Source organism: Coregonus clupeaformis, chromosome 30, assembly GCF_020615455.1.
Source record: "Coregonus clupeaformis isolate EN_2021a chromosome 30, ASM2061545v1, whole genome shotgun sequence".
Classification (NCBI taxonomy): Eukaryota; Metazoa; Chordata; class Actinopteri; order Salmoniformes; family Salmonidae; genus Coregonus; species Coregonus clupeaformis.
This window is the reverse complement of record NC_059221.1, coordinates 26,457,438-26,601,616: the sequence shown is the minus strand read 5'-3', so window position 1 is coordinate 26,601,616 and position 144,179 is coordinate 26,457,438. Positions and strand designations below refer to the sequence as shown.

Below are 144,179 nucleotides of genomic sequence, written 5' to 3'. Positions count from 1 at the left end.
AGGAATGTCAGGTAGGCCTTCATTTAGCCAGTGAACAGGAGGCAGAGATGTTCCAAATCCCTGTGGAGGACAAGATCAACCAGAGGGCCAATCGTCAAGGTCAGTTAGTTAAAGTCTAACTAATTATATCTCTAACTAATCTCTGCACCTTCACCTGTCTAAATGAATGCTGTTGTCCATGCAGACTGAAGAGGATCTACTAATGAAGTTACAGTCAACATACACTAAATTACCAAAAGTATGTGGACACCTGCTCGTTATCACATCTCATTCCAAAATCATGGGCATTAATATGGAGTTGCTCCTCTTCTTTGCTGCTATAACAGCCTCCACTCTTCTGGGAAGGCTTTCTACTAGATGTTGGAACATTGCTGCGGGGACTTGCTTCCATTCAGCCACAAGAGCATTAGTGAGGTCGGACACTGATGTTGGGCGATTAGGCTTGGCTCGCAGTCGGTGTTCCAATTCATCCCAAAGATGTTAGATGGGGTTGAGGTCAGGGCTCTGTGCAGGCCAGTCAAGTTCTTCCACACCAATCTCGACAAACCATTTCTGTATTGACCTCGCTTTGTGCACGGGGGCATTGTCATGCTGAAACAGGAAAGGGCCTTCCCCAGACTGTTGCCACAAAGTTGGAAGCACAGAATCATCTAGAATGTCATTGTATGCTGTAGCGTTAAGCTTTCCCTTCACTGGAACTAAGGGGCCTAGCCCGAACCATGAAAAACAGCCTCAGACCATTATTCCTCCTCCACTAAACTTTACAGTTTTCACTATGCATTTCCACTTCACAAAAACAGCACTTACCGGGGCATCTCTAGCAGGGTAGACATTTTATGAACTGACTTGTTGGAAAGGTGGCATCCTATGACGGTGTCACGTTGAAAGTCACTGAGCTCTTCAGTAAGGCCATTCTACTGCCAATGTTTGTCTATGGAGATTGCATGGCTGTGTGCTCGATTTTATACACCTGTCAGCAACGGGTGTGGCTGAAATAGCCGAATCCACTAATTTGAAGGGGTGTCCACAAACGTTTATATATATAGTGTAAATGCTCTCAGCAACATCACCGACAACTACGTTTTACCATCTCATAATGAAATTAGTAAAATCAGTCAGCCAAGTAGAGCTAAAAATAAAAACACTGATTGATTTAAATTGATCTGTGAACTGGAATAGGTTGCCACTGCATCAGCTTTCCATAAGGTTGTATAGTTGCCATGGCGCCTAGTGGCAGCCTAGGTAGAGAGCTCATGTAAATTATGTAAATATGTAAGGGATAACCAACAAGGGGCTATGCGTTCTATGGAAAATAATGAACAACGTGGATGGTGTGTTCCACGATGCGCTAGCTGAGTTTGAACTGACCTTCCACGGAGTTGCATTATTTTCCAGACAACGCATAGAGCCCCGAGTTGATTATCCCTTTTATACCATGGCTATAATTTAACACATTAGCCACTAGAAATGTGTTCGACATCCACTGAAGTAGCTATCAAGTTTACTAGATACAGTTGAAGTCAAAAGTTTACATACCCTTAGGTTGGAGTCATTAAAACTCGTTTTTCAACCACTCCACAAATGTCTTGTTAATAAACTATAGTTTTGGCAAGTCGGTTAGGACATCTACTTTGTGCATGACACAAGTCATTTTTCCAACAATTGTTTACAGACAGATTATTTCACTTATAATTAATGGATCACAATTCCAGTGGGTCAGAAGTTTACATACACTGAGTTGACTGTGCCTTTAAACAGCTTGGAAAATTCCAGAAAATGATGTCATGGCTTTAGAAGCTTCTAATAGGCTTATTGACATAATTTGAGTCAATTGGAGGTGTACCTGTGGATGTATTTCAAGGCCTACCTTCAAACTCAGTGCCTCTTTGCTTTACATCATGGGAAAATCAAAAGAAATCAACCAAGACCTCCGAAAAAAATGTGTAGACATCCACAAGTCTGGTTCATTCTTGGGAGCAATTTCCAAACGGCTGAAGGTACCACGTTCATCTGTACAAACAGCAAAGGACCTTGTGAAGATGCTGGGGGAAACAGGTACGAAAGTATCTATATCCACAGTAAAACAAGTCCTATATCGACATAACCTGAAAGGCTGCTCAGCAAGGAAGAAGCCACTGCTCCAAAACCGCCATAAAAAAAAACAGACTACGGTTTGCAATTGCACATGGGGACAAAGATCGTACTTTTTGGAGAAATGTCCTCTGGTCTGATGAAACAAAAATAGAACTGTTTGGCCATAATGATCATTGTTATGTTTGGAGGAAAAAGGGAGATGCTTGCAAGCCGAAGAACACCATCCCAACCGTGAAGCACGGGGTGGCAGCATCATGCTGTGGGGGTGCTTTGCTGCAGGAGGGACTGGTGCACTTCACAAAATAGATGGCATCATGAGGAAGGAAAATTATGTGGATATACTGAAGCAACATCTCAAGACATCTGTCAGGAAGTTAAAGCTTGGTTGCAAATGGGTCTTCCAAATGGACAATGACCCCAAGCATACTTCCAAAGTTGTGCCAAAATGACTTAAGGACAACAAAGTCAAGGTATTGGAGTGGCCATCACAAAGCCCTGACCTCAATCCTATAGAAAATGTGTGGGCAGAACTGAAAAAGCATGTGCGAGCAAGGAGGCCTACAAACCTGACTCAGTTACACCAGCTCTGTCAGGAGGAATGGGCCAAAATTCACCCAACTTATTGTGGGAAGCTTGTGGAAGGCTACCCGAACGTTTGACCCAAGTTAAACAATTTAAAGGCAATGCTACCAAATACTAATTGAGTGTATGTAAACTTCTGATCCACTGGGAATGTGATGAAAGAAATAAAAGCTGAAATAAATAATTCTCTATACTATTATTCTGACATTTCACATTCTTAAAATAAAGTGGTGATCCTAACTGACCTAAGACAGGGAATTCTTACTAGGATTAAATGTCAGGAATTGTGAAAAACTGAGTTTAAATGTATTTTGGCTAAGGTGTATGTAAACTTCCCACTTCAACTGTATCTACCTCTATCGATCCAGTATCCCTGCACATTGTAAATATGGTACTGGAACTGACCCTGTATATAGTATGCTTACTTACTTTATCGTTATCGTGTTCTTCTTGTTACTTATTTTTATATATTGTGTGTTTTAGTTCTACCTTGTTATTTGTAGTATTACATTGTTATTGATTACTGCATTGTTGGGGTTAGAGCTAGCAAGAAAGGCATTTCACTGTAGTTGTGCATGTGACATTAAAACATGAAACTAACCAAAGAGAGTGGAAGGAGACTAAATTCAAACATTCCCCAATCTGGATACACTATAACATTAATCTCTACTGAAATACCAAAGCTAAAACATATCATAATAATAAAATAATATTTATTACAAACAACCATATCAATTTAAACTAACACAAACACATCTAAGAGTACAAAGAAAAAACACAGATATAGTCAACGTAGCTCAATGACCAACACACAAGCCCAAAAAACAGTAAGACAAAGAACCTCTAAATACACAGTATTCCTTCTGAGAGGGGTTGTGACCTGTACTAACCCACAGTGGAATTTACCGCTGAAGCCAACCATTGTGGTTTGCATATAAGCCACTCTGATTGGCTGACAGGTTAGGCGCAGTAGGGAGTGGAAAGGCCTCTCTAAAAAGGCCAAGATGGCTGACACCAATCATAGTTTTGGGAACAAAATAATGTAATAGTTACTGAGTGAAATGGTTTTGTATGTCGCCCGTAACTCCCTTTTAAAAAGTTAATTTACTAATGTCACACTTACAGCGTCTTGAATCAGCTCACAGACATACTCTAGAAGGAATATGGTACCAAGCGTTACGTGTTTTATTACAAATTATATTCCAGAAACGAGAGAGGTAGACATTTCTGGATTCAAACTCTATAGCTAAGAAAAGGCAAAGAAGCCATGTAAAGCCACAAAGAATATGAATATAGTGAAAAGTATGTTAAAGGCCCAGTGCAGTCAAAAACATGATTTTCCTGTGTTTTATATCTATATTTCCACACTATGAGGTTGGAATAATACTGTGAAATTGTGAACATGATGATAATGCCCTTTTAGTGTAAGAGCTGTTTGAAAAGACCACCAGAAATTTCAGCCTGTTTTAGTGGGATGGAGTTTTGGCCTGCCTGGCGACATCACCAGGCGGTACAAGTTATTAGACCAATAACAAAGAGAGTTTTAAACCTCTCTTCCAATAACAGCTAGTTTTCAGGTTACATATCCCTCCCATTAGGCTCCTCCAATTAGGCCCCCACCACTCCCAGACAGTCCTAGCAAAATTCTTGCTTGAAAAATTGCTCTTTGCTAAGAAGCTACTTTTGTTTATTTTTTACAATTTTAATTGAAAACAATCACAGTAAGGTACTTAATTGTTACCCAGAAATGATTTGATATTGAGATAAAAATGGCTCCTTTGGACCTTTAAATAGAACAGGTTTTCATTCAAATAGAGGATTCTTTGGCTTCAGAGTTCAGTAATCTGTCAGCACGTTGCTGTACGACAGTATTATGGCTTCCTATCCATAATCATTTATTTATTCATTGAAATATTAATATTTTTAATTTCCAAAAAGGTCTACCTCTTTTTCCTCAAAGCCTCTTTCTGTGAATACTGGTCCTGTCAATCAACAATACATTATAATAATAATATCCCCTCCCCCATCCCAGCCCTCACATCCCCACCACCAAAGTGCAGAACTTACAGGAATATGTACAGTCTCAAAATAAATATGTTTCATGGCGTGGGTGAGAGAGAGAGCAGTGGATTCATGAAAAGTCCAAACCTGACATAGATCTGTGAGATCTAAAAGTCCTTTACATGTATTCATACCATATGAATGCACTGTATACGTGTGGTATCCAACAAAAGTACATGATAGAGCCAGGTGAGTGCTAGTGAGTATACTAATGTCTCACCTCTAGAGGACAAGAAAAATAGTGTGGCCATGTCACATAGCCACATTTTAAAGAGCCTTCCAGCCCAGTTTCTGTTGGATCAGTTTCTCATCAGATGTCAAGCTGTTGTAAAAGTAATGTAGCTCCAAAAGAAGAGAGAATATGTATTGTCATTTCGAAGCAACACAATAGCAATCCCCTATACTAACTGTCTCCATTTTCTTTTCTCACTGCAATTATCAACAGCTAATGAATCTCTTTTTTCTGAAGAAATCATTCCAAACCAAACTTTCTCTATTTACATGTTCCTTTTTTAATCCCTCTATAGTCTTGGCTGGAGAATGGAACAGCATTTGGTCCAAAATGTTGTCTCTGCCTAACACACTATTGAAGTGCTGAGCAGAAAGAAGCACAAGGTTGGAGCAATTTACTCAAACATTAGACTTGGATAGCTTTTTAGCTGACACTAATGGTTTTGTATTCAGTAAGTATAGTATTGGGTTTTAAAAAACAACCAATTGCATAACCCTCAGGAGTCCAACAAATAAAAAGAAGTAGACTAATTTGGTCAGTTTCTTCCTGCTAACAAATACGTTTGGTCAAATTAAGCAGGAGTGTCTGATAATCCACTTTTTCTGTGACATGTCATGTTTTAAAATAAATTATATCAGAATCTTAAGAAATGGCAGACGAAAAACATGTAAACGGGTCATTCTTGAATTGCGGTGGCATTTACGTCCATCGCCTTTGCCACCATGAAAAACTATTGAAATTGACAAATAGTTACACATCATACATGCTTTTGTTTATATTGAACTGTTTATAAATGACAAAACATAATGTACATTATTAGGCATTGTTTAAAGTATTTAGGGAAAGCAAATTGGCTTGTCCCAGTAGTGATGAGTAGAGTTGTAGTGACATGTTTTAGGGATATCTATCTATTATTTTGAATGCTAGAAAGAATGCTAGAAAGTTAACAAGTTTTCATATATTATATAGATCAGGGATGGGCAACTTGGATGGGGGTGGGGGCCACCAAAAATCTGAACTCATCATGAGGGGCCGCAGTGGCTCGTGGGTCTTCGTACCCACACATGCAGTCAGAGCCGGCTCTAGCCTTTTGTGGGCCCTAAGTAAAATGTTGTACCCCCACCCCACCACCTTGCGAGCAAAACATTTTAGATTGATCCACGGTCCTACAAAAGGGAGCCGCCAGTTGCCCATCCCTGGAATAGATCAATAAAACCAAGAAATTAAAATACTTTATTTTTACAAATATTATATGTCCCTAAATTTTATGTCATTGGTATTACCGCCTTGAAAATCACTCATAACAAAGATATACTTAGAGTGGCAAACTGTTATCGGGGGATATTAAAGAAAGTTATTAGCTAATCACACCCTTTTAGTATGTCACAAATTTGAGGATTCCATTGATCATTTAGTGTGTGTAAATGCAAAGTGTCATTGGTGTTACTCAATTTAAATTAAGGGAAATTACATTGTGAGCTAAATTATTAATTATCACTGCAGTAAATAGTTTTTAATGACCTTAGATTTGAGCATTTGTGGCCTCCATTTAAGAAAATCCTCAATTACCTAAAATGTGTCATTGGTGTGACAGTCATTGGTGTTACAACACCTACTGGTGGCACAATGTAATCATAATGGTACAAGTAATTAAAAGAAATTAATCATTAAGCTTCCACATTAGTTGATTTTTTTAACATAATAAAAAGCATTTTTGCCAAATGGCACCGCAATTCAAGATCGACCCAAAACTGAGCCGTATTCTTTCTGATTTGACATTGGCAGGATTATATTGTAACAAAATTTAGAACGGAAACACAATATACGTAATACTATTAAATTGCCCATGCTTCATCAATTAGATTCATGGGAACAAATGGATTGTAAAAAGTGAGGTTGAGGCAGGCATACAACATGTGACACATTTTACAATGATTCATATGATAGTGTCTCTATATCGCCTAACTACCATGGTGGTGGCTAGGCAACTCTTGTTTACACTAACAAAATCCTCTGCAGTTTCTAAAATTGCTTACACTGAGTGAGACAATACAATGTGACATACTATAACATAAGTAGTGGTCCAATTGATAATACCTGGGCTTATGGGATCAGGGATTCTATTCAGGTTACTAGTTACTAACTAGTTACTAGTTAATAACCAGGTTACTAGCTTGGACGGAATAGGGTAGTTAATTTGCAGATTAATCTAAAGATTCGTATGACCAAACCCTCCGTGCGTGTAACTCCAATTTTGTAAGAAACCACAGAGCTATGTGCACAGATCTAAAGTTAGGATTGGGCTCATGGAGACTAACCCTAAATGGGAGTGAGATAAACAACAACAACAACAACAACATCACAACAACATGAGTGAGTCTGCCCGTTACCAGCGTGGAGGGCCACAGTGGCCCTCCAGGGCCTGGCCCGGGCACCAGTGAATTAGAGGGGGAGAGACGGGGTCTAGGAGGTGCTAGGGGCCCCCGGGGCTGGCTCTGGCTGGCTATCAGCGTGCCTCCTGCTGGTGCGTTTGGTGGCCAGGTTAGGGTTGAGCTTCTGCCAGTAAGACTGACAGTACTGGTTGATGAGGCGGATCTCCGGCTGGGAGGAGAACTGCGGCGGCAGGTTGTGAGGCGGAGGTGATGGAGGCGGAGGGTGGTGGTGGGGGTGGCAGTGGTGATGCGGGTTCTGGTCCTCCGGGGGGCCGTCCGGGGAGGTGAGGGCCTCTACAATCTCCCGGTCCAGGATGCGGAGGGCCACGCGGGCCACCGTGTGCTTGAAGTTGTTCTCGGTGGCCAGGCAGTTGTACAGCCCCCCGTCGGCGTGGCTCAGAGACTTGAGCAGGATGCCGTGACCAGTCTTCAGCACCTCTCTGTCTCTGCTCAGCTGGGGGAGGGGGAGATAAAGAACATCATCGTGAGAGAAAATGAGAAGACAACATTATCTACAGCCATCATACAAAAGCTATCTGAACTTAACGGTCCCTTAAGCCTTGTCATACCACTTTCCTCCTGCCGTCTGGTTTCTGGTAGAGCCATTTGACTGTCGCTTGTGGAGATCTGGGTTGGCACTCCAGGAACGTGCTACTCCCCTCCACCCCAAACTGCACTGTTTCACTGAGACGCTTCTCAACTGAAGGGGAGAGAATCAGAGAAATATGTGGAGTACACATCTGAATCAAATGACTTTTGACCCCATTTGACCCCATTAACAGTGGTTAACTCATTTGTGAGATTTTGTTGTGAGACCTTTGTATGCAGTGAGATATACTATTCAGTGCTTTGGATGTGATCACATACCTTTTGCATTGAACCCTCTGCACTGCCGCAAGGGGTCTCCATGCTTAATATCCTGTCTTCTGCTCCGCCTGTGAACAAGTATGGGAACAGTGCATTAGACTCTATACATTATCACAACTTTGACTTATGCCTGAAACACAGTAAGCAGTTTGGATGCAATGATATCCTATTTTAAACAGCTAAACTAATACAGTACAAGCATGTTATGTAACCCCCTAATTGGTGCTAAGGTGCCTAACCTCTTGGTGGAGGGGCTGAAGGCGGAGCAGGTCTCCCCGTCCCAGGCACAGTAAGGGTCTCTGGCCAGGCAGCAGTCTGAACAGGCCTTCCCATAGACGCCACACCTGTGCAGGGACACCTGGGTAAGCCCCATCTCTGACGACACATACAGCTGTTGCTGTGTGTCAGAAGGGGAGAGGAAGTGCTATCAGATGCATAACAACAACAACAACAACAACAACAACAACAACAACAACAGCAGTAATCATAGATGAGCAAATGATAATTGATGAAGCCTACCCTTTTTGATGAAATCTTCATAGTCTTAATAGGAGCTGGAGTCTGCAAGAAGGAAGAGCACATAAAGGGTCAGGAGAAGATAATATTGCGGAATGAAGCTTTTGGACTGCCCCATCTCCCTTCAGGTATTCATTCAAACTAGACAGTGATTAACATGAAATAGTAAAATGATTGTCATTACCCTGAACACCTCCACTTCCTCTAACGTGAGCTCTTCTGTTGTGCTAGTGTCTTTAGGAAGTACTATCACCTTTTGGACTGTTCCACAATCTACAAAAAGAGGGGAGAGCGGTTCATAGTGTACATAGTACCTCAGATAGCCTAAATAACCTAGAAGATACAGAGCTAAAAGGAAATTATTCACTGAGAGCTAACTCCTAACTTGAGGTATGTGAGCATGATTTGATCTTGATCAAATTATGATTTATATGATCAAGGCATGATTTACCCAGTTCCAGCTGTACACACACACATCTCAATTTAGGATTTGACCCAATCTGGGGCCGTACTTATCAAGCGTCTCAGAGTAGAAATGCTTATCTAGAATCAGATCCCCCCCCATGTCCATGTAATCTTATTCATTGGGATCTAAAAGGCAAAACTGATCCTAAATCAGCACTCCTACTCTGAGATGCTTGATACGGCCCCTGATTTAACCCCTCAGTAAAAAGGAGGAAGAACCTAGCTAGCAGCGTGACTCACCAGTGCCCAGGAAGAGCACCTCATACCTCCCGTCCACAGCATCCACCAGGTCCACCACGATGGAGGTGAAGCGGTAGTCCACCCCCGTTCGGACCACCAGGGGCCGCTTGTGTATGGGGTAGACAGAGTGGTACATGAGGGGGTGCGCCCTCACAAAGTTCACCGCCTCATCTGAAAACTCCTTGGTGGAGCGGAGGCCCGGGGTGAACGTTCCTCCTGGACACTGTAGACGAAGAAGAAAAAGAGCTCTGGTTGAACTGGATCATGTTCAGTAGGCACTAAATGGAAGAAAATAGTCTGAAACAGGGAAGGACTATCAGGACTTATCAGAACTGCATTTTTTCGTTTTCCATTGCACAACGATTTTCTATGTTTTTTTGCTACGATGTGCACAAATGAATACGACCCTCATTTAGCACATCTTGCTGTGTGTTGCATCATGGGAATTATGTGATTTTGACCACACAAAGACGCTGACAGTTTGACACATTCTTTCTATAGATTATTTGTTGATCTAGATTTAACAACATCGACGCTATAGAGGACATACAGTACTCAAAAAACACGATCTATAATTTGTTTGTTTATTAGGCTACTGTCCAGTAGTCAAATCATCTACCATTCATTTTAGAGATTCTAATCTGTTATCTCATTATCATGTTGTTACTTCCAATGGAAAGATATACAGTATTTCCTGGAAGCATTTGGGACTGAGTGTACGTACCGTTCCAGGGCGAGGGTAGGGGATCTTTCCAGTGTAGGGGGTCCACTGGTAATTGTGTCCGTGCTTGTGTGAGAAAGGGCCATTGAAGACATTGCGGATGTCGGACATAGAGTACACACACACGGCTGAGCCCTTAAACACAGAACTAAGGAAAGAGGTGGAAAGGTGGTGGAAGAGAGTCATCAAAATAAACTCTCCAATTTCAGTCACGGAAAACTACTGGGTGGGCAGGCTTTTGTTTCAGTCCTGCACTAATAAAGGACATAGAATGTATGGTTGTGGGCAACATTTTTGAATGATTCAAGTAATATATTACCCCGCAGTGGAAAAGACGGCGTACACGACAGGATTGCGCTCGTCTTGTGTTGGCTGAATGAAGACATCCTCTGAAAGGAAGCATGTTGAAATAGGTGTAACAGTGCCTTTTCTATAAACAAGTGTCAAAACAAGACTAAAGGCCCTATTCAATCTAAGTGTAAACATTCAGAGTAAAGCCGCATTGTGGTTTGCCTTTATCTGCAATTGATTGAATTGCGGCCTGCTGTACAGTATGTCAATGCAGTTGCAATGAAAAGCAGTCTCACTCAGCTCGTCGAAATAGGTCTCTACACCATCACTCCCTATCACTGAGCACACCAGCCGAGCTTTCAGGAAGGTCGTCCACTTGTTGACCAGTGACCTCTGACCCCCATCATCATTCTGGAGAGGTGAAACAAAGTTAGGGATCATTTACACATTGACGTTTGCAGATCACTCAATATCATCATCATAACCATTTTGAATTCTAGGGTCCAATGGTTGTGAGTTTGGTAGGCACAAAATGGGAGAAAATCCTTTGAAACGAAGGTATTACCATAACTCTAATGTGAAGACTTACACTGTGTGTACAAAACATTAAGAACACCTGCTCTTTCCATGACAGACAGACCAGGTGAATCCAGGTGAAAGTTATGATCCCTTATTGATCCCTTACAGTGGGGGATATACGGGGGTATCTCACCAGGCATACTCGGCCCACCCTGGCCAGGACACTGGGGCTGGCCCCCCCGGCACCGTCCAGGCTCTTCTCCCGGAAGAAGAAGTAGAGCTTGTCATCATTACTCTCGGAGCTGTCAGGAATCTGCTGGATTTTAACAAACACTGGCTCTGGAGAAGAAGCGAGGGAGATTAGTCCATTTGAGAAAGGAGGGTAAGACAGAGAGAGAGAGAGGGAGCGAGACAGAGACAGAGACAGAGACAGAGAGAGAGAGAGAGAGAGAGAGAGAGAGAGAGAGAGAAATATGCATCAGCGATGTCCCTAGGTACAGACATCTGGTGTGGCTGACTTTTTCTCAGGGAAAAGTAGTCGTGGGTTGCTCAGTGTGTCACCTGTGAGTCAGAGGGGCAAACTCACCATTCAACCAGCGGGAGTCATATTGCTCCGTCCTGACAGCAGGTCTGTCCCCCAGTGTTCTAAAGATGGCCAGGTCCGTGCCCATGAAGTCAACGTGGACCCCTGCATACAGATTCCCATCTGCCAAAGAGGGAATGAAACAGCACAATGGATTATGACAATGGTTATAGGTACCGTAAGGGAGGACTGTGGTGGGAACTGTAATGATGAACAGATAAGAAGAGGTCTCACTGATAAGGGCTGCAGCGTTCTCCTGTCGAGGGTCATAGGAGCATTTCCCTTTCCCTGAGTCCCCGTTGCCAGGGACCAGCCTGAACAGGTACTCCTGCACAGAGAGGACAATACATGGAGGTAGGTATGTGTGTGTGTGTGTGTGTGTGTGTGTGTGTGTGTGTGTCCGTACCTCTGCTCTCCATCCTCTGTTGATGAAGGTGCAGATAGGCTTATAGGCCCCTGTGCCACAGGTGTACAGGTGTGTGCGATTCCAGGGTTCGATCAGACGCACAAAGTTTGCACACTCCCCCTGATTAGTACAGAGAGAGAACAGAGTTACAATACACTGTACATACTTTACATAAATACAACAACAACAACAACAGTATTTGTGTAGCACTTTTCATACATCAAAGCTAATAGTCAAGAGGTAAAGGGTACTCACCTGCCCACCCTTTCCAGTCATTCTACACTCTCCTTTCCTCTGGGTAGTGGCCGGCCAGTGAATCTGAAGGAAGAAGAGTACAAAATGCAACCTTTCAGATCCGGTGCCTTGTGTGATTTTCTACATAGAAACATAACATATTCTAAGCCTTATAATAAGATATCATAAAGGCTCACACATGCTTATAATAGATAATAAAGCGTTATAGCTGGGGACATAAAGTGTTACTATTATTTGCACTCATAGGCCTACAAATGGCTACAAAATTAAAATAAAACATTAGAATGGATCCTGGCAACATGAATACAGGACGGCCATCTTGGTCAAGAAAATCTAATCAGGTATTATATTTATCTCTATGGAATATTTATCATAGGAGTCATTATAGTGTTTGCTCTTACTATGAGGGGCTCCTTGTTGATGTTGTGCATGTCCAGGGCCACCAGGTACTCCCGGCTGCCCAGGTAGAGACGGCCCTGGTCCTGGTCCATGTGCAGGATGCGGTAGTCACTGGTGTTGAAGGAGAAGGAGAAGGGCCGTGCTGTCCGCGTCTCCATCAGCTCTGGACCAGCACACACACAGAGAGGCAGACAGACAGACAGACACATAGACAGACAGAGAGAGATACAGAGCGAGACAGACAGAGAGGCATGCAGAGAGACAGACAGACAGCCAGACATGCATATAGACAGACAGACACAGACCGACAGAGACATGCAGACAGAGAGACATGCAGAGAGAGAGAGATACAGAGAGACAGACAGAGACAGAAAGAGACAGACAGATAGACAGAGACAGACAGACAGATAGATAGGCGGACAGACAGACATCATTCATTTTGATCAGAACACATTTGGGGACATGAAATACCTTGGACTTGGCTTGAGAAGCAGGACACTGTTAATGCACTGTGACACAGTAAACAGCAGAGGGAGCCAAACACCTCTCTCTTTGTAAGTGTGAGGTGAGCCAAGGCCCTGAAGCACGTGGAGAAATGAAAGATGGGTTCAGCTGTCTGTGTGTGTGTGTGCGCGCCTGTGTTTTTCGTGTGTGTCTATCAAATCTCTTATTGTCTCTATTAGTTTGGGTTCTAGCTCAGAGTTACTGGTCCGCCACAATGGGGATAGATACCACTCCACAATCCAAAGTAATGTGTTTTATGGTCAACCGTCTAATATAACACAGGATAATGGCACTTCTCTATTGGACGGACAATTTCAATCCTCATATTCATGTGACCTGCAGGATGGGGGTGCAGGGAGAGCAGCTCGTTGACTTTAGACATAAATTCTGGTTATGAGGGCGTGAAGATAATGGCGCCCTCCAACTATACGAGAGAGGGCGTTAGTTTGGCAATGGAGGATTGGTGAGAGCATTTATAAATGACTCACGTTAGCCTCATACCAGACACACTTTGATCTCACCAGGTAATACTGCCCTTCCAACTGGTAACCTGTCTGGGCTCGGTCCGAAACTTTAAATACATAAAAATAGCTTGAGCCGTAGTGGTGTGAAGGTCACAGTCGTACACTGGCCAAGGTTCTGGGAACAGGCTTTAGACGATGCTCAATGGAGAGAATCTCTTTTTATCTGAAAGGTATTCACTGTAAACCTACATGGAAGCAGAACCTTCATTTAGCTAACACTAAGTGCCACAAAAAGATGATTCATTTGTGCTTGGAAAACATTTTTTTTTATTTCGAGTCAAGAAAGAAACATCCTAGTTGTACTAAAACCCAATTAAATATAATGTAACCCTTTCAAAAGAAATTGATATTAGTTAACTTCAGACATGTGAGGTCTATGACGATGCATCTTTTGTAGTAGAGATGCATATCTTTATTGCAGATATGTCTTCATGAATGACCATACACTTGCAAGAGAGTGTATGTATACCCTTAGTGTGTGTGTGTGTGTGTGTGTGTGTGCGTAATCTATGTTTGTGTGGACATCAGAGAAGAGAGGGCAGCAGAGGGGCATGTGAATGTGTTTGGTGCTGTTATCTGGCCCTCTAACTAGGTGGTGAAGTGTGGCCGTCTGTCTGTCTCTCGCAGCTGTGTGACTGATCTGCAAACAATCCGTAGAATTCCATCCGTCACCGCTCCACGGAGCACATGGGATTCCGGCCGCTCGGTGTGCTTAGGGAGGAGGGGGGAGGGCAGCGGGCTTCTATTCTCAGGGCTCCTCTCATCCCATTCCAAGTGGGTTTATCCCGAAAATCCACTATCTTTGGGCAAGGGTGGGACAGAGGGCTGACTGTTTGAAAAAGGACACACCTGCTGGCCATGAAGGTCAGGACTAATGGACCCTCTGAGGCTGTTTCCACACTGTGTGGGGAACAGAAGGCTAGGCTCAAAACAGGCATGTTGAGATGTACTTACTTACAATATGCTGGGTATGCCTACACTACCTTAAACTATATCATACAACTGCATCACCTAAGAGTAGTATCATGCAAAGGTCATGCAGAGTTGACGACTTAAATACAATTAACTGAGCGCCATTTAGTCTGAGACATAAAATTAGTTTCCGCTGGTTTGAGGTAAGAGGATAGGGGAGAACAGTTGCTTATAAAATATTTCACTTTCCATAGCAATGTACCATTTGTAAGCAGCGACAATCTCACAATCTAACAATTCGGCTCCATCATTAAAATGAGAATCCAACGTTGTCTCTCTCTTGGAAGATGGCACCGATGGACATGGCCACTTTGTTTCAGGCTCCTAAGAGCATTTGTGTATATTGTTGTGTATTGTTAGATATTACTGCACTGTTGGAGCTAGGAACACAAGCATTTGGCTACACCCGCAATAACATCTGCTAAATATGTGTATGCGACCAATAACATTTGATTTGATTTGATTTGTCTCAGTCACATTGATGCCGTATGAACTACAGTAGCCTACCTTTCCAAACCAGATCATTCTGGATCACACTTCTCGTAGTGACCTTTAACCGTTCCACCTCCCAACCTCCATCTGTTAGCGGTCAAATGATCTTCTTCCCATGGCAAACCAACAATAAGGTGTGAAGTATGTGTGGTGGGCAGCTTCACAGGCAGAGGCCATTGTGTTGAGTGGTGCTGAAGCGTGTGTCCTCCACCTTAGGTCCTCTTTGCCACGGCGAAGCAACCACACTGACTCTTATATTAGCACAGAGTTTTAATACTCATCACTGCATTCTGTATCGAAAGGTTGGCTGGTCCTCATTAAAGTCCCGTAGATAATTTCACTGTTCCCTTTTTGTTTACAAAACTCTACTACACAAGCATTCGACTTAACTAACTTAATTGTTGAAGTATAAAAACATGAATTACCAAACCTGTTCAAAGGGTTGGTTAACTCTTGAGGTTCCTCGGGTCTCCACCAAATTAAGTAAATCCACTTTTAGTTTTAATGTACCACACTCTTGGAAAAATTTACAAAAGTCATTACATTTTCTATGTTCTGGTGCCGGTTGGGCAATTTAAAGTGTTGATTGAAGACCTAGTAGCTGTGGAATGTAACAATTTTTCGTACATTTTGTGTCGTGCTGTATTTTTATTTCACATTGTATTGATTGCTGTATTACTGTGATCAGGGTACCCTTGAGAATGAGACCCTGGTCTCAATGGATTTTCCCAGAATAAATAAAGAATAAATACATGTAAATAAAAATTTACTGAATGCCATCGCCCGTTAGCAGAGCTACCTAGTACTGTAACTAGCAAAATATCCGTAGTTGTTGTGACTTCAAAACAGAAACACGCCTGTGCTTTAGGGACACAAGAGGTCATGCTGAGTGTAGTGCAAAAATGTAACAATTACTAAAATAAATAATAGAACAAATAACTTAATCTTTTAACCAACAGCTTTACATTATGTGAGAATAATAATAACTGTAAACAGATGTAGGATCTTAATTTGAGCCAGTTTCCTACAGCAGGAAAACAATCCTGCAGCAACAGGAAATATGAATTATTATGTGGATTATAATTAATGGACATTTTTCAAGGGGTTGATACATTTTTCGTAAGGGAAAATCAAGTCTGTAATTTCAAAGTGGAAATTACAAACGTCATAAGCCTTTTTAAACCTCAAATACACAACAAGTTTGAAATGTCCTGCACTGCAGGAAAGTTATCCTGGGGGTGATCAAATTAAGATCCTGCAGCTGTAGGCCTACTGTAGGCCGTACTGTAGGACGTAACAAATATGATACATCTGAGGTTAACCATGACGAGGTGCTCGACCTACTGCTGAGTCTTTTCCCTCTCTCTTATTCACACTCATATGAAAACAAGCACTGCCAAAACAATGTGTGTACAAACCCAGTCCAACCAGGCGTGTTACTGAAGTAAAGCATAGCAGGTGACATCATCAGAATGGTGAAGAGAGTGTAGACTTGATTAGAAGCACTGGGTGTTTGGGGTATAGTAGTTGTATTTCAGGCCTTGTACTGAATCAACACCAAAGAATGTATGTGTCCCCAGTGTTCCTACTTCCCAATGTTGTAATGGATCTATTTTATATCACAGTACAAGACGTATGTATACAGTAACATCAGAGTGGTAATTATGTTAGAGGTAGTGTGGGCAAGTCAGTCATCAAACAGTATGGTAAGAGTTCTGGGCGAGTCAGTCATCAAACAGTATGGTAAGAGTTCTGGGCGAGTCAGTCATCAAACAGTATGGTAAGAGTTCTGGGCGAGTCAGTCATCAAACAGTATGGTAAGAGTTCTGGGCGAGTCAGTCATCAGTCAAGTTCAACCACTAAGAGTTGTCCTATATAATTATCATTCTGTTAATACCAATTTTTTTTCAATCGCTTTGGTGCAATTTTCACAAGTATGTGGTACATTTTTACAACTCTTCGTACAAAAGTCAAAACAGATCATCAAAAAAGTACACTTTCAATTGATGAAGTACAACACACAAAATCATACAGTCACTTTTTCACCAAACTTAATCAGTGTTTAATCTAGAAATACATGTTTCACATTGCAGTACATGTTTTACATTACTTTTGATATGATTCTCTTCTCATTTGTTAAAATACTTTTTACTATTACTTAATCTGACTGCTCTTGATTGATAATCACTTAACCATTTGGTAAACCTAGAGATTTTAAACTGGTTTGTCTACTACAGATTTTTTAACTGGTTTGAGAACTACATAATGAAAATGTATGTCTGTAAAGTAGAAACATATAAAGTATGATATATACTCTAATGTACTATTATGATGATGACTATTATGATTTTATTTCACAGTAAATTTGAAAAGATCTGATATTGACAAGATCAGAGATTTACTGTATGTAACAAATACATCCCCTATACAGTCAATATGTAACACTGCTTTACTAAAATTGCATTGGCCAATACAGTACTGTAATATCATAATATAGGCCATTTCTGTAGCAGACGCTTTTATCCAAAGTGACAACAGTGAGTCCACACATTTTTGGATGTGACCCCAGTGGGAATCAAACCCACAACTGGTGTTGCTAGTGCCATGCTCTTACGTACTGAGCCACGTACAGGACCACTACAATACATAAGTACAATACAATACATGATTACAATACAGGTGGAAGATGTATGATTGCCATCCCCATGAGTGTACAGATGCCGTATCTTAATTTGATCATCCTGTTGTTGCAGGAATTTTCCTGCACTGCAGGAAATGCAAACTTGTATCGTATTCAAGGTTTAAAAAGGCTTCTTACGTTTGTAATTTCGAAAATATATATAATGGATGAGGCATGCAATGACATCAGTCCAGACCTATGTCAGGCTTGGATTCGCCATGCCAAAAGCTTTTTCCCCAGGTGCATGAACAATGAGGACATTTACTGCTCAAGACAGGATTGATGCAAACTAGTGCCTGCTAAACGTTGTTTATTTCATTTCTTTCATTAGATCACAGTACACTTACTGTATGTTGTAATTAAATCTTAACAATACATGTATTTTTTGCATCAATGATCACATCTTTGATCACACATGGGATAGAAATTGTGGAAATGTAATGTTCAGTCCATTTTAATGGGTAGTGCAAGTGTATTGCCTAATGTAAAACAGTGTAATTTACTTTAATTTACAGTACTGTAGCATATTACATTCAAAGGGCAATTTTGGAACATGTATCTTGCATGTTTTGCTATTGGATTAACTGGTTATTAAAATAACTAAATTGAGAAGATATCATTATGTGTTTTGGTGATTAAATCAATGTTGTCATGGTATTTCACAGTATACTTATATTTTGGATCAATGGTTGTGTGGTGAAAGATAAATGAATGCACAAGAAAAAGTTCTGAATATGAGACTTGCGACATTACAAGTCTTACCAGTTTGGAGTTTTGTACTAAGTGTTTTGAAAATTCACCACATACTTGTGAAAACAGCACCAAAGCGATTGAGAAAATGGTAATAAACTTCATATCGCCTCTGGGCTCATCCTGACAATAACAACCCTGCCTTAGCCCCAATCTACAGTATGTTAGAGCAGCACTGGATGGAGACAGAGCGAGGTTTGGGAGGAGTTCCTTCTTTACCACAGTGGAATCTAGTTTTGTTTGCCAGTTGGCCATGGCTGTGATGGCTGTGTGTGTGTGTGTGTGTGTGTGTGTGTGTGTGTGCAAATGTGCCAGGGCCAAAAAAGCTGCCAGATAGTCTTGTAATAGGATTTATTAGTGAGGGACAAAAAGTGGTCACATTTTCCACTCGCAACCCTAACTAAGGGGTGCTATAGGAATCAGGACTGCTCACAAATAAAGTTAATAAAACCAGGCCTCTGGTGCCAATCCTAGTCATCTATTTGCACTTACAGTAACAACAACACATTTTATTTTACAGCCATTAGGTAACCACATTATGTCGCCTATTATCTGAATCTAGGTAGATTGTTCGATTTTTTTATACCAAATTGTCTGTCAATCAAACTGCTGTAGTTTGGTAGGCTCTATACCCAATGAATGCCTAAATTGCTAGTGCTATTGTTAACTTTCTTGCTTATAATAAAGTGTGACAGAAGTCTATCAGTGTTCTCATTGCTATGGAATAAACTTAAAGAATATGTGGACTTTGCCAAGTGCAGTAGTAGTATCTCTCATTAGCAGATTGGGCTGACTTCTTACTGTAGGATTTAAATCAAGACTTTGGGGGCATGTCCAAGATCACTTTTTTGGACCTCCCAAATAACTTTTTGGGATCACCAATCCGCCGGGTCACCTTTGACTGCAAGTGCCTACGCAGAATTCTGGGAATTACATGGCGCGACCACATCCTGAACACAATACGGCGAAAGACAGACCAACCCCTGTCTTTACACTGGTCAGAGCCTCCTGACTTCAACTGTTTGGCCACCTGGCAAGATCAAACCCGCCTCTGGGGCCTGCCCTCATCCTCAAGGACCCATCTCCCAACTGGCCACACCCAAGAGGAAGACCGAGAGCCAGGTGGTCCGACGAGTTGGAGTACGACCTACACAACCTGGGACTCAACACCACATCAGCCTGGGACCTGGCCCAGAATAGGACAGTGTGGAGATACAAATGTTGAATCACTATGCTCCTAGGAGCTACTGAAGATGAGCCAGTGAGTGAGTGAATGAGCCAGTGAGTGAGACAGTGAGTGAGTGAGTGAGCCAGTAAGTGAGACAGTGAGTGAGTGAATGAATGAGTGAGCCAGAGAGTGAGTGAGACAGTGAGTGAGTGAGTGAATGAGTGAGCCAGTGAGTGAGTGAGTGATAAGGGGTCTCATAGGTAATGTTTTTGGACATCCCAGATAACTGTTTTGGACCATCCATAGGGGTCTCATGCTAAACCTGGTATTAGTCTGGGTACTAGGCAATACCCCCGCAGGTGCTATTTCCATACTACTTCCAACACTTATCAGCTTTCCAGTCATATGGGGCTCCTTGAGGAAATGTTCACTTTCTTTATCTGATTTCTGGTGTGTGTCCTATAGCTAATGACTGGCTCAACTAAATGAGCAAGACTCAACAGCGCACCACTGCCCCCCCTGACAGTGGTCCCTTAGTTTTCAATCATTAGAAGCACTTTGGACTGAATTAGTGGCTGGAAGCCAAGTGCTGGCAGGTGGCCAGCTCGTTGGGACAGAGACTGCTATTGCCACAAGGGTCCTTTAAGGGGCTGACTTTTTACAAGGCTGGGCCGGTCAAGTATCTCTTTTGGGCTGAATTCCACAAAAATTCTCAAGGGAAAGAAAAGTAATCAGGCAATGCTTGGTTCTCAGCCACAGGACCTTGATGATCTGCTGGCATTCTATCCATCAATGTTCCAATGAACATTATATTTCCAAATAGAGCGTTACCTAATATGACTATTTGGCCCATTTGCAGGCTTTTTAATCTAGGAATAGTGACTGCATTAACTCATACAATATGTCTCTAACTCAATACACTGCACAGGGGTCCTCAGCTGCAAATGCAAAGGGAAGCGGAAAGAATGTATGTTGCTCTTTCTGAAATGATATCATATGATGGACGTTACTCTTTCTAAAGTGAAATAATTAGAAGATATTATTTCTGAAATTGTATTATTGGATATCAAGATGCAACGTTGAGTTGAGCACAAATGCATTAAAGTGAAAATGGATAGCATCAGCATTTCTACACTGGAAAGGCTGATCAATGGATCATTGCACAAAATATATTCATTCTTTAAATAAATAATCCTCTTATTCAATGTTTGGGTCCAGGGTTATGTCAAGTTTAAGCTGTGACACCAAGCACTGGACATTCACTTCCCACCAAGTTATTTAAATCCTCTTCCCAGATCTCGGTGTGTTTTCCCCTAATTGACACAGTGGCTGTTATTCTTTCGCAATGAAAGTATTTCCCACATTTGCGGAGAAGCTCCGGAGGTAGTTGAGTACTCTGGGAAAGTTCTTCAGTTCCTGGTAGTGCAAATAGCCTGGTCTATGTCAGAGATTGATAGAAAAACCATCAACCACCCTAGGATGAAGAAGAGACAGTAAGTATGCTCTACTGCTGCTGTTTCAACAGAGGCAGAATGGGGGGACAAAGAGTAGACCAGATGAGTTGTGTAGAAGGAGAATGCTGTGAGGATTTAAGAGGTAGGGGACAATATTGCCAGACAAAAGGTAGTTTTCCAAATGGATATTTGCACTTTAACATTAGGATGGGACATACCGTATGATGCATCCATCCAATTATTTTATTATTATGTGTGGGTTTTTCTTCTTCCCTGCCTGTAATACTGGGGTTTTTTCATGCTACTACACAGTCAAATCGCCCTCTAGTGGCCTCATGGGTGGACTGTTATTAATATTTTTCATAATTAATAAACATTATTTTAAAAAACCTGCCAAAGATCTGGTGTTTCTATGTCAAACTGTTTTGTTATATTTCAGTCTTCTGTGATGTATATAAAGTGTAATATTGGGACGCAAACTCAGAATACATTTCAACTCTATATCTGACATGGTAAAGGTGTCTTCTTTTTTTAAGCCCATAACCATGTGTGTGTGGTGTATATACTTTTGTTTCAAAGTAGATTTGTAAAGACTACCAAGAAACACTCTGTGTGACCCTGATTTAGCCCACTGCAATAAAATGTTATTAAACTGATTTCAGACACAGTGAGCACAGTTACACGCACACAATAATAAGATTATTGTGGATAGTCAGATTAATGTAATAGTTTGTTTAAAATGTTTACATGCTTTGCAAGAAGAACGATTTCCCTAATAATCCTGTATACATGGACACATCTGAAATCAGGCTACTGATGGGACTTTGATAAATGCAGAAAATCGGCAATCAAAATAAACGTTCTGCCACAGTGACCATGTTAATTTTGCGAAACCTTTTTGATTCTGAGTTCAGACAAACTATTTCTAAGATGCATACTTTCAGTTTTTCCCAACTCAATTCACTCGCGCATAAGAGGGAGGCTTGCGCTACCGGTGCTGGCACATGCGCAGATCAAATACACTGCTGGAATGCCGATTAAGCTGTTTACATGTCCTAATAATTTGATTTTGAGTAAGGTGTTTACATGAATATTTCCATTCTCGGCCTAGTGCCATAATCAGTTTAATATTGAATTATTAGTGTGCATTTAAACATACTCATTACAGGATAAACCAACTGAGGTGGCAGTAGCTTCTGCACTCTGCCTTGAGAGAGTCCGTCTGGAACAAGATGACAGGCCCCGCTCTGCATAACAGGCATGTCTGTCTCGCATATTGGAGCAGGTTGTTGGATCTGGGCCCTTGCGTTCTTCAGGGGGATTCCCTGTGCGTTTGCTGAGGTAAACAGAGCAACCATGGCAGGCTATTTATACCCCGGTAACACCAGTGCCCTATCCTGTTTCTCAGAAGAGGAATCCGTTTCACTGTCACCTACGCACACAATAACCCAGGATAGACCACCACCCCCTGTCACCTCTCTCTCACTCACAGTGACACCCCTCCCCTTCCCTCCCTTAATACTCACACCCAAGTCTGTCTCTATTTCTCATTCTCACCACTCTTTCTATCCCTTACACTCTCTCTCTACCACACACACACACACACACACCTCTCCCTTACTCCCTTACTCCCTTACTCTCTCCCTGCCTTTATTTTCACTCCCTCTCATCTCAAACTCTCTTTCCTTCTCTTCTCCATCTACTCCACCAGATTTATCCTCTTCCTTCCTCCCTTCATCACCCATCCACCCCTCCATTCCGTGTGGTTCTAGTGTTACACGGCGAGCTCAGACCTCCTGAGACGTGGGCGCCACCAGTGTCCCCTGGGCCCTGGCAGAGGGCCAACAGATCCTGTAACCCCTCCCCTGCACAGAGGGTGGCAAGGTGTGTCCGTTTGCGTTACATATAGCACATTCAGACAGAGACAAATGCACACACACATGCATACAGAGCTCCACAGAGACAGTCAGGTATTTTCACACCAAACACCAAACACATTTTTTGGATGAGAAAGAGTCTCATTGTCAGTATAAAGGGAAAGTGTCCTTTTGCTCTTGGGTCAAAATGCCAGTCAGCTTTTGGGTTTCTAAATTACTATTGTGTTCGTTTTATCATTGTTGTATGGTGTTTAAAGTGCAATATGTATTTTATTGAAAAAGTCGCTCTCAAGACCCCAACTATGTCTTTCACATAAAACAAAAATGTAAAGATTAGGGCATTCATAATTAAATGCACTGACTCAAATGATCTTAAGTGTTGGGGAATATTGCTGTTGGATAATTATTATAATATCAGCCTTAAAGCGCCAGTGTGTATACAGCATTAACTTTAGGCAGTCCACGAAAAGTAATTCAGTTAAGCTCCAGATCTGTTTTGCTTTGAAAGAAAAGATGTGGCTGTTTTGAAGTTTACATTTACATTTTAGTCATTTAGCAGACGCTCTTATCCAGAGCGACTTACAGTTAGCGCATACATTATTTTATCGAACCCACAACCCTGGCGTTGCAAACGCCATGCTCTAAAGAGCTTTCTATTTCAATTACACTGAATTTCACTAAAGTGATGGTAAATCTTCCCACTAAGAATATCCCAAACGATATCTGTCAAGTGAACACTCACTGAAAATAAGTAAGGCTCACCTTTGTAAGACAAATGCACTCTGGGAGCAGTCCGAGCGTCGGCATGGCAACTGTAGACACATAAACTCAGGAGAAAGAAGAGGAGGGCTTGGGTGGTCTCCATAGCAATGACAGCAGCGTTAACCTTTGGAGTCCTACAAAGGGGAAAGGGAAAAGCATTACAGATCAACTGAATGTCACTTAAAACCGTCATATCATTTGCAGCCATTTAGAGAGACTTCCACGTCCAATGCAACATCCCTTGCACAGAAAAGTGTAGATTTGAGAAGTTAAAAAGAAGATGATCCGTTTTAATTAATTCCTCTCTGACACTGAAATCACCCACTCAATAATCTGTTTGCAGGTCAGTGAGCATCGAAGCTTTCTTTGTCAGAACCAGAGTTAAGACTAAAATTACCTCATTACTGAGAAATATCATTAGCATGTCAATCACTACAAATTACTATTGTTTACCCCCTTTTCAGGGTATCCAATTGGTAGTTACAGTCTTGTCCCATCGCTGCAACTCCCGTACGGACTCCGGAGAGGCAAAGGTCGAGAGCCGTGCGTCCTCCGAAACACAACTCCGCCAAGCCGCACTGTTTCTTGACAAAATGCATGCTTAACCAGCCACACCAATGTGTCGGAGGAAACACCGTACATACACCTGGCGACCGTGTCAGCATGCATGCGCCCGGCCTGCCACAGGGCGATGGGACAAGTACATTCTGGCCGGCCAAACCCTCCCCTAACCCGGACGACGCTGGGCCAATTGTGTGTCGCCTCATGGGTCTCCCGGTCGCGGCCGGCTGCGACACAGCCCGGTATCGAACCAGGATCTGTAGTAACGCAGCTTGCACTGCGATGCAGCGCTGTCACGATCGTCGGATACAGAGGACCAAGGCGCAGCGTGGAAGGTGAACATATTTATTAAATAATGATTACACAAACAAAAACAACAAATCGATACGTGACGTCCAAAGGTGCAAAAACACAAACCTACACAGGAACAAGATCCCACAAACACTGTGGGAAAACTGTCTGCTTAAGTATGGTTCCCAATCAGAGACAACAAGCAACAGCTGATACACGTTGCCTCTGATTGAGAACCACACTGGCCAACATAGAACTACAAAACTAGAACGAAAAACAAATGAAAACTCACACCCTGGCTCAACATACTAGAGTCCCCAGAGCCAGGGCGTGACAAGCGCTTTAGACCGCTGCGCCACTCGGGAGGCCTACAAATTCCCATTTCAAGAACACTATCAATCACAGGACAACAAAAGAGTGCACTTTCAACTACCAACTGATGCAGAAACTTTGGGAACTAGTAAATATTAGGTGCCAGTTTTCCTGACATAGATAAAACCTAGTCCTGGACTAAAAAGCACTTTCAATAAATATGTTTTTTTAGTCCAGGACAAGGCCTAATACTGTCTCTGGGAAGCTGGCCCTAAGAAAACGATCCTATTTAAAATACTGAGAAATTGTCAATTAAAGAATAATTGAATTGTATGACTTAGGAAGCCTTATCAAGTCATCCACATTCAGAGGCTTCTTTATAACAGGGATACCCAGAAAAATTGGATGCCAATCAATGACAACAAGACAGAGAAGCCATAGACAGAGAACACAACATAGTTCACATGATTCAGTTTGGGGCAAAAGTATTCACCCCCCTTGGCATTTTTCCCATTTTGTTGCCTTACAACCTGGAATTAAAATAGATTTTTTGGATGTTTGTATCATTTGATTTACACAACATGCCTACCGATGCAAAACATTTTTTGGGTGAAACAAACAAGAAATAAGACAAAAAACAGAAAACTTGAGCGTGCATAACTGCTCCAGCTCCTTCAAGTTGGATGGGTTCCGCTGGTGTACAGCAATCTTTAAGTCAAACCACACATTCTCAATTGGATTGAGGTCTGGGCTTTGACTAGGCCATTCCGAGACATTTAAATGTTTCCCCTTAAACCACTCGAGTGTTGCTTTAGCAGTATGCTTAGGGTCATTGTCCTGCTGGAAGGTGAACCTCCGTCCCAGTCTCAAATCTCTGGAAGACTGAAACAGGTTTCCCTCAAGAATTTCTCTGTATTTAGCGCCATCCATCATTCCTTCAATTCTGACCAGTTTCCCAGACCTTGCCGATGAAAAACATCCCCACAGCATGATGCTGCCACCACCATGCTTCACTGTGGGGATGGTGTTCTCGGGGTGATGAGAGGTGTTGGGTTTGCGCCAGATGTAGCATTTTCCTTGATGGCCAAAAAGCTCAATTTTAGTCTCATCTGACCAGAGTACCTTCTTCCATATGTTTGGGGAGTCTCCCACATGCCTTTGGGGAACATCAAACGTGTTTGCTTATTTTTTTCTTTAAGCAATGGCTTTTTTTCAAATCAAATCAAATCAAATCAAATTTTATTGGTCACATGCGCCGAATACAACAGGTGCAGACATTACAGTGAAATGCTTACTTACAGCCCTTAACCAACAGTGCATTTATTTTAAACAAAAAAAGTAAGAATAAAACAACAACAAAAAAGTGTTGAGAAAAAAAGAGCAGAAGTAAAAATAAAGTGACAGTAGGGAGGCTATATATACAATAGAATAAAGTGACAGTAGGGAGGCTATATATACAGGGGGTACCGTTGCATAGTCAATGTGCGGGGGGGCACCGACTAGTTGAGGTAGTTGAGGTAATATGTACATGTGGGTAGAGTTAAAGTGACTATGCATAAATACTTAACAGAGTAGCAGCAGCGTAAAAAGTATGGGGTGGGGGGGCAGTGCAAATAGTCCGGGTAGCCATGATTAGCTGTTCAGGAGTCTTATGGCTTGGGGGTAGAAGCTGTTGAGAAGTCTTTTGGACCTAGACTTGGCACTCCGGTACCGCTTGCCGTGCGGTAGCAGAGAGAACAGTCTATGACTAGGGTGACTGGAGTCTTTGACAATTTTGAGGGCCTTCCTCTGACACCGCCTGGTATAGAGGTCCTGGATGGCAGGGAGCTTTGCCCCTGTGATGTACTGGGCCGTACGCACTACCCTCTGTAGTGCCTTGCGGTCAGAGGCCAAGCAGTTGCCATACCAGGCGGTGATGCAACCAGTCAGGATGCTCTCGATGGTGCAGCTGTAGAATTTTTTGAGGATCTGAGGACCCATGCCAAATCTTTTTAGTCTCCTGAGGGGGAATAGGCTTTGTCGTGCCCTCTTCACGACTGTCTTGGTGTGTTTGGACCATGATAGTTCGTTGGTGATGTGGACACCAAGGAACTTGAAGCTCTCAACCTGTTCCACTACAGCCCCGTCGATGAGAATGGGGGCGTGCTCAGTCCTCTTTTTTTTCCTGTAGTCCACAATCATCTCCTTTGTCTTGGTCACGTTGAGGGAGAGGTTGTTGTCCTGGCACCACACGGCCAGATCTCTGACCTCCTCCCTATAGGCTGTCTCATCGTTGTCGGTGATCAGGCCTACCACTGTTGTGTCGTCGGCAAACTTAATGATGGTGTTGGAGTCGTGCCTGGCCATGCAGTCATGGGTGAACAGAGAGTACAGGAGGGGACTGAGCACGCACCCCTGAGGGGCCCCCGTGTTGAGGATCAGTGTGGCAGATGTGTTGTTACCTACCCTTACCACCTGGGGGCGGCCTGTCAGGAAGTCCAGGATCCAGTTGCAGAGGGAGGTGTTTAGTCCCAGGATCCTTAGCTTAGTGATGAGCTTTGAGGGCACTATGGTGTTGAATGCTGAGCTGTAGTCAATGAATAGCATTCTCACGTAGGTGTTCCTCTTGTCCAGGTGGGAAAGGGCAGTGTGGAGTGCGATAGAGATTGCATCATCTGTGGATCTGTTGGGGCGGTATGCAAATTGGAGTGGGTCTAGGGTTTCTGGGATTATGCTGTTGATGTGAGCCATGACCAGTCTTTCAAAGCACTTCATGGCTACAGACGTCAGTGCCACGGGTCGGTAGTCATTTAGGCAGGTTATCTTAGAGTTCTTGGGCACGGGGACTATGGTGGTCTGCTTGAAACATGTTGGTATTACAGACTCAGTCAGGGACATGTTGAAAATGTCAGTGAAGACACTTGCCAGTTGGTCAGCACATGCTCGGAGTACACGTCCTGGTAATCCGTCTGGCCCTGCGGCCTTGTGAATGTTGACCTGCTTAAAAGTCTTACTCACATCGGCTACGGAGAGCGTGATCACATAGTCGTCCGGAACAGCTGGTGCTCTCATGCATGCTTCAGTGTTGCTTGCCTCGAAGCGAGCATAGAAGTGGTTTAGCTCGTCTGGTAGGCTTGTGTCACTGGGCAGCTCGCGGCTGTGCTTCCCTTTGTAGTCTGTAATAGTTTTCAAGCCCTGCCACATCCGACGAGCGTCAGAGCCAGTGTAGTATGATTCAATCTTAGACCTGTATTGACTCTTTGCCTGTTTGATGGTTCGTCGGAGGTCATAGCGGGATTTCTTATAAGCGTCCGGGTTAGAGTCCCGTTCCTTGAAAGCGGCAGCTCTACCCTTTAGCTCAGTGCGGATGTTTCCTGTAATCCATGGCTTCTGGTTGGGGTATGTACGTACGGTCACTGTGGGGACGACATCATCGATGCACTTATTGATGAAGCCAGTGACTGATGTGGTGTACTCCTCAATGCTGTCTGAAGAATCCCGGAACATGTTCCAGTCTGTGCTAGCAAAACAGTCCTGTAGCTTAGCATCTGCGTCATCTGACCACTTTTTTATTAGCCGAATCACTGGTGCTTCCTGCTTCAGTTTTTGCTTATAAGCAGGAATCAGGAGGATAGAGTTATGGTCAGATTTGCCAAATGGAGGGCGAGGGAGAGCTTTGTATGCGTCTCTGTGTGTGGAGTAAAGGTGGTCTAGAGTTTTTTCCCCCTCTGGTTGCACATTTAACATGCTGGTAGAAATTAGGTAGAACGGATTTAAGTTTCCCTGCATTAAAGTCCCCTGCTACTAGGAGCGCTGCATCTGGATGAGCGTTTTCCTGTTGATTAATGGCCTTGTACAACTCATTCAGTGCAATCTTAATGCCAGCATTGGTTTGTGGTGGTAAATAGACAGCTATGAAAAATATAGATGAAAACTCTCTTGGTAAATAGTGTGGTCTGCAGCTTATCATAAGATACTCTACCTCAGGCGAGCAAAACCTTGAGACTTCCTTAGTATTTGATTTGGTGCACCAGCTGTTGTTTACAAATATACAGAGACCGCCACCCCTCGTCTTACCCGAGTCTGCCGTTCTGTCCTGCCGATGTAGCGTATAGCCTGCTAGCTGAATGTTATCATTGTCGTCGTTCAGCCACGACTCCGTGAAACATAAGATATTACAGTTTTTAATGTCCCGTTGGTGAAGCTTTTTTCTGGCCACTCTTCCGTAAAGCCCAGCTCTGTGGAGTGTACGGCTTAAAGTGGTCCTATGGACAGATACTCCAATCTCCGCTGTGGAGCTTTGCAGCTCCTTCAGGGTTATCTTTGGTCTCTTTGTTGCCTCTCTGATTAATGCCCTCCTTGCCTGGTCCGTGAGTTTTGGTGGGCGGCCCTCTCTTGGCAGGTTTGTTGTGGTGCCATATTCTTTCAATTTTTTAATAATGGATTTATATGGTGCTCCGTGGGATGTTCAAAGTTTCAGATTTTTTTAAATAACCCAACCCTGATCTATACTTCTCCACAACTTTGTCCCTGACGTGTTTGGAGAGCGCCTTGGTCTTCATGGTGCCGCTTGCTTGGTGGTGCCCCTTACTTAGTGGTGTTGCAGACTCTGGGCCTTTCAGAACAGGTGTATATATACTGAGATCATGTGACAGATCATATGACACTTAGATTGCACACAGGTGGACTTTATTTAACAAATTATGTGACTTCTGAAGGTAATTGATTGCACCAGATCTTATTTAGGGACTTCATAGCAAAGAGGGTGAATACATATGCACGCACCACTTTTCCGTTATTTATTTTTTAGAGTTTTTTGAAACAAGTTATTTTTTTCATTTCACTTCACCAATTTAGACTATTTTGTGTATGTCCAGTACATTCAATCCAAATAAAAATCAATTTAAATTACAGGTTGTAATGCAACAAAATAGGAAAAACACCAAGGGCGATTAATACTTTTGCAAGGCACTGTACTGTTCCCGTTCCTGTGACTGGGTTATTGTGAAATAGCTTGGCTCTCAGATAGCCAGGGAGCAGCACAAAGTGACCATCTCTATTTGACCTGTGTGCCCTTCCCCTGTCACTGGGACAGTGGTGGAGTAAAAAAGACTGTGAGAGTGGGGCAACAAGGACTTCCCCGGGAGTGACACACTCCAATGGAGATTAGGAAAGCATGCACTCCGAGACTGAGAGTTCTTAAACACTGCAGCCAAATCCTGGCAGCTTATACAAATCCCTGTCACATTGTCTTGCTTTAAATCTTAAACTCCTTTAGTAAGAGACAGTCTAAAAGCAAGAGAACCACCAATAAGGATCACACACACTCACTTACTCACTAGTGTCACGTTGTATAAGGATTTGAAGACAGGCGCAGGAATACGTAATAGGGGTTTTATTTCTCCACCCAACACAAGGTACGCCATGAACAACGACGGGGACGAAGCCCAAAACAAACACAAATATATATATAACACAGGTATGTAACCCAAACAAAAGAGTGAGGTGTAAACCTCTAAACAATACACGGGACGAGACCCGTAATAACAAGAGCACAATCTCTAAACAATACACGGGATGAGACCCGTAATACCAAGCGCACAATACACGGTACTCACGAGACCAACGGACATGGGACAATAATCGACAAGGACAATAGGGAACAGAGGGCACATATATACACATACTAATCAGGGGGGAATGGGAACCAGGTGTGCGTAATGAGACAAGACAGTCCGGGGTTGTTGGTAATGAACCAGATCAGTGATGCCTAGAAGCCCGGTGACGTAGACCTCCGGAGCTGGTGAACGGAATGAGCAGCAGTACCGGGGGGATCCGTGACAACTAGGCTTCGGAATCTAATGTAAATCAGGTCTGTTTAAGTTAGGGCGTGGGGGCTGTACTGTATTTTCCACACATATACCCAAGGTTAATGACGGGTTATCCTAACTGGAACATAAACAACTTTACCTAAGCTCAGACACACCAGAAAGAAGAACGGTTAAAAGGAGCGGGTGGCCATCCAATCGCCTCTGACCAGAATATCAGACTACATATCCCGACGATTCTAGATGTTGAATTGAGGCAAACAGCCACCGTTCGTAGTCACCCAGTAGGGCGATCGCTTACACAACACGGCTACTTGCTGCTTTTAGCTATTCGTTGGAAACTAACATCATAGAGTCACATTTATTTATTTTCCAAGTTATAGCACACAAAATTCTTTGTGTTTTCATTTTTGCCATGGAAAAATTATTGCAATACTGGTATCGTCACAGCCCTAAATGATAATATTGCTTTTCTCTGTCAACATGTTTACATCCATACTTATCCAACACCATTACCACAGTAGTAGTAGTAGTAGTATTAGTAGTAGTAGTAGTAGTAGTAGTAGTAGTAGTAGTAGTGGTTGTAAAGTAGTAGTAGTAGTAGTAGTAGTAGTAGTAGTAGTAGTGGTGGTTGTAATGCAGTAGTAGTAGTAGTGGTTGTAATGCAGTAGTAGTACAGTAGTATTTTTTTACAGTAGAAAAAACATAATTTTATTCCACCATGGGAAAAGAGCTAGTGCGTAATCACCTCACTGCTAGTTTGACTGAGTTGAGCCCCAAGTCTTACATTATCATAATACTGTTTAATTAAGTAATAATAATAGTCTCCATTATATGCTTGCTGTTATGGTGAATATGAGAGCAGTGGGGCCTCTGCTTGACTTGCTCAGCAACATTCTCCACAGTCTGTTGCTTCTGTATGAACCAGGAGGTTATCAGGACATTAGGCTGCCTTTGAACATGACACATTGGATGTTTCTCAATATGCATACTACTGTGCTCCACACTCTCATGCTCCGAGTTCATTCTCCGAGGACGTTCTCTTGAGTATGCTCTTGTGAGGATGAGATTGTGGAGGACACATAAAAATGTACATTTGAGAAGCACTACCCACTCCCATGCTACTGCATTACCTTTGACCAATACAGACAAAATAAGATAACTACATAAAAAAAGCAAGCTTGTAACTTCATAATTATCAGCTACACTACCGTTCAAAAGTTTGGGGTCACTTAGAAATGTCCTTGTTTTCGAAAGAAAAGCCATTTTTTTGTCCATTAAAAATAACATCAAATTGATCAGAAATACAGTGTAGACATTGTTAATGTTGTAAATGGCTATTGTAGCTGGAAACGGCTGATTTTTAATGGAATATCTACATAGGCATACAGAGGCCCATTATCAGCAACCATCAGTCCTGTGTTCCAATGGCACGTTGTTTTGCTAATCCAAGTTTATCATTTTAAAAGGCTAATTGATCATTAGAAAACCCTTTTGCAATTATGTTAGCACAGCTGAAAACTGTTGTGCTGATTAAATAAGCAATAAAACTGTCTTTCTTGAGACTAGTTGAGTATCTGGAGCATCAACAATTGTGGGTTTGATTACAGGCTCAAAATGACCAGAAACAAAGAACTTTCTTCTGAAACTCGTCAGTCTATTCTTGTTCTGAGAAATGAAGGCTATTCCATGCGAGAAATTGCCAAGAAACTGAAGATCTCGTACAACGCTGTGTACTACTCCCTTCACAGAACAGCGCAAACTAAAAATACATATCTCAGACTGGCCAATAAAAATAAAAGATGGGCAAAAGAACACAGACACTGGACTTTTTCTTTGCAACTCTGCCTAGGTCAGCATCCCGGAGTCGCCTCTTCACTGTTGACGTTGAGACTGGTGTTTTGCGGGTACTATTTAATGAAGCTGCCAGTTGAGGACCTGTGAGGTGTCTGTTTCTCAAACTAGACACTCTAATATATTTGTCCTCTTGCTCAGTTGTGCACTGGGGCCTCCCACTCCTCTTTCTATTCTGGTTAGAGCTAGTTTGCGATGTTCTGTGAAGGGAGTAGTACACAGCGTTGTACGAGATGTTATTTCAATGGACAAAAAAATTGCTTTTCTTTCGAAAACATGGACATTTCTAAACTTTTGAACGGTAGTGTATATGTGAATCCATGGGTGGGCCTGGGAGGGCATAGGTCCACCCACTGGGGAGCCAGGGACCAGCCAATCAGAAAACATTTTTCCCCACAAAAGAGCTTTATTACAGACAGAAATACTCCTCAGCACCCAAAACTGCACATTTTAAAGTGGCCTTTTATTGTCCCCAGCACAAGATGCACCTGTGTAATGATCGCGCTGTTTAATCAGCTTCTTGATATGCCACAGCTGTCAGGTGGATGGATTATTTTGGCAAATGAGAAATACTCACTAACAGGGATGTAAACAAATTTGTGCATAAATTTGAGAGAAATACGTTTTTTTGCAGATTTTTACGTGGTTACGTCAACAATCCTTGGAATATTTCATTTGAAGCTTGCATCGATGCTTCAAAATTTGTACAAATGAAGTACATGTCTGAGAACTCCCCTCCGTGCTCTGTTTCGCATACTTTGTTTTGGACTCATACTCCGACTGTTCCGTGCTCCAATTTGCATGATTGTATGCATATTGAGAAACACCCATTGTCACTGACCTGTCATTGTCATCAAGACTCTCACTGCAGCAAAAATGTTATCCAACTGGATCCACAAACTGGGTCTCACAGTAACACAAAACATGTAAAACCGTCTTTATTTTACTTGAACTTACTTACTAACTCACTCCTTCTCTTCATTTACGTACCCCTGTAACAATGACGCTGTAAGTCGAGAAGCAGGTGCAAGGTGAAACAAACATGAAACGAGACAGCGTAACAATGGCGATGTAGCATAAACACAGGAACAATACCGACTGAGGACTAAACGTAAGGAAGGGACATATAAAGGGGAGGTAATGAGGAAGGTAATGTAGTCCAGGTGTGAATCATAATGATCTGCAGGTGCGCGTAATGATGAATCCCAGGACCGGTTGTTAGTACTCCGGTGACGTCGCACGCCGGAGGGGAGGACCAGGAGCAGACGTGACAGTACCCCCACTCTGACGCGCGGCTCCCGTCGCAGGACGACACCAACCAGAGGGACGACCCCGAGGACGAGGAGCGGGTCGGTCTGGGCGGCGAAGGTGGAATTCACGGATGATGTTGGGGTCCAGAATGTCCTCCACCGGAACCCAACACCACTCCTCTGGGCCATACCCCTCCCAGTCCACCAGGTAATGGAGCTGACCCCCACGATGCCGGGAGTCCAGTAGGGATCTGACAGCATACGCCGGACTCCCCTCAATGTCCAGGGGGGTTGGGGGGGACAGCTTCAGCTAGGGGACCAGGAACCACCGGCCTGAGAAGGGAGACATGAAAAGAGGGTGAGATATGATAGTGACTGGGCAGCTGTAACCTATACACCTCGTTGACCCTCCGGAGAACCTTGAACAGCCCTACAAACCAGGGGCTCAGTTTCTTACAGGGCAGGCGGTCTCACTGCGGTGGCGGTCTGCCTGTTCCTTTTGACGATGGACGGCGGCTGGAGTCTCATGTGAGCGTCACTACATACCTCTTCTGTGCGCCGGAATCACTCATCAACCGCAGGAGCGTCGGTCTGGCCCAGGGTCCAAGGGGCCAGGGCCGGCTGAAAACCCAGAACACACTGGAAGGGGGTCAACCCAGTGGAGGAGTGACGTAGCCAGTTCTGGGCGTACTCTGCCCATGGAAGGAATCATGCCCACTCACCCTGCTGGTCCTGACAGTGACTCCTCAGGAACCTCCCCAGCTCCTGGTTCATCCTCTCCACCTGCCTGTTCGACTGAGGCCGGTACCCATAAGTGAGGCTGACCGTGACCCCGAGCTTCTCCATGAAGGCCCTCCAAACTCGTGATGTGAATTGGGGCCCACGGTCAGAGACGATGTCCTCCGGAAGGCCATAATGCCGGAAGACCTGATGGAAGAGTGCCTCAGCGACCTGGAGAGCAGTGGGTAGACCAGGAAGAGGGATTAAACGAAAGGACTTACCACCAAAATGGTGATGAAACCATCAGAGGAGGGGAGATTGGTTACAAAGTCAATGGATAGATGTGACCAGGGTCGATGAGGCACGGGAAGTGGCAGGAGCTTCCCTGCTGGAGTGTTCCGGGGGGACTTGGTTTGAGCACATACGGAACAGGAGTTGACATAGCGAGTGACGTCCTGCACTAAGGTGGGCCACCAGTATTTCCCAGAGATGGATTGGGTAGTGCGAGAAATACCTGGATGTCCAGCAACGACAGCTGTGTGCAACCAGGTCAGCAACCGATCCCTTATCCCCTTGGGAACGTAAATGCACTCCGGAGGACAATTAGTGGGTGCGTGCGGATGTCCTTATCTATGTCCCAGACCACAGGAGCTACGACTCGGGAGGATGGAATTATGGGCACATTCTGGACAGGACCCTCCCCCGAATCGTAGAGACGGGACAGAGCATCGGCCTTGGTATTCTTAGAACCTGGGCGATAGGTCAGCGTGAAGTCAAACCTTGTGAAGAACAGGGCCCACCTTGCTTGGCGTGGATTCAGCCTCCTCGCTGTCCGTATGTACTCCAGGTTCCGATCGTCGGTGAGAATGACGAATGGTTCCTTGGCGCCCTCCAGCCAGTGTCTCCACTTCTCTAATGCCAACGTCACCGCCAGCAGCTCACGATCACTGACGTCGTAATTCCTCTCTACAGGGGACAGTTTGTTAGAGTAAAACGGACATGGGTACAAGTTCTGTGGGTTACCCTGTCGTTGAGACAGAACTGCCCCCACACCTACCTCTGAAACCTCCACCTCCACCACAAAGGATGTCGTGGGATCTGGGTGTTTGAGCACTGAGGCGGAGGTGAAACGTCCTTTGAGTAGACAGAAGGCCTCATCGGCTGCTGGGTTCCACACCAACCTACAGGGCCCTCCTTTAAGGAGAGGTGAGAGGAGCAGTGACAGAGCTGAAGTTCCTGATGAAGCGGTGGTAGAAGTTGGCAAACCCCAAAAACCGTTGTAACCCCTTTAAGGTGGTTGGAACTGGCCATGACCTGACTGCATCTACCTTCTTGTCGTCCATCTTCACACCCTGCGGACTGATTTGGTAGCCTAAGAAGGACACCGTCCTCTGGTGAAATTGGCACTTCTCCGTTTTGCCGAACAGGTGGTTGGCGAGAAGGCGTTCCAGGACTGCTCGAACGTGAATGATGTGAATCTCCAAGGTAGCCGAGTACATCAGGATGTCATCGATATACACGACCACCTGGCGGCCAAGCATGTCCCTGAACACCTCGTTAACAAATGCCTGGAACACTGACGGAGCATTGGCTAAGCCATATGGCATTACCAAGTACTCGTAGTGACCAGACATCGTGCTATAGGCCGTCTTCCACTTATTCCCCTCCCGGATGCAGATGAGATTGTAGACACTCCGCAGTTCCAGTTTGGTAAAGAACTGGGACCCGCGGAGCTGCTCGATGGCTGACGGCACCAATGGGAGAGGGTACCGATACTTTGAGGTGATTTCGTTGAGTCCTCTGTAGTCTATGCAGGGACGTAACCCTCCATCCTTCTTGGCCACGAAGAAGAAACTAGCCGACACAGGGGAAGTGGACATGCGGATGAAACCTTGTTGGAGCGCCTTTTGGATGTAATCCTCCATGGCCTGGGTCTCAGCCACCGACAGAGGGTAGATGTGTCTACGCGGAGGCGCAGAACCTGAAAGCAGGTCGATGGCACAGTCCCAGGGGTGATGAGGAGGAAGACAGAATACCTCCCGCAGGTCCTGGTATACCTCTGGGATGTTGGGCTGAAGGGCAACCACAGGACTCTCAACCGACGTGGAACCACAGGGGACAGGGAAGCAGGTCCTCCGGCATTCGAGTGACCAGTCTGTAATTCTCATTCTCGACCATGAGATGGTAGGGTTGTGGCGTTGAAGCCAAGGGAGGCCGAGGATGATCTTATGGACTGGTGCACTGATAATGAAGATGGGAATGTTCTCCTGATGAAGGGACTCCACGGTGAGTGTGAGTGGTTGAGTGATGTGGGTGACGGTTCCGGATCCTAAAGCCCGACTATCCAGGGCTTGAACCGGAAAAGGAGAGGAGAGCGGGTATGAGTTCATGTTAAGAGAGGAGGCAAGGGTCTGGTCAATAAAGTTCCCCGCGGCACCGGAATCCACTAACGCTGTAGACACAGTACATGAGGGACAGTCAGATAGTGTAATGGACACCAAAAAGAGCCTAGTAGACAGTGATGAAGATGGAATACTCACTCCTGCCCTAGGGGGTGGAAGATCATGTGACCGTCCCTCTGCTCTTGTGGATCCTGGATTCGGACATGCCGGACACCTCTGGAGCTTGTGCCCTCCCTCTCCACAGTACAGACAGAGCCCCAGCTGTGCCGCGGGGAGACAAGTGACCCTACCTCTATGGGTTCAGACTCTGATTCCGAGTGTTCACTGAGGGAAGGAGAGAAGCAATGAGAGTACCGGCGCTCCCGAAGTAGGTTATCCTGACGGATGGCCATCGCAATGAGTGCGTCCAAGGAGAGGTTGTCGCCTCGACAGGCCAGTTCCATCTGGACCTCTTCACACAAACCTCTTCTAAATAGCGTACGAAGCGCCGGCTAATCCATCCACTGGATGCTGCTACTGTCCGAAAGGTGAGCGTATACTCAGCAGCCGTCTGGTTACCCTGCCGTAATTGCAGTAGCCGCTCCCCTCCCTCTCTGCCCTCTGGGGGATGATAAAAAATAAATTTAAACAAACAGAGCCATGAACCCCTCATAAGAATCAAGCTCCTACTCTCCGCTCTCCCAGACGGCCATACCCCACTCCAACGCCCGCCCAGTCAGCAGAAAAACACTGTGGCAACCTTGGACCTCTCGGTGGTGGGAGCTCCCCTCTGATGCGTAAAATAGAGAGAGCACTGAAGTAGGAAGCCACGGCATTTTGATGGTGTACCGTCATATTTATCCGGGAGGGATAAATGGGCATCGCTGACCTGAGCGGGTTGCTGAATGGGCTGATGTGCTGGCTCGTTGGGTCAACTGGTTGTAGAGTATCCTCCGCTGGATGAAGACAACGTCTCCTGGGTGTGTTCGAGACATTGCACACTGCGAAGAACCTCCTCCATAACCGATCCCAGTTGTGCCAGCTGGTCATGGTGTTGGCGTAGAAGATAACCCTGTTCATCGACCGTCTGAGAGATATTCAAATTTCCTGCTGCTTCCATGGTTTGAGTCGGTATTCTGTAACAATGACGCTGTGAGACGAGAAGCAGGTGCAGGTGAAACGTTTAATAAAACAACAAACATGAAACGAGACAGCGTAACAGCGGCGATGTAGCATAAACACAGGAACAATACCGACTGAGGACTAAACGTAAGGGAGGGACATATAAAGGGGAGGTAATGAGGAAGGTAATGGAGTCCAGGTGTGAATCATAATGATCTGCAGGTGCGCGTAATGATGAATCCCAGGTGTGCGTAATGATGAATCCCAGGACAGGTGGTTAGTACTCAAGCGACGTCGCACGGCGGAGGGGAGGAGCAGGAGTAGACGTGACAACCCCTTTGTCCTACCTTTTATATTTCTTACATTTGTATTATTCCTACAAATAACATCAATGTGTAGTCAATCTTTCTCTCAAGTAAAACATTTTTTTGTGTATATATATTCTAAGAATTGTGGCTTTTTTGAAACGTCAGCCAAGCATTACATAAATCATCCCTATGAGCTCGCATGACAGGGTGTTGTGGAGGAGTCTGAGTCTGCATATAGCATGGTAGCCTCTAATCACAAGCCACAGGTGACTGAGAGCGTGTTATTATCATCCCAGAGAGAGCCTTGATCTAAAAGAGGAAGTTCCACCTGCACATTGGAGAGTGGAGACAGAAGCATGGGCCTCTCCAATGCAAACAGACCATACTATCAAATAGGTTGAACTGCTGAAGATGAGAGGGGATCTGGATGGTCAGATACATGGTCACAGGGTAGGAAAAAACTACTCTTTACGAAGAATGCCAAAAAATATGGTTAATACTAAAACCACAGAGGAAAAGAAGAGCAGGGTACTAAGTACTAGAGTGGGTTTACTCGCTCTAAAGTCCAACCTGGTTCAACCATATTCATGAAACATCAGTTCTTATAATTTGCAATTAGCTATTTCGAAATTCCACACCTTTGATCTGGTTCTGCATGTTTTACAACTGATCTATTCGACCTGAGGACTAGTGCATAGATATAATGAGATGTGTCAGACAGTGCAAGCGTATCCAAGCCACATAACAGGAGGGATGGGAGGAGGAAATCAAAAAAGAGACAGAGAGAGGGGGAGAGAAAGAGAGAAATCAAGAGAACAGGGTGAGAGAGGGAAATGGACACAAAACATGTTGGAGAGGAAAACAAATCACACGAAAAAGGCAGGATTTTCACATTTGAGTCATGAATTTGGACCTGTGTCCACAGTAGATAAACAACAAAAAGTCATCAATTACATCCAAGTTCCTTTCCACTCAGTTCCACTGCCAAGTGTAAGCTTGAAGACAAACAATGAGAAGCTAGCTAAACCTCAGTTTTGGGTTGTAGTGTACTGAAATACTCCTCAAATATAAATGTAGTTTCCATGAGGCATTCAGTCTTTCAAGTGACTGGATAGCAGAAGGAGTATGTCATGGAGATGGGTGAAACATTTTCACATCTGACCACTTTTCAACAGGTCATTTCTAGACACAGGGAACATCATAATGGACAATTGAGCACAAGCTGTGCTTATGATGTCACGGATGCTCCTGTGTGGTCAGACGTGGTTGCTTCATAGGCAATGCAATGACCTGTGGTGAAAAGTCCATGGAAATAATGTGGGGTTCACAGCCGTATTCTGGAGTTAGTTCCAAATGACTAACAGTTCACATTAGAAGTCTAGATAGGGGTGGTCCTATCAATGCAAACCACAATTGCGATAAGGAATGCACAGATCCACAGAACAGGACAAACAAAGGAAAGCATCAAAGGATCCCTCAAACGGAACTCAATGTAAAGATGAATGGAATTAAACAAGCTAGTACAGAGTTTTCAAGCAAAGTTTTACATGTTTATTTTGTCTGAGACTCCATTTCGGTCAAAAAAGATTTGTCTCATAAATAAAAAAATTAAAAAAATGTTTCTTCAACGTTAGTTGATTAAGTGAACCCCCAATGTTGGCGTTGCAACAAAATCCTGGATCCCGTAATCCAACCTGTCATAGGTTTAAGCCGATAGAAGGGTGGCCATGGCTCCTGAAAACATGTCAACATCTAGTTCACACACTACTGTCTGCCCACATCTCACGCTGCAATCAGTCATGAAAGTAGTGCAGAAAGAGCTGCATGCTGCACCCTAGAGAAAACATGTTGGGGCCTGAAAACCTGCGACAGCTGATACAACTTTTCACACCATTATTGTCCCATAAAAAAACAGAGACAGGCTATACTTGATGGCTAATCCTCGATCTTAGCATACTGTATTATGATTACGTTAATCACTAACAGTTACACAGTAAATGGATGTTGTAACGGCACAGGAATTCCCCAACATACATTACTTTCCTTGAGGCATGAATGTATTGAATCAGTCATATCAAATGTATTTATATTTGTATTAAGCATTTTCTTTTTAAACAATGGCCTTCACTTTGGTATTACCACAGCTAATAGAGTACTGCACTTGAGTTTATAATTTGCAGCCAGCTCCCTGATTGTGCACACTCTCATCATTCTACGTCTGGGCAACTGTATTTGACCCAGAATGCACTAAGTATACAAACTGTAATTTGACACAGAATGCACTAAATATACAAACTGTAATTTGACCCAGAATGCACAAAGTATACAAACATCGCAGAAGTCCACCATAGGTGAAACGAAGACTAAAGAGGGCAGAAGTTTACCCAGGACTTTGAGGGTTTATTCTCCATAAAGGATGGTGATACATTTCCAAAAGCCAACATTCATAGTAATCCTCCTGCTCTTGGTTTTATCTGTTTCGTATAACAGATAGGTTTATGGAGGTTACTTTTTCCTAGAGGCACATTCCTGGCAGGAAAGCTGTGCATATGGACGGTAAAACATAAAGGCATAAAATTAGTGGGTCATAAGGCTGTTTGAATCCTTCCTGCAGATTTGAAGTACAGATTAGGAGTTGGTTGAAGTGACAGATTGCATATGCTTTTCTAGGGCACATGGTCACAGGGGAAATGGAAAGAGGTACCCACGAGAGGCTTGTGTATATCACCATGCATACTGCATCTCCAACAGTACAGGGACCATAGAGATAAAACTAGCCATACAAAACTAGTGTTCTATCTCTATGACGGTACCCACTAGCTTGGCCAACAATTAGTCCCTGATGTTGGTCCGAGTGGTCGTCCCCATGCAGCACCTCTCCACACGCGCTGACTGGGGACAGGGCTGTCAACGTGAGAGCTCATTAGCACGGCCTCTTGGAAATAAAGCTGCGACAGGCTTGGAGGGCGGCCCCAGGAGGGACGGGTCAATGGGGGTCATGTTTCCACATCGTCTGCCGAAAACCTAATAATTATTTACCTAAGCCCAACCCTTGCTGTTAGCGCCATCTCCCCAACACCAGGTGGGTTTCTCTCTCATGTCTTTCTGTCTGTCTCGTTCTCTCTCTATCTCTGGAATGGCAACAGCACATGCCATATGGATCATAGGATAATGAAAGTCAAACAAATACTGTGAAACTTTTTCTAATACAATGCTCTATCACCTATCAGGATCCGTACAACATTACTGTGTGGAGTGACTGACCTGTGCCTCCCTGCCTGTTCTCTCTTGGTCTGTTTTAGTATCAGCACGTGTCAACACCTATTTAATTCTGTGGAGGGTACAGCATGTCTCATCCTCGCTCAGGGGACAAATGCTTGGCCAGTCAGAGGGCCTCCGACTCACAGCAGAAATATTGTCAATGCCTCCACTCCACTTGCGGATGCACCTGTGCCGTAGTCCTGAGACTTTTAATCAATCATGATCACTATTTCTGACGCGTCACGAGAACAGTCTGTTAGGTGAAACATGACACCATGCATCCAAAGCATACATAGCTTATCTTGTTGTAGGGAGTGTCTCCTGTTAATCTAATGTCTCTTTTGTCACTTTTGGCTCCATGTGTTATGACTTCATTGCTAAATCAAGTGCCCAGTGTTCAAGAACCCAATTGTGTGTTTGAGGAGAGGAAAGTGCTTCTATCCTATGGTCTGTCTGGACGGTCCTACAGTGGGTGTGTTGTGGCTCCTCTCCAGTAGCAGCTGTAACCAGGCTCCCTCCACACTGGTCTAGGTTCCAATGTGTAATCCAGGCCAAGTGGTGAACTTTGGAGTTGACCGTTAAGCTCCTGCGCGCCTAAATATCGGATTCAGCACCTCCCTTCAAAGGCTGTTAAGCCCCCGTTGTCTTATCTGCTCCTCTTTGAAGTACTACACTTCCATGACCATGTCTCCTGTAGCTCCACAATAGGCCTGTCAGCAAGCACAAGACTCAGGACAAGTAGTGGGTGAGAGACGGACTGACTGAACTTCAATTTGAAACTAATTTGTTACTTTTCGGGAATAAATAACTACAAACATTTGAATGGATCCAGTTTCCTTCAAAGTGTTACTGCCAGCATAGCCTCAATTTCTAGGCTATTTCACCAGGAAAGTGTCACACTTGGCAAACTCAGTGAATTTAAGGAATGAGTTGCCTATATTTTCAACTACAACTAAAAGCTTGGTAGCTGCTGGTGTCAACACAATGGAAGTGTTTCAGAAATACTACATTAGAAAAAAGATGACTGAACATACTAGCTAGCTAGCTAAGTCATAGTCCTTGAAATGTCACCTGTCATTCAGGTGTAACCAGAGCTATATGTGTTAGCTAGCATATACAGTGGCAAGAAAAAGTATGCGAACCCTTTGTATTTACCTGGATTTCTGCATAAATTGGTCATAAAATGTGATCTGATCTTCATCTAAGTCACAACAATAGACAAACACAGTGTGCTTAAACTAATAACACACAAATTATTGTATTTTTCTTGTCTACATTGAATACATCATTTAAACATTCACAGTGTAGGTTGGAAAAATTATGTGAACCCCTAGGCTAATGACTTCTCCAAATCAATGAGACGAGTCCAATCAATGAGACGAGATTGGAGATGTTGGTTAGAGCTGTCCTGCCCTATAAAAAACACTCACAAAATTTGAGTTTGCTATTCACAAGATGCATTGCCTGATGTGAACCATGCCTCGAACAAAAGACCTAAGATTAAGAATTGTTGACTTGCATTAAGCTGGAAAGGGTTATAAAAGTATCTCTTAAAGTCTTGATGTTCATCAGTCCACGGTAAGACAAATAGTCTATAAATGGAGAAAGTTCAGCACTGTTGCTACTCTCCCTAGGTGTGGCCATCCTGCAAAGATGACTGCAAGAGGACAGCACAGAATGCTCAATGAGGTTAAGAACAATCCTAGAGTGTCAGCTAAAGACTTACAGAAATCTCTGGAACATGCTAACATCTTTAATAATGTTTACATATCTTGCATTACTCATCTCATATGTATATACTGTATTCTATAATATTCTACTGTATCTTAGTCCATGCCGCTCTGTCATTGCTTGTCCATATACAGTGGGGAAAAAAAGTATTTAGTCAGCCACCAATTGTGCAAGTTCTCCCACTTAAAAAGATGAGAGAGGCCTGTAATTTTCATCATAGGTACACGTCAACTATGACAGACAAATTGAGGAAAAAAAATCCAGAAAATCACATTGTAGGATTTTTTATGAATTTATTTGCAAATTATGGTGGAAAATAAGTATTTGGTCACCTACAAACAAGCAAGATTTCTGGCTCTCACAGACCTGCAACTTCTTCTTTAAGAGGCTCCTCTGTCCTCCACTCGTTACCTGTATTAATGGCACCTGTTTGAACTTGTTATCAGTATAAAAGACACCTGTCCACAACCTCAAACAGTCACACTCCAAACTCCACTATGGCCAAGACCAAAGAGCTGTCAAAGGACACCAGAAACAAAATTGTAGACCTGCACCAGGCTGGGAAGACTGAATCTGCAATAGGTAAGCGGCTGGGTTTGGAGAAATCAACTGTGGGAGCAATTATTAGGAAATGGAAGACATACAAGACCACTGATAATCTCCCTCGATCTGGGGCTCCACGCAAGATCTCATCCCGCGGGGTAAAAATGATCACAAGAACGGTGAGCAAAAATCCCAGAACCACACGGGGGGACCAAGTGAATGACCTGCAGAGAGCTGGGACCAAAGTAACAAAGCCTACCATCAGTAACACACTACGCCGCCAGGGACTCAAATCCTGCAGTACAAGACGTGTCCCCCTGCTTAAGCCAGTACATGTCCAGGCCCATCTGAAGTTTGCTAGAGTGCATTTTGATGATCCAGAAGAGGATTGGGAGAATGTCATTGGTCAGATGAAACCAAAATAGAACTTTTTGGTAAAAACTCAACTATCGTGTTTGGAGGAAAATAATGCTGAGTTGCATCCAAAGAACACCATACCTACTGTGAAGCATGGGGGTGGAAACATCATGCTTTGGGGCTGTTTTTTCTGCAAAGGGACCAGGACGACTGATCCGTGTAAAGGAAAGAATGAATGGGGCCATGTATCGTGAGATTTTGAGTGAAAACCTCCTTCCATCAGCAAGGGCATTGAAGATGAAATGTGGCTGGGTCTTTCAGCATGACAATGATCCCAAACACACCGCCCGAGACGAAGGAGTGGCTTCGTAAGAAGCATTTCAAGGTCCTGGAGTGGCTTAGCCAGTCTCCAGATCTCAACCCCCATAGAAAATCTTTGGAGGGAGTTGAAAGTCTGTGTTGCCCAGCGATAGCCCCAAAACATCACTGCTCTAGAGGAGATCTGCATGGAGGAATGGGCCAAAATACCAGCAACAGTGTGTGAAAACCTTATGAAGACTTACAGAAAACGTTTGACCTGTGTCATTGCCAACAAAGGGTATATAACAAAGTATTTAGAAACTTTTGTTATTGACCAAATACTTAATTTCCACCATAATTTGCTAATAAATTCATTATAAATCCTACAATGTGATTTTCTGGAATGTTTTTTCTCATTTTGTCTGTCATAGTTGACGTGTACCTATGATGAAAATTACAGGCCTCTCTCATCTTTTTAAGTGGGAGAACATGCACAATTGGTGGCTGACTAAATACTTTTTTTCCCCACTGTATGTATATATTCTTACATTCCATTCCTTACTTAGATTTGTGTGTATTGGGTATATGTTGTGAAATTGTTAGATATTACTTGTTAGATATTACTGCACTGTCGTATCTAGAAGCACAAGCATTTCGCTACACCCGCAATAACATCTGCTAAACACGTGTATGTGACAAATAAAATGTGATTTGATTTGACATCTCTGTTGACAAAACACTAAACAAGAATGGTTTTCATGGGAGGACACCACGGAAGAAGCCACTGCTGTCCCAAAAAAACATTGCTGCACGTCTGAAGTTCGCAAAAGAGCACCTGGATGTTCCACAGAACTACTGGCAAAATATTCTGTGGACAGATTAAACTAAAGTTCAGTTGTTTGGAAGGAACACACAACACTATGTGTGGAGAAAAAAAGGCACAGCACACCAATATCAAAACCTCATCCCAACTGTAAAGTATGGTGGCTGTAGCATCATGGTTTGGGGCTGCTTTGTTGCCTCAGGGCCTGGACAGCTTGCTATCATCGACGGGAAAATGAATTCCCAAGTTTATCAAGACATTTTGCAGGAGAATGTAAGGCTATTTGTCCGCCAATTGAAGCTCAACAGAAGTTAGGTGACGCAACAGGACAACAACCCAAAACACAGAAGTAAATCAACAACAGAATGGCTGTTGAAAATACACCTTCTGGAGTGGCCCAGTCAGAGTCCTAACCTCAACCCGATTAAGATGCTGTGGCATGACCTCAAGAGAGCGGTTCACACCAGACATCCCAAGAATATTGCTGAACTGAAACAGTTCTGTAAAGAGGAATGGTCCAAAATTCCTCCGGACCGTTGTGCAGGTCTGATCCGCAACTACAGAAAACGTTTGGTTGAGGTTATCGCTGCCTAAGGAGGGTCAACCAGTTATTAAATCCAAGGGTTCACATACTTTTTCCACCCTGCACTGTGAATGTTTACATGGTGTGTTCAATAAAGACATGAAAACGTATAATTGTTTGTGTGTTATTAGTTTAAGCAGACCGTGTTTGTCTATTGTTGTGACCAATTTATGCAGAAATCCATGTAATTAAAAAGGGTTCACATACTTTTTCTTGCCACTGTACTTGTTCCACTTTCCCAAGCCCCCTCTCTGACAAAGTTATATCCACAAGATTACGGTGTCTGGCTACAGACTACTGGCAGCAACAACAGAAAAGACATTTAGAAGATACATTTGCATCTGCTTTTGTTTGGGTCAACAAAAAATCGAAAGAGCTCCAAAGATAGTCTCAAACAATGTTGGCAAACATTGCTGTTTCCCTGAATCTAGAAGGATGGTGAGGGCCTAGGTGACAACACAGGGATGCCCCCTGCCCTCCCCCTTATGTGATAGCGCAAAAGGGGAGCTTTTGCGTCACCCCACATTTATGCAGTCCATCGAGCCTCCCTTTCCTGTCTCTGTTGGTAATCCAGCCCCCCAGAACTCAATCCCTCAAAGTGGAGGTCATGTGTGCTGTAATGGTCCAAAATGAGCGAGGGAGCATTAGAGAGCTATTTTGCAAAAAAAGAGAAGGAGATCTATGTGCACCCTCCTGTCACATTCCAACACCTGTTTCAAATGGGCTTGCTCTTTTCATTTACACAATAAACACTGGATTCCTTTGCAATTACTTCAACATCTTGCCCTATTATTTATACCCTACAGCTGTTTTCCAGCATTGGATTGGCTTATGACAGAACATAATTGTATTTGTTTTATTTTCTACATGCATGTTTGTTTTTGCCAGACCCAAATCCTGGCTTAACAGGCCTTCAGAAAGGTTGCCATGATTATATATAGATTTCACACACATTACAGTCAAGTACAGTCAAGGCTGCACTGCACATCCAGAATTCTATGTTCAGTAGAACATTCTTTATTAAAATCAGAACATAGAAAATGTAACACTGAACTCTAAAACAACAGTACATAGTATCCAAGTCCACAAGAGCTTGAGTCTATGGGCCAAGAGACCAGTGAACAAGTGAGCCAATCAAAGTGAGGCACAGAGACACCAGACATGATGAATGGCTCTCTAGATTTACACAGTCGCTGGCTACATCTTCACTCAGTAGGATGATTGAAGAATGGTGCATTGGGTTCCCAGAATTTACTTCAGTTTGAGTACAGTGGATACAGAGGCCTAGCACCAGGCCCTCCATGCCTATACTCCATGCCTGTCTGAAAAAGACTGTCTCTACCTCTGGCAGGGTGCCAAGAATCTTCAGAATGGAGGCTTAATAGCCTGCTGGCTGACAGCTGCATGGATTAGCTCCCCTTGCCTGCTGTCATTGACGCCCCCTGTATTGTGCCTTTCCCTGTAAAAGCGGCACCAGATTTAGGAAGGATGGTAAGGGAGGGGAGAGGGAGGGGGATAACATTCTAAAGTCAAGTCAGGTGCTTCTGCTTTTGAAGTCTTGGTGACAGGCACAAGTGCTTTGTGGCTGGCAGTATACAATATTTATATAGTATAAATAGTATATAATCAGTCTGATACTATCTCTCACTGTCAGTGGGCTGACATTGATAATAAAAGAGAACTCTGCCCCTTCCTCACCACTGAATGTTTTGTTTTACCCCATTTGTACAGTGGGGGGAAAAAGTATTTAGTCAGCCACCAATTGTGCAAGTTCTCCCACTTAAGAAGACGAGAGAGGCCTTTAATTTTCATCATAGGTACACGTCAACTTTGACAGACAAATTGAGATTTTTTTTCTCCAGAAAATCACATTGTAGGATTTTTTATGAATTTATTTGCAAATTATGGTGGAAAATAAGTATTTGGTCACCTACAAACAAGCAAGATTTCTGGCTCTCACAGACCTGTAACTTCTTCTTTAAGAGGCTCCTCTGTCCTCCACTCGTTACCTGTATTAATGGCACCTGTTTGAACTTGTTATCAGTATAAAAAACACCTGTCCACAACCTCAAACAGTCACACTCCAAACTCCACTATGGCCAAAACCAAAGAGCTGTCAAAGGACACCAGAAACTAAATTGTAGACCTGCACCAGGCTGGGAAGACTGAATCTGCAATAGGTAAGCAGCTTGGTTTGAAGAAATCATCTGTGGGAGCAATTATTAGGAAATGGAAGACATACAAGACCACAGATAATCTCCATCGATCTGGGGCTCCACGCAAGATCTCACCCTGTGGGGTCAAAATGATCACAAGAACGGTGAGCAAAAATCCCAGAACCACACGGGGGGACCTAGTGAATGACCTGCAGAGAGCTGGGACCAAAGTAACAAAGCCTACCATCAGTAACACACTACGCCGCCAGGGACTCAAATCCTGCAGTGCCAGACGTGTCCCCCTGCTTAAGCCAGTACATGTCCAGGCCCGTCTGAAGTTTGCTAGAGTGCATTTGGATGATCCAGAAGAGGATTGGGAGAATGTCATATGGTCAGATGAAACCAAAATAGAACTTTTTGGTAAAAACTCAACTCGTCGTGTTTGGAGGACAAAGAATGCTGAGTTGCATCCAAAGAACACCATACCTACTGTGAAGCATGGGGGTGGTAACATCATGCTTTGGGGCTGTTTTTCTGCAAAGGGACCAGGACGACTGATCTGTGTAAAGGAAAGAATGAATGGGGCCATGTATTGTGAGATTTTGAGTGAAAACCTCCTTCCATCAGCAAGGGCATTGAAGATGAAACGTGGCTGGGTCTTTCAGCATGACAATGATCCCAAACACACCGCCCGGGCAACGAAGGAGTGGCTTCGTAAGAAGCATTTCAAGGTCCTGGAGTGGCCTAGCCAGTCTCCAGATCTCAACCCCATAGAAAATCTTTGGAGCGAGTTGAAAGTCCATGTTGCCCAGCGACAGCCCCAAAACATCACTGCTCTAGAGGAGATCTGCATGGAGGAATGGGCCAAAATACCAGCAACAGTGTGTGAAAACCTTGTGAAGACCTACAGAAAACGTTTGACCTGTGTCATTGCCAACAAAGGGTATATAACAAAGAATTGAGAAACTTTTTGTTTTTGACCAAATACTTATTTTCCACCATAATTTGCAAATACATTCATAAAAAATCCTACAATGTGATTTTCTGGAAAAAAAATCTCATTTTGTCTGTCATAGTTGACGTGTACCTATGATGAAAATTACAGGCCTCTCTCATCTTTTTAAGTGGGAGAACTTGCACAATTGGTGGCTGACTAAAGACTTTTTTTCCCCACTGTAACTCTGTGTTGTTGTTTTTATCGCACTGCTTTGCTTTATCTTGGCCAGGTCGCAGTTGTAAATGAGAACTTGTTCTCAACTGGCTTACCTGGTTAAATAAAGATTAAATAAAAATAAAAATAAAAAGAGACCTACTTTGTCTTTGATGTTGTGAGGTAGAATTCAAGGGTACAAAAAGAGTGCTGTCTGGAGTAATGCAAAGAACATGCCAGCTTCTGCAATTATCTTCCTGCATCATACATCATACATCTGCCACATTTACTGGTATCCCCAATAATCACTCTCTTCCCCACTTCCCCCTCCTCTTGACCTCTATGGCCCAGGCTGGCCCTCATTTGACCCCAGCAAAACTCACTGACGCTGTCATGACAACCGTCTCAAGAGACCGGTTGTATTTGTGGTGAGTTGGAGCCTGGCAACCACTTGAATGTACCAAATCCTTGATGACAAATGTAAGGCAGGGAGAGTGTCAGAGAAAGTGATGATGAACCATATCCAGGTCCTTATCTGAACATATATCTACATGACACCAGCTTTGTGGTTGGCTTCTGATGCACTGTGGATCACTTCCAGTTATTATCCGACATCAAATGTCAAGATAGAACATTTAAAGGTAGACTCAGCTAAATGATGTTGCCACAAGCAGCACCTCAGATATTGAGATGCGAGAGATGCAAGACTTCGCTCTCACACAGTCACACACAGTATCTGCGCGCGTGCACGGGTTTGCTTCACACTGTTCACAGCGTGGTAGCCAGGGCACCAAAACAGCGAAGAAGTTGAGTCTCGCGCTTCAATGCTCTTAGTTGTTGTGGAAATTGACCCACTATGCTGTTTACTTTCTGTATCTATGTCATATCGTTGAGTCTACCTTCAATTAATGTACTTAGTTGCAAATCTGCTACATAGAGAGGCATAACATATTATAAGCCTTATACATGTATAGGGCCTTATAAAATCTGTTTTCTTTTTTGCTTGATTCCGTTTTGTTTTTCCCAAGTTCTTTTTTCACCGTTGAGTTTTTCCAGGTTCCCGTTTTCCAATTTTTTTTCAGGTTTTCACTCTCAAAATTACACTTTCTAAGTCGACAATAATGCTTAAACCACATCAGGAGACCACTTTTGAGGTCTGGGAAATGTTTTAGAAATTAGATTTTTGGGTGTAGTTACGCTTTAATTCCAGTGTGCACCTAGCAAGAGGCTGTTGTTTAGCTGTGATGGTAGAGTTTGCTAAACAAATACCCACTGGATAATCATGATATCATTCTGCCAGGTAAGCATAGGCTACTTTGTACTTAACATTTAATTGAGAAGGTTTTTGAGAAAGCCTTTCCATCTACCAGAAGACTTTCATTAGCATCATCGCTAACGGCTGCTCAAAGTGGTAGACTCGCAACCACCGCACATACACAGACGGGGAATTATCGCTGCCTCTTCAGAAAGTTGCAAGAAATATGAATCACTGATGCATTCGGTTCATGCCTTATGATAAACTTGGGCTAATTAATTAATTTTCAATACATTTAGTTGATTGCCTACTAATAAGTTCAATACATTTTTTATTAGTGTTGAATTCCTTTTTAATGAATGGATTCCGTGATTCCGTCCGCGTTCTACGCATCGCAGATTTTATAGGGTCCTACTTATAATAAGACATTATAAAGGCTTATACGTGGTTATAACAAGTAATACAGCATTATACCTCTCTGCTTTATGTAAAGTGTTACTAACCATAATAACAACTTCCTTACATGCAACACAAAGTGATTTACATACAAAAATGAAAAAATAAGTTTTGCCAAGGTTTGCAAAGTAGAGATTAATATTGAACCTACCAATTTTTTATCCCTGCAATAAAGCTTGTGAATGCTGAGATTCCCCCTAAACTGAAATGTTTAATTTTAAAGCATAATGCCAAAAATATACATCAGGTGCCTCTGTAAATTAAAATATATTACTACTATTTATTGCAAGATGTCAGACAGATTGCTTTTCTCTTTCTTTCTCCTTACACTCTCACCTGTCTATCTAATCCACAGGGATTCTTGGAGATGTTATGGCAATCTCTTTTGAAGAGCTAAGATAAACACTAAGATAAAAGTTCAAGGTAAAACTGTCAAATAAAAATAGAGATATTTTGCACATCCTTAGGAGTTGGACAAACATGACTTAGGAGCTGCCCATAAACATAGTATCAATGAAAATTGTCGCTCACAACGTCTCAACCAACCTTTGCCATGCGACTGTGCCAGGACTCAACGATAAGTCAAAGTTGGATAGGTGGTTTTGCTAAATGAAATGAACCTACACTGGAGTATGAGAGCTTACACATAGCCTGTTTCTATTTCAAACAGAAGGGGAGATAAAGTTTTAGGAAACAGAATGGCTTTGAGTCAAGCAAGGCTCAACATGAGAGATTGGAGTATAGACTATACAGACAGACAGGCTAAAGAAAAGTAAAAGTTTGCTGTTCAGATAAGAGGAAAACATTCATAGAAGTGCATATTAACAATAGAGATTTATGATCATACATAATGCTGGCTCTGAAAATAATGCATTTTAAAAGCTGCAGAGAGCCATTTCATAATCCTACACTCGATTTATTTAATACCCCTTTGCACTCCCATAATCTTTTCACTTCAAACTTAAATTCCATAATTCATACTACATTCCAATACACCTAATGTATGATTTCTTTCATGTTTCCAAACTTTCAAACCCGATAGCTAAATCTCAAGCATTTACCTAACCTTACCATGTTTACAACTTTCTGAGGGCAAAGAAAATGCAAGAATAACGCAGAATCCAACTTGTACCCGGGATGTTGAGAAATAGAATGGAATATTCACAATTATTCATTTACACAATGATTCAAATTGGAACCAATAGTGTGATAAAAATGTCAAGTTAATTCCACAAATAGGGGCAAAAACTAACAACTGCCAGCATTAAGACATGTGCAGTGTTAAAGCACCTGTCAAGACTACATAATGAGGTCTCATAGACATTCAGAATCCATAGGAGCTGCATTTGAAGCTAATGTCTGACTATACTACTAAAACGAGACATGAACATTTGCTGCATTGTCAGATGTCGAATATGAGAGGAATTTCTTTTTGTGAAACAACCATGGCAATATAAAAGTGCACAGCTTTGAGTATTTCTTCCCACATGAATAGATTGTGCCATTTTACTGCTGTAGAAATACACAAAATTCACAGAGTTAATATGGTTACTGTGTTGTTAATGGTATGTTTGTAGCGGTAGCTACAACATAAATGTTGGTAAACGTCCATTTCAGGGCCATAATCTGCATTTTAACCATGGATTGCACATGTGTGAGCAATTAAAGCTATCATTACTTTATTTTTCCCCGTTTTCTGCCACACATTTAAAATGCAAAACCATTACATGACTTCACTAAAATGATAGATGTCCAACCGTGGCTGTAAAGGGCGAAAACCACTGAGAGCTTTTTCATGTTTTTCCCTCATGTATTTGTCGAGGCCCTCACACCTAGCACAAAGCTAGAACACTGTTTGACACACTAAAATAGAAGGAGCAGTCCATAAAGTGTAGAGGATTTTTTAGCTGTAAATTCATTAAGATGTATTATTTTCTTGTTTTTCTTGTCAGAAATTACAGTGTCAATGTAGTGTTTTTTTTCAGCTTCATGTCATTTATTCATAAGGTACTGGTGTAGACTTACCAGTGTCATAGGGGATAGTGTGTAGGTAGGGGACAATTTGCAGCATGACCACAGGTTACAGGACCACACAACTTTTGAAGAACTAGTAGGCCTACACTGAACAAAGACCCTATTTATCTCTTTGATTAAACACAACATAAACAACACTATCAGACGGGCCCTATACTAATAATAGTCTAGCTAAGAGGATAATAATATGTTCTGACATTATTTGAGCATGGGCAGATAGCCTATGTCACAAAAAGTGTTGTGCTTTTAACTTAAAATGCATTATGCATAGCACTTCTGCCAGGGAGGCAGAGTATTAATTATACATAGGCCCACTAAGAGGGGAACATATAATGTGCATTTTGAAACCTCATCTCTGGTCCTCAAAAAGTTTTCTCATGAGTTTGTTTAACGAAAATAAGAACTCATCACTCAGGTGGATGTGTGCGTGCCATGTGGGGAGTGAATTCATAGCCTAGTTTACTACCAGAATTATCAATCAGATCAGTAAAGCTAAAATGATATGATAGAAAACCTAATAAATGCCCCATCATCAGGAAAGTAGGCATATTTGCAAATGTGGGGACTGAGGAAACGTCAGAGCATGTGTTTTCATTTGCCATAATTTGATCATGTTGAGGGAGGCTGATGGGGCAAAACCTAACGTTGAACACCATCTTTGAAAGCTTAGTAAAGCCTTTATAACCTATTTATAATGGTTTTATTGATGCTTCATAAGTCATTCGTAAGCAAATACATGCTATATGGATGGTAAGGGTTTTCCCACAATTGTCAAAGCAGTACACGTAGGTTTACACCTTTTTTATAACAACATTTCTGTAGTATGACTTACAAATGATTTCTGACGCATGAAGATTTGATGAGTTATACCTATAAAGCTTTATAAGTATAGAGTAGCCTGTGCTTTTCTTTAGTTTCTTTCCAACTCGCTCGCTCTAACTGCGACTGAAGATGTCAAAGGCCAATATGGACTACAAAGGGGTTGAAAGAAAAGTAACTAGACTAGTTTTCAAGACAAGAATGGGACTTTATCCGTGACAAAAGGTGCTCTAAACAGAAATTAATAACAAACTCACTTGCAATGCAGGTATGCTCAGTAGGCGTCGTCGATAGACAGTAGATGTCACATTCCGTGGCGTTGTTTAGCCTTTCCGAAAATGATAACGTTTGAAATCTGCCTCCAAACTAATAGTAGAAAATGTGTATCACTGTAGGCAATGTAAACGTGTAATACTGCTTCACGTAGACCCACTGCTTGGTTAAGGTTTCGCAAGTTGTCAAAAAGTTTGCGTCATGCAAAGAGAGTACTTTTCCTCAAATTACATGCAATGGAAATTACGTGATGCTTTAGAAATCTCTCACGTTTTCATTTAAGTCATCGTCCTCTGAAAACTCCGGAATGACAAATCCAGGCATAGACAAATCCAGGAAATATTAGAACTTAAAATAGTAAAATAGTCTGGCAGGTGTTAGGCTATATGTGCTTGTTCTTCCTCCACCGATCTCTGAGCTCTACTGTTAAAGCTGCTTGTCCCATTCTTGCTACCTCTCAAGCCAACCGTGTCACAGTTAATTAACTACCTCAATGCCAGTCAGAGTGAAACTGAAGAACTGGCACTTTTTTTCCTCTTGCAAGACCGATGTGAGATGCTCTTTCTGTCCTGTTTTTATTTGCATTTCAGAACTGAGCTATATTGAACAATTTTTTAAAATCAAATCTGTACAAGCGGGGTAATCAGAAAAGACAACTTAATCCAGATATTTCTAAATGTGAATTGCTGCCTTATAGTAATAAGCAGACTTTTAAATTGACCACATGATGTACATGATAATTGTAATGTTAATAGGCCTAACAAACAATTGAAATAGGTAGCCTACCAGTTCCCTACGGTAAAAAAATAATAATGTACGTTTAGCAAACACTCCTAACTAATTCACAGGGTCTCTCGTCTACATCAAGTCTGTTGTCCCTTCTTAAGGATTTTAGATGGATTTGACAATGAGGGAGAAAGGGAGGAGTGAGAGAGGCCCCTGAGTTCATGCTGTGCAATTCAAGAAAGATGTTGCTGCTGTCATTGTTCATTTGACACTTTAGGGCACTTTAGGGCACTGGGAAAAAGCCAGTGTCTGGGAATTCCAGAGATTCCTGCATGGCAGTCCAGCTTGGTGGCATACAACCAGTATCGCTCTGCTCCGCTGGAGTCTCCATAAAACGGGAGAGGAGAGACAGGGCAACCATGAGGGGGGGGATAAGACGGGCATTCACACACTGCAAAGCCATCCGTCCCCTGCCTGTGTACTCCCAAAACAAATCAGCGGTCTCCATTGCTCATTGTGCAAAATTGTACTGTAGCTAACCTTAAACACTATGAAGCAAGATCTTAGTGAAAAATATTGCTTAGTGAGTAACTGAAAGGCAATGACAAATGGGGGGTCCTTTGATGTCATCTGTGTTTATCTACTACACTCTTAGAAGAAAAGGCCTCCTGTAGCTCAGTTGGTAGAGTATGGCACTTGCAATGCCAGGGTTGTGGGTTCGATTACCACAGGGGGCCAGTATGAAAAATCAATGCACTCACTAACTGTAAGTCGCTCTGGATAAGAGTGTCCGCTAAATGACAAAAAAAAAAAATTGCTATCTAGAACCTAAAAGGGTTATTTGGCTGTCCCCATAGGTGAACCCTTTGTAGAACCCTTCTTGGTACTAGGTAGAACCCTTTTGGTTCCAAGTAGAACCCTTTTGGGTTCCATGTAAAACCCATTCCACAGCCAAAGAACCCTTTTGGAACCCTTTTTTCTAAAAGTGTTTGACAAAAAGGAAAGACGATTCATCATCATTGTGACCAAGGGTGTCATTTCTTGTTCCACCTAGGCACGGTTGGGCTACGCCTAGCCTTCCATATCCGCTCCACACACTACAGTTCTGGGAAGTAATGTCCATTGGGAACTAAGCTTTCCTTTTTGAGGAAGTGTCTTATCCATTACAGGATACAGTTCCAAATCGGTAGTGAACACCACATACTATGTAGTACTGGCTTAACTATTTACACTTGTTTTAACGTTTTCCAGCAAACACTCACCTATCAAAATCTTAATGCATTTTGTTCTGAGTCAGTGTACCCCTGAAAGTGTAGGGATAGAAATATAGCCACATCTTAGGGGAGATCATCCTGATGTTTCATAGAACAATAGCTACAGTATGACTAATGATGGGGCTGTGACTTTGTGTGATCCTTATGTCAACTGGCCCAAAGGAAATGTATTATTTGTGGCTACCACCTGCCTTTATTCATTTTGGGATGACAGAGAATGATAGAGAATTTTACTTCAATTGAACATTAATGACAGCTAAACTCTCCCCCTTTACTAAGCTACATGCGGCTGATATATCAGGTTATTGGGTTTTGTTAAGATTGAGTGTTTTTAAATGATATATTATCATGAATTATAAACCAGTCTAGCCCTGGTTGTCCTTAGGGTGAAAAACAGAAGCTGTGGAAATGTCACATAATGAATAATTATGCATAGAACTGGCAAATCTGATGTTCTTTTAAATATTATATTATAAAAAGAACTGCATAAAGGAACTCATACTGTAGATATTACAAAGAAACAAATGCAAATTATTTGTATAATGTTGTTAATTGATAAAAAAAATTAAGAATTCCTAAGTCATCATATAAGTCATTCATTGGCTGACATTCAGGGATTGTGTGACAGAGTTTCCTGAGCTGGAAACGAACAATATCCCTTACGAGATGTAAAATAGGAAACACAGAGTTGACATCCCACTTCTGTGCGTGTGTGTTCTCTCACAAACTCATCCCCATCATAACTTGCTGCCTCCATACCGAAATTATCACCACCTGTTTTTGAACCAAACTTCTATGTGCTTTGGCCAAAACACTCAAGTATCTCTTGTTCTATGTATTGTGGACATAACATACACTGTTGTTGTTGTCCTCCACAGATCTTACATTCTCTGAGTTTGAATAATCAGTGTTGTGAAAGGAGATACACATGTTTTCATGTTCAGTATGCCAACATGCATTCTAAATTCACATTCAATCCTAGGATATGGTGTAAACACTACCTCACGGAAAAGCTACATGCATATCCATAGGTGTTAGCTAATGGTCCAATGTGGCCAGAAAAACAGTATTTTGTGACAAACAGGTGTCCTACCTGGAAGCCACCTAACCTCTGAGCAAGCATTAATTATGCAAAAACATTTCTGAAATAAAACAACAGAGACAAGCTGTGTTTTGCGTGACACAAATCCTAATTGGCTCTAACTATAATGTTCTGCATAAATTAGCCATGCCCCCACTGGGCTGGGACTCCAAGCTGTTTTCATAAATGTGCTCCCAACAGGATCCCTTTAATTGTCGAGAACAAAATACTACACAATACATTTTTTGCAGTAGAATCGCCATAACAGAGTCCTACTGTTTGCAGCAGCTCCAAAGCATACTAATGATAGTACTCAGGCTGCAGAGATGGAATGGAGAGTCTAGGATATCTGTCCAATGAAACAATAAATATTTCACTCCTTACAGTACGTAAGTGCAGGAAGCTGCAGAAAAAAGTATGATTCTGGTAATGCTTTAACTCATTAATGATGTATGCCCTTTTCATTTGGCACAGATCATTCTCCAAGATAGCTCTTGAAAAGTAATGAGACAGAGAAGCCCAAATTAATCTGGATTACTGTAATGGTTTATATCATGTTTACTGACATCTCAATAGTCTATCAGGGATGGAAAAGTTTTCAAAGCAGCTACAGTTAAAAAATGTATTTGGAAAATCTGGTTATGCATGGCATAATTCAAAAGTTCCTTTTTGGGAGAAAACATGCATTACATTTAGACATGGATGAAGGTAGTTAACCTGTAGCTGTTCATCTTACCACAATGGATTTTATTTAGCCAACTCAAAAGACGCCAGTGTGGTTTCTTTGAACGTAAACAACATATCACCCTGTGTGTGTGTGTGTGTGTGTGTGTGGGGGGGTATGGGGTGTTGGAAGGTTGGATCAAGCCATTCATCTGGTTTGCATAACTCTGTCATATCCAAGGAGATGGTGATAATTACCCAGCTACGCACCATTCTGCTCTCTACTAGAATATGCGTGTGTGTGGTTGTGTGTTGGTGGGGGAGGGGTTGTCTGTCTTTGTGGATTTGTGTGCATATGTATTTGTGAGTCAATGACTGTGGATGTATGGCTATGTGTAGTTCTGCTGTGTGAAATCACAGGCAATAGTATTGCTGTTTACAAAAGCATGTTTAGTGCCAAAATGGGACAATTCCAGTGCTAGCTCAGGTCCAATGGTGGACATGTAAATCCACCCAAGAGATACATCTTCAATGTAGGACAAACTGTCCCTCTGTGTTCACTGTTGTCAAGCACAGCACAGTTCATTTTTATTTTCTATGAGATATGTTTCAAAGTCACAAGAGTGTTGCATCTCTCTTTTGACTGCTAAGTGTGTTCAACGGGTGTGTTTAATGTGTTCACTCTTTGCTGAGGGACTTTAATCATACTCTGAGCAATTATACTTTATACAGCCCGCCAGCAGGAGACAGAGAAATGGGTGAACTCATGCAAGTTATCATCCGTCTCCCCCCAGGCTGCTCCATTCAAATGTCATGGCATCAAAGTGGTGGAAAGTCCTGGGCTGTCAGACGGCATCAGGAGCTTGTCAAGCCCTCCGGTGGGACAACCCCATCCAGTGAAATGGAAACCAGCTCTCTGTTCATGTTCTCTGTTCAGATACAGCGTCTTCTCTCTCAAAGATAGTGGGAGCGGCACCATCACAGAGGAATCACTCATGGGAAACTACAGACAATTTCTCTGAACTAAATCCTTTGAATATGTATTTTGCAATCATTATAGGAATTCATATCAGACATGAATCCCTTCATAGTTTGTAGTTACCTGGAAAAACAGGAAAAAACTCAGAACAATCTTGAAGCGTTTAGTTTGAAGATTGGGTATAAATGTGTCCCCCTTAGGCTGGGTTTGGCTTGGAGGGCTTTGATATTCAGAATAACCTGTCGGGGATTAAGCATGACCTTTGAACCCATAATCCCCAACAGCAAAACACAGAGTTGGGAAAGGACTACAACTGTCAAAACTGCAGTCACCAGGTCATGCAGTATGCTTCTGAGCTGTGACAGAAGTATAACAGAACCACATTATCCAAAGGGTAAACTTATCCAAAGGGTACACTTATGATTGTATACACAAACATACCCACCAATTAAATGTTAGCTTGCAAAATCAAAGTATTTGAACATGATCCTTTTGGAGTAGTCCAGCTGATGGGTGAAATAATTGTTCTGGTGACTATTAAACACTCTGAATCCATTGTATGATACAAGTATCAAACTTGGTACACTAATACTAGATACCTTAAGGAACATTTTAAAGATTGGAGACAGTCTGGGAAGCCTGTCAGTCAACCAGGGGTACTCTGCTCCGGTCAGAGAGCAGTGCCAAAGTTCACATATTTATTAAGGACTTGTGGTTTGACATGGTAAAGTTGGATTTGTGTGTGGTTCTGCAACAAAGGAGATACATTGTAAGCAGGTTGCATAACATAAAAGGTAAAGGTGATAAGGATGAATCTCTTAAACCAATATATCTCAAAAAAGGAAAATAAGGAAATTACATGATATCTTAATGTTATGACTTAACAAAAATATACATGGAAAACAAACATACTCTTAACTTGGACGCACACAACTGGAAAGAAACTGAAGAATGGCTTGACAGGATTTAAATACAAACTAAAGTGAATGAGCCTATCAGGGCAGTCCTGATCATTAGTGACAAGTGTGTGGCTTCTCAGTAGCTTGCTGCTTCACTCTGAAGGCTTTAGTACAGCCGCCAACCAGCTGCATGGGGCCGTATTGGACACGATTCACATTGCCATATCCCCATAAATAATCGGTATATACAGCCCAATGATGGCTTAAAATGTTTGAGGGGGTCTGGAAAACACAATGAAATGGCCCAAAATGCCATATATATGTATCCTTAAAAATGTGAGTAGAAAAGTGGTAAAAACACGTGCCAACTTACTTTTTTATGTACATGTTTTCATGGCTAGTTCCAATAGTTTACATCTAAAACAATGTATATGGGTGTTCCCTGAAGTCTACTGATTGCAATGATATCGAACGAACATCTTGGGCTCCCGAGTGGCGCAGCGGTCTAAGGCACTGCATCTCAGTGCTCAATGCTTGAGTGCTTGAGGCGTCACTACAGACCTCCTGGTTTGATTCCAGGCTGTATCACAACCGGCCGTGATTGGGAGTCCCATAGGGCGGCGCACAATTGGACCAGCGTCGTCCGGGTTTGGCTGGTGTAGGCCGTCATTGTAAATAAGAATTTGTTCTTAACTGACTTGCCTAGTTAAATAAAGATAAAAAATAAATATATAATATGATATTCTGTTTAGGTAAAATCCCATAGGAATGCATTATGTCCAGCAGAGAGACAGGTAAACTATTATAATGAGACCTTTCAGTTTTTACACAAAGCGAATAAACTAGGACATAAAGATGTCTAGCTATAGTGCCACTGCAGATCTAATAACCTAATGTACCACACCGTTGTTGAATACTAATTTCTGATTGGCTAGAAAAAAAACAGATAACGGGACAGTTGGAAAAGATATTGGGACAGTTGGAAAATATATTGGGACACCTTGCAATCATGACGCAATACGCACCTACACATTCACACTGTACATGCTACAAAGTTACAGAAAGCTAAACCAATAACTACACTTACTGAAATTGAATACATTGTAAATGCAGGTCCAACGAGGAGAAAACGTAGCTAGAGAGCTTGTGTTTAGAACATCAACATTTATCCCTTATGCTGCGTTTAGACGAAGGACGCAAAAACCGTCATACCAGTCGGCATAACGGGACAAGAAAGCAAGAAAGATGGTGACGGCAAAAGCACGACAGCAAAGATTTTTATAACTAAATCTCATTGTTCTATCTGTGACGACCGTATGCGTTGCTATGGTGATTTCAGTAAACAAACAGTGCAAATTAACATCCAGTAGAAAACAATGCCATGGCAGACGGCAAAAGTTGTAATATTTTTACTTTGGTGGAAAGTCCCGTCTACCGTGGTGACTGACGGCTGTCAACGTCCGCCGCAACGGCATTTACCGTCATGTTCTCATTGAAAACAATGACATCCGGTTTGCCGTCTACCTCGTACCATGTAAACGTGGAATTACTTATACTCTAAAAGTTTTCCACCATTACCGCCAACAAGATTCACATGGCCATATCACCATAAATAATTGGTACAGTGAGGGAAAAAAGTATTTGATCCCCTGCTGATTTTGTACGTTTGCCCACTGACAAAGACATGATCAGTCTATAATTTTAATGGTAGGTTTATTTGAACAGTGAGAGACAGAATAAATAAAAAAAATCCTGAAAAACGCATGTCAACATTTTTATAAATGGATTTGCATTTTAATGAGGGAAATAAGTATTTGACCCCTCTGCAAAACATGACTTAGTACTTGGTGGCAAAACCCTTGTTGGCAATCACAGAGGTCAGACGTTTCTTGTAGTTGGCCACCAGGTTTGCACACATTTCAGGAGGGATTTTGTCCCACTCCTCTTTGCAGATCTTCTCCAAGTCATTAAGGTTTCGAGGCTGACGTTTGGCAACTCTAAACTTCAGCTCCCTCCAAGATTTTCTATGGGATTAAGGTCTGGAGACTGGCTAGGCCACTCCAGGACCTTAATGTGCTTCTTCTTGAGCCACTCCTTTGTTGCCTTGGCCGTGTGTTTTGGGTCATTGTCATGCTGGAATACCCATCCACGACCCATTTTCAATGCCCTGGCTGAGGGAAGGAGGTTCTCACCCAAGATTTGATGGTACATGGCCCCGGCCATCGTCCCTTTGATGCGGTGAAGTTGTCCTGTCCCCTTAGCAGAAAAACACCCCCAAAGCATAATGTTTCCACCTCCATGTTTGACGGTGGGGATGGTGTTCTTAGGGTCATAGGCAGCATTCCTCCTCCTCCAAACACGGCGAGTTGAGTTGATGCCAAAGAGCTCCATTTTGGTCTCATCTGACCACAACACTTTCACCCAGTTCTCCTCTGAATCATTCAGATGTTCATTGGCAAACTTCAGACGGGCCTGTATATGTGCTTTCTTGAGCAGGGGGACCTTGCGGGCGCTGCAGGATTTCACTCCTTCACGGTGTAGTGTGTTACCAATTGTTTTCTTGGTGACTATGGTCCCAGCTGCCTTGAGATCATTGACAAGATCCTCCCGTGTAGTTCTGGGCTGATTCCTCACCGTTCTCATGATCATTGCAACTCCACGAGGTGAGAACTTGCATGGAGCCCCAGGCCGAGGGAGATTGACAGTTCTTTTGTGTTTCTTCCATTTGCGAATAATCGCACCAACTGTTGTCACCTTCTCACCAAGCTGCTTGGCGATGGTCTTGTAGCCCATTCCAGCCTTGTGTAGGTCTACAATCTTGTCCCTGACATCCTTGGAGAGCTCTTTGGTCTTGGCCATGGTGGAGAGTTTGGAATCTGATTGATTAATTGCTTCTGTGGACAGGTGTCTTTTATACAGGTAACAAACTGAGATTAGGAGCACTCCCTTTAAGAGTGTGCTCCTAATCTCAGCTCGTTACCTGTATAAAAGACACCTGGGAGCCAGAAATCTTTCTGATTGAGAGGGGGTCAAATACTTATTTCCCTCATTAAAATGCAAATCAATTTATAACATTTTTTACATGCGTTTTTCTGGATTTTTTTGTTGTTATTCTGTCTCTCACTGTTCAAATAAACCTACCATTAAAATTATAGACTGATAATTTCTTTGTCAGTGGGCAAACGTACAAAATCAGCAGGGGATCAAATACTTTTTTCCCTCACTGTACATACAGCCCAATGATGGCTAACATGTTTGAGGTGGTGTGGAGAACACAAAAGGACCCAAGTATGCCTTATGTATGTGTCCTTTAAACTTTATGCAGAAATGTGGTGGAAATGTCTCCTAAATTACTGTTCGGTAATTTGAATTGGCCATAACTTCATTAGTAAGTGACATATTAAGCCTAATGATGGCTTAAAAAATGTCAAGGTAGTGTGGAAAATACAATCAATTGGATCATGTACAGTGGGGAAAAAAAGTATTTAGTCAGCCACCAATTGTGCAAGTTCTCCCACTTAAAAAGATGAGAGAGGCCTGTAATTTTCATCATAGGTACACGTCAATTATGACAGACAAAATGAGAAAAAAAAATCCTGAAAATCACATTGTAGGATTTTTAATGAATTTATTTGCAAATTATGGTGGAAAATAAGTATTTGGTCAATAACAAAAGTTATTGTTTAGCCTCTTCACTGTTGACGTTGCGGGTACTATTTAATGAAGCTGCCAGTTGAGGACCTGTGAGGCGTCTGTTTTTCAAATTAGACACTCTAGTGTATTTGTCCTCTTGCTCAGTTGTGCACCGGGGCCTCCCACTCCTCTTTCTATTCTGGTTAGAGCCAGTTTACGCTGTTCTGTGAAGGGAGTAGTACACAGCGTTGTACGAGATCTTCAGTTTCTTGGCAATTTCTCGCATGGAATAGACTTCATTTCTCAGAACAAGAATAGACTGACGAGTTTCAGAAGAAAGTTCTATGTTTCTGGCCATTTTGAGCCTGTAATCGAACCCACAATTGCTGATGCTCCAGATACTCAACTAGTCTCAAGAAGGCCAGTTTTATTGCTTCTTTAATCAGCAGAACAGTTTTCAGCTGTGCTAACATAATTGCAAAATGATTTTTCTAATGATCAATTAGCCTTTTAAAATGATAAACTTGGATTAGAAAACACAACGTGCCATTGGAACACAGTACTGATGGTTGCTGATAATGGGCCTCTGTACGCCTATGTAGATATTCAATAAAAAATCTGCAGTTTCCAGCTGCAATAGCCATTTACAACATTAACAATGTCTACACCGTATTTCTGATCAATTTGATGTTATTTTAATGGACAAAAAATTGCTTTTCTTTCGAAAACAAGGACATTTCTAAGTTTTTATTTTTTATTTTATTTATTTTATGTCATTTAGCAGACGCTCTTATCCAGAGCGACTTACAGGAGCAATTAGGGTTAAGTGCCTTGCTCAAGGGCACACCGACAGATTTTTCACCTAGTTGGCTCAGGGATTAGAACCAGCGACCTTTCGGTTACTGGCACAACGCTCTTAACCACTAAGCTACCTGCCGCCCAGGCAGGTAGCTTAGTGACCCCAAACTTTTGAACGGTAGTGTATGTGGACACCTTCTCGTCGAACATCTCATTCCAAAATCATGGGCATTAATATAGAGTTTGGCCCTCCTTTCCTGCTGTCACAGCCTTCACTCTTCTGGGAAGGCTTTCCATTAGATGTTGGAACATGGCTGCGGGGGACTTGCTTCCATTCAGCCACAAGAGCATTAATGAGGTCGGGCACTGATGTTGGGCGATTAGGCCTGGCTCGCAGTCGGCATTCCAATTCATCCCAAAGGTGTTCGATGGGGTTGAGGTCAGGGATCTGTGCAGGCCATTCAAGTTTATCCACACCGATCTCGACAAACCATTTCTGTATGGATCTCGCTTTGTGCACAGGGCATTGTCATGCTGAAACAGGAAAGGACTTTCCCCAAACTGTTGCCACAAAGTTGGAAGCAAAGAATTGTCTAGAATGTCATTGTATGCTGTAGCGTTAAGATTTCCTTCACTGGAACTAAGGGGCCTAGCCCGAACCATGAAAAACAGCCCCAGACCATTATTCCTCCTCCACCAAACTTTACAGTTGGCACTATGCACTCGGGCAGGTAGCGTTCTCCTGGCATTCTCCATATCCAGAATCGTCCGTCGGACTGCCTGATGGTGAAGCGTGATTCATCACTCCAGAGAATGCGTTTCCACTGCTCTAGAGTCCAATGGCGGCGAGCGTTGCGCATGGTGATCTTAGGCTTGTGTGCTGCTGCTCGGCCATGGAAACCCATTTCATGAAGCTCCCGATGAACAGCTCTTGTGCTGAAGTTGATTCCAGAGGCAGTTTGGAACTCGGTAGTGAGTGTTGCAACTGAGGATAGACAATTTTTATGTGCTACGTGTTTCAGCACTCGGCAGTCCCATTGTGTGACCTATCACTTTGCAGGCTGAGCCTTTGTTGCTCCTAGAAGTTTCCACTTCACAATAACAGCACTTACAGTTGACCGGGGCAGCTCTAGCAGGGCAGAAATTTGACGAACTGACTTGTTGGAAAGGTGGCATCCTATGACGGTGCCACATTGAATGTCACTGAGCTCTTCAGTAAGGCCATTCTACTGCCAATGTTTGTCTATGGAGATTGCATGGTTGTGTACTCGATTTTATAAACCTGTCAGCAATGGGTGTTGCTGAAATAGCCGAATCCAGTATTCAGATCCCTTGACTTTTTCCACATTTTGTGGAACATGTTTCAAGCAGACCACCATAGTCCCTGTGCCCAAGAACACCAAGGTAACCTGCCTAAATAACTACCGACCCGTAGCACTCACGTCTGTAGCCATGAAGTGCTTTGAAAGGCTCGACATGGCTCACATCAACACCATTATCCCAGAAACCCTAGACCCACTCCAATTTGCATACCGCCCCAACAGATCCACAGATGACGCAATCTCTATTGCACTCCACACTGCCCTTTCCCACCTGGACAAAAGGAACACCTACGTGAGAATGCTATTCATTGACTACAGCTCAGCGTTCAACACCATAGTGCCCTCAAAGCTCATCACTAAGCTAAGGACCCTGGGACTAAAAACCTCCCTCTACAACTGGATCCTGGACTTCCTGACGGGCCACCCCCAGGTGGTAACGGTAGGTAACAACACATCTACCACGCTGATCCTCAACACGGGGGCCCCTCAGTGGTGCGTGCTCAGTCCCCTCCTGTACTCCCTGTTCACCCATGACTGCATGGCCAAGCACGACTCCAACACCATCATTAAGTTTGCCGACGACACAACAGTGGTAGGCCTGATCACCGACAACAATGAGACAGCCTATAGGGAGGAGGTCAGAGACCTGGCAGTGTGGTGCCAGGATAACAACCTCTCCCTCAACGTGATCAAGACAAAGGAGATGATCGTGGACTATAGGAAAAGGAGGGCCGAGCACGCCCCCATTCTCATCGACAGGGCTGTAGTGGAGCAGGTTGAGAGCTTCAAGTTCCTTGCTGTCCACATCACCAACGAACTATCATGGTCCAAACACACCAAGACAGTTGTGAAGAGGGTATGGCTGAAAAGATTTGGCATGGGTTCTCAGATCCTCAAAAAGTTGCATCATCGAGAGCATCCTGACTGGTTATATAACCACCTGGTATGGCAACTGCTCGGCCTCCGACCGCAAGGCACTACAGAGGGTAATGCGTACAGCCCAGTACATCACTGTGGCCAAGCTTCCTGCCAACCAGGACCTATATACCAGGCGGTGTCAGAGGCAGGCCCTAAAAATTGTCAAAGGCTCCAGCCACCCTAGTCATAGACTGTTATCTCTGCTACCGCACGGCAAGTGGTACCGGAGCACCAAGTCTAGGTCCAAAAGGCTTCTTAACAGCTTCTACCCCCAAGCCATAGAACAGCTAATCAAATGGCTACCTGGACTATTTGCATTGTATATAGTCTCGTTACTGTTATTTTATTGATCATCTTTAATTTTATATATATATATATATAAAAAATGTTTTACTTCAGTTTATTTTAGTAAATACTTTCTTAACACTTATTTTTCTTACAACTGCATTGTTGGTTAATGGCTTATAAGTAAGCATTTCACTGTAAGGTCTACACCTGTTGTATTCGGCGTATGCGACAAATAACATTTGATTTGATTTGATTGATTTGATTTGATTAAATCGTGTTTTTCCCTCATCAATCTACACACAATAATCCATAATGACAAAGCAAAAACATTAAATTTACATAAGTATTCAGATGCTTTACTCTGTACTTTGTTGAAGCACCTTTGGCAGTGATTACAGCTTCGAGTCTTCTTGGGTAGGACGCTACAAGCTTGGCACACCTGTATTTGGGGAGTTTCTCCCATTTTTCTCTGCAGATCCTCTCAAGCTTTGTCAGGTTGGATGGGGAGCGTCACTGCACAGCTATTTTCAGGTCTCTCCAGACATGTTCGATCGGGTTCAAGTCCGGGCTCTGGCTGGACCACTCAAGCACATTCAGAGACTTGTCCCCAAGCCACTCCTGCGTTGTCTTGGCTGTGTGCTTATGGTCGTTATCCTGTTGGAAGGTGAACCTTCACCCCAGTCTGAGGTCCTGAGCACTCTGGAGCAGGTTTTTATCAAGGATCTCTCTGTACTTTACTCCGTTCATCTTTCCCTCGAATCCTGACTAGTCTCCCAGTCCCTGCCACTGAAAAACATTTCCACAGCATGTTGCTGCCTCCACCATGCTTCACTGTAGGGATGATGCCAGGTTTCCTCCCGACGTGACGCTTGACATTCAGGGTAAAGAGTTCAATCTTGGTTTCATCAGACCAGAAAATCTTGTTTCTCATGGTCTGAGAGTCCTTTAGTTACCTTTTGGCAAACTCTGAGTGGGCTGTCATGTGGCTTTTACGGAGGAGTGGCTTCCGTCTGGCCACTCTACCATAAAGGCCTGATTGGTGGAGTGCTACAGTGATGGTTGACCTTCTGGAAGGTTCTCCCATCTCCACAAAGAAACTCTGGAGCTCTGTCAGAGTGACCATCGGGTTCTTGGTCACCTCCCTGACCAAGGCCCTTCTCCCCCGATTGCTCAGTTTGGCTGGGCAACCAGCTCTAGGAAGAGTATTGGTGGTTCCTAACTTATTCCATTTAAGAATGATGGAGGCCACTGTGTTCTTGGGGACCTTCAATGCTGCAGAAATGTTTTGGTACCCTTTCCCAGTTCTGTGCCTCGCCACAATCCTGTCTCGGAGCTCTACGGACAATTCCTTCAAACAAGTTGTAGAAACATCTCAAGGATGATCAATGGAAATATGATGCACCTGAGCTCAATTTCGAGTCTCAGAGCAAAGGGTCTGAGTACTTATGTAAATAAGGTATTTCTGTTTTTAATTTTTAATATATTTGCAAAAATGTCTAAAATTCGGTTTTCACTTTGTCATTATTTATTTAATCCATTTTAGAATAAGTCTGTAACGTAACAAATTGTGGAAATAGGGAAGGGGTCTGAATACTTTTCGAATGCACTGTATTGCGTAGCATACTATAACGTAACTGTAAGACCAAAAACACCACGTAATTTCTTATGAGATTTAAGGATGATTGTGCTTAATGGTCACGTTTTTTCTCATGATGTGGCCAGCACTAAACAGCACGTGCCATAGGATAAATGTGCTCTGATGGAAGCAATACAGGTAGACTAGGCTGTAGCTTGTTAATATCACCTGCTCTGAAATCCGCTGAAAGAGTATTTACTTATATCACTCAAGAAGATCTAAATGCATATTGTCATGAAACTGATTGAGATCAAATGGTTATGGTTGGCATAGTTGGCAGCTTTGACTTTTCACCCGTAAAATGAGAAGAATTAGGCCTTAAATGATCAATCATTCACGATTGACAGTGATGGACTATTTTGAAATTAGGTTGGCCTAATTTGGTGTTTGGTGGTATTAAAAGTACAAACATTTATTCAAGTCAATGTGTGTAGGCAACGGCAGATTCTGCATTTGGATGATGCATTTTATGAATATAAAATTATATTATTCAACAGGCTAAGGCGCAAACGTTGATTGAGAAATTATGACTTCATTTTCTTTTTTTATGCGCTCCGGCACCTAAAAAAATTAATAACAGTACTACACCACTGAGAATAAGGTTAAATCTGCAATTGCAATATGACTGTAACACTCTGGCTCTATGGACGTTTATATTGAGCCAGGGTTGTTCATTTTCTTGTGTTTGGGTGTATTTCATTTGGTGGTGTTGGGGATGGGTGAGTTTCATTTTGTTTGTGTCATGTGGTGATTGGTCGATGACTCCCAATCGGAGGTAACGAGTGTCAGCTGTCGGCTCGTTATCTCTGATTGGGAGCCATATATATTCTGTGTGTTTTCTCCTTTGTTTTGTGGGTTATTGTTTCTTTGTTGCTGTTAGTCGTATTTCAGTTTAGAACTTCACGTATCGTCATTTGTTGTTTTCTTCGTGGTTGCTTTAAGTTAATAAAGTCATCATGTTCACTCGCAACGCTGCGCATTGGTCTCCTCCTTCAGACGATCGTGACAGAATAACCCACCACAAAAGGACCAAGCAGCGTAACAAGCGGCAACAGGACCTACCTACACAGGAGTTATGGACGCCTCCTAAGGTCGGGACATGGGAAGAGTTATTGGACGGAAAGGATCCTTGGGCACAACCGGGAGAATATCGCCTCCCTCGTGAAGAGCTGGAGGCAGCCAAAGCCGAGAGGAGGTGGTACGAGGAGGCAGCGCGAAGGCGAGGCTGGAAGCCCGTGGAAGAGAGGCAACCCCAAGAAATTTTTTGGGGGGGGCACATGGCTTGGGCAGCTGGGCAGCAGGAGGCTGCCACAGGGAGAAAAGGAGAGAAGGCTAACGGAGTACGGGAGCCATTGGCGAGTGGAAGGAGGGAAGTTGTTGTGGCACGGCATGAGAGACTGAAGTGTGTTCCCAGTCTGGTCCGGTCCGTTCTTGATCCCCAGTTAAGGCCAGTGGTGGGTGTTCCCGGTACGGACCGGTCTGTTCCTACTCCACGCACCAGGTCCACGATGTGCGTCGCCAGCCGGCCAGAGTCTGCCGTCTGCCCTAGGGCGTCTGAACTGCCCGTCTGCCAAGCGCTGCATAAGCCGCCCCGTCCTGTACTGAGCCTGCAAAGCCGTCCGTCTGCCATGAGCCTTCAGAGCCGTCCGCCAGACAGAATCATACACCTGCTATGGAATCAGCAGGAGCCGACGCAGCCCATACTAGACTGGAAGCTCGGGTTCGGGACCAGAAAGAGCAGATCCTGCAGATGGGAGCCGCCCTGCTGGAGGTGATGACTGCAATCCGAGGCTGGGGTCCGCCTCCACCGCCAGCCTCCCAGCCAGCACCATCAGCTAGCCATGAGCAGCCAGATCCGTCAGCCAGCCATGGGCAGCCAGATCCGTCAGCCAGCCATGAGCAGCCAGATCCGTCAGCTAGCCATGAGCAGCCAGATCCGTCAGCCAGCCATGAGCAGCCAGATCCGTCAGCCAGCCATGAGCAGCCAGATCCGTCAGCCAGCCATGAGCAGCCAGATCCGTCAGCCAGCCATGAGCAGCCAGATCCGTCAGCCAGCCATGAGCAGCCAGATCCGTCAGCCAGCCATGAGCAGCCAGATCCGTCAGCCAGCCATGAGCAGCCAGATCCGTCATCCAGCCAGGATTCGCCAGAGCCGTCGAGCCAGGATCCGCCAGAGCCGTCCAGACAGGATCAGCCAGAGCCTTCCGCCAGACAGGATCAGCCAGAGCCTTCCGCCAGACAGGATCAGCCAGAGCCTTCCGCCAGACAGGATCAGCCAGAGCCTTCCGCCAGACAGGATCAGCCAGAGCCTTCCGCCAGACAGGATCCGCCAGAGCCGTCCAGCCGAGATCCGCCAGAGCCGTCCCAGCCGGGATCCGCCAGAGCCGTCCAGCCGAGATCCGCCAGAGCCGTCCAGCCGGGATCCGCCAGAGCCGTCCAGCCGAGATCCGCCAGAGCCGTCCAGCCGGGATCCGCCAGAGCCGTCCAGCCGGGATCCGCCAGAGCCGTCCAGCCGAGATCCGCCAGAGCCGTCCAGCCGGGATCCGCCAGAGCCGCCCAGCCGGGATCCGCCAGTGCCGTCCAGCCGGGATCCGCCAGAGCCGTCCAGCCGGGGATCCGCCAGAGCCGTCCAGCCGGGATCCGCCAGAGCCGTCCCAGCCGAGATCCGCCAGAGCCGTCCAGCCGGGATCCGCCAGAGCCGTCCAGCCGAGATCCGCCAGAGCCGTCCAGCCGGGATCCGCCAGAGCCGTCCAGCCGGGATCCGCCAGAGCCGTCCCGCCAGGATCCGCCAGAGCCGTCCCCGCCAGGATCCGCCAGAGCCGTCCCCGCCAGGATCCGCCGGAGCCAGCCAGCCAGGATCCGCCATCTAGTCAGGTGCTGCCCCTTAGCCCGGTGCTGCCCCTTAGTCCGGTGCTGCCCTTTAGCCCGGTGCTGCCCCTTAGTCCGGTGCTGCCCCTTAGTCCGGTGCTGCCCCTGAGTCCGGTGCCGCCCCTTAGCCCGGTGCTGCCCCGTAGTCCGGTACTGCCCCTTAGCCCGGTGCTGCCCCTTAGTCCTGTACTGCCCTTTAGTCCGGTACTGCCCCGTAGTCCGGTGCTGCCCCTTAGTCCGGTGCTGTCCCTTAGCCCGGTGCTGCCCTTATCCCGGGTGCTGCCCCTTATCCCGGTGCTGCCCCTTAGGCCGATGCTGCCCCTTAGTCCGGGGTTGCCCCTTAGTCCAGGTGGGGTTAGGTGGAGGGTGGTCATTGGGAGGAGGCTACCGAAGCAGGTTGTGACTGTGGTGGGGTGGGGATCACGACCGGGGCCAGAGCCGCCACCATGGACAGACGCCCACCCAGACCCTCCCTAGTCCTGATGTTGAGTGCGCCCGGAGTTCGCACCTTTAGGGGGTACTGTAACACTCTGGCTCTATGGACGTTTATATTGAGCCAGGGTTGTTCATTTTCTTGTGTTTGGGTGTATTTCATTTGGTGGTGTTGGGGATGGGTGAGTTTCATTTTGTTTGTGTCATGTGGTGATTGGTCGATGACTCCCAATCGGAGGTAACGAGTGTCAGCTGTCGGCTCGTTATCTCTGATTGGGAGCCATATATATTCTGTGTGTTTTCTCCTTTGTTTTGTGGGTTATTGTTTCTTTGTTGCTGTTAGTCGTATTTCAGTTTAGAACTTCACGTATCGTCATTTGTTGTTTTCTTCGTGGTTGCTTTAAGTTAATAAAGTCATCATGTTCACTCGCAACGCTGCGCATTGGTCTCCTCCTTCAGACGATCGTGACAATGACTAGACATCTTTGTTTAGACTTTTACTTACTTTATGTAAAGGCTGAAATGGTTATCTGTCTCTCTGCTGGGACTTTACCTAAAGTATTGTGTACAGCTGGAGCAGGTTTCCTGTCATTTTCCTTACAATTGAAACAAAACAGAATATCATATTATGTATCATTGCAATCAGTAGACTTCAGGGAACACCTGTATGACTTTTTAGAGTGATTACATGTAAACTATTGGAACTAGCCATGAAAACATTTACGAAAAACAGTAATTTTTTTCTACTAAAAGTTTAAAGGATACAGTCTGTTACAGTCTGAAATCAAAATGTATTTGTCACTGGTGTAGAGAGAAGTAGGCAGTCGCAGGTTTAGAACTACTGAATTTATTTAAGCACCATAGATCAAAGTGGGATGAAACCCAAACGCTGTTGTGCTCAAAATATATCTTCCTAAACAAAAAGGCAAAGGGCGAACCCAAAGTGCAAAATATGAAGTACTCAGGAAATAGTAGGAGCGATACCTCTCAGGAAAACAAGTAACATTTACAATGACCGACAAAGACAAATGGCAGAGGGAGTACATATACAGTGATAGAGTGGGGATTGGAACCAGGTGTGTAATGATGTCCGGGGTTGATGAGTGAAGGCGTTTGCCAGCATTAGGTTCGGCAGCAGCTAGAAGGCCACCTGAGCTGGACAGGAGAGGGAGCCAAAGCGAAGGCTGGTGTGACAGTATTAAATATATTTTTTTGTCACCCATCTAGACACAATACCCCATAATGACAAAGTGAAAACAAGGTTTTAGAAATGTTTGCTAATTTATTGAAAATTAAATACAGAAATACTGTCTCTCATTTACATAAATATTCACACCCTTGAGTCAATATATGTTAAAATCCCCTTTGGCAGCGATTACAGCTTTGAGTCTTTCTGGGTAAGTCTCTAAGAGCGTTGCACACCTTGGTTGTACAATATTTGCACATTATTATTTAAATAAATCTTCAAGCTCTTTCAAGTTGGTTGACAGCCATTTTGAAGTCTTTCCATAGATTTTCAAGCCAATTTAAGACAAAATTGTAACTAGGCCACTCAGGAACATTCAATGTCGTCTTGGTAAGCAACTCCAGTGTATATTTGGCCTTGTATTTTAGGTTATTGTCCTGCTGAAAGTTGAATTATTTGTCTCCCAGTGTCTGTTGGAAAGCAGACTGAACCAGGTTTTCCTCTAGGATCTTGCCTGTGCTTAGCTCTATTCCGTTTCTTTTTATTAAAAAAAAACTCCCTAGTCCTTGCCGATGACAAGCATACTCATAACATGATGCAGCCACCACCATGCTTGAAAATATTAAGAGTGGTACTCAGTTATATGATGTGTTGGATTTGCCCCAAACATAACGCTTTATCTTCAGGACATAAAGTTCATTTCTTTGCCAATTTTTTTGCAGTTTTACTTTAGTTCCTTATTGCAAACAGGATGCATGTTTTGGAATATTTATATTATGTACAGGCATCCTTCTTTTTACTCTGTCATTTAGGTTAGCATTGTGGAGTAACTACAATGTTGTTGATCCATCCTCAGTTTTCTCCTATCCCAGCCATTAAACTCTGTAACTGTTTTAAAGTCACCATTGGCCTTATGCTGTAATCCCTGAGCTGTTTCCTTCCTCTCCAGCAACTGAGTTAGGAATGACGCCTGTATCTTTGTAGTGACTGGGTGTATTGATACACCATCCAAAGTGTAATTAATAACTTCACCATGCTTAAAGGTATATTCAATGTCTGCTTTGTTTATTTTTACCCATCTACCAATAGGCACCCTTTTTTGCAAGGCATTGGAAAACATCCCTGTTTTTTGTGGTTGAATCTGTGTTTGTAATTTACTGCTCGGCTGAGGGACCTTACAGATAATTGTACAGTGCATTCGGAAAGTATTCAGACCCCATTACTTTTTCCACATTTTGTTATGTTACAGCCTTATTCTAAAATTGATTAAATTAATTTTTTTTCCTAATTAATCTACACACAGTACCCCATAATGACAAAGTGAAAACAGGTTTTTAGAAATTTTTGCAAATGTATTACAAATAAAATACAGAAATACCTTATTTACATAAGCGTTCAGACCCTTTGCTATGAGACTCAAAATTGAGCTCAGGTGCATCCTGTTTCCATTGCTCATCCTTGAGATGTTTCTACAACTTGATTGGAGTCCACCTGTGGTAAATTCAATTGATTGGACATAATTTGGAAAGGCACACACCTGTCTATATAAGGTCCCACAGTTGACAGTGCATGTCAGAGCAAAAACCAAGCCATGAGGTCGAAGGAATTGTCTGTAGAGCTCCGAGACAGGATTGTGGCGAGGCACAGATCTGGGGAAGGGTACCAAAAAAATGTCTGCAGCATTGAAGGTCCCCAAGAACACAGTGGCCTCCATCATTCTTAAATGGAAGAAGTTTGGAACCACCAAAACTCTTCCTAGAGCTGGTCGCCCGGCCAAACTGAGCAATCGGGGGAGAAGGGCGTTGGTCAGGGAGGTGACCAAGAACCTGATGGTCACTCTGACAGAGCTTCAGAGTTCCTCTGTGGAGATGGGAGAACCTTCCAGAAGGACAACCATCTCTGCAGCACTCCACCAATCAGGCCTTTATGGTAGAGTGGCCAGACGGAAGCCACTCCTCAGTAAAATGCACATGACAGCTCGCTTGGAGTTGCCAAAATGCACCTAAAGGACTGTCAGACCATGAGAGACAAGATTCTCTGGTCTGATGAAACTAAGATTGAATTATTTGGCCTGAATGCCAAGCGTCACATCAAGATTCTCTGGTCTGATGAAACTAAGATTGAATTATTTGGCCTGAATGCCAAGCGTCACGTCGGGAGGAAAGCTGGTACCATCCCTCTCTGAATGTCCTTGAGTGGCCCAGCCAGAGCCCGGACTTGAACACAATTGAACATCTCTGGAGAGACTTGAAAATAGCTGTGCAGCGACGCTCCCCATCCAACCTGACAGAGCTTGAGAGGATCTGCAGAGAAGAATTGGAGAAACTCCTCAAATACAGGTGTGCCAAGCTTGTAGCATCATACCCAAGAAGACTCGAGGCTGTAATTGCTGCCAAAGGTGCTTCAACAAAGTACTGAGTAAAGGGTCTGAATACTTATGTAAATGTAATATTTCAGAGAGAGAGAGAAAAGGAATGTGCAAAACGACCCACCTCATATGGAATTACACAGAAATGGTTTTCACATTGTAGTATACTTTTGCATTTAGAAAGCATTATTAGCATGCATTATCTTCCAAGTCATAAGTTAAAGAGATCTACACTATACAGTGGGGAAAAAAAGTATTTAGTCAGCCACCAATTGTGCAAGTTCTCCCACTTAAAAATATGAGAGAGGCCTGTAATTTTCATCATAGGTACACGTCAACTATGACAGACAAATTGAGAAAAAGAATTCCAGAAAATCACATTGTAGGATTTTTTATGAATTTATTTGCAAATTATGGTGGAAAATAAGTATTTGGTCAATAACAAAAGTGTCTCAATACTTTGTTACATACCCTTTGTTGGCAATGACACAGGTCAAAGTTTTCTGTAAGTCTTCACAAGGTTTTCACACACTTTTGCTGGTATTTTGGCCCATTCCTCCATGCAGATCTCCTCTAGAGCAGTGATGTTTTGGGGTTGTCGCTGGGCAACACGGACATTCAACTCCCTCCAAAGATTTTCTATGGGGTTGAGATCTGGAGACTGGCTAGGCCACTCCAGGACCTTGAAATGCTTCTTACGAAGCCACTCCTTCGTTGCCCGGGCGGTGTGTTTGCGATCATTGTCATGCTGAACAACCCAGCTACGTTTCATCTTCAATGCCCTTGCTGATGGAAGGAGGTTTTCACTCAAAATCTCACGATACATGGCCCCATTCATTCTTTCCTTTACACGGATCAGTCGTCCTGGTCCCTTTGCAGAAAAACAGCCCCAAAGCATGATGTTTCCACCCCCATGCTTCACAGTAGGTATGGTGTTCTTTGGATGCAACTCAGCATTCTTTGTCCTCCAAACACGACGAGTTGAGTTTTTACCAAAAAGTTCTATTTTGGTTTCATATGACATTCTCCCAATCCTCTTCTGGATCATCTAAATACACTCTAGCAAACTTCAGACGGGCCTGGACATGTACTGGCTTAAGCAGGGGGACACGTCTGGCACTGCAGGATTTGAGTCCCTGGCGGCGTAGTGTGTTACTGATGGTAGGCTTTGTTACTTTGTTACCCAGCTCTCTGCAGGTCATTCACTAGGTCCCTCCGTGTGGTTCTGGGATTTCTGCTCACCGTTCTTGTGATCATTTTGACCCCACGGGCTGAGATCTTGCGTGGAGCCCCAGATCGAGGGAGATTATCAGTGGTCTTGTATGTCTTCCATTTCCTAATAATTGCTCCCACAGTTGATTTCTTCAAACCAAGCTGCTTACCTATTGCAGATTCAGTCTTCCCAGCCTGGTGCAGGTCTACAATTTTGTTTCTGGTGTCCTTTGATAGCTCTTTGGTCTTGGCCATAGTGGAGTTTGGAGTGTGACTGTTTGAGGTTGTGGACAGGTGTCTTTTATACTGATAACAAGTTCAAACAGGTGCCATTAATACAGGCAACGAGTGGAGGACAGAGGAGCCTCTTAAAGAAGAAGTTACAGGTCTGTGAGAGCCAGAAATCTTGCTTGTTTGTAGGTGACCAAATACTTATTTTTCACCATAATTTGCAAATAAATTAATAAAAAATCCTACAATGTGATTTTCATGATTTTTTTTTCTCAATTTGTCTGTCATAGTTGACGTGTACCTATGATGAAAATTACAGGCCTCTCTCATCTTTTTAAGTGGGAGAACTTGCACAATTGGTGGCTGACTAAATACTTTTTTCCCCCACTGTATATCATTATTTGCATTTTGCATTACCCTTGGCACTTCAATGGCAAAAGATAGTCCCATATACTTGAATGGTAAAATAAACTAAACATTGTAGAACTATCTCCTCCTACACCGTTTATACTATTAACACCAAACTAACGTTGAGATGTTCAGCCTGGCCAAACTTAGATTGCTTTGAAAGGATATTTGATACTATGTATACTTTTGGAACTATAACCATTTTAAATTTGTATAAATTAACATGGGTTTGAATGAGAACCATAGGAATAAAGTGGTAGCTATTCAAAATGGTCCTGCTCCTTGGTTAATTAAGCCACAAGACCAACTTTAAAACATTCAGGCTATCCTAACTTCAAATTCTTTAAAACCTTTACAATATTTAAAAAATGTATTGGCATAAATTACCATAAAATAACTCACCAATAGTAACTCTTGAACCGTTCAAGCTAGAGACACCAAACCAACTTTCTCTTGTTCAGGCTATCCCAACTTCACATTCTTAACTTGTATCAACTATAACTGTATACATTAGCACAAATTAGCATAATATAATCCACCAACAGTCACTCTTGAACCGTTCAAGCTAGAGACACCAAACCAACTTTTACATGTTCACGCTATCCTAGACAATCAATCAATCAGCCAATCAATGAATACATTTTTACATCTATCTACTTTTTCAACTATAACCAGTCACTACTATTACTACTGCAGTCACTGCCACTACTATAACTTATTTCAAAACCATAAATACTTTAAAACATACCAGCAACCACACCACATTTTCTACATGTACTTTTCTAGTTTTATTTTGTGTTTTTATTTTGTTTGTTTATTGTGTTTCCATACCCCCTCAAATAATATGAAGTATATGTATCTGAGTTACGAGTAAAAATGTGAATCATGTTATGAGATCAGTTTGTTATTGATTTACAGGTGAACACTTTTATTATATAGCGGTTGCCTTGAACAGGCATTTGCTAGTTAAAATGTTTCCATATTTTAGATGGTTATTTTACAGGTGAACACTTATAATTATGACTCGGCCCAGAAATGTGAAATCAAGGTCTGAAAAGTGGAAAAGTGCCATCTCTAGAGAACTCTATCGCTGTCTTGTCCTGTCAAAAATACCTTGCCTGAGGCGCTTTTCTGAGAGAAAGCAGGTTTGTGGATGTGAGAGTGTCAGTGAGAGATAAGAGGCAGACACTTTACAGACTTGAAACAAAATATGGGGGGAAATATGCATATGGGGGGTGCATTTTCTCCATCTCTGGAAAGAGAGAGAGAGAAAAGGAATGTGCAAAACGACCCACCTCATATGGAATTACACAGAAATGGTTTTCACATTGTAGTATACTTTTGCATTTAGAAAGCATTATTAGCATGCATTATCTTCCAAGTCATAAGGCAAAGAGATCTACACTATATATCATTATTTGCATTACCCAAGGATTGTGCATATTCTCTGTCCATACATGTTTATATTAAGAAGTACATTGTAAAAACACTTGATACAGTAGTCTTGAATTTAACTTAATTACATTTTGGGATTGCACATAAAACATACATCGACAAGATGTGCAATGGGAATCTCCTATGAAAGTAATCTCACATGAAAACACTTAATTCCAAAGTGATCTTATTCGATCAGGTCAATGTGACCACTACTGTAGGTCTACTCATGAATGAGCATACTGCACATCTGGACATATTGGTCTTTCCATACGTCACATCTCCACAGAAACAGAACACTGGTCACAGTGCTTATTTAAGCAGATGAGGAAAACACTATGATTACCTCAAACTGTCCTCACTTTCAAGACTACACCTTATACTTTGAGAGGGTGTGCTCTCCCCAAAAGGAAATAGCTTTCGATTTTATCTTGTATTGGCAGTCTGTTTGTGTCATTGTAAATGCTGCCAGTGGGTTTGATGGCTAGCATCTACAGAGGAAGTTGAATGGGTAATAATAAGCACCTGCCAGCATGAACCATAAGAGTAGAGGGTTTTAGAGGATGTAACACTGTACATGATTCTCCTAAAGGAAATGCTTTAAATGACAGGCCTGGGGAAAGGATCTGGTCCAGCCTGAGGTGTGCCTAGAGTAAGGAGTTATATTATAGCCTCATATCTCACAGTCTCATGTTTACCCACGGGGGGCCAGTATGAAAAATGTATGCACTCACTAACTAACTGTAAGTCGCTCTGGATAAGAGCGTCTGCTAAAGGACTAAGAAATATTTTAAAAATGTACCCATCCACACCAGATAAATAACTTTTGTCCTTTAGAAAAATAACTCTGGATATAAATTACTGGATATCCCTTTCTAGTGGAAAGACTGATTCATACAGAAGGACAACGGCTGGGTCTGTGGAAAAACGGACTAATAGCTGTGAAATATGAAAAACACAATGGAGACGTTTAGAAACCCTAGGGCTAATGTATAGACAATATTTTGCTTAATGTCCGTGACACTGTGGAATGTTAGACCCATTGCGTTCATGAGCTATTAGTCAGTTTGTGGTAAAGATTAAGTGGCTAAAGTTCAATGGTAATGAAGGAGTGTCAGGAGCAACAAAAGAAGCTGAAGGCACTGGAGCAAGGCTGAGGCTCTCAAATGCTGTGGGAGCATTGAGGAGTATACGTAGGAATCATGCGTGTGGGAGCGAGGAGAAGGGCTTTCATCTATACTTCACCTTCTGACTGCGACTCACCAGGGAGCAGCAGGCTGCTGCTCACAGGTGAAAACACTATTAAACAGGGCTTTCACATTGCAGGAAGATATATTCTCCCTTACTCTCTCAGAGAGTTACTCTAGACTTATGGAGAATGATGTAAAAGGGATCGTGGAGGGTAGCTGTTATTTAAAGTTTTGTGGGTTAAGTGGTTAACTGATTTTGTTTTCTCACAAAAAATAATCAAGTGATCACTGCAACAGGTGATCCAAAATCAGAGATATATTCAAATATGAATTTAATTACAGAGTATTTTTTATTTATTTTTTACACAATGTCACATTTATACTTGCTTGCTGTAACATATATGTAGCCAACAAAACAAAACAAAATGATTGTTCACCTTTTCACTGTGTTTTTATTGACAAATAATTTTTAAGTATATTGCCATTCCAGCCATGCACACTTCTTCATGATCAGAGAGTCTAGAGAGGCAAAAGAGTCTGGGGCTATGCTATGTATTATAGCACCATCTGCTGCTGAACAAAGAAGGTGACGCTGGGTACTGAAGATACTGTGGACCAGGACTGGTCAACCCTCTGCCTGGAGAGCTACTATGGAGGCTTTTGCTCCAGCCCTGTTATAATATACCTGATTCAGTTATAGGTCCTGGTGACTTCCTTTTCCAGTAGTTTTTCATTCACTGAAGGGGTGGCTATGTTCAAGGTTCCTCTGGACGGAATAAGGAGCAGGGTGCCAGCCATTTCACATGATGATCCCTGAAATAGTTTTTGATATTATTACAATATAATAAAAAACATGCCTTTGTTAATGGGTGGGGTTAACAATAGCACCCTCACTTGTTGAGTTGGAATGAAGTTGCAAAACTAAGAATGAATCAAGAAAGCACATCCAGAGCATAGGCCTACCTGTGGTATTTTTGTCCCTTTCTCATTTGATATTCCATTTCATCCACTGTCCAGACGGCCCCCTTGCCTCCCTCCACTCGCACAAAACACTTGTGCAAGCTAAGATTATGACGGACAGCGTTCTGTGGTGGCAAAGGAATACAGCTTGTGTTAGGATCTCAGGAGCCAATATTCCTCAAAACTCAAATGGAAGACTCAAATGTAAGTTTGATCCAAGGAGAAGCCAAACCTTCCATGTGGCCGTGTTGTGTCGGAAGTAGAAGAACATGGTGGTGAACCAGTTGTAGATGTCATTCAGAGAGCGCTGCTTGTCTGGAGACTCCAGTATAGACTGCAGACAGACATGGTGGACATTTACAATAGGCTTGTGCAATTGAAACAGCTCACATGAAGTCTAGACATAGATATAAGTCTTGCTACTCATGTAGTCCAATACAATGGATTCGATATTAATGTCCCACTTGTGTAGATGAAAAGGTAGAATGTTGCTGTCTTTCAGTTCAACAAAGATGCATGAACTACAGAGCAAACTGTATGAGTTGCTCAGCTGCTCAGCCAGACCCTCGACAGTCTCGATTTTCCTTTACTCAAGTGCGCCTTTACCTGAGTGTTCAGAGGGACTCTACTATCTGATTCAGACAACTCACCCATCTTATCAGGCAGGCGTAGGTGTACGGAGGCCTGATGTTGTTGTATTTGTAACACTCAACACTCGGGACAAGATCTGTGGGGTGGCCAATGAAAGCAAACATGCTGGGTCTTGAGTTTGGATCAGATTTCATGGCAATGCGAAAGGCAACATCACAAAAACAAACAAGCAAAACACTTGGAGGAATGCAGTCAGAGTGGCATTCAGGATCAAAATGGAGTGGAACTCTCTCTAGCTTAAGAAAAGTAAATCAGCAGTCACGCTATGTGAATGTTACTCTGTGTTGAAGATGAGCGTGAAATGGTGTTACCTGGGAGTAGGTGGTGGGGAGCGGCAGTGGGCCAATACTCATGCTGCGCCAGCTCCTCTGGCTCTTTAGTGGCGCATCGTGGCATACCATCTGGTGCCCGGGCCAGGGATGGGTTCTGGGGCAGGACTAGTGCCAGGCTGTGGCTGTAGGGCCAGTCTGAACCTGCCTTCTGACAGGGAGAGACACCCAACAACACAGACATTCAATATGGTCAGGTTGGGGTACATAGAACATTTCTTAAAAAGGGCAGGATAATGGGCAATGGCATGGCCGGTTACTATAGTCACTTGAGGGCATTAGCCAAAATAGGGAAGCCTTGAGGAGTTACCATGTCAGTTGATTTGTGTTCAGATAGGTGCAGATGGAGTTGCATTGCAAAGAGTTTCTGTTTTTCCAGAGTCAGCTAAAAAATAAGGAAGATGAATCAAGGTTTATTAGGGGCCACATTTTCACTTAGTTGGACTTCGAGCTTTACAACCTTCCTCTGTTGTCAGTGTTCACTATTTGGAGCTTTTCTGTAAAACTGTCTATTATAGTGTATGTAGAACTACAGGAACAAACCTGGGTCTCCATGTATTGCACCATGTCTTGTTGTACCCTCCACTGTGCAATGCTTCTGTCTCCATGGCCATGGTCAGAGTGGAGGTGTCTGGAGATACCATAAAAGGTAATCAAAGTCACGACTATAAAGAACAGCACCACAACTTCATCACAATGACCAATGAAATATACTGGTGCTCATGACTCACTTAAAAAAACTGGGAAATTCTTCAAATACCGCATCGCAGCCTGGCCAGCAGCAGAGTCCGTTGAGAAACAGAGCACTGGAGCTCCGTAGGGTTGGGTGACCTGGCCTGCAGATGGGAGGAATATTACAAACTCAGGACTGAATGCCCCGTGTAGCTCAGTTGGTATAGCATGGCACTTGCAACGCCAGGGTTGTGGGTTCGATTCCCACGGGGGGCCAGTATGAAAAAATTTATAAAAAATGTATGCACTCACTAACTGTGAGTTGCTCTGGATAAGAGTGTCTGCTAAATGACTAAAATATGAATGCAATCAATCAAACCAGCCTGGCATCTTTTATGCAGTGTCTGTTTACACACACCAGTGGAGGCTGCTGACGGGAGGACGGCTCCTAATAATGTCTGGAAAGGAGTGAATGGAATGACATGGAACCCATGTGTTTGATGCAGTTTATACCATCCACTCATTCCACTCCAGCCATTACCACAAGCCCATCCTCCCCAATTAAGGTGCCACCAACCTCCTGTGACACACACATGGAACTCACTCATGATGCCTGGTGATTATGGAGCTCTGCTTAGGACTGGCTCTCCTCAGGGGAGAGGGGTGGCGAGTGGGCCCAGGAGAGTGCTCAGTGTGTGGGGGTGAGGACTGTCCACGGCTCCCTGTGTCCACCTCCACCTTGCACAGTGATATGGGTTGAGCTGAACTGGCCTCTGTTAGAGTGCACGGTGCTGGAGAAGAAAGGTAGAGAAAAAGACCTAGAAACACTTTCCATGAACCTCCTATATGAATCAAGCATAATGGCTGTCTAGAATTGTATACAACATATGTAATGACACCATTTTTTTTAAGCCACCATTGTTTCCATTTAAAAGTGCGACCCTACACCCGCATTCTCTATTTTGGTGAGGGGAAGGGTTTTTTGCAGGGGGAAAAAATGTAAATGTTTGGACAATGAAAAGCTATAATGGTTCGGTTGTAAGGATGCTGCAGTGGGTCAGTCAGAGCGGAGAGAAGTGAACTATGGGGTTGGTTTTGGATTCTATACATCCATTCTACATTATTACACAGCAGGGTCATGGACAGTGTTTGTAGGTCTTTCTCCATAAAGAGCTGTTTTATTCTATCTTCTCCTAAGACATGATAGTTCAGTTGTATATGTACTGTAAGGGTGCTGCTGCAGAGGGTCAGTCAGAGAAGAACGTACCCTGTGGTCGCACGTGGGCAGCCTGGACACCCTGGCGTAGAACAGAGGGTCTGTGCTGGCTCAACTGGGGGCACCAAGACACCCGCTGCAGGAACGGTCTCCCCTCCTCCTCACTGGAACACTGGGAAGGACACGTAAAAACACTCTCACACTTACAGTACCCCCCTTTTACCAGCAGGGAGTGGTCTGAGCAAACACAAGCAACTTTTTTTGCTAATATAAGTGTATGGGTTACATGAATCTCAGGTCAAAAATAGGGCCTTGAAACATGTTATAATAGGAGGTATAAGAAGAGGATAATATCATACCTGCTGTAACAGGATGCTTTGGAGCTGAGATGAGGCCATAAGTGGACCTCCAGGTCTAATCATCAATGGGAAGCCCATCTATAAATAATGGACATTTATTTATATCATTCATCTAGCTCACTATTAGGAAAAACTCCATATAATGAAAATATAGATATTGCCTCCTGGGAACTTGTCTTTAAATTAGTATTATTATACAAAATATAATAGACAAAAAAAAAACATTTAAAAAAAGACAACTGTATGGAACTGTCTTGATTTACACTTTAGCTTGAGCTCTTAACTTTCCATTGATATTTATTTGAGTCTTCTTCCCATTATGTGTTATTCCCTTTTGTTTGTAAATCACATGTTGATTGAAACCACAGTAACAGTTCAACCAGTACCTGAGTAACAGAGGTACGAGCATAGAGCCGAGGTGAGACAGAATCATTTGGCTTGGTGCGTGTGTCTGGCTCCTCTGCCTGTTCACCCTGCCGATCTCGCTGCTGCTGCTGCTGTCTCCCACTGTTCAGCCGCCCACTCTTCAACCTCTCACTCTCAGTCTGTGGCATCCCTGGGCCTGGTGCAGAAGAGAGGAAACGGATGGTTAGTGCTAAGTGCATGCTACCCCCAGGAATGCATGGGTGGTGGTGGATAAAAGTTGTAAATGTGTAGACAACATAAACAATTTCAAATAATCATAAATCATAATAGATCATCCCCACACAGGGCACCAATTATGTAGAGATGTTCATATTTGTAAGAATATGTTGTATTCAGTCCCGCATATAGTTAAACAAATGACATTAAAACAACACATCGCTACAATAAGAGAGAGAGAGGGGGGGCATACAAATGTGCTCTTTGGTAAATGTTAGACAGCGACAGGTTTGGAGGCATGGTGTCTTTTGTTCCCTTATCAGACATAATGAAAGGTAGAGGAGTTGAAACACAGTCTGGGCTGAGAGATGTTGTGGTTGTGCACAGGTGCAACTACACAGACATTGGAGCGTACAGAGATGGAGCTGATAGAAGCAGGTATCTCAAAAACATACAGTGAGCTCCAAAATGATTGGAACAGTGACACATTTTGTTGTTGTTTTGGCTCTGTACTCCAACACTTTGGATTTGAAATTATGAGGTTAAAGTGCAGACTGTCAGCTTTAATCTGAGGGTATTTTCATCCATATCGGGTGAACCGATTAGAAATTACAGCACTTTTTGTACATAGTCCCCACATCTTAGGGGACCAAAAGTATGTGTTTTAAAGTAATCAAAAGTTTAGTATTTGGTCCCATATTCCTAGCACGCAATGATTACATCAAGCTTGTGACTCTACAAACTTGTTGGATGCATTTTCTGTTTGTTTTGGTTGTATTTCAGATTATTTTGTGCCCAATAGAAATGAATTGTAAATAATGTATTGTGTCATTTTGGAGTCACTTCAATTGTAATGATGAGTGAGAAAGTTACAGATGCACAAATATCATACCCCAAAATGCTAGCCTCCCCTGTTATTGTAATGGTGAGAGATTAGCATGTCTTGGGGGTATGATATTTGTGCGTCTGTAACTTTCTCACTCATCCTTATTCACGATTCATTCAGGACTATCCGTAATCATGGTAGCATCCACATTAATGTAGAAGTGTTTAGAAACATATTATATTCTTATTTACAATAAAAGTGACTCCAAACTGGCACAATACATTATTTACCATTAATTTCTATTGGGCACACCATAATCGGAAACACAACCCAAACAGCAAATGTATCCAACAAGTTTGTAGTCACAAGCTTGATGTAATCATTGCGTGCTAGGAATATGGGACCAAATACTAAACTTTTGATTACTTCAGGGAATTTGTCCCAATACTTTTGGTCCCCTAAAATGGGGGGACTATGTACAAAAAGTGCTGTAATTTCTAAACAGTTCACCTGATATGGATGAAAATACGCTCAAATTAAAGCTGACAGTCTGCACTTAAACTCATAGTCATTGTATCATTTCAAGTGCTGGTGTACACAGCCCAAACAACTAAACATTTGCCACTGTCCCAATACTTTTGGAGCTTACTGTAGCACAGGAAAGAGGGAAGGGTGCTCCAATTATTTTCTCCCCACCTAATAATCAAACAGGGGTAACAGTTTATTTCATGGTACTGTTTCAGTGGTATCCACCTTGTACAGTGCATTCGGAAAGTATTCAGACCCCTTGACATTTTCCACATTTTGTTGTGCTACAGCCTTATTCTAAAATGGATTTTAAAAAATAAAAAATCCTCATCAATCTACACACAATACCCCGTAATGACAAAGCGAAAACAAGTTTATAGAAATGTTTGCTAATAAATTAAACAGAAAAAACTGAAATACCTTACTTACATAAGTATTCAGACCCTTTGCTATGAGACTAGAAATGGAGCTCAGGTGCATCTTGTTTCCATTGATCATCCTTGAGATGTTTCTACAACTTGATTGGAGTCCACCTGTGTTAAATTCAATTGATTGGACATAATTTGGAAAGGCACACACCTGTCTATATAAGGTCCCACAGTTGACAGTGCATGTCAGAGCAAAAACCAAGCCATGAGACTGGAGCCTGTAGCTCAGTTGGTAGAGCATGGCGCTTGCAACGCCAGGGTTGTGGGTTCGTTTCCCACGGGGGGGGCAGTATGAAAATGTATGCACTCACTGCGAAATGACTAAAATGTAAATGTCGAAGGAATTGTCCGTAGAGCTCCGAGACAGGATTGTGGCGAGGCACAGATCTGGGGAAGGGTACTAAAACATGTCTGCAGCATTGAAAGTCCCCAAGAACACAGTGGCCTCCATCATTCTTAAATGGAAGAAGTTTGGAACCACCAAGACTCCTCCTAGAGCTGGCCACCCGGCCAAACTGAGCAATCGGGGGGAAAGGGCCTTGGTTAGGGAGGTGACCAAGAATCCGATGGTCACTCTGACAGAGCTCCAGAGTTCCTCTGTGGAGATGGGAGAACCTTCCAGAAGGACAACTATCTCTGCAGCACTCCACCAATCAGGCATTTATGGTAGAGTGGCCAGACGGAAGCCACTCCTCAAGAAAAGGCACATGACAGCCCCAGTGGCGGCTCCTGAAAAAATTCTCAGGAGGGGCAATTTTTCTGATGATTTAGGTGACCTACACACATTTAAAAAAAAGATATGTCCAGCAACAACATGAAGACAGGGGCAGCATATAAGTCAATACCAGAAGCATTTATTGACTGATCTCAAAAGTGTTGGCTTACCAGGGTTGGTGGAGCCCTCAGTTTCATCTTTGCCTCGCAAAGCTAACTCAAACACTCCGCAAAACTTCACACACTGGATTAGCCGGCTGAGGATGTGGCGGTTCTTGCTAATGTCGTAGTAAATATATTTGTTATAGTGAATATGGAATATGATATGTTGAGTAAAATGTTGTGCTAAGATCTATTTAGGTCAGGAGCTGGTTATAAGTTCTGTTCCTATCCAATAACAATGGACAAAAGGGTCCTATCTTGTCAGCCTTGTCAGCAGGTGGCCAAGGACAACACCCACGCCATAGGCCTCTCAGTTCTTCCAACTCACGAGTTCTTGCTCTGAGGACACACACACACACAAACACACACACACACACACATCATCACTGTTAAACACACACACACACACACACATCATCACTGTTAAACACACACACACACACACACACAAAAATCCCCTCTCTTAGGCTGAACATTTGAAGACAGAGAACCCGACTCAGAGCCAATGCAACAGTGACAGTAGCCTGGAGGTGACCTCGCCAACTCATCAGGACCAATCAGAAGATCAGAACTACTAGATTGAACCTACTTCATTTATTGCATAAAATGTCTGCACACAATGTTTCGGGGCTCTCTTCAGATAATAATAATAATAATAATAATAATTGCCATTTAGCAGACGCTTTTATCCAAAGCGACTTACAGTCATGCGTGCATACATTTTTGTGTATGGGTGGTCCCGGGGATCGAACCCACTACCTTGGCGTTACAAGCACCATGCTCTACCAGCTGAGCTACAGAAAGTGGATACTCATGGATGCGCATTGCAATTGTAAAATGTCAACACAATTGGAGACACCACGTCATTTTTGGAGACATGTTATTGACAGTAAACTATTGTAGATGCGACTGCTAACTAAATAAAACATTTTAGCTGGCTAGCTAATCATCTTAGCTAAATGTGGGGCAAACAATTCAGTTATTTACCGTTAATTTGAGGGATTGGGGTGAAATAAATCGAGTTACATAGTGATACTTTACGATATACTGTATTGACAATATCGCAATATTTTAGCGCTAGTTGGCTGTACCTGCACCAAAACACCATTATTGTTCCTTCATAGCTTGTTCTCAATCTTTTCACATTGGGAGCCAATTAGTTTTCAGCACTTTTATTTCCATGACTGATCAAAACTCGTTCTCATGGCTTTCTGATCCCTCTGCAACAGACATATGGTGCGCAATAAAATCACAGTATCGAATCGCAATACGTATAGAATCATGAGACTCGCAATGCTGATGCATATATCTTATCGTGAGGTTCCTGGCAATTCCCAGCCCAAGTTCATTTGCCACAACAAATCTCTTCGCTAGCAAACGCTAATATTTTGGTAAGTGATGCAAATAGTGAACTATGTAGGGCCAGGATGTAAAATATATGTAGCTGCAGCAATTTCTCTTATCTGATATGGTAAGTAATGGGGCTTAATTTATAGCTCCCTAAGAGTTTGACGAACGGGTCCGTGAACGCGATTCCAGATATATTTACCTCTGAATAAACTGCCTTTATTACACCATATCCACATCCAGTAAACTTGTGATTATCAACACTAACCTCATCGTTGTGGCGGCGGACAGCTAGCCTGTATCCCTCGTCATCCAGTTGAGTGAGTGGCAATGTCTTTTTTCGTTCGTACCAATTTTTTGGAAAATCCTCGGGTGTAGGACTTTCCGCCTTTAGTAGAAACCTGTTGAATTATTAAATTTGGTCTGGGAGGTCCTAATTGTTTCGTTGCCAATTTATCTTCATTTGTTCGCCGACAAAAAGGAACTTCTTTCAAAGACACAATCGAGTTGGACTGAAGCCTAGCCATTTTGATAGTAGTAGTGAATTGATTGAGGCTGCTACCTGGTCTTTTCTTAGTTACGTTCATTCGTGGTTACGTTATGTATGACGAAAGCGCGTAAGTGCAAGCCCACAGACACCCATAGAGAATGTATTGAAAGCTTTGAAATGTGAAACAAATAGATTTTACATGACAGGCTATGAGAGACTTCTGGGCGATTTTCAACCTGACTGAAATCGCCCAAAAAACGGGCGGGGCCATTTGAAGCACGACTTTAGCCTGATTTGACATTTAGTGGCTGTCAGATCAGACGTGAACACTGATAACTGCTGTTGCCGTGATATAATTTTTTATAAATTTATAATTTTTTTAAATAATTATTTATTTTTTTATTTTTTTATAATTGATTAGAAAAAAAATCCCTTCCTTTTCCCGTTTGGCAGTGCGTCGCCCATATCGCCCTATTGAACAAGCCGTCCCTGGACAGCCCGCTTGGAGTTTGCCAAAAGGCAAATGAAACCAGGTCTGATGAAACCAAGATTGAACTCTTTGGCCTGAATGCCAAGCGTCACGTCTCGAGGAAACCTGGCACCATCCCTACAGTGAAGCATGGTGTTGGCAGCATCATGCTGTGGGGATGTTTTTCAGCGGCAGGGACTGGGAGACTAATCAGGATCGAGGGAAAGATGAACGGAGTAAAGTACAGAGAGATCCTTGATGAAAACCTGCTCCAAAGTGCTCAGGACCTCAGACTGGGGTGAAAGTTCACCTTCCAACAGGACAATATCCCTAAGCACACAGCCAAGACAACGCAGGAGTGGCTTCAGGACAAGTCTCTGAATGTCCTTGAGTAGCCCAGCCAGAGCCCAGACTTGAACCCGATCGTACATCTCTGGAGAGACCTGAAAATAGCTCTGCAGTGACACTCCCCATCCAACCTGACAGAGCTTGAGAGGATCTGCAGAGAAGAATGGGAGAAACTCCCCAAATACAGGTGTGCCAAGCTTGTAGCGTCATATCCAAGAAGACTCGAGGCTGTAATCGCTGCCAAAGGTGCTTCAACAAAGTACTGAGTAAAGGGTCTGAGTACCTATGTAAATGTGATATTTCCGTTTTTTACTTTTAATACATTTGTAAAAATTCTAAAACCTGTTTTTACTTTGTCATTATGGGGTACTGTGTGTAGATTGACGAGGGGAAAAAACTATTAAATCCAGTTTAGAATGAGGCTGTAACTTAAAAAAATGTGGAAAATGTCAAGGGGTCTGAATACTTTCCGAATGCACTGTATTTAATAGGAAATAATGTGGTATCAATGGGTACTTTACTGTGCTTAGTATACTTACAAGAACTACTTGCTTCCAAATGGTGTCTAATGGTGCATCTGTTAAAACTCCCAAACAAACAAACAAATAATTACATTATGTAATTTCTATGTAAATGCGTAAATATCTGGTCACTGTAAAATAAAGTGCTACCCAAACGGGTCTAAAGGCAACCTCATTGAACTCTTTGGCCTCAAATGTATAAAAGTCTATGGGCGACCCGACCACCGTGTACAATTGCAAATGCACGCTCTCACCCAGCAACCCAGGAAGAGGAAACAGGAATTCAGTAGAAAGAGAAAGTACTGAAGCTCTTTGTGGTTTCTCGCTTTTATCTCCACTTCACCAGAAAATCTTTTTTATTTGGAATTGAGAGCTACTGTACATGTTTATATCACACAGATTCGTAGAGAGTGATTTGATGAATGGATGTGCTACAATGACATTACAAGTAGAAGATATTAACACTTCTTTCAACACTTCTCTCAACAGAGGGCAATTACGTTCAGCTTTTACTGTAGTCTAGGAGTGGGTTTGATGATCAAAATACCATATTTGCAATCAACTACATACTGTATGTAAAGTTTTCTTATTACTCACTATGCTTCCATATCTAAAATATCTGTCTGGTGTTGATGCTTTGGTAGGAACCTGTGGGTGACATTGATTTGAAGATGAGATTTTTTTGGCCTATAACACTACAAATTATATTATGTTTAACTTATAATATGTTTTCTTCTAATTAAAATGTTCTATTTGAATGAGAACAAAACATATATAAAAATAGATTAGAGTATACTGGACTGATGACATTTTCATGTCCAAAATTATTGAATAAATCTAAATAGCAAATTCAGTATGAAACCAAACTTTTTATTTGATTGTCATATAATACCAGTCCTACAGCATTTTTTAAATCATATTGAGGAATTGAGCAATTTGCTAACATTTTTGCAGTTTAAATGACAAAGTCAGGATATTTCTTGAACATTTATGTCCAGCTTCTATATTTCCAGAGTTCGGTCTGTAAAGGAACGTTTAAAAATAAATTGCAATAGAACATGAACGACTACTCATGATTACTCATGTGGCATTAGCGTGCAGAGTAAATCCAGCCACAACAAGTGAGGGGTGTAAATGCTAGAATGAGCAGATCCCACACTCTACAAACCCACATTCTACAATCATGTCACACTGACTCAGAGCTTCCATTTATAACTATGACTAGTATATCACTATTGGCTTTCACCAGAATTTAACCTACATTTATTATTCTATAAACTACAATACAAATAATTGTGCTCATCCCTTATGTATTCATCTGTTCATCCTAATCTGATCTTTAAATTAGGTTAACCATTAATATGTCCATTGGAAACAAAACCTAATCTCCCTGGAATGTTTTGATGATTTTCTGATTAAATGCATGTTGTGAAGCCTCAATACTTTATTTTTAGACTGACTGCAAATAAATCATAGAGAGTAAATGCTTTCTTGTTTTCTAACCTAAAAATATGTATCTCACAGATCAAAAGTAACACAATTGAAAGACCAAAGTATAGCACTTCAAATCCTGTAAGGTGATTCATAGTTTTTGACATTGATGTACTGAAAACATTACCATATTCCATCAATAGTTTTTTTGTGGTAAAACAAAGTACAGAAATTGACAACAGTCAGATAAACCAGAATGTAGGGTAATGTTGATCACACGGCAACATGTGATGATACCGGTACACATTCTTGAAAAAATCACATCCTTGTACTATATTTAAGCAATAAGGAACGAGGGGGTGTGGTATATGGCCAATATACCACAAACCCCCGAGGTGCCTTATTGCTATTATAAACTGGTTACCAATGTAATTAGAGCAGTAAAAATAAATGTTTTGTCATACCCATGGTCTTTTTTTTTGTCATTTAGCAGACGCTCTTATCCAGAGCGACTTACAGTTAGTGAGTGCATACATTTTCATACTGGCCCCCCGTGGGAAACAAATCCACAACCCTGGCGTTGCAAGCGCCATGCTCTACCAACTGAGCTAGAGGGGACTATATGGTATACGGTCTGATATACCACGGCTGTCAGCCAATCAGCATTCAGGGCTCGAACCAAAAGTTTATAATTAGTTACAATTTCCAAATGTGCCACAGAACAAATTCCATAAATACATTACATTTGGTGTCAACATATATAGTAGAAGTGTTTAGACAGGCCACATTGACACGCTTTCGACACCTTGTAGAGTCCATGCCCGACGAATTGAGGCTATTCTGAGTCAAAGGGGGATGCAACTCAATATTAGGAAGGTGTTCCTAATGTTTTGTACACTCAATATATGATTCAACTTATTGTCGTTTGTGAAATACAGCCGTTTCTGTATAATACTATATTTAGTTTTTGGACACGTGGTTAAAGTTTTTTACACATTTCATGGATCAAGTCTGTGGTATGTGTGTACACACGTGTGCTTGTGAGAGGGAGATAAAGAGGGAAAATGCTGTAGCATGCCTCATTCTCTGTAGACTTGCATTGGATTTGCTTATACTGTATAATATACTCTAGGAGTGTGTGTTAGTGTGAGTGTGTGTGTATTTCTTCAGATATTGTTATTATATACAGTACCAGTCAAAAGTTTGGACACACCTACACATTCAAGGGTTTGTCTATATTTTTACTATTGTAGACATTGTAGAATAATAGTGAAGACATCAAAATGATGAAATATGGAATCATGTAGTAACCAAAAAAGTGTTAAACAAATCAAAATATATTTTATATTTAAGATTCTTCAAATAGCCACCCTTTGCCTTGATGACAGCTTTGCACACTCTTGGCATTCTCTCAACCAGCTTCACCTGGAATGTGTTTCCAACAGTCTTGAAGGAGTTCCCACATATGCTGAACACTTGTTGGCTGCTTTTCCTTCACTCTGCCGTCCGACTCATCCCAAACTATCTCAATTGGGTTGAGGTCGGGGGATTGTGGAGGCCAGGTCATCTGATGCAGCACTCCATCACTCTGCTTCTTGGTAAAATAGCCATTACACAGCCTGGAGTTGTGTTGGGTCATTGTCCTGTTGAAAAACAAATGATAGTCCCACTAAGCCCAAACCAGATGGGATGGTGTATTGCTGCAGAATGCTGTGGTAGCCATGCTGGTTAAGTGTGCCTTGAATTCTAAATAAATCACTGACAGTGTCACCCGCAAAGCACCCCCACACCATCACAACTCCTCCTTCATGCTTTACGATGGGAACTACACATGCAGCGATCATCCGTTCACCCACACCGTGTCTCACAAAGACACGGCGGTTGGAACCATAAATCTCAAATTTGGACTCCAGACCAAAGGACACATTTCCACCGGTCTGATGTCCAATGCTCGTGTTTCTTGGCCCAAGCAGGTCTCTTCTTCTTATTGGTGTCCTTTAGTAGTGGTTTCTTTGCAGCAATTCGACCATGAAGGCCTGATTCAAACAGTCTCCTCTGACAAACAGTCTCCCAGAGGTAACTCTGGGTCTTCATCATAGTGCTTGATGGTTTTTGCAACTGCACTTGAAGAATCTTGAAAAAAGTTATTGAAATGTTCTGTATTGACTGACCTTCATGTCTTAAAGTAATGATGGACTGTCGTTTCTCTGTTCTTGCCATAATATGGACTTGGTCTTTTACCAAATAGGGCTATCTTCTGTATACCCCCCTACCTTGTCACAACACAACTGATTGGCTCAAACTCATTAAGAAGGAAAGAAATTCCACAAATTAACTTTTAAGAATGCACACCTGTTAATTGAAATTTATTCCAGGTGACTACCTCATGAAGCTGGTTGAGAGAATGCCAAGAGTGTGCAAAGCTGTCATCAAGGCAAAGGGTGGCTATTTCAATCTCAAATATAAAAATGTTGATTTGTTTAACACTTTTTTGGTTACTACATGATTCCATATGTGTTATTTCATAGTTTTGATGTCTTCACTATTATTTGTTTAACACTTTTTTGGTTACTACATGATTCCATATGTGTTATTTCATAGTTTTGATGTCTTCACTATTATTCTACAATGTAAAAAATAGAAAAAATAAAGAAAAACCTTTGAATAAGTAGGTGTGTCCAAACTTTTGACTGGTAGTGTATATATTGGTCCAGGCAATATATATATACCAAAATGTATTAAGATCTGAACATGTTTAAGAACTGAGAAAGAGAGAAAATGTAGTAAAATCGTTGGATTTGCTTATCTTGCATATACGCCAAAGTTGTGTGTATGAGAAAGAGAGTGTGTGGATTTCTTTAGATATGTTTACAGTGCCTTCAGAAAGTATTCACACCCCTTGACTTTTTCCACATTTTGTTGTGTTACAGCCTGAACTTAAAATTGATTAAGTGGCGATTTTTTGTCAGTGGCCTACACAAGATACCCCATAATATCAGTGGAATAAGTGGAACAATGTTTTTCAAATAATTTTACAAATTAATGAGAAATGAAAAGCTAAAATGTCTTGAGTCAATAAGTATTCAACTCCTTTGTTATGGCAAGCCTAAATAAGTTCAGGAGTAAAAATGTGCTTAACAAGTGACATGGTAAGTTGCATGGTCTCAAAATATTGTACAATATCAAAAACTCACATTGTAGACAAATGCTTTGGCCAATTTAAAGATTTGTCCATCAGTAAGCTCAGAGAACAAGTTAACCAAATGAAATTTGAAATTTCCATTATGGACATTAATGGGTTAACAATAAAAGACAAATCCTGGACAAGCCCCCATGTTCGTCACAAATTACTTTTTCGCATCATGACTACCATGCAAGTGAATAGTTCAATCCATCAACAGTTCATTGTGTTATGAATATCAGGTCTTGGGTCTTAACCCAAATCAATTTAAGAATTATATTGGATGAGATTGTCAATCATTTTTTATTTATTCTTATCTTGAACATACTAAATTCAAATAATCTACCCTAAATGTGATAGATATAATTCCAGAGTCAATTTTGTGAATGAATGTGCCAGTGTTAGAATTGTGTTGACTGGGGTCTTGTTGAATAATCTATTAATTGACAAATAAAAAAAGTATTGAACATACCTCTTTAAGGAGTACCTGGAATAGTATAACAGTAATCCTTCTACACCCCCCCTCCCCCAGTGGTGGTTGTCCCACTGGCTATCCTAAATTGAATGCACCAATTTGTAAGTCGCTCTGGATAAGAGCGTCTGCTAAATGACTTAAATGTAAATGTAAAAACATAATGTTTCAATGTGTAGAGGAATGATTTGATTGTTTTAGCCTAAATGATTAGTGATGCTTTAAATACTTACTTTTACACCTGCTAACACCTTTTAACAGGTTCATCACTACAGCAGCCATTACAAACTTTTCTTCATCGTGTGTACTTAATAAGACCTATCAGCCCCTTTTCACAAAACATGCCTTTTTCATCCTTTTGCTATATGCCTACAATCTCTCATCTATGTTACCCAACTGGTATACAGTATTGATACTTTTTAAATTTTTTAAAGGAGTAAGGTCCATGATCATTAGACTACATTATAAAATAGCTCATACATCACATCTACATACAATCCACCATTACAGATTACACCATGGTCTGGAGTTTTGCATACCTAGCGTACCTCTGGTGGACGTGCACCCCAATTTGGGAGACACTTGCCCACTGAATTATCTCCCTTCTGATGCTCAGAATGGTTTCCCAACAAATACTCTAGCTGAAAGCAAAGAAGTACATTCCTAAAATGCAAAGGTCACAAGCTAAAACAGACAGTTTCCTCACCTTACACTGTATCTCCTGCTCACTTTCTGTCTTCCTGTTCTCAGGAGGATGAGATGCTAGAAAATGAAAAAAGCTAACAAATGTGTCAGAGGAAGGGGGTGTGGGGGGGTAGTATTCCACTAATGATGTTTGACGTCTATTATGTTTAAAAGAACACATACACTACCAGCAATATCTACAGTAATGGTGAAATAGGTTATGGTAAAAGCAAAGACATTTTGAAAATGAAATGTTTATTAAAACATGTTTATAAATATACAAAATGTAAGGTTTATCAATAGTATATTTCTGTGATGAGATGATATTTCAATTTCTTCATATTTTAATTTATCATTAATTATTACTATTTTTAGGCAAGTTATCAAAAACCTATCTGCATGTTTTGTCTTTTATTAAAATACATTTTAACATTGATGCTAATGTCTTTCAAAAGTATATAATTTTTACTTTTCCAACACATCACATTCAGGTAACTTTTACAATAGCTACATTTGAAAGTTATTGATACAGACTAAACATAATCATGTGGCCATGTATAATTCAGGGTGTGTTAACACAATGGGTAGCCATGATGAGTTGCATTCTTGAAATAAAGTTGCATAAAAGCAATAACATGCTCAAATGAAGACTCAGATTACAGAGACCATGAATAACGCAAAATCATGTTCCCCTTCATTCAACACTCACCTGAAGAAGCCACACGCAATATGTGAGAGAGGGAACAGATGTGTGAAATGTGTGTTTGCAGAATCCAGTCTGTATTTATACCTGGAAGTTACTAAAGGAAAGAAAAGCTTTCTAAAAAAAAAGTTTGCGCCTGCCAACAGAAAATAAATGTACTACATACGTTCACATCCAAAATGACTGGAACCCTTGATAAAGATTAGCAAAAAAGACTGTATACAATAAATAATACAAATACTTTGTTATATTGTATGCTCAAAAACATTTTAAAATTATATTATTTTATACTAATACAATTGCTCAGAGAAAAATAGTAATAAAATAAAACATTTATTTTGTGGTCAATTAAGCATTTCTTTGTAGATTTTTATGTGTGCTTGGGGTTATTGTCTTGCTGGAAGATTCACTTGCGGCCCAGTTTCAGCCTCCTGGCAGAGGCAACCAGGTTTTTAGCTAAAATGTCCTGGTACTAGCTAGAGTTCATGATGCCGTTGACCTTAACAAGGGCCCCAGGACCAGTGGAAGCAAAACAGCCCCATAACATCAAAGATCCTCCACCATATTTTACAGTAGGTATGAGGTTCTTTTATTTTCTGCATATGCATCCTTCATTTGAGGCCAAACCAGTGAAACAGGAAGCTATTGAAGGCCACAATAATATTGACATTAGTTTTTTTGTTGTTGTTGGAGGAATGGTCTACGATCCCTCCCAATGTGTTCTCCAATCTCATAAAACATTTGCCGTTATCCTCGCAAGGGGAGGTATTGAAAGGTACTGAAAACAGGGGAGGCAATAATTTTGACCCCTATCTTTTTGAGGAGAAAAAAATATTACTTGTTAAACAAGTTCTCTGAGCAATTGTATTACTATAAAACCATATAATTGTCTAAAAAATGATCATACAATATAGCTCAGTATCTGGAATTTTTATTTTATACAGTCTTTTATGCTCATCTTTATCAAGAGTGACAATAATCTGGGATGTGACTGTAACTGGGACAGGTTTGACACAAATAGGTCTTGCATGAAACACAACCTATTTCATTCCAAACAAATGCTACAAGCCACAATGGCAGTGTACAGAAAGAGTTTGTGTTGTGATACGGTTGATTAGCTAGGTAATCCACCGTATTGCACTGAATTAGTGTAAGTAAGTTAAATGAACATGGGTTGTCTGCATGCGACAAGTCTGCATTAGCTCGCTGAGCTAAAGCCTAAGCATTAGCTTGGGGAGCTAACACAAGTCTTCAGGCTTCAGACAAGGTTACTCAACATGCAAGCATGGCTCATTGAACCACCTCTGTTAAAAAGGCAATGCCCCATCACTCCTGTGGCTGACAACCTGGTCTCAGAGAATTTTGTATTATTCTGTACATAAATCTGAGACATTCCATTTAGTATGATATGTTACGTTTCGTATGGTATGTATTCATTTGTGGATGTCCATCACACATTTCGTATGATATGTTACGAATTACTATTTGTATTATACACTGAGTATACAAAACATTAAGAACACCTGCTCTTTCCATTACATAGTCTGACCAAGTGAATCCAGGTCAAATCTATGATCCCTTTTTGATATCACTTGTTAAATCCACTTCAATCAGTGTAGATGAATGGGAGGAGACAGGTTAAAGAAGGATTTTTAAGCCTTGAGACAACTGAGACATGGAATGTGTTTGTGTGCCATAGAGGGTGAATGGGCAAGACAAAATATTTAAGTGCCTTTGAACAGGTTATGGTAGTAGGTGCCAGGAGACACCGGTTTGTATCAAGAACTGCAATGCTGCTAGGTTTTCTCTCTCAACAGTTCCCCGTGTGTATCAAGAATGGTCCACCACCCAAAGGACATCCAGCCAACTTGATACAACTGTGGGAAGCATTGGAGTCAACATGGGCCAGAATCCCTGTGGAACGCCTTTTAGAGTCCATGCTCCGACGAATTAAGGCTGTTCTGAGGGTGCAACTCAATATTAGGAAGGTGTTCCTAATGTTTGGTATACTCAGTGTATGTTACGAATTTGCTAAATGTACAATATGTTACAACTTTTGCAAAACGAGTTAGGTTAAAGGGTTAAGGTTAGGGGAATGGTTAGCTAAAAGGGATGTAGCTCAGTTGGTAGAGCATGGTGTTTGCAACGCCAGAGTTGTGGGTTCGATTCCCACGGGGGGCCAGTATGAAAAATGTATGCACTCACTAACTGTAAGTCGCTTTGGATAAGAGTGTCTGCTAAATGACAAAAAAAAAAAAAAAAAAGGGTTCAGTTTAGGTTTAGGGGAAGGGTTAGCTAAAAGGGTTAAAGTTAGGGTTAGGGGAAGGGTTCGCTAACATGCAAAGTAGCTAAAAAGTAGTAAGCAGTTGAAAAGTTAGCTAAATGCTAAAGTTGCCTGTGATGAGAACTTGCAACCTTTGGTTTGCTAGACATTCGCCTTATACACCCACCCATTCAGCCTGACCAACCACTTTCATTTTTGCCTTACGTAACCATCTGTCTTATGTAACAATACCAAATGTAACATATTTTACTAATTTGAGTGTCCTGGATTTACATTTACTATGTTATGTCTAGTCTATGAGACCACGCTACGGGACACCATGACCCAGAGGGGCCTACACCGTCTGCAGTGCTATCGGCAGGCTCTAAACCCTGCATCTAGCCAACAATTACCCAGCACTGTCTCCAAACCACATTGCTAAATAACTTTCCAGAGTACTCTCCTAACTCCTTTTACCCGTTTAACTCTGGGACTGGCTATGAGGAGTAGGATTTCTCATGTGTACCAAGACACATTCGCCTGAAACTTGTATTCTGGTGTTAATGTAATACACAGCTAAGGGAAAACAATGAAATTAACCTCATTCTGCGGCGGAACAGAGAAAGGACACAGATCTTTTACCACACATTCTGACATTCCTGACCACACATACTGTATTGATACTTGCTGACAAGTTCGAAAAGTACTTTTTGTCAATTTGCATCCTTACATCCTACATATTAATTTGAATGTGATTCATAATTAAATTAATGTGTCTCTGATTCAACTTTTCCTCTTTCCTCGCGTGAGAGGAGTGGTGGTGAAAGTGGGCGGTTGTTGACCTCAAGTGTGTCATAATCATGACTTTCTGAAGGTTAGATGTTCATTGTGACTTACAGTAGTATATGCTCAAAACAGTAATAGCATGAACAATTCCCTAGAATGAGGGCCAGACGTAGCTTTATATTGAATGAGAATATAAGCTACTGCAAGAAGTTGTGCAATGTTTACCATTGGGTAGTTGACTGATCAGTATAATATTATCATTAAACAGTGTATGAAAATATCAATGTTACAACTGATGTGTATTTCTTATGAGAAATTGAATTTCTTGCTGTTGTTGTGTCTACTGTACTTCTTTTATTCTGTAATAAAGATGATGATCATCATTATCATTAATACCACCATCTTCACCGAAAATTGTTAGCCAGGCATTTTACAGAGGAAACATTAACATAACCAACAAAAAATTGTCCATCACGCAACGGGGAAGCCCGCGCGACGTAAAGTATGACATTCTAAGCAGGTGTAAACACTTTTTTCTGAAGAGTTCTTTTTCAGGTTTTCAAAGGTCATCTATCTAAAATACACCACAGAAAGTTGAAAGGAAGCTGTCTGCTTGAGCATCTCAATTTCCTTTTCAATCCAATCTTAATAAACATTACCCTTATTAGATAACAACTGAATACAGGCCTTGACAAAAACCTATATGGGGGTTTGTTTTTCATAACTGTTTTTTATTAATGCCATGGTGTGTTTTTCCAATTGTTAGGATATAATTAGGAAATTCTGTAACAGTTAACTGTATGATAGTAGGCCTATTTTCATTTATCGCCACAAATCTATTTGTCAAAAACCAGTAGTTTCATCTGCAGTCACTGGTTACATGTTGAAATTAAAGCAACAAAATACACTGAAAATTACAGAAATATATCTATTGATATCACATGGCTTTGACTGAGAACAATAATAGTAATAAGCCCTGTTATTCCAAATAGTATTGGGTCACAGACTCCCCCAGGTCCTTAGCCTACACATCATAGACTGTAGGTTCCCAGACTACTCCATATGATATTCAGCTCTTTTTTATGGTCAGTCGAGACAGATAGGAACAGTTGTCCAGGAATCATGACCAGTAGGGACAGGCTACAGTTCACTTTGCCTCCCAGCCAAGATACAACCTGGGACCAGGCTTCCCAGTTGGGGGATGCACACTATATGCCTCACTTGCCATACACACAACGGCAAGAAGTCCCTAGAAGTCCATTATTATGTCATATTCACCATTTACTTTGACATTGACCTTGGCTGAACAAATTACATTTTAAAAAGACAGTTTTACATTATTTCCCGGCCCCAAAGAATGAAGAAAAACCTCCAATGGGTTGTTGTTATGATTTTTGGGAGAGTTACTATGTGTCCAGCTCTCTTTCCTGAATATTTCCCTTTGTCAGTAGATGCCATCTGGTCCCCTAGCTTCCAGCAGTTTAGACAGCTGTTAAGGCAGGCATGAGGGCACTCGGCACAGTGTTGTGTCATGCCGAGACAAAACACATTTTTACCAGGGATTTAGAGCAGGATTAAATGATTGGGCACCAAGAGCCTTACAAGGGAGCTGACTTACAGCACTGCTTTTTATGTCAATACCAACATCACCTGGTGAAGCCATGTGGTCTGATGCATCCATGATGCAGTCTGACCTTCACTAATACTATGGAGGTATTTGTAGAGATGATGAGAGTGATGATGGTGATGATTATGATGATAAGGATGAGGATGTGATGAGGATGATGATAGTGATGATGATGATAATGACAATGATTCAAGTAAACAACCAACACTTCAAAAAAGATAGTCATCTAAACTAAAGCCAGATGAGGTGTTCTCTAACAGAAATAGCAGTGCACCTGACTTTTTCTTTAGCTCTCTACAGTGGCAGCTGTTGCTTCAGTCTGACCCTTGATATATAGTGAGCTCCAAAAGTATTGGGACAGTGACACATGTTTTGTTGTTTTGGCTCTGTACTCGAGCACTTTGGATTTGAAATGATACAATGACTATGGTAAATAATGTATTGTGTTATTTTGAAGTCACTTTTATTGTAAATAAGAATATAATATGTTTCTAAACACTTCTACCTTAATCTGGATGCTACCTTGATTACGGATAGTCCTGAATGAATCGTGAATAATGATGAGTGAGAAAGTAACAGACGCACAAACATCATACCCCCCCAAAAATGCTAATCTCCCCTGTTATTGTAATGGTGAGAGGTTAGCATGTCTTGGGGGTATGATATTTGGGCGTCTGTAACGTTCTCACTCATCATTATTCACGATTCATTCAGGACTATCCGTAATCATGGTAGCATCCAGATTAATGTAGAAGTGTTTAGAAACATATTCTATTCTTATTTACAATAAAAGTGATTCCAAAATGACACAATGCATTATTTACCATTGATTTCTATTGGGCACAAAATAATCAGAAACACAACCAAAACAAACAGAAAATGCATTCAACAAATGTGTAGAGTCGCAAGCTTGATGTAGTCATTGCGTGCTATGAATATGGGACCAAATACTTAACTTGTTGCTACTTTAATACACATATAAGTGAATTTTCCCAATACCTTTGGTCACCTAAAATGGGGGGACAATGTACAACAAGTGCTGTAATTTTAAACGGTTCATCCGATATGGATGAAAATACCCTCAAAATAAAGCTGACAAGTCTGCACTTTAACCACATAGCCATTGTATCATTTCAAATCCAATGTGCTCGAGTACAGAGGCAAAGCAACAACAAAAGTGTCACTGTCCCAATACTTTTGGAGCTCACTGTATAAACAGTCTATATTTACATATAAATATACTTTTCTGTCACATGATCAGGTCAAGTAATCCTTTATTATAGGGCCTACCACCATGATGGGAAAGCAACAACATTACAAACAATAGCCTACAGCAATTGAAATATATGCTTAGTTAAAAAAAGGGCACAGTAAATTCAAACTGTCACATCATGAAGAGGGGAGATAATATTTCCAATATCCTTTCCATGTAGTGAAATTATGTGACTGATTGTGTATCACACGCATTCTTTTCTTTTCTCCTGAACCCGGCACCACGCGCCTATCCTCTTCCGAAAGATCCCGAATCTTGCCTCGCTAATTCCGAAGGGAGCCGAGGGAAAACCAAGGCTCGGCGCATAGACGAAAGCCGCTGTTTCCAATTCACCATCGCTAACAGCCATTTCATTTTGGTCATTATTTATACAATGACTGAGGCTGGATTCCGAACGACTTGACATGTCTGTGAAAGACCTGGGATTTGGGATTTATCACCGCAAACAAGGAATCTTTTTTTTCAATTCCATCAAAGACCAAACCAGACGGGTGCATTTTTAAATATATAGGGCGCCTATATGCACAGCGCACATATTTTCAAATAGGATAACTGCACTCTGAACGGAGTCCGCATATAGGCCTACAGTTGGATATGGAAGAGGATGGGTTATCACTGAAAATATAAAGTCACTGGAGACTAGAATGGTGGAAAAAAGGCGTCTCTTTTTTTGATGGAGAATCCAACAAGCACAGCAAGACCCACAATAAAAGCGTATTGTTCTGTAATATGACCACCGTTAGTTTCAGAATTGAGATGCGTTTACCAGTGATAGGATCCAGTTGATGACATTCACCGAGAAATAAGTATTTGAAAACAGCAAAAATTGTCAGAATTGGAATTTACCCATTTGTTCTATTCTGTCAGTGTGATGGGAATTTATTGCTGAACATTGGGAGAGCTTTATGGAAAACCCGAAGACATGACATGCACACGAAAAAAGAGGAAACGATCCTTTTTGTTCTTTAAAACCTGTGTTTATTTAAGAAGTCTGCAACAGGCTTAATTGACGGGGGGAGCCTTGCAAAAGCAAAATTATATGTGCATTAAGATCTGGACGATTCTACTGAGGTGACAATACCCTGTATAAATTAATTAATTTATTCTTTATGTTTTCAATAATTTAATTGTGGAGGTCGACGTTCATTGTGGATTATATTTGAAATTTATGCTAGTTTTGTTGACCCCTCTATGCCATTTACTGTTGCTTTACCATGATCTTTGAATCCTTATATGTTTAATGTGGACTGCAACAAGCTCCCCATACGGCCTAGAATAAAATCCTAAGCCTTTGTCTCGAGGACAAGCATCATAAATAAGGTAAGATTTCCTTTCACCTTCCTATGTCATATTTTTGTTTCGGTGTTTTTGTTATTACTCCTAGGCCTCACGTAGCCTTATTCTTTCCCTCGGGTACCTGGTTAATTTGTTAACGCGTGTGAAACCCATTTTTTTGGCTACAACATAGCCTATTACTGTTATGATTCACGCAGCCCCATGACGCATGCCATAGACAAACTGTACATGTAGGCCCTTACAATCTTCTGGTTATTATAGTCGACACCCACCACTGCAGACTTAAGTGGCATATGTGTGATCGATGCCCTGTGGTAAATTACAACAGGGAACCGCATTATGGACACGGGGCAATATCAATCGGTAGCTATATTATTCACTGGGCAAATTTCCGTTATGACAGCATCGATACAGGTCCACCCATTTGCGAATGCGATGCAACTGGGGTGTTGGGGTCTCGTCATCAGCCCTTGGTGATGAATTATTATCAACATCATCTGTTCATGAATTCTGACAGGATCGGAGCAGGTTGAATGCTTGCCTACACAGCCTACAATAGGCTCTTGGCCTATACGCAATTGTTCATGCATTTATTTAACTTCAAACATGACGCGTCAAGCCTACCACTAAACCTATTGTATTTTCCCCAAGCCCTGGATTCGTTTATTCATATTCTAATACCGTTGTTTATAATTGCATTCGGTCGGTGTTGAACAGTGTCAGAGTGATTCCGGCTCCTTTGGTTGGTGAATTCCGCGTCGCCTCCTCCCACCGCGACCATGGCAGCGGTACTCTATTGCTGTTGCTATCCAGTTCTTGACAATGGCTCAGCCCTCTACCACCAACCCACTCCAATTTCTCCAGGCCCCTCCCTTCATGATCCATAACCTCTCGGTATTCCTGTGAACCTCTTAGGATAAGGACTATATATCCCTATAGCCATTTTGCAATCAAAATGATATAGGCATACACATGACGATGTAATCTTACCTCATCAATGTCTTTGTTTTTTCCCATCGTTTGAACTCTTTTCCCACTCACCTGTTTAATGGAAGGCTACCTTAGGCCTACCCCATTCCTAAAATCAAACCCATATCTTTCTGTATATATCTAATAATCTATTCTTCATATGCCTATTTCTCTTGTACTTTTTTGGCCTCTAAAATGGTGTCACCAGGCTCTGTTGTGCCTTACACCTGTAGGCAGGGCCGACTCCAGGCATAAGCGACATAAGCGGTCGCTTAGGGCCCCCAACCCCCCCAAAATGTTTTAATTAAAAACATTTAGGAACTAACTAACTTACTGTTGAGAGTTAGAATAGTAGAATACACAAGGTGCAAGTTCGAAATTTGGTTGTGCATCAGCAATTTTTCTCTTGTTTTGTCAGTCATTGACAGTCACTCAATTAGACAAATCATCTTAACATTTTTAGATTGGTAAGTTAGTCTAGCAAGTTACCTGAACTTCAAGGCCGAATACCGACCGGGCACGCAAGGTAGGTGCCCTGGGTCCCTGACCTCCAGGGGCCCCCATTGATTTTGTTAGTCACTCTCACTCAGATGTCATTAACATGGCATAAGTCATGGCAAAATGTGTAGAATTGCAGGACATGAGCTTTAAAACTGCAAACATTTCTCTCTGCCCCATGGCAAATGAGTAGAATTGCATGAAATGTGTTATAAAATTGCCCCAAACCAAATCTCGCTTAGGGCCCCCAAAAGGCTAGAGCCGGCACTGACTGTAGGCCTTCTACAACCTGTTCTAATGTTCTAGCCACAAAGGTTCATGCCACTTAGACTAATAAAGTCACATGAAATGTAATAGCCCAGAGCCTTATATTTGGATTATAGATTATTTATCTCCATATAAGGCCCCCGGCCACCTTAACATTTTCTCAACGCCCCATGGCAAAATGTGTATAATTGCAGGAAATTTACTTTAAAACGTACATATCTTGCGAAGTGCCCCCAAAAGGCTAGGTCCTGCCCTGGTGCAACCCACAGAGTGCTTGCTGGAATCTATATTATTCCACAAATGTAACCATGGTGAATGCTAATATAGAAGACATTATGTCTACATGACCATAGTATTACATCATGTGAACAGAGTCAAAAGATTCCACAGTCCCTTTCTATAGCTAGCAACACAAAAATGTGACATTGCTTTGGTTTATAAAAAACAAAAAAACAATCACATGTCCATGGAGTGGAATTCTCATTACTAATTAGGTAAGCCCCTGTTTATATCTGAAATATCGAATTTATTATAATAAATAAAAAATGGACAAATATATTTATATGAGATATTAGGCAATTAACAAGAATATAGGCCCCTATGGGTATTTTTTTATATATGCCATATTGAAATTGGTTGTAAATGTATTTCAGTTCTTATTCATTAATATAAGCATTATTATTCAATAATATAGGTGTTATTTTGAATAAAGGAGAACTGGGTTCACCAGGGACCAATGGGTTACTATGAGTAACTGTGTTAGCACTTTATAATAACCTTAATTATAATAATAATAATAATATGCCATTTAGCAGACGCTTTTATCCAAAGCGACTTACAGTCATGCGTGCATACATTATATATATATATATTTTTTGTGTGTATGGGTGGTCCCGGGGATCGAACCCACTACCTTGGCGTTACAAGCGCCGTGCTCTACCAGCTGAGCTACAGAGGACCACAAATTAGTACGCCATTATAAATACTCAGGTATGCTTCTGTTGTTTTAGAAATTATTCTAAATGTGCATAATGATTTTACTCTATGTATAAATTATTGTTTATTAAGACAATTATTCTGAAGTGTTATCATATACTTTGAGAACTAACTATGGGTGCACTAATAACTGAAAACAGTTTATTGTGTGATACCTTCATTGGCCTTCTCATATGGTATGCACTCCCCAGAAAAAACGAAACCATGGCTATTCTCCATCTGAAACTATCAATGCCCCCACCATTCATCACAATAGTGAATATAGTCTTATACACGCACGCACGCACGCACGCACGCACGCACGCACACACACACACACACACACACACACATACACAGAAAAGCACAGCACAAGGCAGAATGGTCCTGTAGCCTAGCAACAAGCTGCTGTAATTACTGTGACAGAAATACATTAGTATGCCTGCGGTGAAACAATGGGTCTGAGCCCTTCTCTCTCCTGTAGGACTCACATACTCCATAATCATCACCTGTGCATTCCACCGATCACTTCCGAAGCTATCATCAATACAAATGAGTGTGGTGGAGTGGTCAATACCGATTGACTCCCATCACACACACACAAGAGAGCATGCACAGACACCTACACATACAGTCGTGGTCAAAAGTTTTGAAAAAGTCTGCTGCCTCAGTTTTGATGATGGCAATTTGCATATACTCCAGAATGTCATGAAGAGTGATCAGATGAATTGCAAAATCCCTCTTTGCCATGAAAATGAACTTAATCCCCAAAAAACATTTCCACTGCATTTCAGCCCCGCCACAAAAGGACCAGCTGCCATCATGTCAGTGATTTTCTCGTTGACACAGGTGAGAGTGTTGACGAGGACAAGGCTGGAGATCACTCTGTCATGCTGATTGAGTTAGAATAACAGACTGGAAGCTTTAAAAGGAGGGTGGTGCTTGAAATCATTGTTCTTCCTCTGTTAACCATGGTTACCTGCAAGGAAACACGTGCCGTCATCATTGCTTTGCACAAAAAGGGCTTCACAGGCAAGGATATTGCTGCTAGTAAGATTGCACCTAAATCAACCATTTATCGGATCATCAAGAACTTAAAGGAGAGAGGTTCAATTGATGTGAAGAAGGCGTCAGGGCGCCCAAGAAAGTCCAGCAAGCACCAGGACCGTCTCCTAAAGTTGATTCAGCTGCGGGATCGGGGCACCACCAGTGCAGAGCTTGCTCAGGAATGGCAGCTGGCAGATGTGAGTGCATCTGCACGCACAGTGAGGCGAAGACTTTTGGAGGATGGCCTGGTGTCAAGAAGGGCAGCAAGGAAGCCACTTCTCTCCAGGAAAAACATCAGAGACAGACTGATATTCTTCAAAAGGTACAGGGATTGGACTGCTGAGGACTGGGGTAAAGTCATTTTCTCTGATGAATCCCCTTTCCGATTGTTTGGGGCATCCGGAAAACACCTTGTCCGGAGAAGACAAGGTGAGCGCTACCATCAGTCCTGTGTCATGCCAACAGTAAAGCATCCTGAGACCATTCATGTGTGGGGTTGCTTCTCAGCCAAGGGAGTGGGCTCACTCACAATTTTGCCTAAGAACACAGCCATGAATAAAGAATGGTACCAACACATCCTCCGAGAGCAACTTCTCCCAACCATCCAAGAACAGTTTGGTGACGACCAATGCCTTTTCCAGCATGATGGAGCACCTTGCCATAAGGCAAAAGTGATAACTAAGTGGCTCGGGGAACAAAACATCGACATTTTGGGTCCATGGCCAGGAAACTCCCCAGACCTTAATCCCATTGAGAACTTGTGGTCGATCCTCAAGAGGCGGGTGGACAAACAAAAACCCACAAATTCTGACAAACTCCAAGCATTGATTATGCAAGAATGGGCTGCCATCAGTCAGGATGTGGCCCAGAAGTTAATTGACAGCATGCCAGGGGCGGATTGCAGAGGTCTTAAAAAGAAGGGTCAACACTGCAAATATTGACTCTTTGCATAAACTTAATGTAATTGTCAATAAAAGCCTTTGACACTTATGGAATGCTTGTAATTATACTTCAGTATACCATATTAACATCTGACAAAAATATCTCATAACACTGAAGCAGCGAACTTTGTGAAGACCAATACTTGTGTCATTCTCAAAACTTTTGACCACGACTGTACACACCACTGAGCTATCAGACATACTGTACATCTCAGGTGTCACTGTGCAATGCAACCTCTTTTGTACATGCCTGGTCAGTGGTCCCCAAAGTGACTGCACCAATGAAGCCTCAGCAAGCAAATGCCATCTCAACTTCACAAGTGATTTGTTTTCCCTCCCCCATCTCCTTCACACACACACACACACAAACACACACACCCTCCCCTCATACACATAGAAACCCCCCTCAACACACACACAGTCTCTCACTCACAGACACAAGCATATATACACACACACACACTCACACACACACAGAAAAATAATGTAAGTTGTTGTAGCCTAGCAACAAGCGAAGTAATTACCGTGACAGACTAGTTGCTGGCATGCCATGTAGCGTGTGGAGAAAACAGCTGATATGATTGGTGCTGAGGGGGAAGGAGAAGATGTTCCACAGCATGCTACAGCAGATGCCTATGTGAGCCTTGTTTCACCCTTGGAGAAACAATTGATTGATTCCATGGGACAAATGATTTGTGTAATTCCGAGGATGATGTTTTCAGACTTGAACATCTTCCTCCACTATTATGACAATTGATTGTGTATTACAGGCCTTGTATTATGCTCGAAGATAGCTTTAGTACAATGTATTCATGTTGTAAACAACTGCAGGCAGAACTTTATTTTGGGATAAATCCAGGTGGGACAGACTTGGCCATAAAGATGGAAAATTAGTTAAAGGGATAGTTCGGGGATACCATTTTTATGCATCTGTGTCCAGTATGAAGGAAGTTAAAGGTCGTTTTGCAAGCCAATTCTAACTAGCGTTAGCTTAGCACCCCCTGGACCCGCCACTGTTCCCGTAGGGGTGGGACAGCCAGGAGACCAGAGGTGGCAGAACGGAGCACTCAGGTTTGGATGTAGGGTTTGAGCATAGGCTGAAGGTAGGGAAGGGCAGTTCCCCTTGCTGCTCCATAGGCAAGCACTATGGTCTTGTAGTGGATGCCCGCGTAGTGGAGTGTATGGAGGAGCGGGGTGACATGAGAGAACTTGGGATGGTTGTAGAGAGAACTTGGGGACACCGTAGAGTTGTCGACCCTGATGGAGAGGGCTTGGGAGGAAGAGCAGCTCCGTCTTTTCGAGGTTTAGCTTGAGGTGGTGGGCCGACATCCAAGCGGAGATATCTGCCAGGCACGCAGAGATGCGTGTCGCCACCTGGGTGTCAGAAGGGGGGAATGAGAAAAGTAGTTGAGTGTCATCCACATAGCAATGATAGGAGAGACCATGAGAGGATATGCAGAGCCGAGTGACTTGGTGTATAGAGAAAAGAGGAGAGGGCCTAGAACCGAGCCCTGGGGTACACCAGTAGTGAGAGCACGTGGTGCAGGCACAGATCCTCTCCACGCCACCTGGTAGGAGCACATGCCAAGTAGGATGCAATCCAGGAGTGTGCAGAGCCTGAGACGCCCAGCCCTGAGAGGGTGGAGAGGAGGGTCTGGTAATTCACGGCGTCGAAGGCAACAGATAGATCAAGGAGGATGAGAACAGCAGAGAGAGAGTCAGCTTTGGCACAGAGAAGAGCAGTCTCAGTTGAGTGACCCATCTTGAAGCCTGACTGATTAGTGTCAAGAAGATCGTTCTGAGCGAGATAACGAGCGAGTTGGTCAGAGAAAGCACGCTCAAGTGTTTTGGAAAGAAAAGAAAGAAGGGATACCGATCAGAGGGGTCGAGTGTTGGTTTCTTGAGGAGGGGAGCAACTCTGGCCATCTTGAAGTCAGAGGGGATGCAGCCAGTGGTCAGGGATGAGTTGATGAGGGAAGTGAGGAATGGGAGAAGGTCTCCAGAGATGGTCTGGAGAAGGGAAGAGGGGATGGCCGTTGAGTGGGCAGGATGTCGGGCGGCTGGAGAGAGAGGGAAGAAAGAGGTCAAGGCGTAGGTTAGTTCTGTGTGAGTGGGACCAGTGGACTCAGTATGCTGTGTGAATGAGGAGAGGATGTCGTCAACCTTTTTTTCAAAGTGGTTAACAAAGTCGTCTTCAGAGAGAGAGGAAGGAGGGAGAAGAGGTGGAGGATTATGGAGGAAGGAGAAGGTGGAAAAGATTTTCCCAGGGTTGGAGGCTTGGAATTGAGAGTGATAGAAAACAGCTTTAGCAGTGGATACAGAAGAGAAGGTAGAGAGGAGGGAGTAGAAGGATGATTGGTCCTCAAGAAGTTTAGTTTTCCTCCATTTTCGCTGAGCTGCTCATCCCTCTCCCCTTGCGAGGATAACGACACAGAGCCTTTTTCTCAAATGTTTTATGAGATTGGAGAACACATTGAGAGGGATCTTAGACCATTCCTAGTCAAAAAACAGGTTGCCTCTGCCAGGAGGCTGAAACTGGGCCGCAAGTGAATCTTCTAGCAAGACAATAACACCAAGCACACACCAAAATCCACAAAGAAATTGTTAATTTACCATAAAATCAAAATTTTGCAATGGCCATCTCAGTCTCCAGACTTGAACCCCATTGGAAATGTGTTGTTTGAATTGAAGAGAGCAATCCATAAGCACAGACGAAGGATATCAAGGATCTGGAAAGATTCCAAATGGAGGAATGGTCTAAGATCTCTCCCAATGTGTTCTCCAATTTCATAAAACATTTTAGAAAAAGGCTCAGTGTCGTTATCCTCGCAAGGGGAGGGTGCTGGAGAATTGAAAACAGATGATCCAATCATTTTGATCCATACCTTTCTTATATTTTGTATTACTTGTTAAACAAAATCTTTCTCTGAGCAATTGTATTAGTATTAGTAATTAGTAATACATTTTTTGGTAGCATACAATATAGCTCAGTATTTGTATTATGTATTTTATACAGTCTTTTTTTCTTCATCTTTATCGTTAGCTGACATGGGCTAGTTGATCTGGACATTTCTAACAAGTTATAAATAGCTCACTTAAGACAGGGGTTCACACACTTTTTCCCTCGGGCCCCCCTTTCAGCATTGGGGAACATCCGCGCCACGTCTATTTCTATGGGCACCATCACTGTTCATGACACAAACTGTTCACTGGAAATAATTTTGCAGGTTTAAAGCTTATTTCCTGCAATTCTACAGATTTTGTCGGGGTGCAAATAACATTTTGCAGTTTTAAAGCTAATTTTTGTGCAATTTTATACATTTTGCCATGTCATATGATATTTGAGTGACTAAAAACTTACAACAATATATATGGGCTACATATAGCTAGCTAAAAAGCCTTAGCTGACATGGGCTAGTTGATCTGGACATTTCTGACAAGTTATAAATAGCTCTCTAAGGTATGCAATGACTAACATGACAAGAGGAACTGATGATGCACTACCCAATTTCTGATAATGCACTACCACTGTGCCAAATGTAAAAATGGTGCTGGAGTATTGAAAAAATGATATTCAATATTTTTTTGTAGTACTTGTTAAACAAAATGAGCATACAAGTTAGCTCAGTATTTGTATTATTTATTTTATACAGTATTTTTTGCTCATCCTTATCAAGGGATCCAATAATTATGGAACCCACTGTATGTACATATAGGTAGTTACACAGTTGGGTAGAATGGCTGTGTCTCACACTTCATACACTTACCTAACTCCATATTGGCCTAACACGATATTGACAGTTAGGTAATCATTGCATATCATAACCACCACTTCCTGGACATTTTGACATTTCACAAAACAACTGCTGCAGTCCAGCTAGGCCAATGCTGGAATCATAAAAGCATTCTATTGTAATATTAGAAAAGCCAAGAGACACACACCTTAAGTCACACCTCTCATATTTAACCTTATACAGTATATTCCCTGCAAACGCTTACACTGTATTATCCCCAACTGATGTCAGACCTGGAAGCCCATCCAAACGTTTAATGCTTGCTGTTCTTACTTCCTGTTTACAGCAGCTGAAGCTGTGAGAAGAAGAGGCACTGAGGGGTAGAGCTACAGGAAACGAGGGGCTCAGTGCAAAATGTGAGATCAAAAGGAGAGGCAACCACGAGGACGAACGAAAGGGCAGCTGGAGGAGGAGGCGGAGGAGGAGAGGGAGAAGGAGGAGTGGATTTCAGAAGAAAAGAGGGCGTGACCCGGGAGACAAAGGGATGGCCAATGGCAACGAAAGCAGCGAGGGGCTCGGCGGTCCCCTGGCGGCGGTGGTGGCCACGACGGGAGGGATGGCAGTCGGGGGCCCGTCGTCAGCCGTGTCTACCTACATCAAACTGGTCCTACTGGGGCTGATCATCTGCATCAGCCTGGTGGGTAACCTGGTGGTGTCACTGTTGGTCCTCAGGGACCGGGCCCTGCACAAGGCCCCCTACTACTTCCTGCTGGACCTGTGCCTGGCCGACACCATCCGCTCGGCCGTCTGCTTCCCCTTCGTGCTGGTGTCCATCAAGAACGGCTCGACCTGGACCTACAGCGTGCTCAGCTGCAAGGTGGTGGCCTTCATGGCCGTGCTCTTCTGCTTCCATGCCGCCTTCATGCTCTTTTGCATCAGCGTGACGCGCTACATGGCCATCGCCCACCACCGCTTCTACTCCAAGCGTATGACCTTCTGGACGTGCGTGGCGGTGGTGTGCATGGTGTGGACACTGTCGGTGGCCATGGCCTTCCCACCCGTCTTTGATGTGGGCACCTACAAGTTCATCCGCGAGGAGGACCAGTGCATCTTCGAGCACCGCTACTTCAAGGCAAACGACACACTGGGCTTTATGCTGATGCTGGCTGTGCTGATCCTGGCCACGCACGTGGTCTACATGAAACTGCTGCTCTTTGAGTACAAGCACCGCAAGATGAAGCCCGTCCAGATGGTGCCAGCCATTAGCCAAAACTGGACCTTCCACGGGCCTGGCGCCACCGGCCAGGCGGCAGCCAACTGGATCGCAGGCTTTGGTCGGGGCCCCATGCCGCCCACCCTGCTGGGCATCCGGCAGAACTTGCACAACCAGAACCGGCGCCTGCTGGGCATGGAGGAGTTCAAGGCGGAGAAGCAGCTCGGCAGGATGTTCTACGTGATCACCCTGTTGTTCCTGGTGCTGTGGTCGCCCTACATAGTGGCCTGCTACTGGCGGGTGTTTGTGAAGGCCTGCACCATACCGCACCGGTACCTCTCCACCACTGTATGGATGAGCTTCGCCCAGGCAGGGGTAAACCCCATTGTCTGCTTCTTCCTCAACAAGGACCTGAAGAAGGGGCTCCTGTCCCACCTGCCAGCCAGCTGTAGGACTAAACCTCATCTGCCCCGAGAGCCTTACCGCGTCATGTGATGGGGGACGGTGGGCGGTCGTTACCTGGGGAGGGTGGGGAGGATGGGGAGGGCCGGGGGGTTGGGGGGAGGGGGTTGGCAGGGATGTCTGGGAGTTGTTCGGGTGGCTGAGGGACCATTTTAGTTGTTGTGGCCTTTGATTCAGTGCAAGATGATTTAAAAGGGGTGGGTGTCAGTCTGGAACTGCTGAAGAGGTGAGATTTTCAGAATTCCATTCACCTCTGTGTGATGTATCTGGGTTTCTCCTTGTCAGAGGAGAGCAGAGGCATTTCAAGCTCATTTGGGATGTTCTAAATTGTTTTTCTAAAGTCTTATTGGGGGAGTATTACACACAGAAACAGGCATGTGGTTGCTGCAGTGTAGAAACCATGAAACCAATTGTTGGTCTCAAATTATTATAGAAAGAATGTATTATTTCCGCATTGTATTATGAAACCAAAAACACCTTTGACTCCAGCATATAGATTTGGTATCATTTCAGATCAGTTACATTAAACTGCTATCTGCCATTTTTTTTCAAATGTTTTGTCTTTTTTGAAATAAATGGCCTTCTCCACACAGAACGAATACGAGACTGAACCAACAACAAAAAAGTCAATTTCAGATGCATGTATGTATTCTTACTTTTAATGTGGAACAAATATGAAACTGCTTCCTTCAACTGCTTGAATCAAAGGCATCAGTAACACAGTCAAACAGAGAAAATATGAGTTTTGTACAAATAGCATATTCAGGAACTCTCATGGGTTTATTTGGAGTTTATCAGATTAATTATTATGTTTATTTATTTGTCCATCTTGAAATCTACATTCATTTAGATGATTTGAACAACTAATACCCTAGAAAACTTGCAAGATTTAGTGAAGTCGATGGAAGTAGAAAACTGACAAGAGGCTATCATGGAAAGTCAGCAAAAGTTATTATGGCATGGTCATACGTTACGAAAATGTGCTATTACATTCTCATTTGGTCTAACGAACACCTCAAATCAGTGAACTATGGGATATGGGGAAAAACACGTGTTAACAAGAGTTGCCATCGAGAAAAGTTTGATCTTGTGTTCATTAGCGTTGAACAGAAATGAGTAGATACTAATTGTGAAGTGTTAATAGTCAGACAGAATTATGAAGTGCATGTTTAGCTGATATTTGTGTTATCCCATGATTTCTGAGGATAACGTAAACAAAACAATGCCCCAATCAAGTACAAACTATGAGAATCTGAGGCCACTTTAAAACGATACATTAACAGAAAATGTTCAGTGCTCTTGCTAAATTCCTGTTGCTGCAGGTGGTATTGTTACAGATGATTGAATACCTTGGAAATCTCTTTATCAATCGTAAATTGTTTAAAAAGACAGTTGATAGTAATGTTCATAAAAGCTAAATCAGAATGTTTATATCTTCAGATAGGATAAAGTTATTTATCTTTGATGACATCATCACTGCACATGAAGTTCTAGGAAGAGGGTTGGGGGCAAAGTTTGCCCATTTATATTTTTGCACATCTGAGGAATTGATGATAAATCAATTGTTTTTTTCTTAACATGATTTAGACTTGAACCAGAATGCTAACCAAGTGTAGGCCAGGACACAGAGATTGTAATATCTTAAGTGAATGTCAAGGAGAGGTCTGGAACATGATACTATCCCTTTGAGGATACAACTGTACGTTTCTTTTGGTTTTCTAATTGCTCTACTGTTGTCTGCAAACAATAACAATGACACAAACTAACAATAACAATGAAAAAGCAACAGAAAATTGAATTGTTATTTCTAATATCTGGGTTATGGCCTTACTCTGTAACAAAAAAAAAATGTTCATAACTAATGCAAGAAAGAGTTGACAGCTGTATGCCTCTATGTGTTGAAGTAATAAACATCAAGGGATTAATCCAACTAATGGGGAAACACAACACTGTGTAATTAATGACTTTCGGGGGACACATATCTCTCACCCCTCGCAACCTAAAAATAAAAGCTCCAGTCCAAAACTTTAACAAGGATGGTATTAGAGAAAAAACACTTGCCAAATTGTAACACGGGAGTGTACAATTGTGTGCAAAGGACAGAGGAGACTTTAATCCAAAATGGACAATTAATGGAATTAACAAAAGCCCTTCCTGGATTATTGTGGATTTCTTTCAGAATTTTTGTTGTTGTTTCTTCTCTTATCAATGGGAGGGGGAAGGGGATGAGGCTGGTGTTGTGTATTGATCTGTGAAAACAAGGAATGGTAAAAAAAGATGTGTGAATTTTGGTGTTGGGGAGGGAAGGAGGGAGACCAGGAGTGATTTTTTGATAAGCAGAAATGCCTGACAGTGCTTTTTTAGTTGCTTCAGGCACACTACCTTTTGTAAATTAACTGTGACCTCTGTACTATTTAATGTGTATTATATGGACAATGGAAGTTGAAGGGGGGGTTCCCGGTCATCATATTTTTACCATGCATGTGTGTGTGAGTGTTGTTTCTGTACGTAAGTATGAATGTGCATATGTTTAGAGGCTAGAGGGATGAAAACCAAGGATATTTGGGGAATAGGAATGGCCAGAAACACGTTGCATTTTGAAAAATGTCACTCCTGCAAATGCTTATTCAAGTCTTTTTCATCCCCAGCCTGTTCCTGACACAGAGAATTGAATGTGTTAAAACCAATGAGGTTCATTCAAAACCTGATGCAACAAGTGTGTCTTCTTAAACCACTGAATTGCAGAGCCTCTAGAGGTATAACATTTTTTACACATGCAGTTCCTCTAAATTGGACTACAGAGCCTTCTATCTCAATGGAGATTCTGTTATTGCTTGAATGGGAATATAAAGGTTGAAGACAGTTTGAGATTGTCTTGGGAAGAGTGGTTCTATCCACACAGCTACTATGATTATTAATTTCCAATGTGTCTCAGTGAAAGGAATAACATCATATAAAAGAATGTTATAATAAGTGATTTTTGTTTGGTTTGAAATACACTGCATTTTGTTAGTCATAGAACTGATTCAATTTCTGCCTCTTCTGTAGTGTTTTGGCTTTGTAAAAGCCCAAAGCCATCCAAAAGCCAATTTGACTTCTGAATGTTTCATTTGATGTCTTGTCTAAGTTCACTGATTTTACAGTGCAGCTGTAGTTATTATGACCCTGTATGTGGAGAAACTACATACATACTTATGTTGTGGATTTAAAATGTCACTGAAAAAGCTGTCTTCTTCAGACACATACAGTACCAGTCAAAAGTTTGGACACACCTACTAATTCCAGGGTTTTTCTTTTTGTCTTACTATTTTCTACATTGTAGAATAATAGTAAAGACATAAAAACTATGAAATAACACATATGGAATCATGTAGTAACCAAATAAGTGTTAAACAAATCAAAAATATATTTTATATTTGAGATTCTTCAAAGTACACCCTTTGCCTTGATGACAGCTTTGCACACTCTTGGCATTCTCTCAACCAGCTTCATGAGGAATGCTTTTCCAACAGTCTAGAAGGAGTTCCCACGTATGCTGAGCACTTGTTGGCTGCTTTTCCTTCACTCTGCCGTCCGACTCATCCCAAACCATCTCAATTGGGTTGAGGTCGGGTGATTGTGGAGGCCAGGTCATCTGATGCAGCACTCCATCGCTCTACTTCTTGGTTAAATAGCCCTTATACAGCCTGGAGGTGTGTGTTGGGTCATTGTCCTGTTGAAAAACAAATTATAGTCCCACTAAGCGCAAACCAGATGGGATGGCGTATTGCTGCAGAATGCTGTGGTAGCCATGCTGGTTAAGTGTGCCTTGAATTCTAAATAAATCACTGACAGTGTCACCAGCAAAGCACCCCCACACCTCCTCCTCCATGCTTCACGGTGGGAACCACACATGCGGAGATCACCCGTTCACCTACTCTGCGTCTCACAAAGACACAGCGGTTGGAACCAAAAATCTCACATTTGGACTCATCAGACCAAAGGACAGATTTCCACCAGTCTAATGTCCATTGCTCATGTTTCTTGGCCCAAGCAAGTCTCTTATTATTATTGGTGTCCTTTAGTAGTGGTTTCTTTGCAGCAATTTAACCATGAATGCCTGATTCACACAGTCTCCTCTGAACAGTTGATGTTGAGATGTGTCTGTTACTTGAACTCTGTGAAGCATTTATTTGGGCTGCAATCTGAGGTGCAGTTAACTCTAATGAACTTATCCTCTGCAGCAGAGGTAACTTTGGGTCTTCTTTTCCTGTGGCGGTCCTCATGAGAGCCAGTTTCATCATAGCGCTTGATGTTTTTTGCGACTGGACTTGAAGAAACCTTCAAAGTTCTTGAAATGTTCCGTATTGACTGACCTTCATGTCTTAAAGTAATGATGGACTGTCGTTTCTCTTTGCTTATTTGAGCTGTTCTTGCCATAATATGGACTTGGTCTTTTACCAATTAGGGCTATCTTCTGTATACCACAAATGAACTTTTAACAAGGCACACCTGTTAATTGAAATGCATTCCAGGTGACTACCTCATGAAGCTGGTTGAGAGAATGCCAAGAGTGTGCAAAGCTGTCATCAAGGCAAAGGGTGGCTACTTTGAAGAATCTCAAATATAAAATATATTTTGATTTGTTTCTGACTTTTTGGGCTACTACATGATTCCATGTGTGTTATTTCATAGTTCCGATGTCTTCACTATTATTCTACAATGTAGAAAATAGTAAGAAATAAAGAAAAACCCTGGAATTAGTAGGTGTGTCCAAACTTTTGACTGGTACTGTATGTGCAACCACAGTGTTATTATACATGAAATCTATGAAAATACAGAATCATAAGGATAATCAGTCTCTGAATAGTGGAACAAATCCTGAATCTCAGAACTTAAACACTTTTTTTACTTTACCTTTAAGCTGTACCCCCAAAATGTCAAAGCTCACACAACAATCTGCAGTTGAATATCAAACATAAAATACCAGAGGAGGTTTGAAGGATACCTATGTAAATGTATTTAAACCCCTAAATATCATGGAAGCAGCAAGTCAGAGGGTGTGGTTTACATTTATTTTCTGTATTATTTAAAAAGAAAATGGTTGAGCTGTTAAGCATGTCTCTGGCCATTTATGATTTTTGTTGTTGGTTTTTGTAATGAAAAATAAATTTCCTTTGAAACTATTGACAGATTGCAATGACTAAATGTAACACATTCCTTATGTGCAGATATGGACACAAGATGTAAAAGTTAGGAGCAAGTAAACATTTTATTCCATGCCGTGAATTTAAACACAAGACACCCAAATTTACAACCAGTCGTCAAGACAAACGTCACATTCATTTTAATGTTGATTCCGGTCATATCACATTCTCAGCTAGAGTATGTTGCTCCTCACCTTGGGTATTATTGCTAACATTTATTTTGTGTATTGCACTCATAATGGTTTTAAGCCCACGCAACAGAAAGAGGACATAACCCCGCCCCAAAAGTATGAGGTCAGGAGGAGGAGGAATGCTGCCTATGACCCCAAGAACACCATCCCCAACGTCAAACATAGAGGTGAAAACATTATGCTTTGGGGGTGTTTTTCTGCTAAGGAGACAGGACAACTTCACCGCATCAAAAGGACGATGGACGGGGCCATGTACCGTCACTTCTTGGGTGAGAACCTCCTTCCCTCAGCCAGGGCATTGAAAATGGGTCGTGGATGGGTATTCCAGCATGACAATGACCCAAAACACACGGCCAAGGCAACAAAGGAGCGGCTCAAGAAGAAGCACATTAATGTCCTGGAGTGGCCTAGCCAGTCTCCAGACCTTAATCCCATAGAAAATCTGTGGAGGGAGCTGAAGGTTCGAGTTGCCAAACGTCAGCCTCGAAACCTTAATGACTTGGAGAAGATCTGCAAAGAGGAGTGGAACAAAATCCCTCCTGAGATGTGTGCAAACCTGGTGGCCAACTACAAGAAACATCTGACCTCTGTGATTGCCAACAAGGGTTTTGCCACCAAGGACTAAGTCATGTTTTGCAGAGGGGTCAAATACTTATTTCCCTCATTAAAATGCAAATCAATTTATAACATTTTTGACATGCGTTTTTCTGGATTTTTGTTGTTGTTATTCTGTTCAAATAAACCTACCATTAAAATTATAGACTGATCATGTCTTTGTCAGTGGGCAAACGTACAAAATCAGCAGGGGATCAAATACTTTTTTCCCTCACTGTATCCACGACCCATTTTCAATGCCCTGGCTGAGGGAAGGAGGTTCTCACCCAAGATTTGACGGTACATGGCCACGTCCATCGTCCCTTTGATGCGGTGAAGTTGTCCTGTCCCCTTAGCAGAAAAACACCGATAATGTTTCCACCTCCATGTTTGACGGTGGGGATGGTGTTCTTGGGGTCATAGGCAGTATTCCTCCTCCTCCAAACACGGCGAGTTGAGTTGATGGCAAAGAGCTCGATTTTGGTCTGATCTGACCACAACACTTTCACCCAGTTCTCCTCTGAATCATTCAGATGTTCATTGGCAAACTTCAGACGGGCCTGTATATGTGCTTTCTTGAGCAGGGGGACTTTGCGGGGGCTGCGGGATTTCAGTCCTTCACGGCATAGTGTGTTACCAATTGTTTTCTTGGTGACTATGGTCCCAGCTGCCTTGAGATCATTGACAAGATCCTCCCGTGTAGTTCTTTCTCATGATCATTGCAATTCCACGAGGTGAGATCTTGCATGGAGCCCCAGGCCGAGGGAGATTGACAGTCATTTGTGTTTCTTCCATTTGCGAATAATCGCACCAACTGTTGTCACCTTCTCACCAAGCTGCTTGGCGATGGTCTTGTAGCCCATTCCAGCCTTGTGTAGGTCTACAATCTTGTCCCTGACATCCTTGGAGAGCTCTTTGGTCTTGGCCATGGTGGAGAGTTTGGAATCTGATTGATTGATGGCTTCTGTGGACAGGTGTCTTTTATACAGGTAACAAACTGAGATTAGGAGCACTCCCTTTAAGAGTGTGCTCCTAATCTCAGCTCGTTACCTGTATAAAAGACACCTGGGAGAAAGAAATCTTTCTGATTGAGAGGGGGTCAAATACTTATTTCCCTCATTAAAATGCAAATCAATTCATAACTTTTTTGACATGCGTTTTTCTGGATTTTTTTTGTGTTATTCTGTCTCTCACTGTTCAAATAAACCTACCATTAAAATTATAGACTGATCATGTCTTTGTCAGTGGGTAAACGTACAAAATCAGCAGGGGATCAAATACTTTTTTCCCCTCACTGTATATCCAAAGTATAAAAAAGATAGATAATGTGTGTCATATATCCTCATACATTGTCATTGTTGATGAGCAACCTAAAAACAACTCTCGTCAGTCCATTCAAATAATCAAATCCCTGTTCTCACACATGGCCGTTCCAGACTGGGGCAATCTGGGTGCTTTGGTTTATGCTTCATTTCCTTAGCCTCGTGTGTCTTTGCCTGTGCTTAGCATCTCTGATCCTCCATAAATCCAGCCAAATCAATAAGGGTCCCAGTCATGTCCCCTCACCCAGCAGACACCTAGCCTAGCGCAGCCCCCCATGGGTCCCCTGCTACCCTGGGCTCTGGTGCTATTGCAGACGTCATCTGCCCTCCTAAGTAAAGTTAATGCTAACCAGTGCCAACTGCCTGACCAGAGGATTCAGAGCACTGAGATAGTATGATAGTCCATGATAGCTAACAGGGAGCAGCCTCCTGACCCTTAACCTGTCAATAGAAAATGGTGTGTATTGGTGCCATTGCATTGACGGTGAGAGTGGAAGGGAAAAGGCCCTGTGCTGTGCTCACCAATGCCAGTTACTGCCTATGCAGCCATGACTAAAAAGAGCTCCAGTACATTTCCTTGAGCGGAGGGAGCTGTGGCCTGGTGATTTCATTTAGAGTGGGAGGTGAGAACAGGCAATGGAGGGGACAAGGACAGAGAGGGAGGAGTATGTTGTGCCGTGTGTGTGACATACATAGGACTCTTTACTGAAAGACTGGGATGGAAGATAATACAGGTATTGCTGTCTAAATGTTGCTAGAACAAAATGAATGTCTACCCAGAGACATGTCATATTTTTGCAGTTTGAGCTATTGCAAATACTTAATGTCAGGACAACTATAAAAGAAAAGTGTACATTTTTAGTTGTTGGGTATCACCAGTATAGAAGCCATGCTACTGGTCTTTAGATATGTAAAAAATAAAAACATTTACAGTGAGATCACCATTGCTTGATGTTGAGTTTAAAAACCTAAAATATCTACATTCATTTAAAAACTTGACTCTATAAAATAAAAGAGTAGTATGTACCAATATATGGTTAGGGACATATGCCCTGACGAATTGAGGCTGTTCTGAGGGCAAATGGGGGGTGTAACTCAATATTAGGAAGTTGTTCCTAATGTTTTGTACACTCAGTGTAGCTACAGAAGCAGCATTTTATTGGGGGATTTGATGTGAAGTAATAGGAATGCAGTTGCACCATCTAGTGGTGTAGAGGTTGTACTCAAATGGGCGGCAGGTAGCTTAGTGGTTAAGAGCATTGTGCCAGTAACCGAAAGGTCGCTGGTTCTAATCCCCGAGCCGACTAGGTGAAAAATCATGTGCCCTTGAGCAAGGCACTTAACCCTAATTGCTCCTGTAAGTCGCTCTGGATAAGAGCGTCTGCTAAATGACTAAAATATATAATAACAAAAACAAAGAATAAATAAATAAACATTATTTGTAAACTGTAAATTTGGTATCAGGTCCATTTACATTAAATTTTTTAAGTGATGCATAATTTAAAAAATATTTTCAAGAAGAATAAATCAGATTTAAACTTTTATTTACAATGTTTTTTTGCTGGTTGTAAACCTTAAAAAGATTTGCATTGATAAAAATGAATGTGAATTTTTAAAAAACATTCTTTAAATATAAATGACTAAGGGGAAAAAAAGGAGAACAGTTTTGTTTGGCCATCACATAGCTACATGAACAATAATATTAACTTCTACACAAAGGACATTTCTCATCTGCTTCACACAAAAATAGGTTAAACCATGGAGAACTGTTTCATGGTGTTGCTTGCCGTGAAATTATACTGCAGCTCACAAAGAACCAATTGAAGGACAACAAAATGTGAGTGTCAGAGGGGAATCATTCACATTTAAGAAAAAGTAGGTCGATTCAAAAACAAAAAGCACTGGGACAGTTTGGAGGTACACAAAATTCATAAACATTGTTTCAGGACAACATACAGCACCATCTGCAAGAAGTGGGGAAGAATTGCACTTAATCATTTTCTCTACAGCCATTGAAAGCAGATCCGTGTAAAAGTACACCTTTTACACCTTGCAATGACATTTCTTTCCACCAATGAGGCTTGAAGCTCAATGAACTTGAGACAGGATGAACTGCTAGTGAAAATGACTGGGCAATATAGAATTTGCAATGATTCTATGTTCCACTGAATTTATAGGTTGAGATTTTGAATTCTCAAACATTGAGAAAATGTACAGACTGACAACTGTGTACTACAGATATGTAAGCTCTGAAGAAATTCAAAAGTCCAGATTTGTGGAAGATGTATGTTGATTAAATTTCCAATATCCTCGCCCACGTGGAAATTCAGTAAGAGTAATGTATATGCCTATTATATGATGGTCCGACCGCATTCTGTCCCCTATCAACACTTTTTTTTTTTTACTTTTGGTGCCAACGAGAATGAGATAAGAAAGATGTATGTTTAAGCTGGTTCATTTAGGTCATATTGGCCATTGTTTCACTAAAATGGCTTCCCAACACACTAGATACGTTTGGGGACATTTAAAATGAAGTTGCAAAAAAAGTTGCAAAAATGCACCATATCAGTTTTGATATCACCCATGCACCAATGTGGCTTAAAAGTTAAATGAACATTTAAAAAAAGACAAATAAAAATACATGTAAAGCCGTACAATTTTCATAATTCCCCGAAATAGTACACAGTGTCTGTTCAAGCTTTGATGTTCCGTTTACAATCCATATCAGAAGAGATACTTTCGACATGTGTCAGATCCACACCTGCACTCCACCCGAATCCGCTTTTTGGGAGAGCTTGGGAGTCCCACTAAACTGAAATTTGAGTCCATCCTTGTGCTCTCCGCATCGACTGGATCAACTGCAATGACAATGTCAAGAGTCAAATTCAGCCAAGACAACACATCTGAGATATGCGTTATGGTTGGCTCACCTGCACCACATAATTGTCAAACTGTTTAACAAGCCAAATATGAAAACTGTTTTGCCCAAGCAAAAGTGAAAAGCTAAACGAAGTTTAATGTTGAAATGTCCAGTGCTCATTGATTCCATTGAGTTATACAATTTCAATGTGTTACTGTAGTACAAAAAAACAGTTGGGTTTTCCCAATTGCACGTGCCTACCTAGCCCTGAAAGGACTGAGTGTAGGTAATGACACATTTGGTGCCCACTCCCACCTATATAGTTAGTCAATGTAGCAAGCAAGTTACCTGCAATGCCCACTAGCAGTGATGGGTGATGACAAAATGACAGAGCCCATTCATTTTCAATGAGCCAGGTGAAATGTGCAAAGCGATGAGAGCGATGCAAGAAATTTGAGAAAGCTGAACTCCAGCGATATTGCGGCACGATTACCAATAGAGGCTCACGATAGCTTCCAGCCGAGGTTGTATTGGGTGTTGATAAATTCACTACCTATCATACTGTGGGCTTGTTACTCAAAAGAAACACCCACATGGTGATCAACTGTTGGAAAATCAAGTGACTTGTTGCTTTCAGTTGATATTAGTAACAGTAGCTGTATTATCTACCTTTAAACTGTCATGTTGTGGTCATGCTAGTAGAGCCGGGACAATACCAGAATTGCAATACTCATTAGTATCGTGGCAAGTAAACAAAACACGAAGCAGTTACCTTCTTTAGGAAAACAGCTCTAATGTTGGAAACAAACATGTTGGTCATCCAGAGTTATATTTACTTAGTTTCCAAGATATAGCATACTATATTTTACATACAGCAGGTTTTTAAAGGACCAAAGCAATTGGTCTGCTTAGTGTTTTAATTTTTGCCATGGAAAAAATATCTCGATACTAGTATCGTCACAGACCTACATGTTAGGCAGTGAGACTTCACACTTACCTTGCATCTTATAGTCAAAAGTGAGCTCTTCTCCTGCCCTGATGGGGCGTGTTGAAAATAAAGCTATCCTCGGGAGCCTCTCATCCAGGTTGTCTATAAACACGTTGTATACTTGCAGGTTGGGGTTGCACTGCAAAACAGAGACGACACAACTTAAAAGGTCAATACTTTAAGGTCAAATCACATCTACAGCAATTCATGGTAGATTTCAGAATAGCCTACTACTTATAATACATTCATAAACACTATTCTATTCAGATTTCCATACAATTGAGAACACATTTGGTGCACTTCATGTTCTGTTTGAGGAAGCATATTACAGTGCAATACTATAACATCCTTGGGTTGAACCGCTTCCATTCTGCGGTGTCTACGATGCGACTGCTTTCACTTGCACCTAGAATACCAAAATATACTACTACCGAAAGGTATGCCTCTTGTTTTTGAAAGGTGAACATATATGATAATGTGCCACTCACACTATGGTTGACAAAGTGGGAGATGTTGCCATGGTGAGCGGCATCCACCGTATAAACGTCCTCCACATAGTCCAGGTCAAACAGGTAGGTGGCGCCCTGCCGGTCGTACAGGTGTCCTCTCTTCTCCGCCTCATCCGATGTGATGATCTGACAGACAGACGCACACACCACTTCAGAAACTGTTCACAAACACCCGGAATAGAAGCACAGCGCTAGTATTTGTTAAAGTAAGGCTAGAAACGCTGACGCAGACACATACAACATTTGTCTAATGTTCTTTGTCCATTACTCTAATCCAATGTAAACATTTTCATGACAGAATAGCTCATCCTGGTAAATGTAGTTGACATGATGGGCCAATACATTTAACCTAAAGTATTGGCAAATACTTTATACTACTTACCTCTCCAACGTACTCCATGACAAAGGTGTTCTTTTTGATGTGCTGTAGTGCGCGCACGCCCCAGCCTCGGCCATTCTCAGTCTTGAAGATGCACAGGTCGAATGGAATGCCCTTCTGGACCACTCGGTTGGGGCAGTCAGGCCCGCAGCTGCAGCGGGTGTTACACTCGTAGATGGGCTCCCCGGCCCGCACTCGCACCTGGCCCTTGTCAGTGTAGGCCAGGCGGTGAAGGGAGGCCCCGGGGCAGCAGCCTCCGACCGGATCACTGAAACAGTCCTTACACTCACAGCCAACGGCCATCTCATTGAGCACGATGCCCTCGCCCACCTTGTAGGTGTTGATGTAAGTGAAGTCCCTGGGCGGGCCATCCAAGTCCACCTCGTTCAGGACAAAGATGCGGCCTGGGTGGTTGCGCGTCTTGTTCAGGTCGGCCTCCCAGCGCTGGAGCCTCTGGCGGAGTTTGGCTTTCTGCACCAGGATCCAGGCCACGTCCTTGTCCAGCCGCTTGGGGCAGGTGGTCCGTCTCTTTTGCCGCCTCATTTCACGCTCCATGTCCTCGTGGAACTGCGTCATCAGCTTCTTGCACTTGAGATTTTTGCGGGGCTCCCAGGTGTTGGCCGACTCAGGGTATCCCTTCCATTTGACAAGGTACAACTCTTGCTCCTGACAGATGACAAGAGGACACATGCCACAAAATAATTATATTGAACATGGTACATTTTACAGTGAGGTCCAAAAGTATTTAGACAGTGACACTTTTGTTGTTTTGGCTCTGTACTGCAGCACTTTGGATTTGAAAAGATACAATGACTATGAGGTTAAAAGTGCGGACTGTCAGCTTTAATAGAAATGAATGGTAAATAATGTATTGTGTCATTTTGGAGCCACTTTTATTGTAAATAAGAATACTATGTGTTTCAAAACACTTCTACATTAATGAATGAATCGTTAATAATGATGAGTGAGAAAGTTATAGGGATAAATATCATACCCCCCAAAATGCTAACCTCTCCTGTTATTGGTAATTGTGAGAGGTTAGCATGTATTGGGGGTATGACCTTCGTGGCTCCAACTTTCTCACTCATTATTCACAATTCATTCAGGATTATCCGTAATCATGGTAGCATCCACATGAATGTGGAAGTGTTCAGAAACATATTCTATTCTTATTTACAATAAAAGTGACTCCAAAATGGCACTACAATATTTACCATTCATTTCTATTGGGCACAAAATAATCTGAAATCAAAACAAACTGCACATGCATCCTACAAGTTTGTCGAGTCACAAGCTTGTTGTAGTCATTGCATGCTAAGAATATGGGCCCAAATACTAAACTTTTGACTACTTTAATACACAAGTGAATTTGTCCAAACACTTTTGGTTTTCTAAAATGGGGGGACTATGTACAAAAAGTGCTGTAATTTGAAAATGGGTCACCCGATATGGATCAAAATACCCTCAAATTAAAGCTGACAGTGACAGTGTGCACTCTTTTCTAATCCAAAGTGCTGGAGACAGTACAGAGCCAAAACAAAACAAAAAAATTCCAAATCATTTGGATCTCACTGTATGTATGTTAAATATATTCCCACCAGACGGGGGTTCAAATTGCATTTCTAAGTGCTTTTGCACTGACCGCTTCCCCCAAGTAGCAAACAGTTGGTCACACACCTCTAGCTGTAACTGCTGACAAATCTCTCATCTCATATCTCAGTGTCCATATGAAACCAAAAGTTAAAGGAACCACACCAACTGATAGTTGCAATGCTTGAGATAACTCTACGGAGGACTTGTCCCAGCCTTCATAGTACCATTGCGACTTCATTCACTCACCTTAGACTTCTTGTAGTCACAGAGGTACTCAACCTCATAGTCATCGATGTTATGCTTGTTCACCTGTAGTTCTTTACAGTGGAGCCTTTCCTGGCGGCAGACAGCCTGCAGATCGTCCAAAGACAGCTTGCAGGATATGCTGCAACCTGCAATGTTGTAATTGTAGCCACCATGTTTAGCTAGCTAGTTAGTTAATAGCTGCCAACTACGTTAGGTTTAAAAGGCAACAAATAAACGAGACATAATTAAATATTCAGCTTGAACATATTCTTATTTGTTCTAATTTGGAATTGTGCAGGCTACATTTTTACTAATTCTAACGGGTTCTGTGAAACGCTTGCAGCCACTGTCAGACAATTCTAGCTAGCTAGCTAGCTAGCTACTCAACGAGGTCTGTGTTTTGGCGCGTTATGAAGTTCTCTGTTGTTTGCAAGTACCTAGGGCTGTCTGAAAACCGCGCCGATTTTCCTCGATTGACGCTTTATAGTGCCACGCAGTTTACAATTAGTTATTTGGCTAGTATAGTTACTAGCTATTCCATATCCGTATGCATTCTTTTAGATTTTAAAACGTTACCGTTAGCCGATACAATTTCTTTTTTAAAAGACCACACAATCGAAGTGCGCAGATAGAACTGCCTACTCAACGTCATTGCTCTTGCTTTAACATGGCTAAATATTCCATGACAAGCGTGAATTAAAGGTCGCGGAATTAAGCGTAACATTTTATAAGTTCAAACAGCCTCAATAACCTAAAAACACAACAAATATACACGTATTAACTTCCCACCCTCCTTACCGTTCAAATCTTCCGCCATGTTTTCCGCACCGCCAAAATTGAACAATCCTTCGATTGGGGGAAAGACTTTCGAGGAAGCAGCTGTTCCATGCTGTTGATTGGATGGAGCATATTCTAGCGGTATTTCTATTGGAGCAGAAAACCCTTTGCGACTGTTGCAAGGTATGGAAACAGAATAATAAGCATATTCTCACTCTAATGTTCAGATAATATTGGGGGAAAAATTAATGTATATCCTTATTTATTAATTAAACCATTGGAATAATGTGTATCACTAGAGGGCACAGTAGACACATTGTTTCAAAACGTGGCTCTTACTACATGCCTGGGGGAGTTACAGTCAGTGTAAAGTACTACTTAAGTAGTTTTTTGGGGTATCTTTACTTTACTATTTATATTTTTGACAACTTTTACTTCACTACATTCCTAAAGAAAATGATGTACTTTTTACTCCATACATTTTCCCTGACACCCCAATGTACTCCTTACATTTTGAATGCTTAGCAGGACATAAAATTGTCCAATTCGCACACTTATCAAGAGAACATCCCTGGTCATCCCTACTGCCTCTGATCTGGCGGACTCACTAAACACAAATGCTTTGTTTTTAAATTATGTCTGAGTGTTGGAGTGTGACCCTGGCTATCCGTAAATAAAAAAAACAAGAAAATTGTGCCGTCTGGTTTGCTTAATATAAGGAATCTTTAATTATTCGTACTTTTACATTTGATACTTAAGTATATTTTAGCAACTACATTTACTTTTGATACTTAAGTATATTTAAAACCAAATACTTTTAGACTTTTACTCAAGTAGTATTTTACTGGGTGACTTTCACTTTTACTTGAATCATTTTCTATTAAGGCAAATTTACTTTTACTCAAGTATGAGAATTTAGTACTTTTTCCACCACTGGTTACAGTAGCCAGCGTAAACTACTTCATATTTGTTTTACATTATAGTTTACAATATGAGACCTACACTACATGGCCAAAAGTATGTGGACAGCTGCACATCAACCATCTCATTCCAAAATCATGGGCATTAATATGGAGTTGGTCCCCCCTTTGCTGCTATAACAGCCTCCACTCTTCTGGGAAGGCTTTCCACTAGATGTTGGAACATTGCTGCGGGGACTTGCTTCCATTCAGCCACAAGAGCATTCGTGAGGTCGGGCACTGATGTTGGGCGATTAGGCCTGGCTCACAGTTGGCGTTCCAATTCATCCCAAAGGTGTTCGATGGGGTTGAGGTCAGGGCTCTGTGCAGGCCAGTCAAGTTCTTCCACACCGATCTCGACAAACCATTTCTGTATGGACCTCACTTTGTGCATGGGGGCATTGTCATGCTGAAACAGGAAAGGGCCTTCCCCAAACTGTTGCCACAAAATTGGAAGCACAGAATCGTCTAGAATGTCATTGTATGCTGTAGCGTTAAGATTTCCCTTCACTGGAACTAAGGGGCCTAGCCCGAACCATGAAAAACAGCCCCTGACCATTATTCCTCATCCACCAAACTTTACAGTTGGCACTATGCATTGGGGCAGGTAGCGTTCTCCTGGCATCCGCCAAACCCAGATTCATCCATTGGACTGCCATATGGTGAAGCGTGATTCATCACTCCAGAGAACACGTTTCCACTGCTCCAGAGTCCAATGGCGGCAAGCTTTACACCACTCCAGCCGACGCTTGGCATTGCACATGGGGATCTTAGGCTTGTGTGCAGCTGCTCGGCCATGGAAACCCATTTCATGAAGCTCCCGACAAACAGTTGTTGTGCTGACGTTGCTTCCAGAGGCAGTTTGGAACTCGGTAGTGAGGACAGACGATTTTTACGCGATACGCGCTTCAGCACTTGCCGGTCCAGTTCTGTGAGCTTGTGTGGCCTACCACTTCGCTGCTGTGCCGTTGTTGCTCCTAGACGTTTCCACTTCACAATAACAGCACTTACAGTTGACCGGGGCAGCTCTAGCAGGGCAGAAATTTGACAAACTGACTTGTTGGAAAGGTGACATCCTATGATGGTGTCACGTTGAAAGTCACTGAGCTCTTCAGTATGGCCATTCTACTGCCAATGTTTGTCTATGGAGATTGCATGGCTATGTCCACATACTTTTGTATATATAGTGTATCTTTGGTATCAAGGCACTTCAGAGGGAAGGCTAGGCCAGAGGCGTACTATGTATGTGGAGTGAGAAGCTCATAGGGAGCCAATATCATCTACCCCATGGGGCACTTATGATAACAGATTATATTAGTGTTTACTTTGAATTGAACATTACATGAAATATCAAACTTCAAAGGTTTATTGTATGTTTTGAGAGACGGCATGAGAGACGCAGAGACCGATTAATACATCTGCAATATTTGTGCAATAGGCTTTTAAAAAAGGAGTTTATTGGCTTTTTGAGATAACATAGCAAAACAAAATGTACAGAGTTTAAAAATTAGGAAAACACTATGGGTAGGAATAAATTATAGCCTATCACACCGGTAGCTACCATCTTCATTCAGCTAAGGGATAGATAGAATGGATAGATCCAGGGTCTCAGACAATTTACGCAAAAAGGAACAAACTGGTTAAGGTAGTACCTCAAGCGGTGTGGTGTGTTTCTTCCATTTTCTGGAGGTGACCCCTATGTTGTCTTCCCGTCAGGAGAATCCAGGACAGTCCATTCCATATTGTCATACAACAGTAACATCCCTAGTCTCCACAACGTTGATGTCAGCGTTGACAGTCAGTTTGGGCATCTCCAAAATGCCACTTTCATCAGTTACGTTCTCTGGCCTCACCGTCTCTTGACGTCTGGGTTGAAGAGGGAAAGGGAAGCGATCCAAAGCGGCGTGTTCGATCTTACAGAGGCTGTCCTCACTGCTGTCACTATTACAGTCGGGATTGGAGACTCCGGTGCCGCCCCAGCCAGGCCAGGGGTTCTCCCTGAGTGGCACCACGTCTTCAGTCTGAACCGCCTTCTCCACCAGCATGCCTCTGGGGGGCCTCTCCTCCAGCCCAAAGCCCTCCTCTAGACTAGGCTCCACTTTACGGAAAGTGTGGCGGGCAAAGAGGCATATGCAGAACATCTCCACAATCACAGAGTAGTGGTAAATTACTGAGACAGGAAGATAATAAAAGATAAGAGGTTACCACCAATGTCACATTGATAATTTCATAATCAACATTTATCTCCACTGTTACAATATTGACATGGAGATGATATTGGGAGGGAGATGTATGGGGGAGGACTTCCATCACAATGCACTTACGCTGGGAACGCATGAGAACAGAGAAGGGAGGGGTGCAGGGCACCACCTCCAGGGCCCCCATGGTCTCCAGGATTCCACTCTGAAGGCCACACAGCACCAACACTACAATGATACAGACAAACTTGGCCCTCAGCCCATAGCCAGGCAAGGCCTTTTTGGTGGCCTTGTAAAACAGCAGGTGGCCATAGAAGGACAAGAAGGTAGACACGCCTATGATGGCATTCATGTACATATTGGGATTGGCAGAATCCATCTGTGAAAAATGGCATGGATATGGTAAGAAAATTGCTAATAGTAGCATCTACTTGTATAATTAAGTAATTGACTTATTAACCAGGGACTCATTTGGTTAAATTTAGGACAAAAATAAATAGGTTACAATGCAAATATGTCTTGCGATATATGAGTGCCACTCACATCTCCATAGTCATACTGCTCATCTGTCCAGAGGACCAGAGTGACAAAGAACAGGATGGTTCTGACCACAGACAGTTGTAGCACAGCAGCCATCATCCATCCCAGGTTGGTCCTATGGAGGGAGAGAGGTAGTGGGGCAGGGTGATTACGGCAATATATAGTGTATTTATCATTATCGCGACACAGGCGATTATGGCGATATGTTGTGCATTTATCAGTATTGCGATATGGAGTCATTACAGCAATATATTGTTTATCTATCATTCTCGCGATGCGGCAATATCTTATGAATCTATCATTATCACGATATGGATGTGCACACTGAGGAGGACACCCAGTTATAAAGTACCTGTTGATGGCTATCATAGGGAGGCAGCAGCAGCAGCAACATGGGAACGGATCCGGAGACACCTGCTCTCCAGCTAAGATCTCCAGCATGCGGGCCTTTCCCCCAAAGAAGTCTGTGATGAGCCCCATAAACTTTAGCAGAGTGATGGAGTGGTACCTTCAGAGAGAGAATGACAAATGGAGAGATAAGTTTTACTGATGGAAGTTTTAGCCCAGAATGATGTGAATAATGTTTCCATGTTTAAGTTAGTACACAAACAAAGTGATGGTCAAGAGGTTGTACTCGATACTTACAGAGAAGCTATGAAGTTACACAGTGAGGAGGAGCGAGGAACGTACAGCGCAATGATTGAGGTTAAGCCAAAGACCTGACCAAAAGAGAATGAGTGAAGTTAGTAGCAACAATGACAAAAAGTACAAATACCTATCCGAAAACAATTTAAATGTATGGCAAAAAGGAGAGGTCCCTTTACCGGGTACATGCCCAGTATCCACAGGTAGAGGCACCGGCGTCTGGAGTAGGGCACGTGACGCAGGAAGAAGCCCACCTCTTCTAGGAACAGGGCCAGCATGATCACAGCGAACCCGGCAGGAATGAGAAACAGCCATAGCTCATCCTTGATCACTGAGGACAAGCGCACAACACAAGGACTTGTGGTGGGACACATCCTATCCAACACATACAGTTCCCAGAAAACAACACTAGAGATTACATTAACAGAAACACTGGTGACACACTGGTGTGAGGTAAGTCTCAGGTGGAAATGCCCCAACACATTAGCAGGGTTGGCGTAGCAGCGAATGGCTCAGTTAGCATCACTCAGAATCGAAGACGGCAAACACCAATATTGCACATAGACAAAGCATTGAAAAAGCATTGTGCAGTTTTTGGCAAGCACGGACATCTACCACACAGAACCTGATGTGTCAGATCCAATGACTGTACAAAAAAAGTCATCTCTGGCCAGTCAATAACATCTGCCATACAGTTCATGTGAATGCATAAATGCTGGTCTTACCACTGAAGAACTCCCAGGACAGTGGGATCTCTGCTCCTAACCAGCTGCAGTTACCTCCTCTCCTCATCCTCTCAGAGAGCACAGTTCCCACTAACAAACACCACAAACCCTAGACGTATTGTGAATAGGACAGAATCTAGAGTAGGCCTTCTGTAAAACCAGATATCCGTCAAATTTAAGGAGGGACAATTACATTTGAACCAACTGACCTGGTATAGAAAGACTGATGTAATAAAGGACGAGACTTTGTTTTTCTATTCTCCGAGGACGGTCACTTGGCGAGTGTCTTGTCAGTTCCGTGTTGAGATTGCGTCCTGTTGTCTGAACGATGCTTTCCCGATAGCAGTGATTAATGATTGACTAAACACAGGTAAGAAAGGTAAGCTGACAGATGGGGAGCCAAGTCCACTTTGGAATGTGTCAACTTGTGTTGTCTCTGAACCGATCATGAGGGGGCTCTAAACAAGCTGGGTGGTGAAAATAAGCTAACAAATTGTTTTAAAATGGTCATACCATGTATCACTTAGCTATTTGATTTTGAATTTTAGGACCCCTGTAGGTATCAAAACAATTATTTTAAATTATTTGATAAAATATTTAATTTGGGCTGTACTACTATAGCCCATAGAAATGCTTTGAATAACACATTCATAAATGGAAAAAGACAGTAAAAAAAAATCATAAGGAATAAGTGTCTCTAGGAGATACAGTATCAGAAAGCTCAGGAAATATTTTTGTTTTTGGGACACATATTTAACACCTTTATTTTGTTGGCACAAAATTGTTAGCTACATACTTCCATTCATTACATACTTCCATTCATTTTTTAAACTGGTACCGGGTTACCTTCAGACGAGTCCTGTTGTTGTTGTGGGGGTTGTAGAGCAAAATGGAAATACCATGGTGTTCGTGAGTCAATAATGGGGTCATATCAGTGGAGAACGGCTCATAATAATGGCCGGAACGTAGCAAATGGAATGGCATCAAACACCAGGAAACCATGTGTTTGATGCATTTGATACCATTCCACTGATTCCGCTCGTCATTACCACGAGCCTGTTCTCCCTAATTAAGGTGCCATCAACCTACAGACGTTTTTGTGAGAAGATCGATTTTCAGATGTCTCCTGGTCTGACAAACAGCACTGTAGCTCTGCCACTTTCCACCGCAGATGCGGAAGGCCGACATAGGTGGGTGGATCCAGTGGATTGAGATGCAGCCCATGCAAAAAATCCCATGCAGATATCTTTCCCTTAATACTGACAGATTTTGATGGGGATTTTTGTATTATGTTAATTAGGTTGATGCTTGTAATAAGCATAATACTCTTAAATGGTTAAGATTAACTACACTGAAGTCAACATGTAAAGTGTTGTGCTGGGGACAATAAAAGGCCACTCTAAAATGTGCAGTTTTGTCACATAACACGATGCCACAGATGTCTCAAGTTTTGAGGGAGAACGCAATTGGCATGCTGACTGCAGGAATGTCAACCAGAGCTGTTGCCAGAGAAATTAATGTTAATTTCTCTACCATAAATCGCCTCCAACGACACCTCCAACAACATTCCAACGGCCACAGTCAACAGCCTGATCAACTCTATGTGCAGGAGATGTGTCACACTGCATGAGGCAAATGGTCACACCAGATACTGACTGGTTTTCTGATCCACGCCCCTACCTTTTTTCTTTAAAGGTATCTGTGACCAACAGATGCATATCTGTATTCCCAGTCATGTGAAATCCATAGATTAGGGCCTAATGAATGTATTTCAACTGTATTTCAACTGACTGATTTCCTTATATGAACTGTTAAAAAATTGAAATTATTGCGTTTATATTTTTGTTCAGTAACCATTGTTTTGATCTGCCATTCTAAATAGTATAATTTGCTGCAAAATACAGTACAATCCTTCAACTTGTTGAATAAATAATGTAACTACTAGGGTGTGCTTCACCTCTCATCAACAAATAAACCCTTCATTTATTAGTGTCTAAGTAGTGCCACAGAACTAGAAAAACATGCCTTTAATAGAGAAACAGACACACATACAGAAGTAGAAAAAAAGTACCTCCATCGAGAACATCATGTATTATATAACATCAATGGTCTAACATAATAAATTCACATAAGGCCCCAGGTTAACACATGCTTGTATGAACACAGGATAAGCTAGCCCATGGCCCAGTCTTAGCCCTGGGGCTAAGAACAATGCAGTGTGAGAAGGCCTATAGTGCTACTGATATAAACAGAAACATAAATATTCATAATGATTGTGTGTGATCAAACTCCAAAAGACCTGAAGATGAACAGTAGCCTATACAGAAGCCACTGATAAATCTTCAGCCTACCTCTGGTTCTCAATCTCAACAGTGTGATGCATCATAGCAAAGAACGTGTGTGACTGGTTCGTTAGTGTTTACCACAACAAACAAATACAGAAAGACCCTGGTAAACAATGCAGCATTCTTCCAGTCATGATGGAGTGGGACAATCGTCCTGGCCCTGCACTTCGCTATTCCGTGTCCACTAAGTCTGCACCCATACCAGACCTCACTAGGTAAGATGGCCCACCTGTGAGCTAAGGGTTCTTTTTGGACCAGGCTATTGTCTTCTGTTCAGTACAGACCTTCGTCCAATGAGATCACTGAATGAGGCGGTAGAAGAGCCAGCAGCCGAACACCAGCCAGTGGCTGGCCCAGCTCAACTCTGACCACTTCTGAATGGTGTGGTTGGCCACATAACCCTGAGAAGGAGGACAATGGTGACTAAATGTGTATAAGTAATACGTTCATATAGACCACTGTTTAATTCTTATGTTCTCCATTAACTTGGCCCCAGCCAGCAGTAGCAGGTCATTGGTGGGCCTTACCTCCTCTGCAGCCAAGTTGTCTACTTCAGCGTCAAACAGGGAGCCCAGGTATGTCAGGTGGAAGATGGCCATGGCACTGAAGGCCAGGTTGATGCCATACACCCACAGCTCCTATGAGAGAGGCACAGATCATTCACTACACTGGGGATGTGTTCTGAATCCCAAACCTCCTCCCCGCAATGTGCACTAGCTAGCTCACTCCCCCACATGGACCCATTCAATGTGCAATTAACAATATGGTCTCTTATGGAAAGCACCTTCAAAATATGATATACAAATATGAGTGTAAACATTCCTGGATGCGACAAGCATGTACCTTCTTCTGCTGATGATGGCAATTGTTGGGACACTGTTTGGACAGGATACAGGCACTAAAGATGGCTGCCAGCCTCTTCCTCAGAACTGACAGAGGATGACAAGACAATAAGGTGATGTCAATGCACAACCAGTACAACCTTTGAAACAATACTCACATGACACAAGTGAGCATGTGAATGAGAAAAGCAGATAGGAGAGGTAACTTCACCATGTTCTACGTAGGTGATGAAGCCCAGAGACAGCAGCACGGCCCCAAGATGGAAGCTGAGGCCCTGGAGAAAACAAAATGGTGGATTCGTTTCACAACATAGGAAGCTGATCAACCAACTCTTCACTTTGGCCTCAGCCAGAGTCCAGATTTTTAAAATCAGATCAAATCTTACTAAAGCAGAAAACAGTATTAAAGTGCGATGGTGAGTGACCTTTTCTGAATCATCACGTAAGATGTCTTCACTGAGTTGGTTGACTCATACTCACATGTAGCAGGGCACTGGCTGTGTAAGTCACAATGATGGATGAAAATGTGCCAAGTTTCAAAGCACTTTTGAAAACATCTATAACAAAATGGGGGAAAGAGACAGTAATCAGTTGACATTTTAATGTCAAAAAAAAAAAACTGTTGGTTAAACACTGCCCATAGTTCTAACATTTCTGTCTAATCTGTTTATAGTAAATTGAAGGTGTAATGATGCTTACATGTGTTGAGCCAGCGAGACATGGGGATGTTCCAGGAGGTCACCACCAGCACCATGGACCTGGGCAACTCCACATTCAGAGGCTTAACCACTTTCAGATCCCTAAAAACACATATGCACATGCGCGCGCACACACACACATTATTTTCACTTATCTTACCTAGACATATATTACAATAGGTACATAGCCACTGTGTTACTATGCTATCAAAATACTGCAATAATAAACATACAGTTGAAGTCGGAAGTTTACATACACTTAGGTTGGAGTCATTAAAACTCGTTTTTCAACCACTCCACAAATGTCTTGTTAACAAACTATAGTTTTGGCAAGTCGGTTAGGACATCTACTTGGTGCATGACACAAGTAATTTTCCCAGCAATTGTTTACAGACAGAGTATTTCACTTAATCACAATTCCAGTGGGTCAGAAGTTTACATACACTAAGTTGACTGTGCCTTTAAACAGCTTGGAAAATTCCAGAAAATGATGCATGGCTATAGAAGCTTCTGATAGGCTAATTGACATCATTTGAGTCAATTGGAGGTGTACCTGTGGATGTATTTCAAGGCCTACCTTCAAACTCAGTGCCTCTTTGCTTGACATCATGAGAAAATCAAAATAAATCAGCCAATACCTCAGAAAAACTATTGTAGACCTCCACAAGTCTGGTTCATCCTTGGGAGCAATTTCCAAACGCCTGAAGGTACCACGTTCATCTGTACAAACAATAGTATGCAAGTATAAACACCATGGGACCACGCAGCTGTCCTACCGCTCAGGAAGGAGATGCGTTCTGTCTCCTAGAGATGAACGTACTTTGGTGCAAAAAGTGCAAATTAATCCCAGAACAACAGCAAAGGACCTTGTGAAGATGCTGGAGGAAACAGGTACAAAAGTATCTATATCCACAGTAAAACAAGTCCTATATCGACATAACCTGAAAGGCCGCTCAGCAAGGAAGAAGCCACTGCTCCAAAACCGCCATAAAAAAGCCAGACTACGGTTTGCAATTGCACATGGGGACAAAGATCGTACTTTTTGGAGAAATGTCCTCTGGTCTGATGACAACAAAAATAGAACTGTTTGCCCATAATGACCATCGTTATGTTTGGAGGAAAAAGGGGGACGCTTGCAAGCCGAAGAACACCATCCCAACCGTGAAGCACGGGGGTGGCAGCATCATGCTGTGGGGGTGCTTTGCTGCAGGAGGGACTGGTGCACTTCACAAAATAGATGGCATCATGAGGAAGGAAAATTATGTGGATATACTGAAGCAACATCTCAAGACATCAGTCAGGAAGTTAAAGCTTGGTCGCAAATGGGTCTTCCAAATGGACAATGACCCCAAGCATACTTCCAAAGTTGTGGCAAAATGGCTTAAGGACAACAAAGTCAAGGTATTGGAGTGGCCATCACAAAGCCCTGACCTCAATCCTATAGAAAATGTGTGCGCAGAACTGAAAAAGCGTGTGCGAGCAAGGAGGCCTACAAACCTGACTCAGTTACACCAGCTCTTTCAGGAGGAATGGGACAAAATTCACCCAACTTATTGTGGGAAGCTTGTGGAAGGCTACCTGAAACATTTGACCCAAGTTAAACAATTTAAAGGCAATGCTACCAAATACTAATTGAGTGTATGTAAACTTCTGACCCACTGGGAATGTGATGAAAGAAATAAAAGCTGAAATAAATAATTCTCTCTACTATTATTCTTAAAATAAAGTGGTGATCCTAACTGACCTAAGACAGGGAATTTTTACTAGGATTAAATGTCAGGAATTGTGAAAAACTGAGTTTAAATGTATTTGGCTAAGGTGTATGTGAACTTCCGATTTCAACTGTACACTTAACCTAAAGGCAAATATATGAAATATGTGTACCACAACTGATTGAACCATAGATCGTATGAATTGAACTCACCATTTGACATTGTCCTTGTCTTCAGTGAAACCTGCTCCTGCCAGCACAGTAGTACTTTCGCTAAGGTGGCCCACAAAGTAGTTACTGAAGTGGAAGGATACAGCATTCTCATACGCGTGGAGCCACCTGCACACAGGGAAAATAGACAAGATAGCTCTAAGATACTGTTTATAGCCTTTCTTCATTCAGCAATAATGCTAGGAATAGCATTATGCACTGACGCCATCTTGAAGAGTTAACTATTGCTTCTACACATGATTGTCTGAAAAACTTTGTTTGATGTTCTTCATCACAATAACCCTTAACTTGCTTATGTGCCTCTTGGAAGCAGAGAAATATAAATAAATGGAAATCACTAAAATAAAGTTATTGTACATTCACATATCAAAATAGCAATGACATTGGAATGACCAAGGAATTGCTCAGTGAAACGTGCACTCACGTGTGCAGTCCTCTGCTCCCGTGGATTGGAATGAAGTAAGGGAAGAGGTATGGGGCGATGCAGTTGGATATCACCAAGCACACCTGGCATTTCACCCAGCTGACTGAAAACTTCTGGAGCCAGGACCAACTCTGGGGGACAGAGAAGTTAAAAAAGGACAGATTTTAGCAGGCATTTTGACTTAAAGCAGCTAAAGTATGTTGATCTAACTGCAGTGAAAAGAGGTGTAAACTTTGCACCAGCGCAAACACTTAGTAAATCTGGACCAATATGTTATAGACCTATATGTCAAATGTAAATTCAGATACTATCCAGGCATCTATTCAGCTTTCTTTCAACAAGTTGACTGAGAAGACATTATTTTTGCAAAACAGTAGCACATCTCTTCAGCTGTGGCTTACCAGTTTACGGCTCTCAATGGCCTCTTTGTAGCTTGAGTAGCTAATCCAGGGCCCAAAGATGACAGTGCCCACAAAGAAAATGTAGCCTATGAACTCCAGAGGGTTGGGCACAGCGAGCACAGTGCCTCTGTCCAGGTCAAAGGCCAGAGAAATGGCCTTCATGGCCACCACCATCTGAGAACCTGGGGAAGTGGGGATGATAGGCAAAGCACGCACAGTGGTTCCTTCACTAAGGTCTCGAATACAATGCAACAGGAGGATGTCTGTGTCTGAATCTATAAAATCATGCATATGTCTCATACTGCCTTGCCATCCAATCATTCACATCTGTGCAGGACATTTACCTCTCATTTTATGCCAGGTCACTGTGTCAATCATATGCAGCTCTCTGGAGATAAAAAATGTGAAGAAAACAGTTAAGTGGAGCAACAATGTTTATGATACAGCATTAGCTATAGATGGAGTTCATTAATTTCATTCATTACCCCATGAGTAGATAGATGAGGATAGTGGCAGAGAGGAAGATTCCTCGGCTGCTGGAGTGGCGGTTGAGGAACAGGACAGTGTAGCAGAGCATACTGAGCATTAACACCCACACCATGGACTGCTCAAAGAACAGGTAGAGGGCATATAGACCCGCTGCCACTGAGCCCAGGTGTTTCACAGACGACGAGCGACCTACTGGAGGACAGGAAACACTAAATACCAGGCTGGCACCACCAAAGGCCGCCTTTGTAGGAATTGGGGTGCTTTTGTAGGCCTCTGTAAGGTAATACTGAGTTCTTTATCTGTCATCATTACATATGTCCCACACACTGTGGATGGTGTCATGGCAAAGTATAAATTACATGAAGTTTGGCACATCCTGTGTTATCCCCATTTTATAATGTTATTGGTCAAGTGTTCAAGTGGACTCACCCAGCCTACAGAGGAGTCGACAGAGCAGGCAGAGGAGCAGCAGCTGCCAGACCTGTTCCACTCCCTGCTGGGCCGTAGGGAGAACACAGCTCTCCCCTAGCTCCTGGAAGAACTCTATCCTACTGAACTCCATGGTGTAGCCTCAACTCTGCCTAGCTCTCACTGGAGTGGAGAAACATGAACATAATGTAGCTGTATGCGACTGATAAATGTTAAAAGGCACAATGTATAAGATTTCCTACTGTTCAATTGTCAGTGTAATTTCAATTAATGCCCTGGCTTTCTTGAGTATAACTTATTATATATTATGAGCTTGGTACAACGGCCCACAATAGGTTGTAATCATGTATTACCGGTACTCCATGATTTTGTGTTGTCAATAATCAGTGTTGGGGAGTAGTGAACTACATGTAGTTCAACAAGTAATTTAATAAGAATGTGCAGTAGCTTGGTGGTAGTTGAACTAAATTCAAATCTTGGTAGTGTTTGCAGTAGTGAACTTTTTTTTGCCATAGTGGTGAAGCTAACTATACTCTACTTGTTTTGCAAAAAGAAAAGATGGGTGAAGTAGGCAATAATGTTATTTCTTTTTCAGCATCAGACCTGCCTAATTCTCACTTGAAACAATTTGAGTGTCTAAATCTGACTTTTTGTGTTTAATGGGCTAACTTCTTCCAGTGTGAAGTAATTGGTAGCAAGCTTGGTAAACTATATTTTCAGAGTAGTTTCCCCAACACTGTCAATAATGTAAAATGTTTGAGTAAATGTCCAAGCTCCGTTACAAAAGTGGCTGGGTCAAACTGTTGAAATAAAATAAAGAATCCTCTAAAACATTGTAATTTTTAACGAGGTTTTGTCCTGTTATGTTATGGCAGTGGCTGCTAGTTTAAGGCGGGGTTGGCAAAAATAGCAAACTTGCCTGTCGCTCGAGACAATGGTGCAAGGCAGAGGCAGCAAGAGTGCAACATATTGAAAGGATAGCTAGCTAGCTTGAAGAGTATTTGTGCCAACTCTCGATGTCTGGACGAAAGTTTAAGAAACGCCAACCTTAGCTAGCTAACTTTAAACTTGAATGAGTTGTTCGCTATCATGCAGCTAACATTGCTGGCTAGCTAATAAAGCAAGCAGACGTAATGAAACACTAGCTAACTCGCTAGCCATCCAGAGCTCACCTGAAATAGTTTTCACTTGTCTGATTCGTGTCCTACTCGTCCTGTGCCAATATCCGCGTCCACTCGTCTCCTACTGAAAATTAAGTTATTTCAGAATACATATCTTCAAAACATGTTTTGGAATGGGAAATCTCGTGCATACCTTAAAAGACATTCGTATTTCGACTCTTCATAATAATTTACACTGGCTACATTGTCCACCAGGGGACAGTGTGTCACCAATGACAGAACAGCAATATTGTATATTTTATTTTGGGAAGACTATGACCACATCCAATTTGGGAAGAATATGACCACATCCAATTCTCTGAACTCTCGCTCTCGCTCTCTCTCTTTCTCTCTGTGTTTGCATACTGAATGCAAACTGAATCAAAATGCTATATTCCAAATGATCAAGCTGTTGTTGTATAAACCTTATGTAGGTGTTGAGAGGTTTAAAATGCAAGTAACACTTTGAACAGGGATTGGATTTCATGCTTTGCCATGGTAACACATTGTGTGTGAACTGCCATTTTTGTGATTTTGCTCACTGAGAAAACTCATGGCCCCCTGCTGTAATAGTGCAAATGTGAAAAACACAGTTGCTCTGATAACAGAATTACACTGGCATGAATAATATCCCAACTTGCATCAGCACCCAAACCTTTGAACCTAATTTCAACCAAAACAGCGCAATATTCTTCATGACAAGGCTGCTCAACCCGTGAGCTTTGAACTGCCACTTTTGTCGGACTAATGTATGTAACATTTTACCTGTACGTACCATACCCACAGCACTGACAGTCTTTCCAGAAACTATATATTTTAAATGTGTAGATTTTATTGTGTCGATGCGATGGATAATTATTGTGTATTGTGTATTAATGAAAATGTTACATTTGTTTCAAATAATTCATCCTTAGCTGCTATTGATACCTTGTCATGTCGCCTTATTGAAATAAAACCACTCTTTCTTAACTCACACTTTTCCCTTCATGACAGATTATGAGATGTATTTGCATGAAATAGCCTATTCTATTCAATTGTACACCATCAACCTAAAAAACAATGAAAACCGATCCTCTTCTTCTCTCTACTTCCTCTTTCCCTCTCGCTCTGCTTATTCTAGGAGCATATGTCACCAAGACTGGGCAGTGCTCTACTAATAAGAGGCTCCTATTGTGTCAGTTTTCTTTTTTCAGTGCAGTAGTAGTGGTTGTTATAATTTTGTTGGTGGGGGAATGGTGCAAGGCTTGCTGTGCTGGCAGAAGGTTTTTATTGGACTCTTAATGAGTTTAAGGGTCGGCTCTTTAGACCCACTGCTTTGCACATGTTTGTTTGTTCTGCGTTGAGAACAGTCAGGCCCTGAAGAGGTCCACATTTCACCTTCTATCCCCTTTCCCGGCGATTGAAATTTGTCAGTGAGCGGTAAGAGAGAACATTGACATGAAACCTTGTCATGAATACTTTAAATTCACACAGATGCACATGTATACATTCAATATATACTGATATAATAATATGTATTTAAGCCTGTTGTTCATGCAGTATGTAAAAATGATAAGCAGACATTTTTTTTATTA

At 42.3% G+C, this 144,179-nt stretch overlaps 6 protein-coding genes across 11 annotated transcripts; 1 reads left to right on the top strand and 5 right to left on the bottom strand.

The window, feature by feature from the left end:
• Positions 1–4,379: 4,379 nt before the first annotated feature.
• On the bottom strand, positions 4,380–54,629 carry LOC121545533 (semaphorin-3F-like). Of its 2 annotated transcripts, XM_041856130.1 has the most exons (18): positions 54,178–54,629; positions 23,847–23,980; positions 12,666–12,826; positions 12,265–12,327; positions 12,010–12,129; positions 11,838–11,931; positions 11,607–11,726; positions 11,214–11,359; positions 10,798–10,912; positions 10,530–10,599; positions 10,214–10,358; positions 9,490–9,712; positions 8,969–9,057; positions 8,788–8,829; positions 8,508–8,665; positions 8,269–8,336; positions 7,971–8,101; positions 4,380–7,855 (listed from the first exon to the last, which is right to left on the bottom strand). In XM_041856130.1, the coding sequence occupies exons 2-18, from the start codon at positions 23,947–23,949 to the stop codon at positions 7,433–7,435; spliced, it is 2,271 nt and encodes a 756-aa protein (XP_041712064.1). In that variant the 5' UTR covers positions 23,950–23,980; positions 54,178–54,629; the 3' UTR covers positions 4,380–7,432. The 2 variants fall into 2 exon arrangements, with proteins under 2 accessions (XP_041712064.1, XP_041712063.1); XM_041856129.1 differs by having other exon boundaries at positions 11,838–12,129.
• A 25,488-nt stretch (positions 54,630–80,117) lies between these two features.
• Positions 80,118–96,185, bottom strand: foxp3b (forkhead box P3b). Of its 2 annotated transcripts, none has more exons than XM_041857812.1 (13): positions 96,132–96,185; positions 84,313–84,488; positions 83,927–84,004; positions 83,619–83,739; positions 82,956–83,142; positions 82,411–82,515; positions 82,223–82,310; positions 81,990–82,064; positions 81,662–81,830; positions 81,350–81,426; positions 80,932–81,033; positions 80,703–80,824; positions 80,118–80,552 (listed from the first exon to the last, which is right to left on the bottom strand). In XM_041857812.1, the coding sequence occupies exons 2-13, from the start codon at positions 84,478–84,480 to the stop codon at positions 80,495–80,497; spliced, it is 1,350 nt and encodes a 449-aa protein (XP_041713746.1). In that variant the 5' UTR covers positions 84,481–84,488; positions 96,132–96,185; the 3' UTR covers positions 80,118–80,494. The 2 variants fall into 2 exon arrangements, with proteins under 2 accessions (XP_041713746.1, XP_041713747.1); XM_041857813.1 differs by lacking the exon at positions 96,132–96,185 and adding an exon at positions 90,360–90,566.
• A 6,880-nt stretch (positions 96,186–103,065) lies between these two features.
• LOC121546558 (probable G-protein coupled receptor 173) lies at positions 103,066–114,220 on the top strand. Its single transcript, XM_041857811.1, has 3 exons — positions 103,066–103,832; positions 104,019–104,081; positions 112,835–114,220. The coding sequence occupies exon 3, from the start codon at positions 113,033–113,035 to the stop codon at positions 114,194–114,196; it is 1,164 nt and encodes a 387-aa protein (XP_041713745.1). The 5' UTR covers positions 103,066–103,832; positions 104,019–104,081; positions 112,835–113,032; the 3' UTR covers positions 114,197–114,220.
• A 9,597-nt stretch (positions 114,221–123,817) lies between these two features.
• LOC121545532 (histone-lysine N-methyltransferase SUV39H1) lies at positions 123,818–128,897 on the bottom strand. The gene is made up of 6 exons (XM_041856127.1): positions 128,830–128,897; positions 128,032–128,177; positions 126,196–126,858; positions 125,793–125,939; positions 125,314–125,443; positions 123,818–124,314 (listed from the first exon to the last, which is right to left on the bottom strand). The coding sequence occupies exons 1-6, from the start codon at positions 128,846–128,848 to the stop codon at positions 124,181–124,183; spliced, it is 1,239 nt and encodes a 412-aa protein (XP_041712061.1). The 5' UTR covers positions 128,849–128,897; the 3' UTR covers positions 123,818–124,180.
• A 2,319-nt stretch (positions 128,898–131,216) lies between these two features.
• si:dkey-16n15.6 (organic solute transporter subunit alpha) lies at positions 131,217–134,409 on the bottom strand. The gene is made up of 7 exons (XM_041857810.1): positions 133,876–134,409; positions 133,330–133,481; positions 133,151–133,224; positions 132,858–133,013; positions 132,509–132,620; positions 132,092–132,344; positions 131,217–131,937 (listed from the first exon to the last, which is right to left on the bottom strand). Exons 1-7 carry the CDS (start codon positions 133,940–133,942, stop codon positions 131,513–131,515), a joined length of 1,239 nt encoding a protein of 412 aa, XP_041713744.1. The 5' UTR covers positions 133,943–134,409; the 3' UTR covers positions 131,217–131,512.
• A 1,478-nt stretch (positions 134,410–135,887) lies between these two features.
• LOC121545530 (protein-serine O-palmitoleoyltransferase porcupine) lies at positions 135,888–142,832 on the bottom strand. 4 transcript variants are annotated; one of them, XM_041856124.1, is made up of 14 exons: positions 142,760–142,832; positions 142,618–142,690; positions 141,446–141,607; positions 141,013–141,208; positions 140,872–140,915; positions 140,528–140,709; positions 140,127–140,257; positions 139,685–139,810; positions 137,762–137,862; positions 137,543–137,619; positions 137,274–137,337; positions 137,064–137,149; positions 136,748–136,858; positions 135,888–136,621 (listed from the first exon to the last, which is right to left on the bottom strand). In XM_041856124.1, exons 3-14 carry the CDS (start codon positions 141,576–141,578, stop codon positions 136,520–136,522), a joined length of 1,353 nt encoding a protein of 450 aa, XP_041712058.1. In that variant the 5' UTR covers positions 141,579–141,607; positions 142,618–142,690; positions 142,760–142,832; the 3' UTR covers positions 135,888–136,519. The 4 variants fall into 4 exon arrangements, with proteins under 4 accessions (XP_041712058.1, XP_041712059.1, XP_041712057.1 ...); XM_041856125.1 differs by having other exon boundaries at positions 142,618–142,687; positions 142,760–142,823; XM_041856123.1 differs by having other exon boundaries at positions 142,618–142,808.
• Between the last annotated feature and the right edge of the window lie 1,347 nt (positions 142,833–144,179).

Excerpts from the sequence above, each read along its gene's own strand:
- LOC121545533 (XM_041856129.1), bottom strand. The coding sequence starts at position 23,949 with ATGGAGACCACCCAAGCCCTCCTCTTCTTTCTCCTGAGTTTATGTGTC. Across the intron at positions 11,727-11,837 it reads GAACGCTGCAGCCCTTATCA|ATGGGAATCTGTATGCAGGG; the intron begins GTGAGACCTCTT and ends CCTCTTTGGCAG. Across the intron at positions 10,600-10,797 it reads GACCTATTTCGACGAGCTGA|AGGATGTCTTCATTCAGCCA; the intron begins GTGAGACTGCTT and ends GCTTCCTTTCAG.
- foxp3b (XM_041857812.1), bottom strand. The coding sequence starts at position 84,480 with ATGCCACAGACTGAGAGTGAGAGGTTGAAGAGTGGGCGGCTGAACAGT. Across the intron at positions 81,427-81,661 it reads TCCCCACCACCTACTCCCAG|ATCTTGTCCCGAGTGTTGAG; the intron begins GTAACACCATTT and ends GCCACCCCACAG. Across the intron at positions 80,825-80,931 it reads ACAACACGGCCACATGGAAG|AACGCTGTCCGTCATAATCT; the intron begins GTTTGGCTTCTC and ends TTGCCACCACAG.
- LOC121546558 (XM_041857811.1), top strand. The coding sequence starts at position 113,033 with ATGGCCAATGGCAACGAAAGCAGCGAGGGGCTCGGCGGTCCCCTGGCG.
- LOC121545532 (XM_041856127.1), bottom strand. Across the intron at positions 126,859-128,031 it reads GTGACTACAAGAAGTCTAAG|GAGCAAGAGTTGTACCTTGT; the intron begins GTGAGTGAATGA and ends GTCATCTGTCAG. Across the intron at positions 125,940-126,195 it reads TCATGGAGTACGTTGGAGAG|ATCATCACATCGGATGAGGC; the intron begins GTAAGTAGTATA and ends TCTGTCTGTCAG.
- si:dkey-16n15.6 (XM_041857810.1), bottom strand. The coding sequence starts at position 133,942 with ATGAGGAGAGGAGGTAACTGCAGCTGGTTAGGAGCAGAGATCCCACTG. Across the intron at positions 133,482-133,875 it reads GTCCTGGGAGTTCTTCAGTG|TGATCAAGGATGAGCTATGG; the intron begins GTAAGACCAGCA and ends GCTTGTCCTCAG. Across the intron at positions 133,014-133,150 it reads TGTAACTTCATAGCTTCTCT|GTACCACTCCATCACTCTGC; the intron begins GTAAGTATCGAG and ends CTCTCTCTGAAG.
- LOC121545530 (XM_041856124.1), bottom strand. The coding sequence starts at position 141,578 with ATGGAGTTCAGTAGGATAGAGTTCTTCCAGGAGCTAGGGGAGAGCTGT. Across the intron at positions 137,338-137,542 it reads CAGCCAGTGCCCTGCTACAT|GGCCTCAGCTTCCATCTTGG; the intron begins GTGAGTATGAGT and ends TGTTTTCTCCAG. Across the intron at positions 137,150-137,273 it reads CATCACCTACGTAGAACATG|TTCTGAGGAAGAGGCTGGCA; the intron begins GTGAAGTTACCT and ends ATCCTCTGTCAG.